The sequence below is a fragment of the Phascolarctos cinereus genome, unplaced genomic scaffold (genome assembly GCF_003287225.1).
Source record: "Phascolarctos cinereus isolate Bilbo 61053 unplaced genomic scaffold, phaCin_HiC Scaffold_726;HRSCAF=1367, whole genome shotgun sequence".
NCBI classification, from domain to species: Eukaryota; Metazoa; Chordata; class Mammalia; order Diprotodontia; family Phascolarctidae; genus Phascolarctos; species Phascolarctos cinereus.
The window spans coordinates 427866688-428005989 of NW_027556098.1; the positions used below are offsets into that span (position 1 = coordinate 427866688).

At 49.2% G+C, this 139302-nt stretch overlaps 7 protein-coding genes, 1 long non-coding RNA gene and 2 pseudogenes across 8 annotated transcripts; 8 read left to right on the plus strand and 2 right to left on the minus strand.

Moving 5' to 3' along the window:
- Positions 1-9038: 9038 nt before the first annotated feature.
- On the plus strand, positions 9039-11765 carry UBE2M (ubiquitin conjugating enzyme E2 M). The gene is made up of 6 exons (XM_020971922.2): positions 9039-9709; positions 10081-10175; positions 10356-10394; positions 10476-10579; positions 11079-11142; positions 11270-11765. Exons 1-6 carry the CDS (start codon positions 9601-9603, stop codon positions 11408-11410), a joined length of 552 nt encoding a protein of 183 aa, XP_020827581.1. The 5' UTR covers positions 9039-9600; the 3' UTR covers positions 11411-11765.
- Positions 11766-11992: 227 nt separating this feature from the next.
- CHMP2A (charged multivesicular body protein 2A) lies at positions 11993-15312 on the plus strand. The gene is made up of 6 exons (XM_020971920.2): positions 11993-12165; positions 13780-13960; positions 14195-14374; positions 14759-14889; positions 14976-15037; positions 15119-15312. Exons 2-6 carry the CDS (start codon positions 13793-13795, stop codon positions 15241-15243), a joined length of 666 nt encoding a protein of 221 aa, XP_020827579.1. The 5' UTR covers positions 11993-12165; positions 13780-13792; the 3' UTR covers positions 15244-15312.
- A 192-nt stretch (positions 15313-15504) lies between these two features.
- On the minus strand, positions 15505-21596 carry TRIM28 (tripartite motif containing 28). Its single transcript, XM_078146452.1, is given in 16 exon segments — positions 15505-16293; positions 16397-16618; positions 16694-16829; positions 17109-17440; positions 17526-17745; positions 17835-17877; positions 17957-17996; positions 18115-18191; positions 18317-18431; positions 18531-18792; positions 18886-19002; positions 19470-19605; positions 19820-19952; positions 20542-20654; positions 20845-20908; positions 20910-21596. Coding segments are annotated over 16 exon segments (2631 nt in total). The 5' UTR covers positions 21354-21596; the 3' UTR covers positions 15505-16116.
- Positions 21597-40185: 18589 nt separating this feature from the next.
- ZBTB45 (zinc finger and BTB domain containing 45) lies at positions 40186-44482 on the plus strand. The gene is made up of 3 exons (XM_020971897.2): positions 40186-40436; positions 41455-43064; positions 43747-44482. Exons 2-3 carry the CDS (start codon positions 41459-41461, stop codon positions 44001-44003), a joined length of 1863 nt encoding a protein of 620 aa, XP_020827556.1. The 5' UTR covers positions 40186-40436; positions 41455-41458; the 3' UTR covers positions 44004-44482.
- A 2438-nt stretch (positions 44483-46920) lies between these two features.
- Positions 46921-91273, plus strand: LOC110197878 (uncharacterized). The gene is given in 7 exon segments (XM_078146061.1): positions 46921-47587; positions 47989-48115; positions 48456-48551; positions 48846-49939; positions 55522-55693; positions 56111-57398; positions 83778-91273. Coding segments are annotated over 3 exon segments (2832 nt in total). The 5' UTR covers positions 46921-47587; positions 47989-48115; positions 48456-48551; positions 48846-49939; positions 55522-55574; the 3' UTR covers positions 85203-91273.
- Positions 76989-83487, plus strand: LOC110197879 (zinc finger protein 2-like). Its single transcript, XM_078146060.1, has 4 exons — positions 76989-77059; positions 77900-78026; positions 78367-78462; positions 83375-83487. Exons 1-4 carry the CDS (start codon positions 76997-76999, stop codon positions 83410-83412), a joined length of 324 nt encoding a protein of 107 aa, XP_078002186.1. The 5' UTR covers positions 76989-76996; the 3' UTR covers positions 83413-83487.
- A 1020-nt stretch (positions 91274-92293) lies between the features above and the next one.
- On the minus strand, positions 92294-97318 carry LOC110197880 (uncharacterized). The gene is made up of 4 exons (XR_002321577.2): positions 97105-97318; positions 95835-95906; positions 93557-93776; positions 92294-92716 (listed from the first exon to the last, which is right to left on the minus strand). It is a non-coding gene; the product is annotated as an uncharacterized LOC110197880 (long non-coding RNA).
- Positions 97319-97372: 54 nt separating this feature from the next.
- Positions 97373-115251, plus strand: LOC110197858 (uncharacterized). Its single transcript, XM_020971909.2, has 6 exons — positions 97373-97568; positions 97810-97918; positions 99287-99515; positions 106366-106492; positions 107562-107657; positions 112781-115251. The coding sequence occupies exons 3-6, from the start codon at positions 99483-99485 to the stop codon at positions 113995-113997; spliced, it is 1473 nt and encodes a 490-aa protein (XP_020827568.1). The 5' UTR covers positions 97373-97568; positions 97810-97918; positions 99287-99482; the 3' UTR covers positions 113998-115251.
- A 7918-nt stretch (positions 115252-123169) lies between these two features.
- Positions 123170-126263, plus strand: LOC110197853 (optineurin pseudogene; annotated as a pseudogene).
- A 7177-nt stretch (positions 126264-133440) lies between these two features.
- Positions 133441-137519, plus strand: LOC110197843 (uncharacterized; annotated as a pseudogene).
- The last annotated feature ends 1783 nt before the right edge of the window (positions 137520-139302 follow it).

The following is a 139302-nucleotide window of genomic DNA, read 5'->3' on the forward strand; positions in this document are numbered from 1 at the left end:
TTCAAAATTGTTCCTTATGCTTCCAGGGTCCCCTTATTTTTATTTAATACCCCCCAATTGCACCTGAGGCTACTACTACCCCCCCCATCATTCCAGGCCCCCCCCCACCCCAGAGGGTGGTATAGCTCACTTCGGGAACTTCAGAAGGTGGGGGAGGGAAGCCAGGAGAAAGAGATGAGGAGGGACAGTATTTCTGACATGAGGAATAGCCAGAGAAAATGCTCAGAATCAGAAGATGGAGGGTCAGGTGTGAAGATCTCAAAGTGGGATTGGAGTAGAAGGTATGAGGAGACTGGAAAAGTGGGAGGGGGCTGGATTATAAAGGGCTGTCAGTGACCGAGAGTGTTTTGCATTTTTTCTTGGGGGGGGCATGAAATGGTCAGGCCTGAGCTTTAGGACAATCCCTTTGACAGCTGAGTAGATGAGAGTTGGGGCAGGCACTCCACCCCTCCATACTTTCCTGGGCCATCAACTCAGCACTGGCTACGCTCTCCTCCTCTCCCCATCCTGACCCCTTGGCAAACCAGTTCTTTCAACACTCTCTTTTCTCGTGTCCTGCCAAGCTTCAGCTTTGGATCATGCCCACCCTGCTCCTACTCATGCGCTACTGAATCAGGAGAAAATCAGGAAACCATGCCACCTATGCCACTCCAAATCAATGTCCCATCCTCTCAGCTGGGCCCTCACTGCTGCCAGGCCAACCTTTCACACCGCCCTTCCTGGCTCACTGCTCCACTCTCCCCAGTGGCTCCTCCCCCTTAACCTCACACTCTACAGAACATGTGGAGGCCATTCCCAGAGAGCTTCCTCTCCTCCCACCATCTCCCATCACCCAGGTACCTCCTACCCCCGTCTCCCATCAAGATGTGGCTAGCCCCTCTATACGCACAAGTGACCCCATACTCTCCTGTCATATCCACTTTCTCATTAATCCCCAGGCTCTCCCAGGACATGCCCATGACTCCACCATCGATCCATCCATCCCTGTGAACGCTTGTCACCACTCTCCTCCCTTTTGTGACTCAACTCTCAGAACTGATGGCTCACTTCTACTCCACTTCTACTCCTCTCCTCCTCCTCAATTCTACAGTCTGGCTTCTGATCTCACCTTTACCCCATAACTGCTTTCCTAAGCTTGCCAATGGTCTTTTCTCTATCCTCATCCTCTTCTAGGCACTCTCCTCTCGAGGTTTGCAAGACACTGCCCTCTCCTGGTTCTCCTTCTAACTGGCTGACCACTCCGTATTTTCCTTTGCTGGATCTTAAAGCACAGGAATCCCTCAAGGCTCTGGACCTGGCTCTCTTCTCTTCCCGATCTAATGCTGTGAAAACATGATCTCACACCTCCCAAGGATTTAATGATCCTCCCTATGCAGATGACTCTCAGAGCTACCTGTCCAGCCCCACTCTCAGCTGGCCTCCCATCTCACATCTCTTAACTGCCTATTGGAAATCTCATATTGGATGCCTAGTAGACATCTTTATTTTTTTTTTAGGCAATTGGGGTTAAGTGACTTGCCCACAGTCACACAGCTAGTTAAGTGTCAAGTGTTTGGTCTGAGGCCGCACTTGAACTCAGGTCCTCCTGACTTCAGGGCTGGTGCTCTATCCACTACGCAACCTAGCTGCCCCAGTAGACATCTTAAAACCCAAAAGTGAACTCATCACTTCTCTCCCTAAACTCTTCCCTCTTTTACCTTCAAGGGCACCATCATCAGGCCTGACGTCAGAAAGAATAAGGGTTATAAGGAGAGCTTCCCCAGAGGGGAATGGGTTCCCTGGGAAGGGCCGAGTCGCTTCACTTGGAGATCTTCAAGAAAAGGCAAGATGAATATCCATTCACTTTAGGCTTTCTCCTGGTGAACTGATGCCATTCCTGAGAGACTCCCCTTACCACTTGCCCTGAAAGGTTCTGTGTCAGCTAAGCAGTGCCCCCCCCATCCCTTGCACTGTCCAGGGTTCTCTATACTTGCAGTAGGCGCATCCATCCTTGATGTAGAGCCAGGAGACTTGAATCTCTCTCCCAGGACACTGGCATTTAGAGAGGTACATGAGTGTCCCTAAGCCCTCTCCCCAAATCACTCCTCCCCATTCTGTCTTTCTTTCCAGGCCTAGCAGCCACCTACCACAGACCACTCCCTGGGCCAAGGTAGAATGCTAGCATACCACGCCCAGTTCTCTAGGTCGAGAGTCAGTGGAGGAAGACTCCAATTCCATTTTTCCATTGTTGGGAACAAACTTTGGAAGTGTCATACAAACCAAAAGGAAGCTTTCCTCTCAATCATTTGTCATGGCCAACCACTGGTAGCCCCCTACATACCCACAATGGCAGGTCTTCAGGATACACTGGGGTGGGTTTCAGAAATGGAAGACTGGGCTGCAGCGGCCTGTTCACAAAAGGGTCAACAGGCCAGTCAAGTGAGGACGCAGACTCCACCCGAGGAGGGCGAGAAGGCAGAGAAGACCCAGTCCGCCCTGGCACTGCCAGAGGAAGTATTAGGAAAGGAGCTTCCTGTGTTCCTCATTTATTTTGAAAGCTGAAAGAACGCTGAGCAGCACGATGCCAGCCCTGATCCCAGAGCTCCCCATCTCCTGACCCAGAGGCTCAGGGTGCAGACTGAGAAATATAGCCCATATGGCAACTCGTCAGTAGGGGGAGGGGGTAAGTGGGAAAGAAAAGAGTTTTGTTCATTTAGAAAAACACATTTTAAAAGAAATTTCCATCAAAGTTCCTCTTCCCATTGGCGAGTTCCTCCTGATGCCTTCAAGGCAGCCTCTTCTCCCTGGAGCCTGCCAGCACCAAGGCAGCCCCTTCTACCATGGGAAGATCCTCCCGTCACGGCCAGTCATGCTTCTGAGCAGCCAGACTGGGACACAATGCCAACTCATGGCACCTTCTGCCTTGCTTTCCTCATTCAGATGTAAGCTCCTTGAGGGCAGGCATCATCTTTCTCTTTGTGTCTGTATCACTTAGTACAATACCTGGCACACAGTAAGCACTTAATAAATGTTTGTTGCCCTACACAGTGCCCAATGATTTTAATTAATATTCTGTTGCCTATAATAAATTACATGTATGTGTGTACATATGTATATATACATATATATGTATGTGTATATATATATATACATATATATATACACACACATATATATATATATATATATATATACATATATATATATGTTATTTTTTTTAAAGCCATGTCCAGATATTCCCTAAAGATTGTACCTGGGTGGGGCGGGGGAAGAGGGTGTTGGAATAACCAATAAAAGAACAGCACTCACCTCCACTACCCCTCTCCAGGGGAAGCAGCTGCTCCAACCCAACCTGCCAGGCACCCTTATCTATGGCTCGAGGCCTGAAGCATGTGCCCATGAAGAGCTGACTGCATGATCTGGTGGCCCTGTGGGGTGTGTGTACCTGGGCAGGCAGGTGTGGCCACAGCCCACTGGCCCAAGTCTGGGGCATGCTCAGGGCCTGTGTTCCCTCTGAGACATCTTATGGCTCTGGTCTCATTTCTGAGCCTGGGTCTCCCTCTCCCACCCAGGCTGACGGCCACAGGAGATACAGCAGGGATATTCTATCAGCTTTGGCCCTTACTGCAGCTGAGACTCCAGGCCTCTGGAGTCCATCACACCAGGCTGTGCAGTCTTCCATTGTTTATCTGTGTGTGTCTGTGTGGGGGTGGGGGGCAGGGGAGTACAACTTGGTGTCACCATCAACTCACTTGCTATGACCCAGCTCTGGACTGCCTCAGCTGCCTTATCTGTAAAATGAGTAGGCTGTCCTTTGTGACAACAGCTAACATTCACATGGTGCTTTTAATGAAGGCTGCTAACATTTACATGTGGAGTATCTCATTTGATCCCCACAATCCTGAGAGGGAGATGACATTATTAACTCTATTTTATAGATGGATAAACTGAGGTGGAGAGAAGCGACTTGCTCTACACGTGTGTGGCAGGTCCTCCAGATTCTAAGCTCAGGATCCCATCTGATGGGCTAGTGCATCTTCCAGGTGACAGTCCATTGTTGAAGGCGGAAAGGGACTGTAGGCCAAAGGGCCAAGGCTGGCCCCCAGCTCTACTCACCACACCTGCCCCAGCAGGCCTCTGTGCAGGGCCTGGAGGAAGCCCAGACCTACTGGGAGTCAGGCCAGAGACCCAAGAACAATCTTGGGTAAGTCCCTTCCTTGCTCTGGCCTTCCTCAGTTTATTCCTGGGTCAACTGGAGAGCCTGAATAAGGTGACCTCCAAAGGTCCCTCAGTGCATTCTGCACTCCCCAAGGGCTAAGTGAGCTGCCAGACTCCTCATATTCTACCCCCTCTGCTGACCGCCAAATAGCAGACACACATTTCCCTCCTATCTCCCCTGGTGGTCCTGTGGCGGCCCTGAGGGCAGGAATTGAGATGGGGGCTCTCTCACCCCCACAATGGAGACAGGGAGGGCTTCATTTTCACCCCTATCTCACAGAGGCAAAGAAGATGCTTTGATGACAGATGTGGAGAGAGGGGGTGAGAGAGAAGAGGACACAGAGGGACACTGTGAGACCTCCTTTTCAAACCCTCCATGGCTTCCCCCACTCTCATGCTCACAGTGACCCCTTTGGCCCCTCCCCTCCTTCCCTCACTTGCTCTCCTCCAACAGATTGCCACCCCACCCGCCCCACCCCCACATATCCAATCTCTTCGGGGCTCTTTCCCTGGTGCCACAAACCTGCCCACACCTCCCCCTCCTCCTTTGGGGGGCTGCTGGAATCCATGCCCCCACTTCCACCCACAGCTTTCTCCAAAGTCACCCCGATCCAGTGGCCTTCTCTGATGGCCCATCCTTCTAGACCTCTCTGGGCAGCCTCAGTGACCAAAGAATATGTATCCATCGCTGAATGGGCGCTGCCTCAGTCAAACTGAGACCTGAGAAAGACCTCAGCTTGAAAAGGTCAAGGTCTCCCCCTGTATCCTGGACCACCTCCAGTGGCCCTGATCCCCTGATCCTTGTCGGGTCACTAGGCCCAGGCGGCTCGGGAGGAGAGCATGAGGCTGGTGACTTTGCACAACTCTACCTCACTTAAATGCAATTCATTTGCAAATCACCTCATGTGATTTGTGTTCCAGATGTCATGGTCCAAGCACAACCACACAATATGTTCAGTGCATAGCCTGGAGTTGGCCTCCAACAATGACCAGCCATGTGACCCTGGACAAGTCACTTCACCTCAGTTTCAACTATGAAACGGGAGTCCTAATAGCCCCTCCCTTCCAAAGGCAATCCTATTCGTGCAGCGCTCAGTGTGGTGGCAGCACAACATAAATGCTCCAGGTCTTCTGCCTTCCCTCCTCATCTAACCAAAGGCTCTCTCACAAGGTAAGCTCATCAGTTCCCCCCTGGCACAATTAGCAGCCCTCGGCAGATGCCTCCCAGGTCTCTCTGCCGATGTCCAGCTCCCCCATTGCCGCCCAGTGCCTTGGGCTCTTGGCTCCTCACTCCCACTCACCTCACTGCCAGATTGGGTGTGGCTCTGGCCAGGACCCTTCCTCCAGTCCACCCAGCCCTTGGCTACCAAGGTGACCCAACCTCACACAGAGGCTCCTAGTTCTCTCAAGCACCAAACCCAACCCTCTGCCCCTTCTTTCCCCTTCCTTTCCATGGCCGGAACACCCTGTGACCCCCAATCTCCATCCCCCCCTCAGTCCGTGAGTTCCTCGAGGGCAGCCCCCCTTGGCCTGGAGAGCTGGCTCCCATCCTGCCCGTTGCCTTCCTGCTGGAGGTCGTACAGGGAGCTTCCCTGCCACCTTGGCACCACCTAGAAGTGAGTCCTCGTTTTCTACACCCCCGACTTTACTGATGCTTTAGGGGAGCCAAAGCTCTGTCCTCTGGGTGGACTTGCCCTCAGGGAAGCTGCAGACGGTGGGGACAGGGGCAGGAGGGCACAGCTGGAGATGTTTCCAGATGGGCACAGCCCCTGCAGAGCTCATGTGGGAAGCATGACTGGAACATGGCCAGAAGAGACAGCCAAAGCCCGAGGCGGGCCCAGCTGGTAGCTGCCACGGGGCCAGGACCAAGCCGGGACGGCAGGGCTGGGCAGAGAAGAGCAAGGGGTTGCTGGGGTTCTCCTTCCACTCTCCCCTAGGGTCCTGGGGTGCCAAGGAGGTGGGGAGGTCCCCAGGGCCTCACCCCGAGAGATGCCGTCTTTCACACCGTGGCTGCAGGGCCCATCCTTGACCAGCATCCCCCCTTGAAAAGGCTTGGGGCCTTTTCAAGTTCCCTGCTCACCCCAGGGGACAGACTGGATCCTTCTGGGACACAAAGTGGGACTGTAGCCATCCTGCAACCCAGGGGAACCCAGGCCAGGACAAAGAGAGCAAGGGGTTGGGGTGGGACTGAAGCTACAAGTGGGGGAGCTGGGAAGGATCGCCTGGGAGGGGAATCTGGGCAGGTGATAGCCAGCTCTTTCTCTCTCTGAAGTCCTGGGCATGGGGGGAGAACAGGACCATGTCCATGGGGAAGCCCAGCCCCCCGTGTCTGGAGGGGCTGCTCCGTAGGGAATGGAGCTCTCAGTAGGACAGACTGGGCTCAGAGGACAAGAGGGCCCCCAGCAGCAGGGGAGACTGGACTTTGGAGGAACAAGGCAGCTCGGGGTGGGAGAAAACAGAGCATTCATTCAGAGGTGGGGATTTGGGCCGCAGGGAATGGGAGGGTTTGGGACTTGAAAGACCCATACTCCCTTGGGGGGGGTAGGATCTGGGCCTGAGGGAAGATGGTGGGCTGGAAGCAATAGGTTTCCCTTTCAGGGAATGGGATTTTAGCCACAGAGGACTGGACACCGTCCTACAGTGAGAGGTGCTGGCTCTGGTGGGAAGGGCTCCCTTCAGCAGAGGGTGTGATTTAATCAGGGGGGAACATGGCAGTGGCCTCCAGCAAGAAGGACTGGCCCTGGAGGGAAGGGGTCTCCCTTTCAGTGGGTGCTCTTGGGGCTGCAGGGAACTGAACACACTGTGGAGAGAGGTGGCGGGGCTCCGCAGGGCAGGCTCCCCATTCAGGACATGAGATCTGGTCTGGGGGGAATGGGTGGGACTCGAGCCACAGGGAAGAGGTGCCTCACTCAGGGAGCAGCTCTGGGGGCTGGGGTTGGCCAAGCACCCTGTAGCGAGAGGGAAGAGGGCTCTTCAGGAGGCAGGTTTGGGGCTGGACAGAGCAAAGAACAGTGGTGAGAGAAGTGGGGGGGCCCCTGCAGAGAGGAGCTGGGCTCTGCTGGAGGAAGGAGGGAGAAACAGCACCCTGCACTGGAGGGGGCTGGGAGCGAGCTCCTCCTCAAGGCGCAGGGAACAGGAGGTCCCTGGAACAAGAGAGGGAAGGGGACCCTCGCACAGAGAGAGGCTTGTTCTGGACGAAAGTGCCATCCTCTAGCGGGAGGAGCGGAGGACTGGGGGCACAGCCTGGCAGAGGAGCTGGAACGGCATGGGGTACCACAGCTCACCTCTGGGGTGGGGGTGAGCCATGCAGCTCGTCCTTCAAGGCTCCCTAGTGGGACCTAGGGCGAGAGGGGCAGGCAGGCTTCCTCACTCATCCAGTCCCTTCTCTGAGCTCTCCTCTCCACCCCTGCCGCCCCTGCCCCACAGCTGCCCCAGACCCTGGAGGCTCCTCTCCCAGCCCCACGCTGGCAGGAACATTTTTGTTACTGAGTGGTTTCAGTCTCCTCTGACTCTTTACGATCCCACTTGGGGTTTTCTTGGCAGAGACACTGCGGTGCTTTGCCATTTCCTTCTCCAGATCATTTGACAGTTATGGAAACTGAGGCAGACAGGGTGAAGTGACTTGCCCAGGGTCACACAGCTAGGAAGCATCTGGGGCTGCATTTGAACTCAGCTACATGTGAGACTTCCCCTCCCCTGTGGTGCGTCGGTCAATAAGCACCTACTGTGTGCCAGGCAGCGTACTCCAAGGGAACAAAGACAAAAAAAGGGTCAGGGTTTCCTCTGCGCCCACCTTCCTTGGCCCTCACCGTTAGCTACTCTCAGCTGGGGGGCCTCGTAGAGGACCCCCCCACCCCGCCCCGGGCCACGGGGCTGATGAGGTCCCCCTCCCCCACGAACTCCCCCTTATGCACAGGGGGGCGGGGACTAACAATGAGGTCTCAGCTCCCAGCCCCCCTAAACGTCAAGAAGGGACACTTGAGGGACGCCGCGGAGGTCGGACCGCCGCAGACACTTCCCAGCTGGGGGAACCCCTCCCCCGCCCAGCACCTGCACCCCATCGCTCCGCCCCCGCCCCAGACTACGCTACCCAGAAGTCCGCGCGCAGACTCTTTGCCCTTTCCCACATTGCTCGGCGGTTCGGCTCTTAGGTGCAGGAAAGGCGGGTTGCCATGGGGACGGTCCTCCTCCGCCTCAGTTCCCGAGCTCGCGTCCTTCACACCTTCGGTCACGGTCCCGGGGTTAACCGCTTCTGGGGCGGTGCGCGGCGCTCTCGCGGCCTAAAGGGCTGGCGCCATAATGAGGCTGGGAGTACCGAGCTCCTGTTGCGACTCACCTGCTCCTCCTCCCGGTCTGCGGTTGTCATGGAGACCAAAAGGCAGGAAGCTGCCGCTAGGATTCTCTCATCTCCGCCTACTCCGCATTTCCGGGTGATTAGTAGAAGGCTAGCGCTTCGGCCCCGCCCCCGAAGCCTAATGTCCAACGACTATTGGTTGGGCGTGCCGTTTCTCCGGGCCTTCTCCAATGGGCGGGGACCGCCTTTCTCGTGCCGCTCCTTACGTTGACGGGGCTGGCCTAAACTGACAGCTGTCAGCCCTGCCCCCCGCGCTGTGTGCACTCAGAGCTCCCTGGAGACTAGTAACTGTCTTTTCCCCCCTCCCGAGGCACGGTTGGCCCCTGAACCACTGCCCTCCCCCTCCCCAACTCCCGCCCCCGGCCTTCCGACAGCCTCCGTTCGCACCCCTCCCCTAGCCAGCTCGGTCGGCAGCCCAATCTCCTCCGGAAGCTTCCGATGTCCCCGCCCGGAAATGGCCGAGCGCGGCCCCGGGCTGCGCGCCACCTCTGCGCATGCGCGCCGCGGGGCCGACAGCGGCCAGAGCCGAAGCGGGGGAGGCAGCGGCGGAAATCACCGAAGCGGCAGGGCGCCCCGAGACCGTTGTCGAGGTCCTTCGCGACCGCCCAGGCTGAGGGCCTGGCCCAGGTCGCAGCCGGCAGGTAGCCTGTAAGCGAGAGAGAAAAAGGGACAGAGAGAGAAAAGAGAGGGCAGCCGGGAATCCGATCTGGGGCAGAGGAGAAGGAGGAGAGGAGGGGGGGCGGGACCGAGAGCGGCCGCCAGGCGGGGGGGCGGGGTGGAGCCGAACCCCACTTCCGAAGGTACCCGAGCGGAGCCGAACCGTTCCGGAGGGAGCCGAGTGCTTCCGAAGCGGACCGAACTAACTACGGGAGCCGAGACGGGCCGCGCGGCGCGGCGCTGAACGGAGCAGCCGGGGCCAGAACGCGAAGGAGCCGGGCCGGGGCCGGAGCCGGAGCCGGGGCTGGGGCGGGCAGGCGGCAGGCGGCGGCGGACAGTGGGCAGGGGCGGCCGGCCGGCCAGGGCCCCGAGGAGGCGGCGGCGGCGGCAGGATGATCAAGCTGTTCTCGCTGAAGCAGCAGAAGAAGGAGGAGGAGTCGGCGGGCGGCACCAAGGGCAGCAGCAAGAAGGCCTCCGCCGCGCAGCTCCGCATCCAGAAAGGTGCCAGGGGGAGAGGGCCGCCCCGCCCCTACTCCGAGTGCCCAGAGACCCCCACCCACCCAACGGGAGGCTTCCGCCGCCCCGCCCCCATCCCGGAGGCCCAGAGTCACCCCCCACACCTAGTGGCATCCGCCGCCCCACCCCCACCCAAGAGGGGGGACATCCGCCGCCCGCCCCCATCCCCAGGGGAGCCTAGGGAGCCCACCTCAGGAATCCAGACAGACATTCCCCTACTCGGGACCCCTGCTGCCCCTCCACCACTCTATGGGACACTCCCCCCCCACATCCCGGGGCCCGACCCTACCCTGCCCAGCTCCTGATCGGAGGGTACAGATGATTGTCCCCAAATAACTTCTCGTCCTCTCCTCCAGACATTAATGAGCTCAACTTGCCCAAGACCTGTGAGATTGACTTTTCTGATCAGGACGACCTCCTCAACTTCAAGCTGGTCATCTGCCCCGATGAGGTGAGCCCCACTTCCCCCCATATGTGTCATGTTGCTTCCCTGGGCCTCTCCCACCTGTCTCTCCTGATTTCTGTTCTTCGCCAAGCCATTCCTGGGGCCTGGGGACTGTGTTCTGGGAGGTACCTGGGGCAGGCAGCCCCCAATAAGCCTCCCTTCCTTCCCTTTCCCTTCTTTTCCCAGGGCTTCTACAAGGCTGGCAAGTTTGTGTTTAGTTTTAAGGTAAGTCTTCTGAAGGGGAGGGCAGAAACTGTGCCCTGGGGGAGGGGCCAAGGGCCTCTGACTCTGCCTCCCTGTCCCCAGGTTGGCCAGGGTTACCCCCACGACCCACCCAAGGTGAAGTGTGAGACCATGGTTTATCACCCCAACATCGACCTTGAGGGCAATGTCTGCCTTAACATCCTCAGGTAGGCGCCCCCACCCCAACCCTCCTGGGGCACAGGCAGGTGAGTGGGAAACAGAAAGACAAGGTCATTTCTGGCCTGCTGGCCCTTGAGGTGAACTTTGAAGGAAGCAGGCAGGGTGTGAGGGTACAGAGGCTCTGCCCAAGCATAGACTTGACTCAAGCCCCCGAGGGTTGTGGTCAGCCTGGGGCTGCTGGGGATCAGCATACCACCTCGGAGCCTTTGGCAGTAGCCTCGAGGAGATGGCAGGAAAGGGTCTAGGGCTCAGCAGAGAGTCATCATGGAAGAAGTGACCTGACACAGAGGTGGGGCTTGAACCCACTTTTCTGACTTGGGACTGGCAGCCAGCAAAGCCCATGGAGAAAGGCAACTGCCTGCCGGCCAGCGAATAACCAGGAGGTGGGGGAGGGTGGGGGGAGGAGGTGGAGGTAGTAGCGGCCTCCGGAACAGAAGCCCCTTTGCTGCTTCTCAACCCTGGCTGGGGGCCGGCCTTCTTCCGCAGAGAGGACTGGAAACCAGTGCTAACGATAAACTCCATCATCTACGGGCTGCAGTATCTGTTCTTGGTGAGTCCCGAGGGATGGGGGATGGAGGCGGGGTCCCTGCCTGCCCGCTTGCCTTACTCGGGTCTGGGCAGCCAAAGATGGGGGCGGGGCCGGCCTGGCCTGACCGGCCCCTGCCCCTCCCCCGCAGGAGCCCAACCCCGAGGACCCCCTGAACAAGGAGGCGGCTGAGGTCCTGCAGAATAACCGGCGCCTCTTCGAGCAGAACGTGCAGCGCTCCATGCGCGGCGGCTACATCGGCTCCACGTACTTCGAGCGCTGCCTCAAATAGGTGGGGGCGGACTGACGGACGGACAGCCCCGCCCCCCGGGCCGGCCCTCCTCCTCCGGGCCCCTCCCCCTGGTTGGGGTGGGGGACGGGGCGTCCGCGGCCCCCGGGCCACATATTTATTGGGGGCCGGGGCCTCGCGCGGGAGTGGGGATGGGGAGGGGTCTCCGGCTGCACCCCGCCCCCAGTTCTCTTTTTGGGTTTAGTTTTTTTTTAACCACGTGATTGATGGGCGCCGCCCTCCCCCGCCCCAGTCGTCAGGATCAGAGAAGGGAAATGAATTGGATTGTCCCCGGACCCCGCCCCCACTCTCACTCGAGTTTGTGTCAGGTTATTAAAAGGGGAATGTTGATGCAGTGCTTCTGCCTCCTGGCCTTCTGTCCGTGCGTCCATCCGTGCTGCGGGGCCCCGTGAGCACATTTCTCGGGGCTGGACCCGAACCTGCGGCCCTGGGAAAAAGGGGGGGGTCGGGTTGGAGCGCCAGCGTCTGCGCAGGCGGGTCCTTGGGCCCCGCGGATCCCGCGCGCCTGCGCACTACGTCTCTAGGCTCCCGGGAGGGGCGCGCGACAGTGACGTCACGGCGCCAGAATCCGGAAGCAGCGGCGGGTTCTCGGAGAAAGCAGGCGCCGAGGAGACCCCGGGCAGCGGCGGCAGCGCGGGGTGGGTGGGCCGGCGTCCGGCGCGGGGCAGCGCGACCCGGGGGGGGGCCTTCCCGGAGGCGACGGCGGCGGCGGCGGTTGTGCTTCCAGCTCGGGGCCGGTGAGTGAAGGCGGTGCCCAGCTCGCGGAGCCCCGACACCCCCGCCCCAAGAGGACGCCGGCGTCCCGATCCCATTCTCCTCCCCCTCGATCTCTGAACGCAGCGCCCCCGCCAGGCACCCCTGGGGACCCTGATGTTCTGGCCCCGCCCTGGGGAGCCCCCAATCCACCCCTCCTCGCAGCCATCCCCTATGGGGAGGGGGGCCGTGTCAGTTTCCTTCAGACCAGAGAACCTACTGTGCATTGCCCAAGGCGGGCATGCAGCCCGTGGGGGCCAAGCCGAATTCGAACCCAGACCTTGCTGATCTTAGGGGCCAGGTGTCTGCCCTCTGTTCTCCAGTTGTAAGGATAAGGAGTTTGGGGTTGAAGTTCACAGGGAATGTGAGCAATGAGGGCAATGAGCCTCTTGTAGAGTGAGTGGGCGGAGCCTGGGCACCTAGGGAGGTGGTCGTCGGCATCCTTCAGGCAGGGGAGGGGCGGACATAAAAACGGGTGACCCTATTGTCCTAGATGTCATCTGCCCTTTGTAGCTAGACTCATCCAGAGGTCCGCCAGTGGCTCCACTCTGTCCTCTCACCTCACCCCTTACAGTCTGACTTCTGAACTTATCATCCCACCCAAAGTGACAAATGCAGTGGCCTCTTCTGGATGTCCCTGCAGCCTTGGACACTGTTGGTCACTCTCTCCTCTAGCTTTTCAGGACACCCTCTTTCCTGGTTCTCTTTCTCCTCCTCCCTCTCTGACCCCTCCTTCTGCATCTCCTTGGCTGGCTCCTCTTCCAGGTTATGCTCTTCAACCTTGGGTCCCTCAGGGCTCTGTCCTGGGCCCCTTTCTCTTCTCTCTCCTTGGATTGAAAGATCATCTCTATGCTGAGGTTTCTCAGATCTACCTTTCCCTGCCCCAAGCTCTGCTGACTTCCAGTCTCCCATTTCCAATGGCCTTTCAGACCTAAACCTCTCCCCCATACACACATTTGCTGTCACTGGAAAGGGCACCACCATCCACCAGATTTCTCAGGCTCCCAACCCCAGTCACACCCCCTAGATCCAATATGGTGCCTAGGCCTGTCCCTTTCACCTGGGCAGCATCTCTGGGCAATTTCACCTCTGCTGCATCTCTCCAGTGTTTGTCTCTTCTCTGACAGTAACCCCACCCTGGTGCAGGCCCTCATCACCTTACACCTGGACCCTATCATCCAGGTATCAAATACAAAATGCTTTGTTTGGCCTTCAGAGCCTTTCATGATACTAGCCTCCTGAAACAACACCCTCTATCAGGAATTTTTTCTGACAGTTCCCCATGCTTGGAGCGCTCTCCTCTGCATCTGCTGAACCTGCTAGTCTCAAGTCAGCCAGTAAACATTTATCAAGTGCCTACTATATGCCTGGCACTGCACAGACATCCCTGCCGTCAAGGTGCTCTGTCTAGGAGGGGAGACGACACCAAGGGGTGTCTGCTGATGGGGAGAGCTGAGTGCCAGCCAACACCCTGCCTGCCTTCTGCAGAGAGCCTTTCTGGATCCCTCCCCTCCCTTGATGGAAAGTGAGGGACTGTCTTTTGCCTCCCTCTGTATCCCCAGAGCCTGGGCTCTGTGACTGACTCTTTGCTTCTGCAGCTCCAGCACCACCATGGACCTACTGTTTGGGCGACGGAAAACTCCTGAGGAGCTGCTGCGGCAGAACCAGCGGGCCCTGAACCGAGCCATGCGCGAACTGGACAGGGAACGTCAGAAGCTGGAGACCCAAGAGAAGAAAATTATTGCAGACATCAAGAAGATGGCCAAGCAGGGCCAGATGGTGACTGGGCCCCCCAGTCCCAAGCTTCACATCAGGGTGGGGGGAGAGGATGAAGGGCCCGCTCCCCCTGGCTGAGTTGTGGTTCTTGAGGGGCCTGGACAGGGACATGACCTTTCCCTCTGGCCTGGGCTCTTGGACCCCAGTCCTGGCTGGGGAAGAGCTAAGCGACCATTCCCATGGGAATCTTGGCCCACCTGCCTGTGGAGCCTCTATGACGCCATTCTCCCTGCTCAGGACGCCGTGAAAATCATGGCCCGCGATCTGGTGCGCACACGCCGCTATGTCAGCAAGTTTGTGATGATGCGGGCCAACATCCAGGCCGTGTCCCTGAAGATACAAACACTCAAATCCAACAACTCCATGGCTCAGGCCATGAAGGGTGTCACAAAGGCCATGGGGACCATGAACAGGCAGGTACAGTTGCCCCTGAGCAGTTTGCATAAGGTGGGTCCATAGGGGCCTGGGCCTGAACATCAGGCCAGTGAATGATGGAGACCTAGGGGGCTGCATGCCAGAAGATGGTGGCCCTGGAGGACTCAGGGAGTGGTCCGTGAGACTTTCTAGTGACCAGCAGGAGAAGAGTGGGGGGGCTGGGACAGGCATCTTTGAGCAGCAAGGGTGGCCCCCTCAGTGCTCATGGGCAGGCATTGGGTGGGCCTTGCCTTTGACCAGGTCAGCCATCAGGGTACAGGCTATGCCTGTCCACACGCGCAAAGGAAGGATGGTGTCAGCTTGGAGATCTAGGTTGGGGGCACTTGGGGACGGGGGTCCAGCCCAAGTCCCTCCTGCCCTCCCCAGCTGAAGCTGCCCCAGATCCAGAAGATTATGATGGAATTTGAGCGTCAGGCAGAGATCATGGACATGAAGGAAGAGATGATGAACGATGCCATCGATGACGCCATGGGTGATGAGGAAGACGAGGAAGAAAGGTGCTGGGGAGGCCAGGGTTAGGGGGCTGGTGTGGGCTTTGCCCTCTCTTCCTTCCTCCCTCATCTCCTGTTCTCTGCCCCTTCAGCGACGCCGTGGTGTCCCAAGTGCTGGATGAGCTGGGCCTGAGCCTGACAGATGAACTCTCCAGTGAGTGCCCCTGCCCCTCCCACCCCAGCCTATGGCAGCCCCTGCCTATCTCTGACTAGCCTGTGCCTTTCCCTCCTGCAGATCTCCCTTCCACCGGCGGTTCCCTCTCTGTGGCTGCTGGGGGCAAGAAGGCAGAGCCTTCTGCAGCCCTAGCTGATGCTGATGCTGACTTGGAAGAGCGCCTGAAGAACCTGAGAAGGGACTGAGCCAGCAGGGAGGGGAGGTGGGGAGTGCTGACCCCACCGGGAGAATAAAGTTTCTAAGATGTCATCAAATTTGGTTGTGATGTCAGTGTGCATACTCCTCTCCCCTGGCTGGCAGGCCATCTTCTGGTTCCCTCATTTTTTATTTTCCAGCCTCATTTATCTCCCTGATTCAGCAGATATGACCCCCCCCCCACCAAACCCACCACCCTCTGTAGCCAGGTGACAAGACGGCCCAAAAGAACAAAAGAGCAGCTTCCCAAGTGGAGGCAGGGAGAGGCATGGCTGGCAAGTTTATTGGATGGGTGTTTCAATGAACTCCAAGCTCAGTACAAGAAGCAGATGACAAAAGTTGACAGCTCCTAGGCCCCACCTAGGTGGGGCAGCCCCCCAAAAGCCCCTTCCAAGCCCCAGCTTCTCCAGGGAGAGATTGTCAGGAAAAACTAACCCTACTTCTGAACCATTCAGACCTTGGGGGGCCAGAAGTGGGTGTGAGGGCCCTAAGAGGAAAGACTGTCTAGTCTAAATGGAAGAGGGAAGGACCCTTAGGGCCGGAGTCCTCTCCCCCCCCGGGCAGCAAGCTGTGCCTCCCCGAGAAGCCTCCCGCTAAGGGGAGGGAGGACTCTGCTCCAGCCAGGGCAGCCCAGGAAGCCACCATGCCCACCAGCCAGCCCCACTGCCAGGGACTCCCAGGCCACCCCGCTTGCTCTGGGTCTGTGTGACCTTGTGGGACTGTGGGACCTTGTCTCCTGGGTTACGTTTTTATTAAATCAGAGAAGTAAAAACTGCATCTGGGGATAGGATACAGAAGGACCAACAGGTGAAGGAAGGAATGAGTGAGGGGATGATGGAGCCATTCTGGGGCAAGGTGGGGGTTCAGTTACTGTCGCTGGGGCCCCCCACCAGCTCTGGAGGGGCCAGGCCAGGGCCCGGGATAGGGGGAGGGAGGGGCTCCACCAGAATAGCTGAGAACTTGGTGTCCCCAAAAGCCTCGTTCATGCGAGTCTCAAAGAAGCGTTGAAGGCCAATGATGGACTGGACATCAGCTTTGTCCTGTTCGTTGGTCAGAGCAGGGTTGGAAGAGGTGTCAGGTGCCCACTGGCCTCCCCCCACCGCTGCCACCTCCACCCCCCACCCTCCATTCCCACTGCCTCACCTCAGTGAGTTTGTTGAACTGCTTGAACATGCGGCCCACATCCTGGGCAAACTCCTGTGGGGAGCTGTATGGGGGCGACAGCTTCTCCTGGAGGCGTGCGCGGATCAGAGTGAGGTCCAGAGTGCCCGGCTGCTCTGCTGAGGGTGTGGGGTCCGTGGCCAGTCGGTGCAGGGGACGGCATGGCTCGTGGCAGAGCAAGGCCAGCAGCACACGCTCACACTTCTGCAGGGGAAGCAGGAGCTCAGGCCCACTGCCGTAGCCCCGGCCTGCCCCACCCCTGGGTGCCCACCCCTGTACCTGCTGGTTAGTAGGTGACAGCTTGGCAGGGCAGGTATCCCCATCGGGGGTCAAGGCCACACTGTCGGGGCCAGGAAGAGGGACCTCATCTTTGCAGTCCACCACCTCCTGGCACAGGGAGCAGCTCCACTCCTCCCTGGCGGGGTGTAAGAGATGGAGACAGGTCAGAAAGAGCTATGGGTGTTCTGGAGAGGCTGCTAAGGCCTGCCTTGGACCGGCACTCATCTTCCAACAAGGGCAGAGGAGTGCTCCCTCTCCAGCTCCCTCCCTGAGCCCACCGCCCCTCACCAAAAAGAGAGAACAAGGGAGGCTGGTGGACCCCCAAGGGGAGCCCTCCCCACAGGAACGCTGTCACCATCTCTGTCCACAAGGCCCACCAAGGCCTGCTCCTGGGACCATCCTTTTGTCCCCTTACCCAGGCACCTCCTGCAGGGTCGGCAGGTGACACTCCAAATGGAAGCAGAATTCACACTGGCTACACATCACCAGGTCCCCCGGCTTCTGGCAGACGCGGCAGATGGTGGCGCTGTCATCCACGGCTCCGGGGCCACCAGTGGCTGCAGAGGCCGCGGCAGCGGCTGCATCGGAGCCTCCCAGCACTTCCAGGCCAGAGCTGGTGCTGCCGCTGGGGGAGGCCAGGTGGGGACCCTCGGGGCCCGAGGCCTCCAGAGGAGGCAGCAATAGTGGCTTTGTCTCCAGGCCCTCTACCCCTGGGGGGGCTCCGATGGCAGCCTCTGTCTCCTCCTCCTGGGAAGGGTGGGGTGTGAGACCGGGACCCTGCGCTCCCTTGCCCCCCCCCCCCCCCTTAGGTCTCCTCCACCCCTCTCCTCACCTTGACCATGGCCATGGGCGGCATAGGAGGACCCCCTGGTGCCCCTGGCTGGCCCCCCCTCTCGATGACGATGAGGTTGTAGTCTTCATTGGTGGTCCCTGGGAAGACCTTGAAGACTGGGGGCTGGCTGTCTGCTGTCAGGTCCAGATCGAGGCGCTCCAGGCTCACCCTGGGCACCTTCCGCATGAGGCCGCTCACTTCGCCCTCACCCGATCTGGACCTGAAGAGGGCAGGGGTGAGACATGCCAAGAGCAGGACTGGTCCACAGTACGCCCACCCCAAGAGAGGCCTCGGCCTTGCCCACTCTACCTTTTCATTCCAGACACGTTGGGCTCAGCACTGTAGGGATCATCTGGGAAACAGGAAGAGACACTAAGGCGTTAGCACCCCAGGGGACCCCCCTCAGCCCAGCCCTTCTCACTCCCGCTCACCTGGGCCATAGCTCCCATAACCTTCTTGCAGATCCATGGCCTAGGGAACAAAGGACAGAACAGGAGTCAGCAGCCAGTATCCTGAGCCCAGCCCCACCCCCAAGACCACCAAGGTACCCCCCATAGCCCAGTGCCCCCCTCCCAAGAGAGGGACTTACCTGATTGCCTCCAGGCTTGCCAGGGGCCCGGGGAGGGGCCATGGAACCGGGACCACTCCTCTCTGAAACAATCTTACCTGTGGAGGGAGAAAGCAACTGGCTCATCCCCCTCCAGCTCCCAGCCCCATGTCATCTTTGCCAAAGACCAGACTAAGGAGGTCTGGCTGGGTCCCACCCTGGGCCAGCAGGAGCAAACACCCACCGAAGGCCTCGGCGCTTTTGGTCCAAGCGTTGAGGTCCCACTGGAACTTCATGTCCCCCTGGGGTTCCACGGGGTCCACAATCATCTTGAGGGCACGGTGCAGCTGGAAGTAAATCTGGGGGCCCCAGGCCTGGGTGAGGGCGGGCCCCAGGCCCTCCCCCTGACCCCAAGCAGGCCCTACCCCAGGCCCCGCCCACCAGGCCAGCCCCCTCACCAGCTTCTTGGACAGCAGCAAGGCTGTGTTGTTGTCACTTTCCAGAGCCCAGGAAGCAAAGCGCAGGATGTGCTCCTGGTGCCTCTGGATCTTGGTCATGGTCCAGTGCTGGCGCTCTAGGCGCTCCTGCTGCCCCTCTGTCACCTTCTGGGCATCGTTAACCAGCACGCGCCCACGCTTGTTCAATTCTTTCATGATCTGCAGGATGGCCATTTTCACATCCACCTGCACCCGCTTCTGCACATCGGTCACTTGGCGGATCCTGAGGGACAGGAAAGTGTGTCAGAGACAGAGGTCATCATGAGTCGCCATGTAGCATCTGAGCATGGTGCACACCAACCCGCCTGGGACTCACGAGGTGCGCACTTCCTTGGTGTTCTTCTGCAGGGTGGCATGCTTGTCCCCCAAGCGCTTGACCAGGGAGGCCAGGAGCTTCCTCTGGTTTCTCACAGCATCCTCCAGAAACTGGTATCTGCCCAAACACAGAGTTAGGGGGAAGCCAACCCACCCTTGAGGAGCACACCAGAGCATGTGATCAGCCTTCCTCTGCATTCTCCACACTGGAGACCCCAGCCTTCCTGCACTGCTCACTTCCCACCTGCCCTCTCTGGGCCTTGGCCGCCTCTTCTCCAAGATGGGCTGGACCCCAAAGCCCTGGACTGCCCCGCCCCCAGCCACAGCAGTCTGAGAAGATACCACAGCACAGGTGAGGCTGACCTCCACAATGAACCCTAATTGGCAGAAATCTCCAAGGGTGGTGAATCAATGGGCACCAGCAGCTTTAAGCCTAACACAACCAACGAGATTAGAGCTGAGGTGGGCAGCCCACAGCAACAAGAACCCAGGCCTGGGACCCCCACAGGCCCCCAAATTAAGGGCCAGTGCTGACAGAGCCTGCCAGAGGAGGAGGGAGAAAAGAGACCCATGGGCCCCACTCACTGATGCTCCTTGTGGGCATTGAGCTGGCAATCTCGGCAGGTGAGGGTGTCGCAGCTCTCGCAGAAGAGGACCAGCGGCTCGTGCTTGTGGACTGAACAGTAGACAGTGCGCTCCCCATCTCGGGTCTTGGCAGGGCCTGCAGACATACCCAACAGGCAGGCGGCTGAGGGAGCCAGCTCTTCCAACCGGGCTTCATCCCTGTCCCCGCCCCTCTCCAATACATCCTGCTAAGGAACGCTGGGTCCTCCTCCCCCAAGCCCTTTTCTCCTTCAGCTTCTTCCTGGGCCCAGCTGCCCTCCTTCCCCTGGCCTGCCTTCCCTCCCTACAGCCAGCCAGCTGGGTCCACGCACCAGTGGAGCGGACGGTGTGGTCCTTGGTGTACTTGACCCGCTGGTGGGCCTCCACGCACGTCTCACACAGGGGCTCTGAGCACTCAACACAGTAGCTGGTGGCAGGGGCATTGTCCTCGCAGCTGGTGCAGCACTAGGAAACAGCAAATGGACATTGCTGGCCCCACACTTCTCGGGAGGAGGCAGGCACACACATGACCCCTCTAGGCCTCTAAAGGAGCCAAAAGCCCAGTCTGGCCCAGAGCTGGGCCAGGCCACATGACCGAGGTGGCCATCCCAGCTCTTCAGGGGCCACAAAGTGAGGAGGAAAAGAGAATTGATTTCCAGGACCTTTCTGCTGGGCTCTAATCAAGGTGAGCTCACCTGGCTGAGGAACTTTATATAAACAAAGCTAAACCAGCTAGGGGATGGGGGTGAGTACCACGCTGTGTCACAGCAAGCCAAGGTTCTCCTGGATGGTTGGGGTAGAGAACATGGCTCACCTGGTTGGGGGAGCATGAGAACCAAGCCTCACCTGGAGAGTGAAGCCTGGTTCCCCCCCCCCACCCCCCAAGCTCACCTGGATGGCTGAGGAGCAATGAGTGTGGATCACCTGGCTGCCACCCCCCCCCACCAGGATGAATGGGGGGAGGGGGCGTGGCTCACCTGGCTGGGGCTGGGCAAAGGAGGCTCTGCCGGGCCAGGGAGGGGGCGTGGCTCCCCTGGCTGGCGCCAAGACTCACCTGGTTGGCATCCTTGGTGTCGGTGGAGGTCTTGGTGCCACTGTCTCTCATGAAATAGTTTTCCACGATGTCCTTGGCAAAGCATTGCTGTTTGCAAACCGGACAGTCCACCACTGCAGAACGAGGGGAGCAGAGGGAGCCGGGGCTGGGGGAGGGAGGTCGATTGGGGCTCCCCCCATCCCGCGCTCAGCCCGGCCCTCCCTCCCCGCCCCCCTCCCGCCGCAGGCCCGAACAAAGGGCCGGGGCCGCACGAGGTGCCCCTCCCCCGCCGCCCCGCGCCCCTCCCCCGCCCGGCAGGCTCACCCGCGCCGTCGCCCCCGTTGTTGGCGGCGGCAGGCCCGGTGGCGGTGCCGGTGGCGCCGCCCCGGCGCGGAGGCCGGCCCGAGCAGCAGGCACTGACCGCACACCGAGTGCAGGCAGGGCAGCAGGCGCGGCTCCCGCTCGGGCCGCAGGCGCTCCCTGCACACGCCACAGTGCTCCAGCAGCTCGGCCGCCTCGCTCGGCCCTCCACCCGCCGCCGCCGCCGCCGCCGCGCCCGAGGCCGAAGAGGCGGCAGGGCCCGCGGCGCCCGAGGCCGAGGAGGCGGCAGCCGCAGGCCCTGAGGGGCCTCCGGCTGAGGCTGCCGCCGACGAGCCAGCCGCGGCCGAGGAGGACGAGGCGGCGGCAGCGGAGCCCGACCCCGAAGGGCCCCCGGACGCGGCCGAGGCCGAGGCAGCCGGCCCCCCGGGGCCCCCGGGCCCGCGCTTCTCGGCGCCCGCGGGCCCGTCCCCGGAGCCGGGGCTGCCCGCGCCCGCCGCCACCGACGCTGCCATCCCGCGCTGCTGGCGCGCTCTCCGCCGGGGATCGGCCCGGACCTCACGCGGCCTCGCTCCCGCTCCCGCCGCCGCCGCCGCCGCCGCCGCCGAAGGGGCTCACACGGGCGCGGGCACAGGCGCGGCCTCGGTCACAGGCCTCTGCGCGTGCGCGTCAGGACGCGCGCGCCGCCCAAGGGGAGGAGGGGAGGGGCCGACCGGCGCTCCCGCCTCGCGCAGGCGCACAGCGGTGCGCGCCGCCGCAGCCGCCGCCGCCGCTCGACTCCGCTTGGCTCCGCTCGGCTCGCCAACGGCCCAGGCCCGCGCCAGGCGCCGCCTCAGGGCCCCCGTACGGCCAGACGGAAGAACGTGGCTTGCAAGGCTGGCTACTGCGGCGCCCGACGCAGGCGAGGGGACCGCGGCCGGGCCGCGCCGAGGCGAACGGGAGCAGGAGCACGAGTGGGAGCGGGAGGAGCGAGAAGACCAGACGCTAGAGCAGGAGCAAGAGACGGAGGAGGGGCAAAAGAAAGCGCACGCCGAGGGGGCGGGGCTAAATAACCGACGTCACCGCTCCGCCCGCCAACCGCCTTGCTTCGGGCCCCCCGCGCACTGCGACGCCCTGACGCCACTACGTCCCGCACGAGGGCGGGACCCGGGGCCCGGGAGCCAGAAGAAAGGCGCTGGGGGCGGGGATGGAGGGGGCCCATGCGCACTGATCTTGGGCGGCTTAGGACGCGGCAGGGGGATGGGAAGAGGGGGAGGAGGGAGAGAACTCTAGAGGCGGGAAGGGAGACGAAGGAGCCCTTCGGACGCGAGGCGGACGCGGTCCAGAGGGGGCGCAGGCGCAGGCGCTCCGATTTCGGGCACGGTCCCCTCCCCGGCTTTCCGCGCATGCGTAGGAGGCAGGCCACGTGGGCGTGGCGGGGGGTGGGACCGAAGGCCGGGAGGAGGAGCTGGTGTGATGCCTGATGCGGAGGCTGGTTCTGGGGACTAAATAACGATGGTGGCAGCGCAGCGCCTTACGCTTTGTAAAACATTCCCGTCCTAAACGTGACCTCAAGGTCCTCACAACTAGCCTAAGCTGGGAGCAAACTGAGGCAGGCGGGGGTTACCCGGGGTGCCGCAGCTCTGCGGTGCCTGAGGCTGGATTTGAACTCGGGTCTCCCAGTGCACTGCGACACCGCCTGCCTATGTCTCCTTGTGTCCATTGCTCAGAGGAGAAAACTGAACCCCGTCTAACCTTCAGGACCAGGAGGGAGAAACTGCAGCGCTGCCCCCCTACACAGGAACTGCAGACTCCTCCCCGCGGGTGTGGGGGTCCGCCTCGGTCCTCCTGTCCCCCCTCTCAGTCTCCCTGTCTCTCCCTCCTTCCCGGCCTTTATCTCTGTCTCCATCACCACCCGAGGCCCCTTTGTCCCCTCCCTGTCCCCCACATCCCCACCTATTGGACATGGAGATGGGCACACCCAAAACATGCTTGTGACGGACCCTTTCCAAACAGCTCTCCTTGTCCAGGGTGCCAGCATCCTTCCGCCCACCCAAAAGGAGATGGTTGGAGTCTCTCACCCTCACCCCCCTCAATCCAATCCTTTGGGCAATCGGCCCATTCTTCAACCCTGTCTCCAGTCTCTGCCCTCACTGCATAGCCACCCTGGTTCACCTGGACTATCTCTTCAGCTCTCCTTCTTAGGAGAGGTCATCTGTTCCAAGGGCCTGAGGTCGCAAAGGCTAGCCGATCAGGGCAGCTGAGAGGGACCTTTGAGCTCCCCTGAACCATGCCTTAGGCTGTGCTGAGTATGGGCAGTGGCCTTCTCTTGTACCTTTAAGGCCCTGTGAATCCCAGGACTCCGGTTCGCTCTTGGACATGCTGGGATGGGCTCACTCAGAAGAAGAGGGGCTATTTTGACCTCTCTGCAGCACAGGGCTACATCCTAACAGGGGGACTTTGAACCAGGTTGAGTCTGGGGGCTCCCAGGGCCTGGCAGCTACACTAGAAAAGAGAGGACATTTACCCTGCCAAAGTAATATGGGGTTCTGGAGCAGAATTCCTGGAAGGATGGACAAGGCCATGTGGTTCTGGGTAAGGGCTATCCTTCCCCTAAATCCCAACACACAAAAAGACAGCACCCATAGGGTCTCCTGAAAAGACTCAGCCTTGAGGTACCAAGGCTTCCTCCTCCTCGTTCTCCTTCTTTACTCCCAGAACCTGGTCAGAGGCCACACTTGGACTTAGGAACCCCAGGACAGCAAAGGGCAAAAGGGATGAATGGAATTCTGCTGACTAGAAGTGAAGTATGAGAGTCACTCCTTTAGTCTCCCTGAAGTGGTCACATACAAAAGAAATACAGACATCTTCCTCCAGCATCATGTCAATCCCCCACGAAGCAGGGTTGGGGCAAAAAGTAGCAGGTCCTTTCCCTGCAGACAGAAAGAGGCGGCAAAATGGGGGGAGAGAGACAAGAGAAATGGAAGAGGGAGACAGAGGAATGGGGGAGAGAAACAGAAATGGAGGGGACAGAGAAATGGGGAAGAGACAGAGACAGGGAGGAAAGAAGAGAAATGGGGGAGGGAGAGGAATGGGGAGAGAGACAGGGACAGAGAGGAGAAAGAAATGGAAGAGGGAGACGGGGAGAGAAATGGAGAGGCAGAGGAAAAGGTGAGAGATGGAGAAAAAGGGGAGGAGAGAAAGAAAAAGGAGAGAAATGAGGGGGAAAGAGAAAGATTGAGAAATGGAGGGACAAAGAAATTGGGGGAGAGACAGGGAGGAAAGAGAAGAGAAATGAGAGAGACAGGGAGGAGAGAAAGAAATGAGGGAAGAGACAGGGAGGGAAGAGGAGAAATGGGGGAGGGAGAAAAATGGGGGAGGGAGACAGGGAGGAGAGAGAGAAATGGAGAGACAGAGGAAAAGGTGAGAGACAGAGAAAAAGAAAGGGGGAGGAGAGAAAGAAATGGAGAAGGAAAGGGAGAGGGACAGAGAAATGGGGAAAAGAAAGATAGAGAAATGGGGGAAAAGAAAGATTAAGAAATGGGGAGACAGAAATGGGAAAGAGAAAAAGAGGGAGGGAAACAGAAGAGAAGCTGCAGATGCCTGAGAAGGGGGATGCAATCTTGGATATTTTAGGGGGGCTGAGCAAAGACCCACATTCACTTTGGCAGAAAGTCACTGCCAGCCCCATACCCGGGCACACAGACAGGCACCCAGGTGGAAGGGCCCCGTCTGTCTTCTGCCTCCCCACCCCCAGTCCTGCAGCCGCTGCTGTAATTTTAGAAAGCTAGTGAAGACAGAGCCTGCACTTTGTGCAGGCCAGAGATTGGGGTGGGGGTCTGGGCCCAAGGCCTGACATCTCCTGTCAGAACTGCCAAAATAGGTCCTTTGAGGTTCATTATAGGCCAAGACCCCGAGGGCCACACACACTAGTCCAGCGTCTTTCGGGGAGGCTCCCCCCACTTTCCCCTCTCTGCATCTGTGAATTGGGTCACGGGCTTCCTTTTTCATCCACCACAGGAGACATGTCCAGCCAAGACTTGGCCTCTGCTAAGGAAGCCCAGGCACATGGGGCCCTGGAGGGAAGTGGATCTGCCCATGGACAGACTCGGCTTGCTTGCAGGTGAAGCCTGCTCTGCTTGTCTATGAAGCCTTTTGAGGGAGCTGGAGAGGCTGAAGTTTGGGTGGGAGCTAATGCTGAAAATCACAAGTGGGACAGACCAGGACGTAGGAGAAGAAAGCAGTCTTGGTATCTGCAAGTATTGGGAAAAGGACTGGACTCTTTCCCCGGGGGGGAGGGGTTCTCCAAAGCCCTTTGGAAGCCTGAGGTCCCTGCAGGGGGAGGGGGCAAGAGAGAGGAATAGCTAGGACCCAGCTGCCAGGTCATGGTAGGAGTGGGGCTGAAATGCTGACGGTGTGGGGGCCTCATCTTTGGGGTTTGTTTTTGCATCAGGTTAAATACCTCTGCTAGAGGTATATTGTTAGATGAGTGCTTGCATGGGATCTTTTGCCCTTTTTTTGTCAAAACGTGAAACCAATTTTTATGTTTCCAGGGTAGGGACAAAACACATCAAATGTGAACAACCCCAGAGAAGACTGTGGATGGGGCCATGGGACAAAGAGAGTTTGTTTGGAGGGCAAATCCCTTGAGACTGAGCCCAGGCCTCTACACCCGGAGCTGTGAGGGTCTGGACCAGAAGGCACGTACAGATGAAGAAACTGCAGTGACAAAAATCTTCCCTGGACAAGGGACTGACAGAACCCCGAGCCCGATCCATTTGTCAGCAAGGCTGGCAGTTGCCAGCAAATGGGGTCCAAGGACCCAGCTGGCAGTCAGAGTGGCTTCTTACCTAGTGGGTTGCAGACTATGGCAGAGCTGAAGGGGGAGGGAAGAGCACCCACAAGCACCCCTGGAAAGTCGGGTGGCATTGAGTCTTTGTGGTCAGGCACTCCCTGTGCCAGGGTGGTCCCACTAGGTCTGTTCTTCTCCCCTGCTCCCCCTCCTCTTGCAGCTGGGAGAGATCTGGGCCAGGCTGGAGCCCGGAGAAGTGGTGGAGTTAAACTAACAAACTCTGCTCGTCAGGCCTCTGCAGTTGAGTCTAAATCAAATCCGAAAGGGCTGGCTGATTCCAGGGACCAGATAGGATTCTCAACGAGTTTTGCAACACTAAGGTGCCCCGAGGCAGTGACCTGGCCTAGGCCCCCAGCTGGTGAGAGCAAGAATGCAGCTTGGAACCTCTATCTGGCATTCTCTCTCCCGCCCCCTTCCGGGGTCTCGTTCAAGCCTCCCCGTCCCCAGGTGCTCACCGCTGCTCTTTTGGTCTCTCTGCCCGTTGGTGCCCGCGCGGCACCTGATGATCTCCCTCAGAGCACCCAGCGCCTGGGAGAGACACCCATCTTCTTTGTAGCCTCATGGAGCCCCCACCCTGGTAGAGTGAAAAGACACCGACCCAGACAGCTGTAGCAATCAACCAAGAAACATCTGGAGGCCCCTGCTGCCTGCCGGGCCCTGTGCTAAGTCCTGGACAAGGGCACACGCACACGTGCACACACACGCACATGCATATACACACAACTGCATGTGTAGGAAGTTCTCCTGAGCCTCCTTTCTGCCAGCCTGCTTCCCACTTTTCCCAGCAGATTTTTCCAGTAAGTCTTCCCCTAGGTCACTTAGGGTTTTCACTTTAGCGAACACTGGATTATGGAGTTCCATTATTTCTGATTCTCCCTTGCCTGTTCTGCTCCACTGATCTCCTCTAACCAAGACCAGGCAGCTTTGAGGACCACTTCTCTGTACTGCCCTTGGAGGCCTGGAGCTTCTGTTTCCCCTCATCCTGCCTTCTTTCCATCATTTCCCTTCATGTTCTGGATCTTTTGGGGTTTTTTTCAAGTGATTTTTGTTGTTGTTGTTATTTTTTCAAGCCTGTAAGCATCCCTTGCTAATTTAGTTAGTGTTGCATTAAAGGTGTGAATTGATTTAGGTACTGCCATTTTTATTATATTGGTGTGACCTAGTCATAAGAACTGAATAGGCCTCAGCCTATTCAGGTGGTTTTTTTTGTTTCTTTACCTTGAAGAGTGTTTTGTGATTGCATCTAGATAAATCTTTGCTCTTTAGGATAGGAGGTGGATCCCCAGATACTTCATGCATTTTGCCATTATTCGGAATGGGATTTCTTCTTCCTTCCTTATTGCTTGTGTTTTATTATCATTTGTTAGAAACGCTGTTGATTTTGAGGGATTTGTTTTGCAGTCTACAACTTTGCAATGGCTTTTAGTTGTTTTCCTCGGTGTCTTTGCTGATTCCTTAGGATTTCCCAAGTAAACCATCATATCCTCCACATGGAAGGATATATTTATTCTAGTCATTCCTTCCTCTTGTCTCATTGCTGCTGTGAGCATTTCCAGAATCATAACAAATAATAGTGGGGACAAGAGGGCATTTTTACTTCATTCCTGTATTGATTTTAGGAAGTTCTAGAGTCTCCCCATTGTGTAGGATGCTTGCTTTTGGTTTTAGGTAGAAGACGCTTTTTGTGCTATTAAAGACAGTCCTTCCATACTAGTACCTTGTAGGGTTTTTGGCGTAAATAAGTGTTTGATTTCATCAGACCTTTTTTGCATCTAATCAGATACTCATGTGCTTTGGGATATTGATTGTTATTAATATAATTAATAGTGTTGATTGTTTTCCTAATTTTGAGCCATCCCTGCTCCCCTAGTATAAATCCTATGTGGTAATAATGAATGATTTCTTGGATAAATTGCCATAGTATGTTAGGATTTTGTTTAGAATTATTGAGTCAGATACTGAGTGAAGTGAGCAGAACCAGGAGAACATTGTTCACAGAAACAGCCATGTTGTGCAAGGATTAACTTTGATAGAATTAGCCCTTCTCAGCCATGCAAGGATCTAAGATATCTCCAAAGGTCTCATGATGAAAAATGCTATCCTCATCTACAGAAAGAATTATGACTTTTGAATGCAGATCAAAGCATACTATTTGCTATTTTTTTTTCTTCTGTTGAGCTGTGTTTCCTCTTTCTGGTGGTTCCTCCTATTGGTTCTAATTCTTATGACATCACTAATGTGAAAATATGTTTAATAGGAATGTATATGTAGAGCCTGTGTCAGATTGCATGCCGTATTGGGGAGGAAGGGGGAGAAAAATTTAAAACTCACAAGCTTATGGAAGTGATTGTTGATAAATCAAAATAAATTAATAGAATTATTGAGTCAATCTTCACTAATGATACGGGCTTACAGTTTTCCTTCTGTGTTTTATCCTTCCCTGTTTTAAGTATTAGGACCATATTTGTTGCAAAAAAAGGATTCTGGTAGGGTGCTTTCTTCCCCAATTTTGGAGAATTTGCTAAATGTCCCTTAAAAGTTTGATAAAATCTTCCTGGTCTCATGGGGATCAGGAGTCTCCCCTCCCTCACCGCCCTCTGGCATTTCCTTTACACCTGGAACAATTTCCTTTTCTGGAGTGGACTTATTCAGGGTCTCTCTCTGGTTTTTTGAGAACTTGAGTAGTTTACATTTCTGAAGTTATCCCCCTCTTTCTTGTGTGTTCTCAGTTTTGTCAGCATAGGACTGTGCATAATGTGCTGATTCTTATTTTTATTTCTTCTGATTTTGCTGTGATTTTACCTTGTTCATTTGCTGTTTTATTGATTTGATTTTCAGTTTTCTTCTTTTTAATAAGATTAGCTAAGGATTTATCCATTTTATGAGTTTTGATCATTTCTATGTTTTTTTTGTTTTCAATTTATTTATCTCCCCTCTAATTTTTAATATCTCCTCTTTGTGATTATTTCTCAATAAATTATTTGTTGGCTTTCTAATTTAAAAAAACACACATTCAGTTCACTTATCCTCTTTTTTCTTATTTGGCAATATATGTTTGAAGGGATATGATTTTTCCTCTAAGGACTGCTTTAGCGTCATTGTAGGAATTTTGGTGTGCTGTTTCATCATTATCATTTTTCGTTACATGTTTATTAATTATTTCAATTCTTTGTTTATTTAGTGGTCATGGAAATCCTGTTGCTCCAATCATTGATCATTCTTTGTCTCTTTTCAACCTGTTTTGAGGGTCCTTTTTTTAAAACATGAAATACTTTCTAATGTCTTGTAGTTTTCAATCTTTTGACTTCCCCCCCCAATATTTCTTGTTGGAGTAATTGAATTCTGCTTGTTTCATTCTATTTTGGGGGAGCCCACTATTTGAGCTAGGCTTCCCGTCTTCTGTGAGATCTTCTGCTGGCTCTGCTTCCAGCCTGGTCTTAAGGAGCAACCTTTGTGGAAGGCTTGCCACACCTGTCCTCCAAGAGCTGATGGAGCAGCAGCAGCCCAGCTTCTGGCCTGCATTTCAGGGAAGCATCTTGTGGAGATACCCCCTGGCAGTGGCTTCTTCGGGATCCACAGTCTGAACCTGCTTTTAGCCAGCAAAGGGTCTTCTCCCCATTGTCAAATGGTTCACTGTCAGCAACAGCTGTGTTTTTATGAATGGAAATGATGTTGGGGAAAAGCCATCATCATCTGCCTTGGCACCACCCCCTAAGGACCAAGGGACCTTTCCATCTGACCGGCATGAGCCTGGCAGCCCCTTGGGCAGAGTAGGCCTTTTAAGAAATATGTATTGACCGACTGTCTGACTTTCCCAAGCACCATCTGCCCCTAGAAAAGGTGAGCCCCTTGAGGGCGTCCTACCCAGAATTCACGGCTTTTGCCTCTTGGTATCCCCAGTGCTTAACAAAGTATTTGGCCCTTAACAAGTACTTAATTTCCATCTGTTTCTAATTTCATTCTCCCCCCTTACTCCATTTGTTTCACCAGCTGGAACAGTACTTGTAGCCAAGATGTTTCTCTGTCTCTAGAACCCTGCTTGCACAGGTGTCATTAGTCTCATCTTGTGGATTTCCCTTTGGGGCTGCTCTTAACCATAGGGTTTCTTAATTGTGCTAGGGTTTCTTCTGTTGTTTACTCACATTATGGCCCTGGGCCTCTTCCCATCAGCACTCTTGGATGGGTTAGGTAGGCCTTGTTGGGTGCTGTCTCCTCTGAAGTCTGGATGCTGCTGCCAATCGGCATGGGGTATGGGGCACCTAGGTGGCATGGTGGATAGAGCACCAGCTCTGGAGTCAGGAGGACTTGAGTTCAAGTGAGGCCTCAGACACTTACTGTGTGACCCTGGGCAAGTCATTTCACCCTGATTGCCCCCCCCAAAAAAGAAGTGGCCCAAAAATCTGCATAAGGTAGCTGGCATTAGGGCCCTACCGCAGGCTTAATACCTGCTGCTGTCCCATTTCAAAGAAAGGCCTCTGCTAGCCCCTTTGTAGGACTGAGGATCTTAACCCCTGTCACAGTGGGATCAGGCTTCTAGCCTTGTGACCAGGTGCTTCAGGTAGTTCTTCCAGGAACAGCCCCTTGGTCCTTTTGTCTTGGAGAGGGATTGTTTTCTGAGCCTAGTGATCAGAGGTGGAGCTGATGGGGTGGTGGGACCTGGACCCCTGGAAGGAAAAGATCGTGTCTGTGAAAGCAACCCAGTGCCTGAATTTTACCATACATTTCAGTAGTCCAGATCACTGGTGCCTCCGCCCAAGGCATCTGACCCACTTCAGTCACCTAGTTGGCTTATTAGATATCCTGTCACTGTCCCTCTTGGCCCACCCCAGACTACTTACCACTCCTTAATCCCATCCAGATCCTTTCACCATCCTTCTTGTATATAAGCATCAGTCTCACCCTCATTAAGTGGCAGGTTCACTAGGAACCCTGCCCACTCCTATTAGAGTTACAATAAACCTTGTCATTTGACTGGAAGAAGGTCTGAGTATGTGAATTCTTTCCAGGCAGATTCCACGCTGTACCTTAACATTTTGGGGGTTCCCAGCAACCCCAAACTGCATCAGAGCCATGCATGGGGGCTGGCCCCAGCTTCCCTGACTCACCTCTCTTTCCTTCCATCCTTCTGTCTATTGTCATCTATCTGTCTGTCTGTGCGGCTCTGGGAGGAGGAGGAAGTAGACTTTCTCTGTCACTGCTCTTCCTTGGCCTACTTTCAGATGTTTTCTAGTGCCTCTGCCTTTTCCTTCACCATCCTGCCCAGAATTCTCTGCAGCTACCTGAATTCATTTGGAGGGAGAGGAGGACCAGGCTTTTCTCTCCCTCCAGGAAAATTTTGCTGAGAAACTTAGCATGGCTCATTTCATGAAAGAGAAGGGATAATGTTTGAATATCTGCATTCTACCACACAAAAGTCAGGCACTTCTGAAGAATTTAAAATGAATGTGACATAGTGGGTGATGGAGGGGTGCATGGTGGGCACAGGAAAACCATGGTCCTGAAGGAATGTGGGACATGGTTAAGATCACAGATCCATTGGCTCATTGAAGGAGGGATTAAAGGGTCCTTTCTGGAGAGGTTTTCCAAGTACAAAATAGGACAACTCTTTTCTGCACGTTTACTAAGCGCCAGTCCTGGACTAAGAAAGGTAAAAGACAGTCCGTGCCCTCAGGAAGCTCCCAATCCAGTCCAAGACTCATCAACAGGCACAGTTTTGAAAAGGAGATCAGCACCTTGGAATGGAATTTCTAAAAGCTTTTAAAAAAAGCCATTGGTGCCTAGTTTGCCTCCGTATTTGAAGGGACAAAACTCCAGACTTCCTCCAGCACAGACTTTGGACGGGAATTCCAAGGACCTTTAATGGGCCTTGCCTTGGGCAAGCAAATTCAGGCCTAGGTTATGCCCTTGATTCAGAAAGGAAGTTTTTGACCTTCCCCTGTGGCCAATTTTATTTCTGAAGGAGTATTTTGTCTTTTGTTTGCATTTAAAAAACAAATTCTCTTCTTAGGAAGTAGATTTTTTTTCAGTCAATTTTTTTCTTCCTGATTGTTGGAATTTCAATGTAATTTTTACTTTGTTTTATCAGAATTTTTTGGAGGTATGACAAGCCTATCCTGGCTTGGCTGCATCCTGCTGTGGTCCAATGGATATAGTGAATTTCTCAAAAGTCTGAATGCTACTAAATGGCGAATTCCTTGCTAAATGGTGATACATGGGGGGGAAACCATTGATACTGTTTTCATGATTTTGTGATGATGATCTTTCACTCTGCTTTTATTTAATTTTTAATTCAGTTTTCATTATGCTGTTTCTCCTGAATATCTGGCGACTCCTGAAACCTGTTTCCTGTTAATATTAACCTCGCCTGGCCCCAAAACTGATTTATGGAATGTTGGTATTAAGGGCAAACTTGACCTTCCTGCGGTAAGCAGTCAAGGAGAAGGAGGAGGGCACACAGCATCTCTAAAACCCCACAAAAGATTTTATATGTGGACAAATTCCCCTGCCTTGACAGCTCAGGACAGGTAAATCTCTGCCTCTCAATTAGCCCAGTGAGCCTTCTTTAAAAGCTCTCTGGTTAATCTGTAACCTGACTCAGTTTACCTGCAAAGTCTGCTTAACTAGGTTGGTTTCCTTGGAGGATATATGGGATTCTGACTTCATTCTAACTTAATTGAAGGAAGGAAGTGGGAGCTAATGAATCTGTCTGACCAGGCCTGTGTGACCTTTATGGATATTGTTGTAAGCTTAAAAAAACCCCCAAAACTACTTATCTGTCACTGACATGATTTTCTCTATGTAGGCTTCTTAGAAACTCCCAGTCTTGGTTCAGAATGGTTTTTTTTAAAATCCTGAACCTGTGCTTATGCATCAACAAATCTGGCTTTTTATCTCCACAGTTTATCTTTGTGGTAGATTTATTTTTGGAGGCAGCAATAAGCTAGGGATGAGGATAGGATCTAGACCCCAAAAAAGAAAAACCCTGGACTTTCCCTATAGCCAAATCTCTGGCATTCTCCTGAGGCTATAATCCCATCCACTGGCCTTTCATTGTGGCTACATCCACTCTCCCAATGCTGTTAGCTTTAACCTAGCCTAACCTTCCATTGTCTTACCTCCCTATGTGGCCTTCTCCCCACTTTCACCCTTAATCCTAGCTAGGCTCCATTCTCCCTTGACCATGGAGATGCACCTGAGGAATGGCAGCAGGAAGTGATTCAGATTTGTCCATCCTCTGAGGATGAACATAGGAGGCCCTCTCATCAGAGGGGCCATGCTGCAGAGAGACTGAAAGTCACAATTCTACCTAACCCTAACCCTCTCTGTCTGGGAGGAGGTGAAGGCCTTACTGCTTGGTATGTGCTTATCAGAGACCCTCGTTAGCATTTTCTCTGGATGTGAAATCTGTCCTCCAGAGGAACAATTCTGGGAGTCTTGGGTAGGATAAGGGAGTGTGCCTGGGCCGCTGGAAGACCACCCCCAGTCCAACAAAGAGAGCAGACTGTCAGAGAGCCTGAGGTAGCCAGCGCAGATACCCTCCTAGCAGCAAAGCCAGCAGAACTGTATACAGACAGACTTTAGCTCAGATGTTTGGCAGGTCAGAAGACTCCTACGCTAATTTTGTCCTAATACTGTGCAGCCAGAAGTCCTGAGTTTCTCCTCAGGGTGGAGCAAGGTGTGCAGAGACTGATACAGAGAGGACTGTGGACCTTGAGAAGGCAGGAGACATTCCACAGCAGGGACTGGTCCTGGGCTTGGGACATGACCCTCGTGTAGCTGATGGCATCAGAGTGATGCAAATGCAGGAACCACAGCTGCTGCCTGTCTGAGGTGACAGGGTCTCCTGAGCTTTGAGGATCAATGTAACCCAGAGCCCTTGACCTCAGCAGGCTTAGCTCCAGGCTCCTCCAACCTCACCACCAGAGCCGAGGTGCCCTCACAGCAGGTGAGAGGCGGAGCTGTCCTACCCAATCCCACTCTCTTTGGAGAAGGTGAGGGCCAAGGGGATGGAGAGCACAGAAGCCTGGCACAAGACCCCCTCCATTAGAGCACCATCTACCTTGTGTTATAGTTGTGGATTAGATGGACATACTGGCAGAGCCAATGCAGGCTTGGTCATGAGAAGTTGAAGTCTTCCGATGCAGCTGTGGGCATTTGGAGCAGGGCCAGAGGAGGGGGCCTCCTCCTCAGTTCCCTGTGGGTGTGTTCTACCTGTACTCATAGGACCTCACAAAGAGGGCATGGTAAAAACTGGGACTGTGGAGCGCCGTGCCATCCTGGACAGGGCTTCTCCAGATACCATCATCTACCAACCTTTGTGATGATGGCTATTTGGGTAAAATACCTTTAAAGCCAATGGTGGGGCCTTTGTTGATAAAGACTCTGTATCCCTGGGACACCTCCAGGTGACCTTTTCTTTGCCCAGGGAAGTTCTTGGCATCAGCAGAAAAGTGGACAGTCTGGCTCTGTATGTCCAGAGCCTCCAACCCTGGCTGGAGTGGAAGCATTGATGGGAATGAGTTCTGGCCTTTCCCACATTCCAGCAGGAGACTGCAGGGAACAAGCTGGGAGCCAGGCCTGCACAGACCAGGTAGAAGCTCATGAGAGGGCAGAGGTGAGGGACTCCTCGACGGCTGGGCTGGGTCCTGAGCGATTGGACCCTGGGGATTCCCCAGCACCAGCGGGGTGAAAGGAGAGGCAGAGGCTGAACTCAGCAAGAGGACATTTGTGTTTTCCAGGCACGAGGCGAGGTGCTTGAGCTAGCCCACAGATTCTGCACCTTTCAGGGAAAGAGCTAGGAGCTGAAGGAGGAGCTCAGGAACCGCCTCAAAGAAATGCTGGCTAATGGCAGCAGCATCACAGAGCCCAGCAGCCCTCATGCCTCACTTTCAGTGGTTGTGCCTAAGAAAAATGGAAAGATGCAGATGTGAGCTGATTGCTAGACCTTGAACAGGACAACTGATGCCACGGGGGAGAGGGGCCCTGGCTGTTGTCAGTCTGGGACTTACATAGTGGATGCCACTAGAATCCTGTGTCTGAGTGACACCAAGATAAGACTGCTTTCACCATTCAAGGGACTTCCAAGGTAGCCGATTGCCGGGAGGCTAACCCACACTAGGGCTGCTAGGGGGCACAGTGGGGCCTGGAGTCAGAAAGACCTGAGTTCAAGTCTGGCCTCAGACACTTAGCCATGTGGCCTTGTGTCACTTAATCTGTTGGTCTCATTTTTTTTTCATCTGTAAAATGGAGGTAACAGTAGCTCCTCCTGCCTGGCCAGTTGCAGTGAGGATCAGAGGAGACTGCAGCTGTGAAGGATTAGCACAGGGTCTGGCACCTAGTAAGCACTACATACAAATGTTAGTGATTACCGTGTGCACTGTTGATGAGCATGTGTTTTATTTCAGCTTAAGTGAAGGCTGGTCACTGGGGATGCCTAGACAATCATCCTTGTTGTTTCAAAGAGACCTGCTCCATGATCTTCGCAAGGGACTGCAAGGAATTTCAGCCCTGGGGAGGAATGTCACCAGGGTGTTGGCATGAGACTCTCTCCTTATTGGTGGAGATGAAGGCCCTGCCCTGCATGAGGCAGAGCAGAGTTGGGGTTCACTGGCCAAGCTTCATGCCTGGAGAGCATCAGTTACCTCAGATACATTTGGCTTCCAGCCTCAAAGGATGATGGACAAGGCCATTGTCCAGGAAGAAGCAGCCATGAAAGGAGCCAAAAGTCTCTGTCATGGCCCTGTCTCAGCTTGCTACTCCAGAGCCTTGAGGGGTTATCCCCTTGGGAGAGCCCAGGCCCCTCTCTGGGTTGAGCTGAGCCATCTCACTCCCAGTGGGAGAGTTCCTTCCCTCTGTGTGGTCTGGGGGAGATCCTGCTAGGGACCTTCTCATATCTGCTGGGCTCTGATTTGGATCAGTGGGCTTCTTTGCTATTCTCTCTGCGTGTTCACTCTGGAGCTGGTCTTAGGTGGGGAAGGGCCAAGCCTTGGATAGAGAGCTTGGGCTCCCCTCTCCTCCTCCTCCTGTTTAATCTAGCCCAACTTATAAGCATCTGTAGTCTGTCCCAGACACACATACTGATGAGCAAGCTCCTTGGACAGCAGTGATGGGGTACCACCATGCCCTCGACCTGGAGTTGGCCTCAGACTTACTAGCTGGGTGACCCTAGGCAAGTCATCTCATCTCTCTGCCTCAGTTTCCCCATCTGTATAAATGATAGTACCTATACACATGCTGATGGACAAGCTGTGGTGCGCAGCTTCTCAACCTGGGGTGTGCGAACAGAGAGATAGAGACCCACTGTATTTCAATGGAATTGGTTTCTTTTGTAATCAGTCATTGTAGTTATGCATTTCAAAACCACAATGCTGAGAAGCTCCACCAGATGGCGCGCCAAAGTGGGGTGGGGAGGGGTGTTAATGGCACCCTCTGGGCTCTAGTGAGCGTTCCCCCAGATGCAGGTGGAAACTTGGTCTTTGGATACTCTTCATCTCTTGGGTCTTTCCTATACAGAGTATCAGGCCAAATTCCTCTGAGTGACCATAGGTGTCTTCCTGGAGGTTCACCAGTGACCTGGGCCCTAAGGGAAGGAAAAAAAAGTCATTTCCCATCAAATGGGAGTCTTTTGTGTCACAAGGGTTGACCACTAGAACCACCTATCACTAAGTGCATTCAGGCAGTCATGGGAGGGAGGGAAGAAGGGAGGTAGGGGTTATTATGATCCCCACAATAGGAAGAGGCCAAGTGACTTGTCCAGGATCACACAGTTGTCTTAGGCTGAATTTGTACTTGGGTCTTTCTGACTCTGGGCCCAGTATGCTCTATCCACTGGACCACCCAGCTGCCTCTAAGGAAGGAAGGCTGTATGAGACACTGTAGAGTAGCGTTTGCTTTGGAGGTAGAAAAGACCAGACGTGTGAAATGGAGGTCTGGGCCCTTCACAGAACAATTCTGCATCTCTCCAAATAGAGAACCTAATTCTGTTTCTATCACCGGCATTTTGTGCTCTCTGTTTCTGATACCTTAGCCACTTGAGAAGCCCTCCTTTGAATCCATCCCTCCATCCACCCACCCACCCATCTATCTGTCCATCCACCCATTCATCCATCTATCCATCCATCCATCAGTACATCCATTCATCTATCCACCTACTCGTCCATCTGTCCATCCATCCATCCACCCATTCATCCATCTGTCCGTCCTTCAGTACATCCACTCATCCATCCTCCCATCCATCCATCCATCCATCCATCCATCCATCCATCCATCCATCCATCCATCCAGATTGGGCACAACAACCTCATTAATCAAGTTGGGAAAGGGTAGTAAGCTTTGGGTCTTTGTGTGAAATGCTGTGATGTTTCCCAGGAAGGATGTCCCCAGGCATGCTCTGTGACTCTTCTATAAAAGAACAGGCTCCTTTAAACCCAGGGACTTGAAGGTCCTGCTAGTAGTTTTAGCCAAGGTCTAACTTAGGGATTGGAGAGAAGGGAGAAGAGCTTTATCTGGCCTCCAGATCAGGGCAGCTAGGTGGTGCAGTGGAAAGAGCACTAGGCTTACCTTCCTGAGTTTGCATCTGGTCTCAGACATTTCCTAGCTGTGTGACCCTGGACAAGTCACTTAACCTAGTTTGCCTCAGTTTCCTCATCTGTAAAATGAGTGGGAGAAGGAAAAAGCAAACCATTCCAGTATCTTTCCCAAGGAAACCCCAAATGGGGTCATGGAGAGTTGGATAAGTCTCCACAACAACCAGAAGAGGACCTTGTGAACTTTGGGGGATTCTGAGGATTCCCACTTTTCAGCCTTCAGGCAATGTCTCTTGAGCAATAATGATAGACAGAGAACAGTGTCTGCCCCCAGGGAGCTGAGGACAAACCAGACAATGTGCTCAGCTGCTTTCCTTTGGACTGTGTAGATACTTATGGAGGTGGCGTGTGTGTGTGTGTGTGTGTGTGTGTGTGTGTGTGTGTGTGTGTGTGTAGGGGGCGTAGTTCCCCTAGAGCACTGAGGGGGGAAATAGCCAGCTGCCCTCTAGAGTTCCGGCTGAGGGTGAGCCCTCCTTCCCACCCCACCCTCCATCCCCTCCAGTCTTCCCTTCTTCCAGCTAACTGGGGTGACCTTGGGGTGCTTGGGATACTCCACAGCTCACTCATGTTCTTTTCCTAGTGTGCCAAGGAGAGGATTACAAAGGAAACAGAGCACTTTGTCTAGATAAGGGGAAGGTGTAGCTCATTCTTTCCTTTCCTCCCCCATTCCCTTATCTTCTTTCTATCCTGACCGTTTCCCTTTTATCTTTTGTTTCCCCCTCTCCCCTTGAGAAGTGCAAGAGAGGAGTCCTATAAACTACAGGCTTTCAGATTTCTGGGAAAATCTTAGAGCCAATTTTTAAAGGGCTATTTGGTGGACATCTACCAAGCCAGGGAAACAATACCTCTCTTCAAGTCTGTGGAGGAGGAGCAGAAGAGCCAAAAGCTCCAACTTAGGAAGGGAAGCCTGGTGGCTGGGGCCATCTCAGACTATCCAAGGCCTTTGTGAGACTGTGGAGACGTGAGGAAGGAGAGCACTAAGAAATGGGTGGAGGGTCCTGGATAAGGAATTAGGGTGTGTGTGTGAAGTCAGGTCTGGTGTCACAGGCCAACCTCTCTAGACCTAAACTCTGCTGACCTCCAATCTCTAATCTCCATTGGCCTTTCAAACTGGATGTCCAGTAGACATCTTAAACTCAACATGTCCCAACCAGAACTTATTATCCTTCCCACTAAACCCTCTCTGGCCTCCTCTCGTCTCTATAGCTATACAGGGCAACCCCATCTTCCCAGTCCTTCAGGCTTACATCCTGCATTCCTACTTCTCTCTCAACCCCCAGATCCAATATGGTACCAAGGCCTGTCGATTTCACCTCTGCAGCATCTCTCAAACATGTCCCCTCCTCTCATCTAGGTGCAGACCCTCATTATGTCATACCTGGACCATTGCAATAGCCACTGGGGTGGATCTGCCTACCTCAAGTCTCTCCCCACTCTAGTCCAGCTTCTATTCATCCACCAAAGTGATTTTCCTAAAGTCTATATCCAACCATGTCACAACCTCACCCCCCCCCCAACTCCAGTGGCTCCCTATTGCCTCTAGGATCAAATACAAATGCTGGGCTTGGTTTTCAAAGCCCTTTGTAATATACCCAACCTTCCCCAACAGATACTCTTCAATGGTTGTGTGCTTTGGTCTTCCCTCATGCCTAGAATGCTCTCCCTCCTCCACTTCATCTACAGACCTCCACTGCTTCCTTAAAGTCCCTACTAAAATCTAACCTACAGGAAGCCTTCCCCTACCTTTGCTAAATTCTAGTGCCTGCCTACCAGTCTTGTTTGGGAGTGGTCTCTCCCATTACTTTGTAAGCTCCTTGAGGGCAGGGAGGGTCTTTTGCCTTTTTTTTTTTTGTAGCCCCAGCACAAGCACCTAGTGCCTGTAGGTGCTTAATCAATTCTAACTGATTAGATCCTCAAGCCGAGGCTGTTCTCTTTTCCTTTGGAGACAGGGCCCATCCTGATAGACCAGGGGGAGAGTTGTAGATGAAATATATTCTGCAAAAACCCTTGACAAAGTTTCCTTTGCTCTTCTTCCGGGAAAGACCAAGACAGCCAGGAAAAGATACTGGGATCTGTTAGTGGAACTTTGGGATTGGTCGGCTCCAGGGACAATCATTAACTAAGAGTGATTACTCCGTAAGGAGCCAAACTCCGAGCTGTGCTCCAGGAACTAAAGAGGGTCTGCCCCTGCCCTCAGGGAGCCTACGTTCCAATAGTGGGAAGCTAGGGCGACGTTTGGATGACTCTTCCCCAAAGGTGGGAGGGGGAGACAAATCCTAACCCTAGATGCGCAGGCGGGTCTGTCTGTCCCTGGGGTTGCCACCCTGGGCATCAGACTTAGGTGAAAGCGAAGGGGGTCCCCAAACATCTGGACCCGCTGGAGCACACTGCTCTCTAAACTGCAGGGGCTTCGGGGTTCGCTCATTCCACTGCCTCAGCCAATCAACACTTAGGAAGCTCTTGCTGTGTTCCTGGCCCCGTGCCCGGCGCTGGGGACACAAAGAGAGGCAAAAATGGGAGATGATTAACCGAGGAAGGGAGGGGGCCCCATCCTATGTGACCACCCCTGCACACGCCGGCAGAGGACCCCGACACCCCAAGCCGTCCCCTCTGCCCTCGTCCGCGGTCGGGGCGTCTCAGTCTGGGTGTCCTCAGGGCTTTGTGGTTTTGCCGGCTGCAAGCCTTTGCATTCACTCATTCAGTGCTGTCCCCCGTCATTCTGTTGTTCTTTCCCTAGCTTTCCCCCTCCCACCTTCCCATTCACTCGCAGGACCCCGGCGTCCCTAGGCCCGGGCTGCCACTGCCCAGGAAAGGTCGCCCCGACCCCTTCCTTCCTCGGTCCTCCAAGCGGAGAAAGAGGCCCCCTCTCGATGGTGCTTTCTGCTACAGGGCCCTCCTAGCCCCAGAGACCGTCCTCATCTCTATGGTGAGGCGGGGCTCCCCGGGGGAGTTCTGAGGCCTCCATGCTTCTGGTCATCCAAGAGGGAGGGAAAGTCCTCGTCTTTCTACCCTGCTCGTGACGCCACTTCCCACTGACCGCCTACTCAGACCCGCCCCTCGAAATTGAGGCCGGAAGTGGGTGCCGGACACGACGAGAGCTAAGCTACAGAGAGGAGGTAGCAGGACCGGGGCGGCGGCGGCCCGACCAGAGGGGGCGCTGCGGGGCCGGGGGAACCCAAAGGGTGAGACACAGGGGCAACTGTGAGGAGGGGCCGGACCGGAGGGGGCGCTGTGGGGCCGGGGGAACCTAAAGGGCGGGACACGGAGGCAGTTGCGAGGAGGGATCGGACCAGAGGGGGCGCTGTGGGGCTGGGGGGAACCTAAAGGGTGGGACACGGGGGCAACTGAGAGGAGGGATCGGACCAGAGGGGGCGCTGTGGGGCCGGGGAGACCTGGGACACAGGGGCAGCTATGAGGAGGGGCCAGACCGAAGCGGGTGCTGTGGGGTTGGGGGACCTGAAGGGTGGGACACAGGACACCTGCGAGGAGGGGCCCGACCCCAGGGAGTGGTGCTTTGGCAGGGAAAGAGACCAAGGCATGTGTGAAGTGGAGGGCACTGGCCAAGGGGAAGTTATGTGGGGTGTCTGTGACACAGGGTGCCCTGTAGGGGCAGCTGAGGGTGTGGCAGTGACATGGGGGGCTCACCATGGGGCAGGTGAGGGTGTGGGGGGACAGAGGGGGTCACCATGGGGCAGGTGAGGGTGTGGGGGTGACATGGGGGTTACCATGGGGCAGGTGAAGGTGTGGGGGTGACAGAGGGGGTCACCATGGGGGTGACATTGGGGTCACCATGGGGCAGGTGAGGGTGTGGGGGTGACATGGGGGTTACCGTGGGACAGGTGAGGGTGGGGGTGTGACATGGGGGATCACCATGGGGCAGGTGAGGGTGCGGGAGTGACAAAGGGGGCTTTGTAGGACCTATGGATATGTGTATTAGTGGGGTGATTGTGGAATCTCCCCAGAGAGTTGCCGTAAGAGTCATGGTGCATCCAGGTCTGGCCAGGGGCTGATTGCTGGGGGCTGTTCTGTGCCCTTTAGAAAAAGAGCCTGGGGTCTGTCCAGGCTTGGGGTGGAGGGGAATCCTGGAGGGCCCCTCTGGCACAGCCTCAGAAGGTCTGTTCCAGAGGAGGGACCTCAGGCACCGCTGACGTGGTCTGCGCACATCTGGCCCCCCTCACTCTCTGTCCCTCTGTGGCGCAGGGGGATGGCCATGGCAGCCTCGGCGGCAGCCACGGCCACGGCCACGGCCTCGGCCTCTGCAGCGGCTGCCGAGGCGGTACACTACATACACCTGCAGAACTTCTCACGCTCACTGCTGGAGACCCTCAACGGGCAGCGACTGGGAGGCCACTTCTGTGATGTGACAGTGCGCATCCGGGAGGCATCCTTGCGTGCACACCGCTGCGTGCTGGCTGCCGGCTCGCCTTTCTTCCAGGACAAGCTGCTGCTAGGCCACTCGGAGATCCTGGTGCCTCCCGTGGTGCCCGCACAGACTGTGCGCCAGCTCGTCGAGTTCCTGTACAGCGGCTCTCTCGTGGTGGCCCAGAGCGAGGCGCTGCAGGTGCTGACGGCCGCCTCCATCCTGCAGATCAAGACGGTCATCGACGAGTGCACCCAGATCATCTCCCAGGCTCGTGGAGCCGGTGCGCGGGGACCAGAGGACGGGGCCTCCGGGCCTGCCGCCGCTGCCTCTACCGCTGCCTCGGCTGAGCTCTGCGCGCCCGGGCCCGGGCTCGGGCCCGGGCCAGGGGCCGAGGTCCGTTACAAGCTTCGAGACCTGCTCTCTGCCCAGCAGCAGCAGCAGCAGCAGCAGCAGCAGCATCCGCCGCCACCACCACCACCGCCGCCGCCGCCGCGGACTGTGGCAGTGGCATCAGCAGCGGACGCGGGTCCCCACGGCTGTCACAGCCGCAAGCAGAGGCAGCCCGTACGCCTGCAGCTGCTGGAGCAGCTGCCCGTGGTGGTCAAGGACGAGGAGGGAGAGGCCTCACCCACCCGGGTGGCCACCGCAGGGCCAGGGGGGCCGGAGGGGGCTAGAGAAGGGTCGGGCCAGGGGGATGGGGTGGAGGACGAAGAGGATGAAGAAGATGACGATGAGGAGGATGGGGCTGAGGAAGAGGAGGGCGGCGGTGGGGGTTGCTTTAGTCAGTGTGGGGGAGGCTTCTTTACCGAGGGGCTTAAAGAGCCTCGGAAGGAACCCGCCACCGCAGTGCCAGATTTGGCCCCCTCAGAACCTCCCGGAGGGAGAGACTATTTTGGCGGATCCTCAGAAGAGGTGTTTCCTGAGAGCTTTATCCCTGTGTGGCCCAGCGAGGAGGTGGCTGAGGGGGGCCCCCGGGATGCAGCTCCCCCGGCTCTAGACGCCCCTCCCCCAGCCCCTGCTCGGCCCGACTGCAGCTTGGGGCCGCCTCAAAGTTCCGGCTTTGGACCTCGGCCCCCTGAGCCCCGCGCCCTGGGCTTTCCCGGCCCCACCACCGCTGGGGTGAAGGGCGCGGGGGCCACTGGCTTGTTCCCCTTCCATCTGCCTGCTCCTCCCCCGGGGCCTCCCCAGCCTCCGCCCTTCTTCAGCCCCCTCCAGCCAGAAGGCTCTGCAGGCGGAGGCGGAGGGGTCTCTACAGCCTCGGCCTCGGCAGCTGCTGGCCTGGGGGGGTTAGGCCCCATCCAGATCCAGCACAGTGAAGGTCCTGGTCCGCCTGCGCCCCCCGGGCCGGGGCCCAGGCCCCCAGAGCTGCCGTCCTATGAATGCAGCCACTGCCAGAAAACATTCAGCTCCCGCAAGAACTACACGAAGCACATGTTTATTCATTCGGGTAAGAAGAAGAAATCTGAGCCTGGGCTGGGGGGCGGGACTGCGCAGGGGAGGAGCTAAGTGAAGCAGCGGGTTTAGGAGTTACCTGTCCTAAGGCAAAGAGGGGAAGGCACTGGGGGAGTTTAAGCCTCAAGAGGGAAGACAAAAAAGCCAGGACCTGTTGAGGAGGCAGCTTCCCGGGACCCAGCTTCTGCTGGCTCTCCTGCATACCCAGAAGACAAGGGCTTCTGGCAAGAGGTCGAGCTGGTAACGTGGAAGTGCTCCCAGCCGCGGGTCTTAAGCCGGGGTGTTCCTTAACGGCTATACTAGATAGTCTTTGAAGTGACTTGGAATCCTGAGCTTCTGTGAGTTTGGGAGCGAGGGCTTAGAGCAGAGAGGGAGATGACCGGGAAAAGCCGATGACCCAGGAAATGCCCACCCGGCAACTGACATGTTTGAGATAGAAATCAGGGCTGTAAATACTGCCCTGGAAGTGACTGGCCAAGCGGTGCTAGTGGGAGCTGTAGGGGTGAGACAGCGTAGAGAGGAGCCCAGCCCCAACGCCTGCTGACCGCTCCCTTCGGGATGTGCCTGGAGAGGGGGCCAGAAGCCTGGACAGTGGAGCTTGTTGAGGAGGAGATGGGAGGTGGGGTAGCGGTGGTCCCCCCCGGCACCTCTGACCCCCGTTTCTCCTGTCTTCTCAGGGGAGAAGCCCCACCAATGCTCAGTGTGCTGGCGCTCCTTCTCACTCCGAGATTACCTCCTCAAGCACATGGTCACCCACACGGGGGTCCGGGCCTTCCAGTGTTCTGTCTGCTGCAAGCGCTTCACTCAGAAGAGTTCACTCAATGTGCACATGCGCACGCACCGGCCGGAGCGCGTCCCCTGCCCGCTCTGTGCCAAGGTTTTCTCCCACCGTACACTACTGGAAAGACACCTCAGTTCCCACCCTGCTCCCTGACCCCCCTGCTCAACCCCCAGCTCTCCCGCAGCCACCCTAACCTATGCCCAAGCCAGAGACTCCTAAGAGATTCTTGTGGCCCCCGAAATGCCCAAGGCCACTCTCCTTACTGGAACCTTAAACTCTGCTAGTGGAGGGGGGTCCCGTGGCTGGCTAGCATCGACCTGGTGACCTCTAATATTCTGGAGTTTGAATGAGATTCAAGCCTTCCCTCCCTCCCCAGTCAGGGCCCCCCTTCCCTCCATGGGCTGCTCCCCACTCTTCTTACTGCTGAGCCTTGGACTGCCTGCCAGAGGAAGTGTAGGTGTCCATGATCCTCTGACCCGTGGGAGGGTAGTCCCAGGCTGGCCTTGTATGGGCTGCCGTATGTGGCTCTTTTTTGGAGTTGGGAGCCTCTTCTGTGACTTCCCCTGGGTATTTTTTTGTTGTTGTTAAAAGGCAAAAAAGGCGGTGCATTCATAAAGTCATATTGAAATGTCCTGGCTGGATCGCAATGCATCTCTAGCCCCTTCCTCATCTCCCAATGAAGGGTGGTGACTACTGGGTGTTGCTATTGATGGCTGGGAATACTGCACTCTCCACTCCAAGACTTGGGGCCTGCAGGAGAGCAGAGGTGGAGAGAGTAGGGCAGGGCTGCAGAGCCTGTGGCCTCGAGGCCACATGTGGCCCTATGGGTCCTCAAGTGCAGCCCTTTGACTGAATCCCAACTTCACAGATCAAATCCCCTTCATAAAAGGCTTTGTTCGAACTCAGTCAAAAGACCACACCTGAGGATCCAGAAGGCCCCTTGTGGCCTTGAGGCCGAAGGTTCCCCAGCCCTGGTAGAGGATCGATGTGGGGAGAAGAGAAGAGAGGCAAGGGGGGAGGGGCCACATTACGGTGGGCTTTGAATGCCAGGTGTGGTAAGTGATGGGCAGCCATGGGAGATTTCTTTTTTTTTTGTTTTTTTCCAATCCATGGGCTAGAAGTACAGAGAACACCCTCATCACACTTGCAGGCGGGATCCAAAATGATCTTGAGAGGTGAGAGCAAAATTCAGGAGGGGTAAATGTTATGATATTCCAAGGCTTCAGAGGAAGAGGACCAGAATTCCCGAATCTGAGGGTTGGCAGGGGGCCCACCCAGGATGAAAGGCACCCCCTCGGAAGTCCTGCTTTGGGGAAGGAGCTGGGTCAACCATCCCTCCTTCACGTCACTGGTCTCCTCCCATTCTCTTTTATTGGTTGTCTTCCACTAGAGTGTGAGCTCCATGTGGGCAGAAACGTCTCTCTGCTTGTACACAGTACCATGCCTGGAGCCTCAGAGACAATTTAATAAATGGTTGTTGACTGACTGACTGACTGACTGACAAATGGTGGAAGTTGGCCATCCCACTCTGGGACAGCTCAGAAGGTGGAGGAGCTTGGGGCAGTTAGTGGACTGCCGACTCCACGGGAGTGTGTAACACCAAAGCCTGGCTCCTTCAAGAGCAGCAGAGAGGGAGGTGATATGTTCTCAGCACCGTGCTCATTGCGCTTCACCTGGGGTTCAGGCTTCAGTTCTAGGCACCATTTTAGGAAGGATATCAAGAAGCCAGAGTGTGGGGAGGGCAAGCAAGATTACCTCTGGAAAAGAGCAGACTTAGCCTAGGGCCCTCGAGGCAGAATTCAAAGGGACAGGGCTCAGAGAGGGCCCAGGGCATCAGGTTCCAGATCACACCCTCAGCTCTGAGCACTGAACATGCACCCCCATTGGAGGAAGTCCAGATGCCTCTGTAGTCCTCCTCTTCTTCCTCCTCCCCAGCCCTACCCTTTCTGCATTCTGCCAGAGAGGAGAGGGACAGGATAGAGTAGGAGTCAAGGGGAAAAGCTGCAAAGAGGTAGCCCGTAAAACTGCATTCATGAAAGCTTTCTCTTCTTGTCAGGGAGTCTCTGCTTTTTAGAGGGAGAGAGGGGCTGGAAAGAGGAGGGTTAGCTATGCCTTCCCCCAATTCTGTCATCTCCAGGGCAGGGAGTGACCGTCATGGGTAGCTCAAGAAGGCAGAGGATGGAAGAGAATAAGGGTGGGGTTTGCCCTGAGCCCTTGGGCACCAGGGGTGGCTGACTTTAATCCAAATTCAGTCTTGACTTGGGTGGACAACCCAGGAATAAGGCTTGAGCGAGTACAGATGGATGGGTGAGTTGCCAAGCAATGGCCTCTCACTGTTTGAATAAGGGCAGAGGGGAAGAAAAGGAGTCAGGTGAGCCTGGTGGTTGGAACCCACCAAGGCACCAGCAAGCGGAGGATGAGGGGAGAGTGGCAGTGATGTAGGGGAATGTGTGCTGGAGTCCAGGCTGGAAGGCCCGTCCCTGTGTTTCAATGTTCTCTGTGAAATGGGACCAACAGCAGCCCCCGACGACAGTCCTGCTGTGGTGATCCCCTCATTAAGGGGAGGGGAGGAGGCATTAAGCACCTACTGTGTGCCGGGCGCTAGACTAAGTGCTTTACAAATATTCTCACATTCAACCCTCACAGCAACCCTTGTGGCGTTATGATCTCCATTTTACAGATGAGAAAACTGAGAGGTTGGTGAGACTACCAGCTAGGAAGTGGGCAGGGCCTGGAACCAGGAATACTCCAGTTCAAATCTAGCCTCAGACTCTTCCTAATTGTGTGACCCTAGGCAAGTCACTTCCCCTCTATCTCCCTCAGTTTGCTCACATAAAATGGGGCTCATAACACCACCTCCCTTCTGGGGTTGTTGTGAGGCTCGAATGAAGTAATAACTGTAAAGCCTTTAGTCCAGTGCCTGGCACACAGTAGGCGCTTAATAAAGGCACATTCCTTTGCCCCTCTGACCCAAGACCTAGCATGGGCATTCCCCTCCCCCCCATCCCTTTTCCATGGCAACAAGCAGGCAGCTGGTGACGTAAACGTGAGGGGTGAGGCCTGGGCAGAGCGAGCCTGGGGGGCGGGCTTCGGGGAAAGGCAGACGTCACTTCCAGTACCTGGAGTACGCCGGCTCGGGAGGTGAGAGGGCCCCCCCACCCGAAGAGAAGCTGTGAGCTCTGACCTCTGGCCTCCTCCTCACTTTCCTCCGTGTCTGGGTGATCTTTCCATCTCCTGTGTATACAGTAGGATGTCCATATGTGCTGCCTTCATCCCAGTTCTTCCACCGAAGCCCAGGGATTTCTGGATCAAACCTTTCTCCGTACCCCATCACCTCCAGCCACGGCTCGTGCTCACCTGTTTTCCCTTTTCTCCTCCAGCTCTAGCTTCTCTGGCCTCCCTGCCACTCTTCTTCCTCCTCCTCCGTCCTGCTTACTCTCATTCCTCCTCCCTCCTCCCCTCTCATCCCTCCTTTTCCTTTTCATCCCTCCCCCCCTCCTTGTACCTCCTCCTTTCCCCCCCTTCCATCCTCCCCTCTCATCCTTCTTCCCTCCTCCTTTCTCATCCCTCCTCCCCTTCCTCTTGTCCGTCTTCCCCATTCCTCCCTCCTCCTCCTCTGTCACTCTTCTGCCCTCCTCCCTCATTCCTTCTCCCTCCAATCTTTCCTCCCCCTTCTCCCGCTGGGCCCCTCTGCAGCTGCAATGGCTCCTTGGCCTCTGACCCCTAGAGCCCTTCAGGTAAGTGGGATTTTCCTGGTACCTGAGTGACCCCTGACCTCCCCCTGTAGGCATTTTCCCTCCTTGGTCAGCTCTGGACCACAGGGGATGGACTCGGAGAGTCCAGGGAGCTAAGGTTCCCTCTCCCCACCGGTAATGGGGGCAGCACTGCCTTATTGGCTCAGGAGGGAGTTAGGGTGGAGGCCCAGATGAGGGGACCAAGGCCCTGGGTCCCTGGCTCCCCAACAGCAGGACCCCATGAAACTGCCTTGGTGTCTCTGGTCATCGTCTTATGTTTTAGACCAAACAGGGGCACTTAATTCTTCTCAAATAAGACTGAATGGGTCATCTGGAAGGACCCTCTCCCTCCTCTGGACCTCGGGCCAACAGGTCAGTCCAGACAAAAGCATTTGATGTTTCAGGGATTGGTGACCTTCAGGGATGTGGCTGTGACTTTCAGCCATGAGGAGTGGGGGCATCTAGACCCCTCCCAGAAGGCTCTCTACTGTGAGGTGATGCTGGAGAATTACAGGAACATGGTCTGCCTGGGTGAGGACCCCAGGCTGCCCTGGGACCCAAACATTGCCCCTTGGAAGGAGGGCAGGGGCCTTGGTTGAGGACACAGTCACCAGGGCCCTGCTGGGACTGCCTTGTTTCCAAGGGGAAGGGTTTTTCTGGCCCCCTTCCCGAATGTGGGTCCCCCCTCCCTCCTGTTCCCTTGGGTACCAGATTGTCCCTGAAAGTCCCTGGGCAGCTCCCTGGAGGTAGGACAGGAGCCAGTGGGGCTCTCCTGGGCCCCCCGAGCCTGCCACCTTGTCCCAGCGAGAGGGGCTAGGCTGGACCCGAGGTGAGTTGCCATCCCCAGGACTCTCCCATTTCCCATCACTAGGACTTGCTGCTTCCCAGCCCAGTGTGACGGACCAGTTGGAGGGAGGCGAAGCCCCTTGAACTCCCAAAGGAGAAGGTGCGTGGAGCAGCTCTGCAGGTGAGTGTGAGAGCTGGGTGGGCAGACGAGGGAGGCTGGTCTTCCCCATGGTGGACGAGGAGCTGTCCTGGCATTCTCTTCTCCCCACTCCTGTAGCTCAGCTAGGCTGGCGGCACCCTCGCCTATGAATGAAGGAATGAACGCAGAGTGAGTGAGTGTGCAGGTGTGCAGTTAAACCAAAGCTCACTCCAGGTGCACACAGGCTAAGGGCAGGGCAGCTGTCTGTCCTCAGGTGGGGGTCTTTTCTGCTGGCCCCCTATGCTCCATTCTTCCTTTTTCTTCTCTTACTGCCAGGCATCTGCCCGCTTTCCGTGGACCCGCTGGCCTGCAGTGGTCTTCCCCGGTGGACTCCTCTGCTTTCCTCCCACCTTCCCAGACTCATAGCTTCGGGCAGTTCTGAAAGCTTGGTGCCTTGGTCGTGGGCAGCCTTTGGCAAGTGGGTGGGCTTGGGCCGGCTCCAAGGGGAGGGTCAGTCTTGCTGTGGGGGCCCCCTCCCCCCCTGCGCATCCCCATAGAGCCGACATTCAGTGCCCATCCGGTCATTCCTTAGGCTGGAATTCCTCATAACTTGTGTCCGTTTTTGGACATTTGTCTTCTGGAGATGGACTCAAGGCACCTTCAATGCAGATGGCTCAGTTCTTGGCAGAAATATTGGCAGCATATTTTTCTTTCCTTTCCTTTTTATTTCTCCAAATGAGTTCCCATCTAGTCTGGGTGACCCTGGGCAAGTCACTTCCCCTCTTGTCTGTCTCTCCCCAGGTGGCAGTGAGGATCAGGAGACATATTTGCACAGCACTTTGCAAATATGAAAGTGCTCTGATGGCTGAATCTTTGGAGTGGTGGGGAGGTTCTACATCAGCGTGCCAGGAGGCCTCCAGGACAGGGCCCCTAGGATCTGAGTTTGGGCCCTAGGCTGTTGAGCAATTCCATGCATGACTTGGATAAAGCCATAGATAGGTGTGGGAAGTGAAGATGGACAGTGGTTGTTTGGAGAAAGAGCCAGAGGATTCAGTGGCCCAAAAAGTAATTTGGAGGCAGCTTTGGGGGAGGACTCAGGTGACCTTGGGCCCCGTGGAATGGGGCCCAGCTTCCAGGAGTGGCAAGGGGAGAGTCCTGTTGAGCTCTGCCCTCGTCAGGCCTGCTCCGGGGTGTGGTGGTCAGCTGTGGAGCCCACAGGCCAGCTGCAGAGCGCCCAGAGGAGGGCGGCCGACATGCTGGGGTGACCTGGGAGGCTGCGTCAGGGAGCAGAACTGAAGATTACCGATTTTGTTCCCTACTTTCTTTTCTTTTTAAGTGTATTTATTTTAGCTTAAACAAATATCTCTACTTGGCACCTGCTGCGTGCAAGGAACGGAGTCAGTGCTGAGGAGCCTGGGACAAAAGCACAGGTCAGTGGGGGAGGGGAAGGCCAGGGCAGGGCTCCTCCAGAGGGCTTCATTCATGGCTCAGTGGGTTCAGCCTCATTCTGCTTGGCCTACAGGGGTAGAAGCAGCTGGGGGCGCAGTGGATGGAGCCAGGAAGACTTGAGTTCAGATCTTGCTTCAAGTCACTTCACTTTTCTCTGCCTCAGTTTCCTCCCTTGTCAAATGGGGATAATCGTGGCACCTCCTTCCTGGGGTGGTTGCAAGGAGCGAATGACATCCTGTGTTGTAAAAGCCTCTGGGAGTGCATCTCCCAGGGGATGCTGATGTTGGGACAACAGGGGCTGCCTCTGGCAGTGGTGAAGGCAGGCTGAGACAGGATTAATGACAAGGGACTGCTGCTTCCTCCAGCGTTGTGTTGTGGGCAGGTGAGCATACCTCTAGTAAGGGCCTGGATGAGGTCTGAGGCCACAGGGCCAACCATGGATCCCTGGGGCATTTCACTGCATACCTCTTTCTAACTTGTCCTTGAAGGGTTCAGGCCAACTCTAGCCTGGTCCTCTGCCAAGAAGGGGGGCCTTCATCCTCACATGCTTCACTTGAGTGCTGGCTGCTCCCCATTCCTGAGGCACCTCTCCCCTTTTCCATGATCTCTTGGACACCCCTGGGGGTGGGGAAGCGAGCCCTGCTCCCTCCCTCTCTTCCTACTTGTCTTCATCTTCTGCAGAAAGATTGATCTCCTAGCAGAGAAAATAAATCAGAGGATCCCAGATCAGGCCTCTTCCCATTGTGGGTTATCATGGTTAGGGTCCTTAGCTAGAGAGGAGGGAATTGAGTGTGTGGAGAGCCAGGCTCTTCTTGCGGGCTTGTGTCCAGTTGGCTGGGTTATCAGACCTCTCCTTGGGATGTCAGCCAGGTGGGGGGGTGGGTGGTTCCACAGAAATTGGAGTTTGGCCAAATGGGAATACTTGTAGACTGTCAGGGGAGGCAAGGAAGACCGGAGCAGGGAGGATGGTTTCCCGGCATGCAACAGAGCCTTGGCAGACACACCCGATCTCCCTCCCTTCCCCCTTGGCTCTTTAGTGAAGACCCTTCTTGCCAAGTTCAGCCCTTCTACGTGTTTACTCAATCCCATCCACTTTCATCTTCTCCTCAATCATCCCACCCCCAATCTACAGTCTCTCCCTGTCAACTGGTTCCTTCCCAGAAAGGGGTAGGGGGTGCTTCAGTGTCTACAGCATGAGGCCTGGAGTCAGAAAGACTCGAGTTCAAATCTGGCCTCAGACACTTACTAGCTATGTGACCCTGGGCAAGTCACTTAACCTCTGTGTGCCTAAGTTTCTTCAGTTGTGAAATGGAGATCGTAATAGCACCTCCCTCCCTGGGTTGTTACAAGGACCAGATGAGATAATATTTGTAAAGTGCTTAGCCCATTGCCTGGTGCATAGTAGGTGCCTAACAAATGTTTATTCCATTCCATTCCTTCCCTGCTGCCTTCCAACATGGCCCCCACATCTCAGCCTTAAGGTACAAGACCCTACAACCTGACTAGATATGATCTTCCTTTCTTTCTCACCTATATTCCTTAACTGTTCCCTCCCCTCTGGTTCTCCTTCCACCACCTTCCCCCCGCCCCCAGCTTCCACTGTGACTAGACAGGGCATGTCAGCCCCTTCCTCTACTCCCCATCCCTGTCATTCTTCAATCCTGAGCCTCCTTCCCTGGACACCACTGCCCACGTATGTTGTCTCTCCCTGTTAGGATGGAAGCTCTGAGAGGCCGAGGCTGCCTAGCGTCACCTGTTAGCACAGCACCTGGCACATAGGAAGTACATAATCACTGCTTTTTCTGCCAGTCTGCTCTCTTCAAAGTTACCCATGATCTCCTAATTCTCCAATCTAGTCTCCTTTTCTCAGTCCTCCTTCTTGGCCTCACTGCAGCCTTGTGCACTGTCCATCACCCTTTTCTCAATACTTGCTTTCTAAGTATTTGTGATGTGATTTTTTTTTTTGCTGGTTCTCCTACCTCTCTGACTCATTAATTTTATGATATATATCATTTATGACTATCTTAGTCTATGAGTTCATTATATTGCCTCCTAAAGCTCCCCTCCCCCAGCACACCCCAGCCACACCTCTACCAAAATTTTGGGCACCACCTTCCTTCTAGTCGCTCAAGTTCATGGTCTAGGAGTCATCCTGGACTCTCCTGTCTTTCACCCCCAGATTCAATACAGTGCCAAGGCCTTTCACTTTCCCTTTTGTGTTATCTCATAGATTTCACTTCCCCAGCATCTCTTGTCACTTTCACCTTTACATCTTCTCTCATAGATTTTACCTCTACAATTTCTCTCCTCTAACCCTAACCCTAACCCTAACCCTAGATTTGTTTCTAACCCTAACCCTGACCATATATGTGTGTATTTCCATAATTACATGTTACAATGATTTTTAAACTTTTTTTTAAAGTTTTGAGTTCCAAATTCTATCTATCCACTCACCTCACTGAGAGGGTAAGCAATCAGATATACGTTATACATGTGCAATCACGTGAAATGTTTATGTTAGTCATTTTGTACTAGAAGATTTCAGTAAAAGGAAAAGGATGAAAGGCATGCTTTAGTCTCTATTCAAACAGTGTCAGTTCTTCCTCTGGAGTTGGATGGCACGTTTCATCATTAGTCCTTTGGGATTGTCTCAGATCAATGTAATGTTGAGAATAGCTCAGTCATTCACAGTTAATTATTATTGCAATATTGCTGTTACTGTGTACAATGTTCTGGTTCAGCTCACTTGACTTTGCATCAGTTCATGTAAGTCTTTCCAGATTTTTCTTAAGTCACTCTGCTTGTCATTTCTTATAGCACAATAATATCCCATCACAATCATATCCCATGGCTTGTTTATCCATTCCCCATTGGATGGGCATCCCCTTCATTTTCCAATTCTTAACCACTACAAAAAGAGCTGCTATAATTATTTTTGTACAGATAGGCCCTTTCCCTCTCTTTTGGATGTCTTTATCTCTCCTCACTTTCATCTTTGCATCGTCTCTCACAGATTTCCCCTCCACAACCTTTCTCCGATATGCTGCATTCTCTCCTCTGAAACTGCCACTGCAGGTTCCTGTCTTCTCTCCATCTAGTTATTACTGTTATTCTGTTATTCAGCAAACTCCAGTGGCCCCCTGTTACCTCTAGGATCAAGCAGCAGTGCTTCTACTTGGCATTTTAAACTCTTCACAGCTTGGCCCCGTCCTATGTTTCATGGCCTTTTAGGTATTCATGGACTTTAAGACCCAGTCAGATTGACATTTTGCCTATTACATGGCACTGCCTTTCCCAGCTCCATGCTTCTGTATGATCTGTCCCCCAAGCCTAGAATGTGTTCCCTTCTCAATTCTGCTGCACAGTTTGTTTCCTTCAGAATTTAGCTCAAGCACCATCTCCTCCTACATTAGCCATCCCTGATTGTCCCTCAGCCTCTGATAATCTTGTCTATGCTTATATAAGCGTGTTATATCTCCCTACCCCCCAAAATAGAAGGTTTTCTGCTTGAGGGCGGGGACTTCTCTTTTTCTTTCTAACCTTGGGGCTCAGTGTCTGATTTGAATGGTGGTCTTTATGAATCCACATCTAGCATTCTTCAGTTCGCCATGGCACTGAGCTGCCTATGTCCTGAGAGCATACAGAAGAGGGGTGTGGGGTGTGTGTGGAGAAGACAAAGGGCTCCCCAGCCCCATTACACTGTGCTTGTCCTCTGAGGAGCAGTGTAGCCCAAATGCCCACTCGGTGTAGACATAGTCTAGCATGGCCCCACAGGATGGTCATCAAAGAGGGAAAGGGTAGTTAAGAAGGCCAGTTCAGGTCCTGTTTCTGCCTCTTGGATGTGTTTCCTTGGGTAAGTCATTGTATCACCATGAGCCTTGATTTCCTCATTTGGAAAGTGGAATAACCAGTCTCCCTACTTTGTGAAATTGTTGTGGGGATTGATGTGAAAGCTTTTGATGAACTGTAAGTTGCTGTGCAGTGTCAGGTGGGGTAGGATTTTTATTTGCTCCCCCAACTCCCTTCTAGCTACCTCCATGTATTGCCCTCTCTCATTAAAATGTCAGCTCCTTGAGGTCAGCAACTCTTAATTTAAGTCAAGCATATATTAAGTACCTACTGTGTGCTAAATGCCGGGGATACAAAGAAAGACAGAAAACAGTCCCTTCCTTTCAGGACCTCACAGCCTAATGGGGGAAACAACAAGCAAACTGCCGTGTACAAACAAACTATAGATAAAATTAACTAGATAATCAACAGAGGAAAGGAACTAGAGTGAAGAGGGGTTGGGGAACACTTCCTGTAGAAGGTGGGATTTTAGCAGGGATTTGAAGGAAACCAAGGAGGTCAGTATTTGAAGTGAAGGCGTGAGTGCGTTCTAGGCATGGTGGACAGTCAGGAGATGGAGTAGTGTTTGTGGAGAAGCCAGGAGGCCAGTGTCACCTGGAGAAGGCTGGAAAGGTTGAGGGGTGTAGGTTAGGAAGGGATTTGAATGCTAGGTAGAGGACTTCATATTTGATTCTGGAGGTGATAAGGAGGCCCTGGAGTTTATTGAGTAGGCTATTACAATAATCGTGGTATGAGGGGATGAGGACCTGCTGCAGGGTGGCAGCGATGTCAGAGAAGGGACATATATCTGAATTGCTACCCAGGTAGAAACAATAGAACTTATCAACTAATTGAGTATTGGAGATGAGAGAAAGTGAGGAGTTGAGGATGACACCTAGGATTGGACCCTGGTTGACTGGGAGGCTGGTGATGTCCTTTACAGGAAGAAGGTAAGGTCTGGGGGGAAGATAATGTGTTCAGTTTTGGACATGATGAGTTCAAGATGTCTCCTGGGCTTCTAGTTTGAGATGTCTAATGGAGATAAGCAACTGGAGGTCAGAAAGTTTAGGGCTGGACAAATAGATCTGAGAATCATTTTCTTAGAGATGATAATTGAATCTGTGGGAGCTGATGAGATCACCAAGCAAAATCACGTAGAAGGGAAGAAGGGATCCTGGACAGAGCCATGGGGGTTACTCATGGTTACATAGCGTGAAGATCTTGCACTGGAGACAGAGGAATAGTTAGCAGAAGAGCGAAGAGAGAATAGCATCCCAAAAATACAGAGAGAAGAGTATGAAGGAGGAGAGGTTGATCAGGAATGTCAGCAGCTGCAGAGAGGTCAAGAATGGTGAGGACTGAGAACAGGCCATTGGATTTGGCAAGCCAGAGACCATTCATAACTTGGGAGAGAGCAGTTTCAGTGGAAGGACAAGTTTGTAGACAGCCTTCTCAAGGAGTTTAGTCATAAAAGGGAGGGAAGATACAGTATGCTAGCTAGTGGGCTGGATGCATCAAGCAAGGTGTTTTTGAGGATGGTGGAGATGTGGGTGTGTTTGTAGTCAGCAAGTGCTCACTTGAATTTGTATCATCAGTGTTTGTGTTTTCTCTCTCTCTCTCTCTCTCTCTCTCTCTCTCTCTCTCTCTCTCTCTCTTCCTCCCTTCTGCCCCCCCCCCTTAAAATTTATAGCAAGTGGCTACAGGAACTATTCATATTTTTTAAAATTTCTTTCAGGTTGGGTTACTAGCCTTGAAACCAAGGAGCCAGTTCCCAAGCAGGGCACTTCTATGGAACAGTCCCTGGAGAGACTCTCATGGAATGATTTCTTTGTCTCCAACCTAAGAGAAGCCTGGGAATGTGGTGTTGACTTAGAGAAGCTGTATGTCATTGAGGACAAATATTCTCAGTAAGTCAAGGTCACCCAAAGAAACACTTCTGATAAAGTGGGTGGGTATGAACATAGGGAATATGATAGAAGGGCTGGTCTAGGGCCTGTCCTTTTTCCACAGCAGAGAGTATGTAATGCACAGAGAAGGAGCTTCAGTCTGTATTCCGAACCCAGTCTCTGGAATAGAAGCTGTTCCAAGAAGATCATTTCTCAGTTTAATGAATGTGGGAAAGCCCTTAACAATAGCTCAACCATTATCCTCCCTCAGGCAGTTCACACTGGAGCCAAACCCCAGAAATATAATGAGTGTGAGACCTTTTCCCAGAGTATGCAACTTATTAAACATCTGGGAACCCATCTTGGAGAGAAATCATGTGAACATAAAAACCATGGGAAGGCCTACAACTGCAGCTCATCCCTTATGTCCTATTACAGGATTCACACTAGCACAAAACTATATGAATGCAGTGATTGTGGGAAGGCCTTCACACGCAGTTCATCTCTTACTTCCCATCATAGGATCCATACTGGAGAGAAACCATTTGGATGTGATTGTGGGAAAGCATTTTGCCTAAACAAACAGCTTATTCGACATCAGACAGTTCACACTGGAGAGAAAAAGCCTTATGAATGTAATGCATGTGGGAAGACCTTCCTTCAGAGAACAGAACTTACTTAACATCAGAGTGTTCACACTGGAGAAAAACCACATAAGTGTAATGAATGTGGAAAGGCCTTTACCCGCAGCTCATCCCTTATTTCCCATCAGACAATTCATACTGGAGAGAAACCTTATAAGTGTCATGAATGTGGAAAGGCTTTCCGCTTGAGAAAACAGCTTACTGGACGTCAGAGAATTCATACTGGAGAGAAACCTTATGGATGTGTTGAATGTGGGAAGGCTTTCCGCCTGAGCATTCAGCTTACCCGACATTGGAATATTCATACTGGAAAGAAACCCTACGAATGTCATGAATGTGGGAAGGCCTTCCGCTGGTGCAAACAGCTTACCCGACATCAAAGTATTCATGCCAGAGAAAAGCTGTATGAATATCATGAATTTGAGGAGACTGTCAGCCAGAGAACAGAGCTTGCTCCTCATTGGAGTAGTTTTGCCGGAGAGAAAGCTTATGAAAGTAATGCATGTGGGAAGACCTTTAACCGAAGCTCATCCCTCACTTCCCATCATAGGATTCATAGTGGAGAGAAGCCGTATGAATGTAACGAATGTGGCAAGGCCTTTCGCCTAAGCAAACAGCTGACTGCACATCAGAGAACTCACACTGGAGAGAAACCTTATATATGCAGTGAGTGTGGGAAGTCCTTCACATGCAACTCTTCCCTGATTTCCCATCATAGGATCCATACTGGAGAGAAACCTTATGAATGTCATGAATGTGGGAAGGCCTTCCGTTGGTGCAAACAGCTCACTTGGCATCGGAGTATCCACACTGGAGAGAAACCTTATGAATGTAATGAGTGTGAAAAAGCCTTCCACCAGAGGGCAGAGCTTATTGAACATCAGAATATTCCTACTGGAGAGAAGCCTTTTGCATGTAATGAGTGTGGGAAGGCCTTTAACCACAGCTCTTCCCTTATTTCCCATCACAGGATTCACACTGGAGAGAAGCCATTTGAATGTAGTGAGTGTGGAAAATCCTTTCGCCAGAGTACACAGCTCACTCGACATCAGACAACTCACACTGAAGGGAAACCCTATGAAGCTCCATCCTCCTGAATATCATGAATGTGAGAAGGATATTGGTCAGAGCATAGACTTGACTGAAAAGGAGAGAATTCCAACAGAAGGCAAACCCTAGGGATTAAGCAAGGAGCCTTTTCTTGCTTTGCCACACACTGACTGCTCCTGAGCTCCTTGCATCACCTCTTGGACTCCCACCCTCCCACCCATACACACTTAGTGATGACTGAGAACCCTGAGATTGGACAGAAGCGTGTTCTCGCCAGTTCCTTCAGTACTCAGCATTACCCAGCTTTTCTCAGTTGGGCTAATACCTCCCACCTCCTCCAGCCTGCTCCACCCCTCATCACCTGTTTTCCTTTGGAGTCTTCACAATTGCCTTCACATATGCTAAAGTCTCTCTCATACTTAAAAAAAAAGTACTTCACACTGCCTTGACCCTTTGCACAACCATTACCAGCCCATCTTCTCCTTTCACTGCCAAAGTTCTTGGAAAAACACTGGCCACACCCAATTCTTCCAGCACCTCATCATTCACCATGTCCTTAACACAGAGTCAGAGGGGTACAATGGAAAGGGCCGGGGCTGGAGTTAAAGGATGCTGGTTCGAATCCCATCTTTGGGGATGACTACCAGTCTGATGTTGGCCAAGCCATTCCAACTGGGCCTCAGCGTCTTCTTCTGTAACATGATGACTAGGACTGGAGAAGGTGGCATTGGAAGTCTCTTCCAGCCCTGCAGCCATGATTCTTTGCCCCAGTTCTGTCCCAGCCATCCCTCTGCACAGTCTGAGGCAGCTAGGTGAAGTTGTAGATTAAATGCTGGACCTTAAGTCAGGAAGACTCAAGTTCGAATCCTGTTCCAGACACTTCTTTTGTAACCATGAGCAAGCTCTTTAACCTCTTTCAGTCTCAGTTTCCTCACATGTGACATGGGAACAATAATAGTTTCTACACTAGAGAGTTGTTAGGAGGGTCCAGTGAGATAGCATAGGTTATCAATGTGACCTATTGTGCTGTTATTAGCGCTGAAACTGCCTTCTCAGAAGTCACTAGGGACCTTGTAATTGCCAAATAGACTGACTTGAAAAATTACTTACTCCCTTCTCTCATTTTTACATGAAGTATTTCATGCTCTCCACTCCTCCCTTCTTGGGTATTTTCTCCTGCCTTGTCTTCATAGCACCTTTCCCTCTTGGTTCTGTCCCCCTCTTTCCCTCCCTGACTGGTCTTTCTCTTGTCTTCAGTGTCTCCTTGTCCTGTCTCCACTGCATTAAGGACCCTTGGGGGCCTGCCTTCTGTCCCCAGAGGTTCAGTGTAAGCAGACGATGATTGTGTTAGAGACAGCTCTGGCTTCGCTGTGAGCTCCAGCAGGTCAGCATCACCATAGCGTGCCCGTGGATACCTGACCTTGTCATCCCCGGGATGGGGCAATGCTTGGTTCAAGATTGGCTTAGGTTCGCTTGTTCCTCCATCCTGTGGTTTTCTGTGCATGCGTGCTGTGCCCTCAGTGCCAGACCACCCCTCTAGTGCATGTCCTCTCCAGTCCCTTCTTCCAAACCACTTCTTCATAGAGCTACCTGGTACTTCAGAGCCAATCTGGAGTGCTTCCACACAGGGACCTTCAGGGTCTGCCTATGAGCTACCGAAGGGGCCAGCCTGGGCCAGGGGGAGGAGCAGCTTTCTCTACAATTCTCACTCCTCCCTTCTCTGTCCTTGGTGCCAGATTCCATATTGTTCTCCACGTGCTTTGCAGGTGCCACCTGTCCTCCCAGTTTGGACTGGGTGCAGTGTGCCCTCCTCACCCCTGCCAGCCTCTCAGCCCAGCCCTCTGTCAAACCATTTTTGTTGTTAGCACTTTGCTTGCCATGTCCCCGGTGCTTAACAAATGCTTGTTGCCCCACCAGCTTGGACTGAGGGGGCTGTGTCTACAGTGCCCCATCCCCTCCCCCTTTTCTGCTGTGTGTGCCCAGCCTAATTCCAGACTATTCTTGGGTACTAAATAAACTCTTGTTGACTGGCTGATGCCGTTGGGCCTTCGAAACCAGGATCTCAGGCTGTTGGCTTTTCCTAGGCCAACTCCAATTGTGCACTTGCCCCCTGCATGTCAGGTGTAGACATGTGTAAACAGCTGGCTTTTAATAAATGTGGCCTTAAATGATGATGAGAACATCTCCATATCTGGCACCCAGTAGGCGCTCCATAAATGCTTGTTACTTCCTAAGCGCTTGACTTTGGGAAGGGGTGGTGTAGGGAGGGCTAGTCAGGGCTACTCCTCACTTTGGGGAATCTGCACGCCCCCTCTGGGCCCCCACTTCTCTGCCATCCCTGGCTCTTCTCTGGGCATGCACACCCTTGTGGCCGGGGCCCTGAACTACATTTCCCAGATTGGCCTAAAGATGGGGAAGGAAGTGGGAATGGTGTGACGTCACTTCCGCTTCCGCCTAGCTTCTGTTGCTGCTGATGCTGGCTGTCACTTCCCTGGGCTCCCTCAAGCCTGGCCTAGGTCAGGGGTGGGCACGGGGGCCGGGGCCCTGGCTCTGGCCTTCCTCCCTTCCTCCCTTCCTTCCCTCCTCCCTCTTTTATCCTTTCTTGTCTTCCTCTCTTCTTTTTCTTCTTTCTCCCTTTTCCTCTCCCTTCTTACTTTATCCTCTCCTTCCTCCCTTCTTTTTCCTCTCTTTCCTTCCTCCCTCTTTCCCTTCTTTCTCTCCTCCCTCCCTCCCTTCCTGCCTTCCTCCCTTCCTCTCTTCCTCTTTATCCTTTCTTTCTTTTCTTCCTTTTCTTCCTTTTTCCTCATTTCCTTCTTTCCTCTTTCTTTGTCCTCTTTACTTCTTCCCTTGTTTTTCCTCTTATTTCTTCCTCTTTTTTCCTTCTTTTTCCTTTCTCCCTCTCTCCCTTCCTTTTATCCTTTCTTCCCTTCTTTTTTGTCTTCCTTTTTCTCCCTTTCCTTCCTTCCTCTTTATTTTCTTTCCTCCCTCCTTCCCTTCTTTTTCCTCTTTTTTTTCCTCCTCTCTGTTTTTTTTGCCATCTCTTCTTCCCTCCTCTCTCTCTCCCTCCCTCCATCCCTCCCTTCTTTCACTTCAGAGCCCAGCATGCTACCCTGTCCTCAGAGAAGGGGAGATTCAGTGGGTCCCTATTCTGTGGATATGCAGGAGTGGGTGAAGGTGTGAATGGGAGGTATAGGCAGCCCAAGGGGTCCTCCTAGAGACTGGAGACAGGAGACATTTGGTGGTTGGTTTTGCTTATGGCTGGCCTTCTGCCCCTCCTGGTTCAGACTGTCTGCTACCTGAGGGCAGGGCAAGTTTCACTTTTATCTCCGCCTTCCTTCCGTACTTTCCACAGTCTGGATTTGTGTTGAAGGTGCTGCATGAAATGAAAAAAATGGAGAACAAATGTGCTGTGAGGCTGTGAGAGTGAGCCTGTGCATGTGTAGTACACACACACACACACACACAGACACACACAAGTAGAGGAGAGTGGGAGCCAGTGTGAGGATTCGTGTGTGTCAGTGCATGTATGCCCACAGGTGTGCAAGTCAGTGCACACGTGTTGTGCAGATGCATGTGTGTATGTGTATATGAGGCTGTGTATGAGGATGCTTTCATGTGAGGATGTGCTTGAACCCTGTGCGTGTTTGAGTATACATGTATATGTGTGAGTAGATGGTGGTGTGGGAGCCTGTGTGAGGATGTGTGCATATCAGTACGCCCACATGGTTGCACATGTGAATGTGACCCTTTGTGTCTGAGGACTCATGTACTTGGTCAAACGTGCATGCAAGTATATGTCTTTGTGAGGTTGTGAACCTGTGTGAGGACATGTGCATGTGAGTGTGTGCTCATGTGTGAGCTTGCCAGGGTACCAGTGTGTGCTGAGCCCAGCACGCTGGGAAGTAGAGGATGAGAGGATGGCCCTTTGGTAGGCGGAGGGTGAGTGCAGGTGTGGGCCCCTCTCTTATGCTCTGCTCTCACTTCCTAGGTCTGAGCTTCCTCTACCTATCTGGCCATCCCCAGGAGCAGCGAGCCTGCTGGGAGTAAGCATGGCCCTGGGGTTCCCCACAGCTGGCTCTCTCCAGGTGAGTGGGAGCCTCTGGGGGCTTCTCTGTCCTCCATGGAGGCATGTGCTTTTCCTCTGTCCCCTCTAGCTAGCCCAGGGAACCACCTGAGCTATCGCCTCATCTGCTTCCCTCTGGTCAGCCCCCCTTCTTTTGTCCTCCAGCCTCTCCTGGGTGCTCACTCCTAAATGATCATTGCCACGTGGCATCAAGTGTGAATAGGGCAGTCAGTGAGTGTGGGAGGCTGGACCTAAGTGGGTGGTCCTTGAATGACTTCACAAATGACCACATCAATCAGTCTCTTGGTAGGCTTGAGAGTTGTGCTGGATGAATGTACTTAGATTGAAGAAAATAGACATAAATGGAAGGTATTGCCACTGGGGGCTCACGATTTCTGGGGGGCATTGGAGGGTCCTGTATGTGTGTGAGTGGACAGCTCCCTGGGAGCCCCAAGGTTCTGGACTCTGCAGCTGGCTGTCTTCTGCTGGAGGGATGGCCACATGGGGGAGCAGTTCAGCCGCCTTTAGGAGGGTCGGTTCAGTTCTGGGCACCTTTTGAAAAGGATTTAGACGAAAAAATGTTTGTATGTTCTGGGAATAAATATATAAACATTAAAAAAGAAAAAAAAAGAAGGATTTAGATGAGCTGGAGTTGGTGACTGACTAGGAAGTCTTCTCTGGAGAAGAGACCCTGCCCCAAGCAGGGGGCTCCCACGTTTGGGTTGATATTGTGCCAGAGTTGGTCGGTCAGTTGGTTGAGCAGCAAGCATTTATGAAGGATGGACTACATGGGGTCCTGGGACTCAAGAGCACCTGAAGGGAGGAGGAGCTCCTGTGGCTCATCCAGCTGGGGGGGCCGGTCCTTCGAGGCAGTGATCCAGCAGGAAGACCTGGGCCTTGCTGTAAGAGTGAAGGGATTTTGGTTGGTTGGCTGATGTCCTTTCTCCTGTGATTTCTTACATCACAAGTGGCATGTTTCCTTGAAGGGCTCACTTCCTTCAGTTGCCTGAGCTGCTCTGGAGAGGGTCAATCCAGAACTCACTCTTTATTTTCCCCTTAAATCCTCTCGTCTCCTTACCTTCCCTATTACTGTAGCGGGTACCCCCACGTTCCCAGTCCCTCATGTTCTCAACCTAGGAGTCATCCTGGATTCCTCACTCCCTGTTCCCTCCCCTGCCCAGCCCAATCCAGTATGGTGCCAAGGCACATCCATTTCACCTGGGCAGCACCTCTGGTCCATTTCACCTCCGCAGCATTTCTCAAATAAGCCTGTTCTCTCCTCTGATGCTGTCCCCACCCTGGTGCAGACATGCCCTCATCACCTGACACCTGGACTATTACAATAGCTGCCAGGGGTTTGCTTGCCTAAATACTCTCCTTTCTAGGCTATCCTCTGGCCAGTAAAGTGATGTTCCTAAAGCATAGGAATGACCAGGTCACCCCTTCTGCTCCCCTGATATATTCCAGTAATTCCTGTCACCTACAGGATTAAATATAAAACACTCTATTTTGTGTTCAGAGTGTAGGCATAGGCATAGGCATAGGTTGCATAGGCAGCCTCCTCCCACCTTCCCACCCTCAAGTTACTTATTTTTCCCTTTCGTGTACTGCATGGTCCTGTGACACTGGCCGCCTTCTTGTTCCTTACTATCTCATTTCACTTCCCATCTCCGTAGCTTTGCACTGGCTGTCCTCCTTTCCCCCCACCCCGCCCTCTGCATTCATGGTTTCTATTTCAGCTCTTTCACTGCTTCACCTCCTTCCCTGCTGGCACCTTGCTTACCTCTCCAAGGTTCTGGCCTATAGATGTCTTATGTTCTCTCCCCTGATGGAGCGGAAGACACTGAGGAGGGATTTTCACTTTTGTCTTTGTGTTTGGGAGCCTAGTGCTTAATGATTGCTTGTTGGTTGCTGAATGAGCTTCAGCCTGGAAGAACTAGCTTGAGGAAACACCCAAGCTAAGTTGGCATTTTCTAAAGTGCCTCCACCCCCATTAAACCTGCCTCTACTCCTCCCTCTTCTTTTTTTTCTTTATCCCCCCCCATCCCCTTTTAAGTTTATTTCTTTTTAAAAATAACTGAAAAATGAGTTTAAACTCAGGAAGCCCTTGAACGTGCTTTCTCCAGGCTAAACTTGGCCGGCCAGTTAGAGCTGGAGGCAGCTCACAGCCGGCTAGTCAGACCTCTCTCCCAGAGAGAGCCCGGGGCCCTCCAGCTCAGGCCACTCCAACATTGCGCTAACTGAAGGAAGCTTTCCTAACATCTAGCCTACATTTGTTCACTGCCAAATATATCTAATATTTCTTTGATAAGACGGTCCCTTTAATACTTGAAGGCACACTCATGTCCCCCTGAATCTTCTCATCTGCAGGCTGAACAACCATCGCATGTCTTCATAGGTCATGAACTTGGGGGCTTCACTGTTCATCGGCATCTTTCTCCAAACTGAACATAGGTGTCTCCTCTTTTGAATAAGGGAGTACCAAGGTGAGATAGAGATTCGTTGTTACTCACATCCCACTCTTTGTGGTGCCACTTGGGCTTTTCTTGGCAGAGATACTGGAAGGATTTGCCATTTCCTTCTCCAGCTGAGATAAAGATAGATAAAGCATTTATTAAGGATTAATTGTGCTGGGAATACAAATGCCAACAAGAAGAAAGACAGTTCCTGCCCTTGAGGAGCCTGTATGCTAATGGAGGGGAAGACAGCACAGAAAGCTGAAAGGAGAGAGAGACAGAGAGAGAAAGGGAGAGAGAGAGAGAAAAAGAGAGAGAGACAGAAAGAGAGCTGGAGAGAGCACACCTGTGAGTATGTGAATGAGAGAGAGAGAGAAAGAGAGAGACAGAGAGAGAGAGCTGGAGAGCTCTGAGCATCTGAACAAGAGAGAGAGAAAGAGAGACAGAGAGAGAGAGAGAGAGAGAGCGCGCGCCTGCGAGCATCTGAACAAGAGAAAGAGAGGGACAAAGAGAGAGAGCTGGAGAGAGTGCACCTGTGAGCATGTGAATGAGACACACACACACACGCACACACACACACACAGAGGGAGCTAGAGAGAGCACGCCTGTGAGTATGTGAATGAGAGAGAGAGAGAGAGAGAGAGAGAGAGAGAGAGAGAGCTGGAGAGAGAGCACGCCTGTGAGCATGTGAATGAGAGAGAGAGAGAAAGAGAGAGACACAGAGAGAGAGGGAGCTAGAGAGAGCACGCCTGTGAGCATGTGAATGAGAGAGAGAAAGAGAGAGAGACAGAGCTGCAGAGAGCACACCTGCGAGCATCTGAATGAGAGAAAGAGAGAGAGACAGAGAGAGAGAGAGAGCTGGAGAGAGCACACCTGTGAGCATGTGAATGAGAGAAAGAGAAAGAGAGACACAGAGAGAGAGAGAGAGCTGGAGAGAGCACACCTGTGAGCATGTGAATGAGAGAAAGAGAAAGAGAGACACAGAGAGAGAGAGAGAGCTGGAGAGAGCACGCCTGTGAGCATGTGAATGAGAGAGAGAGTGTGAGCAAAAGCCGCACTGAGTGTTTGTGGTGGGAGGTGCCCTTGGACGCAAATAGAGGCCGGGTTTGGGGCCAGTGGAAGTTCTGGAGAGGAATTTGCCAGTGGGAGGAAGAGGCATCTTCATTATGAGGCCTCTGGGACAAATTGGACAGTCAGGGGCGCTGAGCTGGGCGAGAGCTGTGGGGTCAGACAGAGGTATGATTGCTGTCTAACTTAATCCTAAATTCTGACTCTATGTAATAATCTTTCATCCTGAGCGATGTGATACATGGTGTGTGACCCAGAAAGCATAATAGAAGAGAACAGTTTCTCACAAAGCATGCTGGGATAAGGTCAGGTAGGGCACTAGAGGGGCCCTTCCCGGCCAAAGGTCATTATTAGGATACTTAAGTTATTACAAAGGAAAAATGTACCCTTTAGCACAGCCTTCTGGTGTCATACATCAGACCAAAGAGACCTTTTGGTGGCTTCTTTCTCTGTCCTTTAGTTAATTAGCATCTGTTCAGCGTCTGCAGTGGCTTCATTGGATGAGTAGAAAGTGCTTGGGGGAAAGGAGGTGCGGAAGGAGACACCTGTCAAAGAAGCCTCGGAAAGGGAAAGGCGTACAGTACTGGTAAATGTAGGACAAAATAGAGTCTGGTGTGTTTTCCCTAAAATCTGCTTTCAACAATTCTCCTTTTGGATTTAAAACACAACAGCAACAAACGAGTCGCCGGGCAATCTGAAGATTCACAGTATTGCCAGTCAGTTATTTGTACAGACCGTAAGACATTTAACAAGGAATAATAAAAAGCAAAATAGCCTGAACAAAGCCTCTTAATGAGATGGGAGGAGCGCAGTAATTCCCAGAACTCTATACCCTCTGTAGCTTTTGGAGCCACTGAGTGTTCGGCAAAATTATCCACACTCGGATACAGAAAACCCAGACCTCAAGAGCAGAACCTTAGTGAGACTTGGGGTGCTCCCAGTCACAGATGCAGGAGGAGGAGGTGGACCTGAGTTCAAATCCTGATGTGAATAAATAGGTAAATACAAACAAACAAGATGCTCAGTACCCTGGGCAAGTCACCTAGCCTGTGTGGGCCTCAGTTTCTTCATCGGCAAAATGGGGATCATAATACTGCCTCCTTCCCATGGTTGCTGAGGATGAAATGGGAGAGTGTCTGTAAAATTCTTGGAGTGCTCTTCTTCTCCTCCCCCTCCCCCCTCCTTCCCCTTCCTCCTTCTCCTTCTTCTCCCCCTCCTTTTCTCTCCCCCTGTTCTTCCCCTCCCCTCCTTCCCCCCTTCTCCTCCTCTCCCTCTCCTCCTCTTCCTCCTTCTCCTCCTCCCCCTCCTTTTCCTCCCCCTTGTCCTTCTCCTCCCCTCCCCTCCTTCCCCCTCTCCCTCCTTCTCCTCCCCCTCCTTCCCCTCCCCCTCCTTCTTCCTCCTCCTCCTCCTCATTGTCAGATGAGGAAGATTGGCAAGAGGGACTTTGGGGGATAGCCTAGATTATTTTTGGTAAAGTAGGAGACTGCAGCCTCAGCTGAGATGCCTTCTCGTAGAGAGAGCCCTGACAGGGTCAGGGAGTGAGGTGGCCAGGAGTCTGATCCACTCCCAGCCTTTTCTCACCCTTCTGTTTTCACCACCTTGTGTGGGTCAGACTGTGTTGATGGCGTTTGGAGAGCCCTCCACAGGCCTCGGTCACCTTCCTCTTTCTCTGAGTCAAGCCGTCTTTGTCCGACGTCCTGAGCTGGAGATGCCGCTGGTGCTCCGGCAGACCACTCTGTCTCCATCCGGGCTGGGATTGGGTTTAGTCCTGGGCGCCAGGCTCCCTCTTCTCACACTTGTTAGCTCCACGAGCCCCAGTCCCTGCACAAGGAGGGAAGTACGAAAGGTGTCCCCTTTATGGAGCAGGGAATTTATTCCTGTCCACAAAAGGAAATGCTGAGTGCAGAGGCGCCCATACGCTAGCGCGTCCTGGGTCAGACTGGACAGTCACATGCCCCTCAGTGGTGAGTGTTTTCCATTTCACCCTGACTGGCCCAGTGCCTCCTTGTCTGTCGGCTCACAGGCTGGGCCTGGGCTGGGCCTCGGGTTCTGCGCCCCTTGCTGTCCCTCCCCTCCCCCTGCTACCTTGGACGCTGCCCTTCGGTCCCCAGCTCTAAGAAGAGAGCTTACACCCTGTGCTAGTGAGAAGGGCTCCTGGGCATCCCTCGCTGCAAGTGGCTAGACTACACTCCCTGAGGGCAGAGACTGGCTGGTTTGCTTGTGTTTGCACACAGCAGGCACTTATTAAATGCTTTATCTCTCCAGACATCTTTTCAGCTCTGACCCCCATGTGCTGCGGGACCTCTCGATCTGAAGAGGTTGCCTCCAAGCCTGGACGTGTCCATTTCAGATCAAGAAAGAATAAACCGATGAGCAGCTTGCGTGCTTTAGCGACCACGTATGTGCACTTGCCCACTTACCCTGCTCTGTTCCCAGGAAACCCCTCCCAACATCCTTGCCACAGCTGACTGCTGGAAAAGAAGGGAGAGGTGGTGGGCGGCCAGGGCTGAGTCATCCGGCCCTCCAGCTCAGTAGCACCATCTTCCGGGGGAGCCTTGCGTCCCGAGTCTGCCTGCCCCTGAACATGCTGCACTGACTGGTGCCTCGGGACCAGCCCCTTCTTTACACCCGGCCTTTGGTCCCCTTCTGAGGCCAGGAGAGGGAGTGGGGAGTGAGGCCTTACAGGAGGAGGGAAGAAGAGCCAGGGAGGTTCTGTTGCCTTCCAGAACCTCAGAATGAGCCTCAGAGTGTGGCTGGTGAGTGTCTAGAATCACAGAATCTGAGGGTCAGGCCAATCTCCTGCTGAATTTAGGGTTCTCTTAGGGCCATCTCCAGCTGCTGGCTCTGCCCAAGGCCACACCATTGTCGGGGGCATTCGATGGACCGGGAGGATAGACTTCAGAAGGCCTGGCTCAAAGCATTAGATTGGCGAATCCTAACCCCCTCATTCCCTCTCTGCCATCACTTGGGCCTCCTACCCCTGTCTCCCATGATGACCAAGACTGACCCCTCTGCCTGCTGCTCTGTGTCTGAGAAGGCTGTCTATAACGGACGTTCTATTTCCTTTCTCCCACTCTCCGTAAGCCTTACAATGCGGCTTCCATCCTCATCATTCCACCGACCCGCACTCTCCAGAGCCTGCAGTGATTTCTCTGATGGTCTGTGTGCTCCTGAACACTCTCTTCTCTCTGGCTTTCCAGGCTCTTCCCCTGCTTCTGTCTTGTCTTCTCTGGATCCTTGTGCAGCTCAGGCCTGTTCCCATGGACGTGCCCCAAGGCTCTGTTCCCGGCCTTCTCCCTTCCCTCTTCCCCCTTTCACTCAGCACTCCCGTGCTGTCACCCCACATCTCTCTGCTGTGCATGCATTTCTTTGTCCAGCTCCCACTGCTCTCCAGTGACCGGGGGTGCATTTTGGAGTGGATGTCTCTCTGTCATCTTAAACTCAGTGTCCAAAACTAAATTCATTATTTTGTTGTTCAGTCATTTTCAGTCTTGTCTGACTCTTTGTGACCCCTTTTGGGGTTTTCTTGGCCAGCAGACTGGAGTGGTCTGCCATTTCCTTCTCCAGCTCATTTTACAGATGAGGAAACTGAGGCAAACAGGGTGAAGTGACTTGCCCAGGGTCACACAACTAGTTAGTGTTAAGTATCTGAGGCTGGATTTGAACTCAAGTCCTCCTGACTTCAAGGCCAGAGCTCTATCCACTGCACCATCTAGCTGCCCCCCAAACTCTCTTCCTTCTATGGAGGGCATTCCTGTCCTTGGAGTCATCCTTGAATCATGCCTTGTCCTCATCCCACGTGTGCAAAATGAGTTACCAGGTCTGGTTCATGCCCTCCTCACCCAGCCGCCGTCCATTTCATGCCCTTGTCCCCTCACTGACTCAAGCATCTCACGGCCTCTGTTGCCCAAGTGATTTTTGTACTGAATGGGCGTGACCGTGTCACTCCTGTGTCTGCTACATTCCTGTGGCTCCCTGCTACCACCAGGCTCTGACAGGGACTTCCAGCATGGTTTGTTAGGAGCCCCTTCACAAATTCTGTGGTCCAGCTGAAGCATCAGTCTTCATGTTCCTGTAGTCCATGGAGGCAGTCCTCCATGTCGTAGCTCAGTCCTCGAGTCAGGAAGACTGAAGTTCATCTCTGGCCTCAGACACTCTAGCTGTGTGACCCTTAGTTGTCACTCAGCCTGCCTGCCTCAGTTTCTTCACTGTAAAATGGGGATAACAATAGCATCTACCTCCCAGGGTCGCTGTGAAGATAAAATGAGATGTCTGTTAAATGCTTGGTAAACCTTAAAGTGTTATATAAATGCTCTCTGTTATTGTTGTTATTATTATGTTTGGATAGGAGCCAGAGCTGTAGGTCCTTACATTTGTCCCCATTGAATTTCATCTTCTTAGATTCCTTTGGGAGCCTGACTCTCATCCAGTATGCTAGCAATCCTTCCCAGCTTTTTCTTGTCTGAAAAAACAATGTTTGCTTTTTGTCTTCTAATCCACATCTTTGCTAAAAATGTCTAGTAGCCCAGGGCCGAGCTCAGGTGTCTAGGGCACTTGACTGGAAGCCTGCTACCAAGCTGACTGTAAATCTTTGACAACTCCACTTTAAGTTCAGCCAGTTCTGAATTTACCTGAATTTAACAAAATTCAACCAGTTCTGAATCTACCTAATTATATTACATGAATGAAAAAAGCTTTTATCAAGCACTTACTACATGCAAAGCACTGTGTTAAGCCCTGGGGATACAAACAGAAAAGCAAGATAGTCCCTGTTCTCCCTGAGAGGTGTCATCTGCAAGTCCAATGGCATTGGTCCCTTGGTCCTTTGCCATGCAGTAGCAGAGCAGATGGTCATGCCTCTTCTTTGGCGTTATTTCTCCTGATCAGTCTCTTTCTGTTGTCAGGCCGTTTGCCAGGATCTGGGTGACAAGAACGCTCTCTCCTGGGTCTTCAGTGCTGTGCTTGCTGAGGAGGTAGGTCAGGCCACATCTCTACGGCCTTCTACTCCACATCTTTCCATCTTCTCCATAAAAATCTCATTAAGAGACTATCAGAAGCTTGGCTAAAATGGAGGGAAGCTCTGTCTACAACCTTCCAGCCTCCACCTGCCTGATCCATAGGCATGGGGGCTGGATCTGTGTTCCATTAGGATGAAGAAACTCCCTGCTAATGACAGTTTGTCTTACAGAGCAGAAGTGTCAAACGCAGGCTGAGGTGCTCTCTCAGCTAGATTAAAATGTAATGGGGAAATATTTGGCAAAATAAACAAATACACTACAATATAAATCATGTAAATATGTGATTTTCCAAGGCAACATGCAGCCTGCAGGGATCCTTATGTCTAGGAAAATTGCCCCTATTTCCATGTGAATTTGACACTGCCACTCTGGAGCATGCACAGCCAGTAGGTATCAGAGGCTGAACCTGAATCCAGCTGATTTTGGCTTTGAGGCCAGCTTTATAGTTCTGCCAGGTTACTGCCTCTCATCATGATAGCTGCTGTAATAATAACTAATAATAGCCTTTATGTAGCAATTAAAGTTTGCAAAATACTTTACAAATCTCTCATTCGGTACTTACTGCAGTCTTGGGAGGGAGGTGCTACCATCATCCCCATTTTACAGATGAGGAAAGTGAGGTAAATGGAGGTCACAGAGCTAGTGAGTGTCTGCAGCCAGATTTGAACTCGGGACTTCTGGTGGCGAGGCCCAGTGCACTGTCCACCATGCTACCAGCTCCCTATAGTTGCATAAACCTATCAGAACAGGAAATGAAAAGCCTGAGTTGCCTGTCTGTCCTTTCTAACCTCCAGCCTCTCACACTGTCCTCCCACCTTGGGGCTAAGCTGTCCTGACTGCTCAGGGAGTGAGTGCAAGCTCCCATAGCCCATTCTAGCCAACTACCTCTCCCCCTGCCCTGGGCATGAGTGGTCCTGGCACCTAGCAGGTCGTGGACTGGACTTACTGGGCAAGCCCACTCTATCTAGCCGTACCCTGCTTTGTGGATTCTTCTCTGGATAACACTCCTGCCACCTTGTCATTTATGTCCCCATCGTTCATTCACTGTGCCTGAGATTTCCCAGACCCAGACACCTTTCTTCCATGGCCACCACTCTTGGAAGGCAGGGACAGCCTCAGTTGTATCCCCTGGGCTTAGTGCTGGGCCCGACACCCAGGGCTCTCCTCTTGATTCGTGAGAATGTCAGCAACCATCTCTTGTGTGAATGAGAAGAGTGATGACTCAGACCCCAGTTCTGTTCAGTTATCACGCCAGATCTTGGCCTGGGAGGGCTGACTTTGGGCACAGGAAGCTGCCTGTGCTGTTAGACCCGTTCCATGAGGGGGATGATTTTCAAAAGCTCCTCTGGGCAGGAGACATTGGTCCAGACATGACTGCAGTACAGAAGCAGCAGGTGTCAGTAAGACTTTAAGAACCAAGTCGAGGTAAACTAGTATTTTCCCTGCCTGCCACAGCTGAATGACTTTATCAGAAAAATAAAAGTGGTTGGTTATGGAAAACTGCTCCTTAACCTGGGGTTTCTGAATTTTTGTCTGTTGTTAACATATTGGCCAGCCTGTGTGTTTTGTTTGGAGAAGAGGCCCATGGGCGTCCCCAGGCTGCCACAGGGATCTGTGACCCTTGAGCCTTCAAGGCCTGGCCTGCTCCAGCATTCTGTGGTCATTGCTTCCTTTTCACTCCCCATCTCTTTCATAATAAATTCCCCCAGGAACCCAAGTCAAGTTTCTTGACCTCTCCATAGACGTTGTCTGTAGACTGTTGTCCCTTTTTGAAAAACAGGGCATTTGCCCTGTGTCAGCTTCCTAACAAATGAGAGCTGCCCATCGGTGGCCTAGGCTGCCTGGGGGGGAGTGGAAGCCCCAGCCCTCCCTGCAGGGTCCCTGCCTCTTCAGGCAGTGTCTGCACTGGCACTTACTGGGTACAGTGATCCATTGGGATGCGTTACTGTCAACCTGGATGGAGATGCATTTCTCCACCTTTTCTTTCAAGTCCATCAGATACTTTATCCACATGCTTATGAGCTGAGATCTAGGTCAGGTGGGGAACCTTCGGCCTTAAGGCCACATGTGGCCTCCTAAATCCTTAAGTACCTCCTTCTGACCAAATCCAAATTTTATAGAATGAATCCTTGGGTTCCCTACAGCTGATCTAAGTAAGCTACCAACAGCAGCCCTTGACCTTCTAATGGGTCTGTGAGCTCAAAGATTCAGTGACAGAGAGTAAACCATCCATGCCTGGTGGGGGGCGGAATGTGGGAGGGTGACTAGCCCTCATTCTGAGGGGTCTACCTCTGGGACCTCCATCCTGTGCCTCCAGCCCAGCTTTTGTACGTGTTCCCCTCAAAGGGGGCCACACCCAGCATGCTGGAAGCTTGTGGTGCAGTGGATAGAGCCCTGGGACTGGTGTTGGGAAGACCTGAGTTCAAATGTGGCCTCAGATGCTGAATGGTTTTGGGACCCTGGGCAAGTTTCTTCAGCTCTGTTTGCCTCAGTTTCCTCAGCTGTAAAATGAAAATAACAGCACCCACCTCCTCCGTGTGATATCTGTAAAGCACCTTGCACGTTATTTTCTGACAGAGTAACCCCTCGTCACTTTTCTTCCTGGTCTTTGAAGCTCCTCCATGCTTGTGAATGGATCGCAACCTGCTCATGTTGACTGGTGGCCACACATCTTCAAGGGAAAAAAATCAAGGCATCATCTTGAGGGCTTCCCATGAGCATTTGATGCGTTCTTGTCACTGGGAGCTTGAAACCACAGAATGTTAGAGCAGGAAGGAAGAGACCTGAAGGTTGCCCGGGTTCAACCCCAGATTTTACTGATGAAGAAACTGAGACTGCAAGATGGCAGGAGATGTCTCACCTGTGCTGGCTGAAAACTATGAGTCTGTCCATGGTAGAGTGGCATAAACTCTACATCCTTGGCAGCGAGTGACGAGGGCCTGAACCAAGGTGGTGGTTCTGTGATTGGAAGGAGGTGGAGGGTGCGTATGAATCTTATTGTGTAGGTAGAAAGCAAGAAACGTGGCCAACGATGTGATGTGGGTGGGGTGAATGAAGAGTTGAGGATGTTACAGCTAGTTTTGTAAGCCCAGGGGACCAGGAGGATCAACAGCGGCCTGAACCAATTAAAAAGGAAGTTGGAAAAGGTAATAATGAATTGGAGGTGCTGATGAGACAGGCGATTCAGAGTGACCAATACAGACCTGTATTGTAAAGTGATTTTTACATTATGTGAATTTGTCCCTGGAGGTGGGGAAGGGAGGAAGGAAGGGGACTGAGTAGGATAGAGGGAGTGGCACATGGTTCAAAGAAATGCTGAGGGTGGGGACTGAGAGGAAAGAGCAGCAATTAGGCCCGGACAGACGTGTGCTCTGGTGACAGATGGTGGGGAGTGGGCGTGGGGGGCTGATGTGCTGGTGGGGGCACAGAACAAGGCAAAAGTCTTCTCTCAGTGCCAAGCCCTGATCAGATGGTGGTGGTCTTCTGCTCATCCATTCTTCTTTCACAGGTTTATTGTTTTTAGGTGTCTTTTTTTTGGTTGTTGTTGGGGGTGTGTGAAGGTGGAGCAGTGAGCAGTGGAGAGACAGCACAGTAACATTAACGTAGGTTTGTTTTGGAATTCTTAAGGTAAAGTCCTATTTTCATAATGCAAGAACTGTCTGTAGATGATGGACTGGAACCTATCGGGAGCCGTGGTTAGGGGTTGGATTTATCAATCAGGGAATCATCAGTTTAAGGCAGGAGTCCTCGAGTGCAGCTCTTTGACTGAATCCAAACTTCACAGAACAAATCCCCTTCATAAAAGGATTTGTTCCATAAAACTTGGACAGTCCAAAAACCGCACCCAAGGACCCAGAAGGCCACATGTGGCCTGGAGGCCGAAGGTTCCCCACCCCTGAGGAACTTGAGGGCTACATGTTAGTGGGCATGACATAGATGGAAAGCCAGTGAAGACCAAAAGACCACCAAAACCCAGACAGTTTTCATAGGGTGTCTAGGAGGAGAGGGAGTCTTCTGTTTGAGTTCAAGGTCAGTCATCTTGCCAAGGCCAATATTGGGAGGCCATGGGTGATGGCATCCTAATAAAGCTGCTCCCAGCCCCAGTATTCTAGCTTCCTTATGGGCCACACCAAACAGCATGCCCACTGCCCCTAGAGGCCACTGCCCCCAGACACAGTTCACATATTTGAACAGGTGTGTTCCTGTACTCAACCACAATCCCATTGTCCATTTAGCCCAAGACAGGCCCACAATGCCTAACTATCCATCTTGACCAGACAGGACCACAATAGCTAGCCAATCAGAAGGCAGCATGACCAGATGTTTGAGGGACCCTCGCCTCTATTACTCAATCCCTTAACGAGCCCCTCCTGCCTTTTTAATATTAATCATATTCTTATATTCTGTGGACATTTTGATCGTGTGATCAGCATCACGTACTCCATAAAATTGTCTGTCTTGCCTTCCTGAAGTTGATAGCTCCCCTAAGGAACTCAGCCACTCACCAGAGTGTGAAGCCTCAAAACCACAATAAATCTCTCTGACCAGCCTGGAGTCAGCTTGGAGTTGGCTGACTTTTTTAAATCACAAGCTGACCCTCATCACTGGGGAAGCAGCATTTGTGCAAAAGAACCATGAGGTTTAGTGAGTGAGTGGATAGGCATGTCAGCGTTGCACTGAGCGCAAAGAGACAAGAGACCCAGCCCTTCTTGGAAGCTCCAAGGCACCAGCCATTTCAGACCCGGAAAGCCTGCTCCAACCACATGGGGTGACGACTGAAGGCATTTGCAGGGCTGGGAGCCTGCCACAGCTCAGGGGCCAAGCAGTAGGTTTTTTAATATTGATTACAGCCACGTGCAAAGTATTTCTGTCCAAAGCAGCCAATTTCCCCAGGCAAATACATTTTTCTGTATTTTTTTCAGGTTTGGCAAGCCTAGTCTACCCAGTCCTTTGCAGTAACAGCAGCCCAGAGCCCTGATTCCACAGGAGCATTGACCTTGGGAACATCCCCTCTGGTGCATCTCCTCACTTCTGGGTGAGAGAAGGACTTGGAGCTTTGGGAAATCCTGAGTGTTTCTCTTGGGAAAGGCAGAGAAGCCCCTGCCTAGGCATCAGCAGCCTCCTTTGGTGGGGTTCAGTCTGGCTGTCTTGGCTACTGAACAGCTCCTCCAGCCCAGGAGCCAAGCTCCTGAGTACCAAATGTAGGTCCACGCCATCTTGGAATTGCCTTCAGAATCCCATCTTTTCTTTGGCTTCCTCTTCCATGGGCTTCCAGTTCCCTCTATTAGAGACCTTATGTCCTGGCCAGTTTGCATCCCAAATTGAATCTAAAACATGCTAGGGTTTAGAGTTCCCACGTTTTCTCTCCTGCTGAGAGAGTACTGGGTGGAGTAAGCGAAGGGAGCTTTTGCCCCCTGGCCAGGATCAGTTCTAACTCATCCATTTCTAACCTTCCTCACCATAGCTTCCTCCGCCCTGCCCCCCCACTTGGTCCGGGCCCTCCGCGCTCCTCTGTATCCAGCCCGGGCCTGGCTGGATGGCCGACTGGTGGCTGGGGGGTTTTCACACCGAAGCTGGGGGTGGGGAGCTTCTGTCCTATTCGAGGGGCTTCCAGGTCGGACTGGAGGCACGTATCTAGGAGAGGAGGTAGTGAGCTCCCCGTCCGTAAGGGCGTTGGTAGAGAAGAAGCGACATTGGGGTTGGTCTGGAGGAATTTGGGGCGCTGCCCACAACAGCTGGCCGCCTGGTCTTTAGAAAGGACGTAGTGAACTCCGCATCCCCGTGGGGGCTAAGGGAGAGATGCTGGGGGTGGGGCACCCCGCTTATATCTCCCCCCAGGGGGCGGGGCCGGGGCATACTCTCCGCCACTTCCCCCGCAGCTTCCCTTGGAGGGATCTGCCCCGGAGGTGAGTGCTGGGGGAGGGTCCGAGAGCGCGCATGCGCACTTCCGTCAGCCTACCCTCGCCCACGGGTTTGGGCGGTACTAAGCTCTGAGCTGCCACTTCCGCACTACGTTTCCCAGAACGCCTTGCGTGCTCAGGGCGTGGCCTCCTAGGAATTTATTTCCTGTTCATTTCCGCCTGTCCTCTTCTGGGCTGTTTGGCCTCATTCACTCCCCACCCGAACAATCTGGGAGGAGGCTGCAGGTCAAAGGTCAGAGGTTGTGTGTGGAGGGTCTTGTCCCTGCTCCTGTGCCCATGCTCCTGGACAGAGGGGAAAGCTGAAGCAACGCCACTGGCTATGGCCGACAGGCAGGTGAGCGTGGAGTCCAGGTCAGACCAGGGTGACATGAGCCTGGTGGGGTCGGGAAAGGGAGCCAGGCTGCCTCCGGGCAAAGGCACAGAGGTGGGAGATGCAATGTCTTGTTTGTGGAACAGCCAGGAGTCCAGTGACACTGGATGGAAGAGTCAGCGGATTGCAAAAGCAGGAGCGGGGTAGGTTATGAAAGGCTTTGAATGCCAAACAGCACTTTGTGTTGAATCCCAGAGGTGATAGGGAGCCACTGGAGTTTATTGAGTGTGTGTGTGTGTGTGTGGGTGACATGGTTATACCTTCATTTTAGGAAAACTGCTGTAGTGGCTGAATGAAGGGTAGAGTGGAATGGGGAGAGATTTGAGGCAGGCAGACTCCCCCCCTGCAGCTGTTGCCATAGTCCGAGTGTAAGGTGATGAGGGCCTGTTGGGGCCATGTTGGAAGAGAGAAAGGGGCATATTGGGAAGATGCTGCAGAGGTGACATCGACCAGAAATGCTGCAGAGAGGTGCAAAGATGTACCAGATTGAAATGGACCAGAGGTGCTGGAGAGGTGAAATGGACCAGAGGTGCTGGAGAGGTGAAATGGACCAGAGGTGCTGGAGAGGTGAAATGGACCAGAGGTGCTGGAGAGGTGAAATGGACCAGAGTGTGAGAGGTAAATGGACCAGAGTGCTGCAGAGGTGAAATGGAGCAGAGGTGCAGAGTGAAATGAGCAGGCGCTGCAGAGTAAATGACCAATGACAGAGTGAAATGACCACTGACAGAGGTGAAATGGACCAGAGGTGCTGCAGAGATGAAGTCAACCAGAGATGCTGTTACAAACTGGATGTGGGGGTAAGAGATAGTGAGGAGTCCAGGATAACTCCTTCAAGTTGTGAGCTTCGGGGTCTGGGAGAATGGTGGTGCTTGTGGGTGGAAAGGAAGGAGATGGGGAGGGTTTGTTGTTCAGTTTCAGTTGTATCTCACTCTTTGTGACCCCATTTAGGGTTTTCTTGGCAAAGACACTGGAGTGGTTTGTGCCATTTCCTTCTTCAGCTTATTTTACAGATGAGGAAACTGAGGCAAACAGGGTGAAGTGACTTGTCCAGGGTCACATGGCTAGTAGATGTCTGAGGCCTGATTTGAACTTAGGACCTCCTGGTCCAGGCCTGGCTCTCTATCCACTCTACCACCTAGCTGCCAGAGAGGGTTTAGGTAGAGGGAAAAATAATGAACTCTCTTTTGGTTATGTTGAGTTTAAGGTGAATACTGGATGGCCAGTTGGAGATGTCTGAAAGGCTGTTAGAGATGTGAGATTGGAGGTCAGCCAAGAGGTTAGGGCAGGATAAGTAGATCTGAGAATTAATGAAGAATGGACTGGAATGCAGAGGCAGGAAGACCCACCCACAGGCTCTTGTCATGGTGTCCAAGGAGAGAAGGGGCCTGCACAGCCACTTAGGGCAGGGCAGGGGTCAGAGCAGGTCAGCCTTGGCCTTGTGCTGGGTCCCTGGCTCCCCAACAGCAGGACCCCATGAAGCTGCCCTGGTGTCTCTGGTCATTGTCTTATGTTTTAGACCAAACAGGGGCACTTAATTCTTTTCAAATAAGACTGAATGGGTCATCTGGAAGGACCCCTTCCCTCCTCTGGACCTCAGGCCAACAGGTCAGTCCAGACAAAAACATTTGATGTTTCAGGGATCGGTGACCTTCAGGGATGTGGCTGTGACCTTCAGCCATGAGGAGTGGGGGCATCTAGACCCCTCCCAGAAGGCTCTCTACTGTGAGGTGATGCTGGAGAATTACAGGAACATGGTCTGCCTGGGTGAGGACCCCAGGCTGCCCTGGGACCCAAACATTGCCCCTTGGAGGGAGGGCAGGGGCCTCAGCTGAGGACACAGTCACCGGGGCCCTGCTGGGACTGCCTTGTTTCCAAGGGGAAGGGTTTTTCTGGCCCCCTTCCCGAATGTGGGTCCCCCCTCCCTCCTGTTCCCTTGGGTACCAGACTGTCCCTGAAAGTCCCTGGGCAGCTCCCTGAAGGTAGGACAGGAGCCAGTGGGGCTCTCCTGGGCCCCCCGAGCCTGCCACCTTGTCCCAGTGAGAGGGGCTAGGCTGGACCCGAGGTGAGTTGCCATCCCCAGGACTCTCCCATTTCCCATCACTAGGACTTGCTGCTTCCCAGCCCAGTGTGATGGACCAGTTGAAGCGAGGAGAAGCCCCTTGGACTCCCGAAGGAGAAGGTGCGTGGAGCAGCTCTGCAGGTGAGTGTGAGACAGAGCTGGGTGGGCAGACGAGGGAGGCTGGTCATCCCCGTGGTGGATGAGGAGCTGTCCTGGAGCTCTCAGTAGTCAGAGTGCATTTATTGAGTGTTTGCTGTATATCAGACACTGTGCTAAATGCTGGGGATGCAGAGAAAGGCCCTGAAGGAGCCCACGAGCTAGAAACAGGTGGATGGAAGGCTGTCTCTGAGGGAAGGCCCCAGTGCGGGTGGGAGGGACCCTCTGGCCCCTTAGCCCCAGGAGCCATTTTCATTCTGTTTGGCGCAGGTCTGAGACACATGAGGATAGCTTGATCTCTGAGGTTGTCCGTCCCTCGTGCTATGGTCTCCTTTCCTCCCTAGCTGCAGCCACAAGCTGGGCAGAAGGTGGGCAGAGGGTGATTGGCAACATTCTTGGGGGAATGCTCCATGACTCCCCGTGATGTGCGATCACCTCATTCCTGAGGGTGGCATATCCTGCTGAGCTGAGCCCAATGCATGGCACAGAGTCAGACCTTAATTAGCAAGGAATTCACAACTAACAAGTTATATTAATAATAAATTAATCATCATTAGCCTGAGCTAACTCTAAATTATTATTAGTTAATTAATTGGGCAGCTAGGTGGCTCAGTGGATAGAATGCCTGGCCTGTAATCAGGAAGACCTGAGTTCAAATCTGGCCTTAGACACTTCCTAGCTGTGTGACCCTATTTGACTCAGTTTTCTCGTCTGTAAAATGAACTGGGGAAGGAAATTTCAAACCACTCTAGAATCTCTGCCAAGAAAACTCCAAATGGGGTCACGAAGAGGCAGATGCGACTGCAGTGCATAAACAGTAACAAGAACCTTGCTCTCTAAGCTGACTCCCCTGTAGAATTATAAGCCACGGGTCCCAGCCTAGTCTTTCCATTGTGGAAAACAAAACAAAAAGTCCCGTTTATTCCGGATGGTGTGACGTGGGCCATTTGCCACAGGATTTCAGTGGTTCTACCGGGTTCCCAGCTGCCTGGTCCCACTGGCCTGGGGCCATGTTGGATTGAAGGGCTCAGACTTGCTTGTCTCTTATTTGTTCTCAGGGGTTTGTTCTCTCTGGGCACCCTTGCACCTCTCTGGTTCTTACAAGCAGTTAACAAACATTTATTAAGCACCTAGTGTGTGCCAGGCACCGTGCTGGGTGCAGAGGATAAAATGAGACAAGGACCTGGGCATCCATCCGGATGGAGGGAGATGAGCAGGACATCTAAAAATGTAGACAGTATGAATGTAAAGTGAGTGAGCGCAGAGTATTCATTACTAGCATTGTTTACTAAGTACGTGAAGGAGATAAAAGGTAGTAGATACATGCAAAACATGGCACCTGAACCTCATGCTAAAGGGAGAGGGGGACTCTGTGTGTGCATGCATGTGTGTGCGCGTCTGTGTGTGTAAGATAGGGGGGCCGGTCCGGCTGGTCACAGAGGGCAGAAGGGCCAGTAACGACCAGTCTGGAAAGACCGGCTAGAGCCAGGTTGTAGAAGGCTTTTGGGTTGGAGTTGAGTCAGACCTGTCCTTGAGAGTCCCTTTGGCCACTGGGTGAAGGAGGGAGAGCCTTAGGGGACCCCTGGTGGTCGAGGTCAGAGTTGGGCCAGGGAGCTGTGGAGGAGGGTCGGAGGCACAGAGAAGAGTATGGGGGGAGCACCTGGTGGGGTCTCTAAATAGAGATGGCGGAAAGGAGTGAGCCCAAGGAAATGGACTGACCATGTCAAGAAGGGGTCTCTGATGGTCCCCTTTATCCGGGTGAGAACACTGAGGCAGACGGAAGTGACCTGGCTTGTCCATAGTCACCCAGCTAGGAGGTGTCTGGGGCTCCCTCAATGCACAGAGCGTGGCACTCAGGCCCATCGGACCAAACATTGGTGAAGCACCTACTATGTGCGTGCCAGCCGCTTTACCAAGATGATGTCACTGGATCCTCACAATAGTCCTTTGAGGGAAGTGCTGTTTTATGACCTCCATTTTACAGTTGGGGAAACTGAGGCAGTTAGCGGGGAAATGATGCAACTAGTCATCTGAGGCCAGGCCTAGCCACCTCTGGGCCTGAAGCAGGCCCAGACAGGCTGCCTTGGCTTTGTCCCTGTGGGACTCTGAGGGACTTGGCATCTTGGTGTGATGACCCCTTGGCCCTGGGATGTGTGGGGCCATGTCTGGGGCTCAGATGGTGGAGCTAAATTTGCTTAAATTCCTGTAGTCTCTGTAACAATTTCTGCTTTTTACAAGGAAGGCTCCAAGCCATCCTAAATATTAGCAAACTACTGCGAATACGTATTCCGAAAGAGATCTGACAGAAGGTCTAGTGTCCCCTCCCCACTTGCCTGCTTGTAGTCAGAGGAAGGCTGGGACGTCCCAGGCACAAAGCACGGTGCTTGTCCCACACGGCAGGGCTTACTCAGTGCTTTTCAGCTGCTCAAGTTTATTTTGGCTGTGATTATGCCATCCCTGGTGTCATCCAGCCCCTTGTCCTGCTGTGGCATGCCCTTCCCCCTTTTTGAGATTGTTGTATTTCTGCACCAAACTTTGTGTATATGTGCTCATGTGGGTTTCCAACTTACTTTGATTGTTTCAGTTAACAATGAGCTTAGTCTGCCACCCAGCCATTTCTCCATATTTTTATACTCTTCTTTTCATGCAAACCAATTAGGAGAAGTAGCCAGGACAACCTCCTTCCTCCTCTTAGGCTCCTTTGATTTTCTCCCTTTAAACCTTCAGAACAGATCCATCCCATCCCAGGATCCCTAGTTTATTTGCTTTTTAATTGACCTCCTTCATTAACCTTTGAAGACATTAAGGTCATCATGCAGGCCCTTCTGGTTGCTCAGATTCATGTACCTTTCTAGGTTTCTCTGGGCTCTTGTGTTTGTATTTCAAAGTTCCTACTCTGCCCTGGTCTTTTTGTCAGAAATGGGTGGATGCCCTCTATTTCATGAAAGGTCAGTTTGTGATTCTTGGTTCTAGCCCCATCGCTTTTGCCTGTTGATATTTTGCACCCTGTCATCTCCTCTCTGTCTTGGTGGTAGCTGCCAGGTCTTGGGTGATCCAGACTTTACTTATTTGTTTTTGGTGTGGACAGTCTTCCTTTTGAGGAGTTAAGGAGTTTAGAAGAATTTCTTTTAGCTTCACCTTGCCCTGTGCAGTTTTCACTTATAATTTCTTGAAACAGAGTGTCCACGTTCCCCAGATTGTCCCCAGGTCTCCTTGACCTGTTTTCCAGGTTGGCGCCCTGCTCTTGGTTCCTGACTGCCATGGGGTGTTCTCTGGGGAGCCCTCAGCCTGCACTGCCTCTGGAGACAGCACCATGTCCTGGGCTGTCTTTCCTGCCTGTTCTGGGACCAGTTTTCCTGGAGGCCTCTTTTCCTATTGCCCAGGGGCTCCAGGGATGGAAGAAGAAGTCCCCTGGACTAGTTTCTCACTGTGTCTCTTCATGATTATTTGTTTGGCTTTTGACAGGCAGCCTCTGGGGCTTTCCCTAGGAGTCTCCTGGCCAAGAATCCTTGCAGGATGTTTGAACTGATTGCTGTCTCCCTCTGTAGACTTTTCCTAGACCCTTCAGATGTGTGCTCAGCTCAGAATTAGGGTTATAATTAGGATGAAATTGTGAAGGAAAGATGTAGACACAAGAATCCACCTCTGTCTCAATGAGTGGGAAGGGTTAGGGAGAGTGGGGGCATCTCCATGGAAGAAGCGTAGCTGTGAGCACCACCATAGGGCAAGTGGTCTGAGCACTGGACCGTGGAGTATTGTGGTGGGCCAGCCAGTGGGTGGGGGAGGGGGATTTGGGGGCCTTGGAAGAAAGAGGCACCAAGGGTAACCCAATGGGAGCCTCTCTCCCCCCATCATGGTTCTGGTTTTTTCCCTTGGTGACCTTTCTAGGGTCAGCTAGAAGGTGCAATAGGGCACAGAGCACCAGGCCTGGAGTCGGGAGGACTTGAGTTCAAATCTAGCCTCAGACACTCACTAGCTGTGTGACCCTGGGCAAGTCCCTTCTCCTCTCTCTGCCTCAGTCTCTTGAATGGTAAAATGACCCTAACCTCCCTCCCAGGGTTGTGGTGAGGATACAGTGAGATCGTATTCATAAATCACTTAGCATGGTGCCTGCCTGGCACACAGGAGGTACCTTATAACTGTTCATTCCTTTCCCCTTCCTTTCTGTCTTCTTTCCTTCCCAGCCCCTCACCCAATCATGCAGTTAGGAAGCATTTAGCACCAGGAATACAGGGACCCAGGGGACGTGTAACCCCTGCTCTTGAAAAGCTTGGGACTGTGTGTGCGCAGATAAACCTGCATGAGAGAATCCTGAGAGCTAGCCAGAGGTTTGAAAGCGTTTTTTGCCTGTCAGTTTGTTGGCTTTGGGGCGGGGATGGGGTGTGGGGGGGTGGTAGGTGCTATCCTCTCCACTTTAGAGACGAGGAGACTGAGTCTGAGAGAGGCTGACCAATGACCCGTCCAGGATCACTTAGTGAGGAGGTTGCTGAGGAAGCGCTTCAAGTCCCGAGTGCTGACACTTTATAAGTGAAAACTGCACAGGGCTGCCCAAGTGCACGAGATTGATGGGGAATCCCTGAGCGACGGCAATCCAATTTTTGTTGAAATTCCACAGCCATGTGGGGCTTGTTCAGTGTAACAGCCTGGGTTACCCCATTACAAAAAGGTGCACTGGGCCAGCTGAGCCACTCAGTCTTCTCCTCTGGGAATGTGATAACTGACCTCCCTATTTAAGAAACCGTTATGAGGATGAGTTTATGCACCACAAATAAGTAGGCTGTTACTTGTTCTGCACATTGAAGTGTGACGCGCATTTTCTGGATGGAAGGAGAGAGAAGACAGGACTCTATGTGTCCCCGGTGAGGATGAGGGAGATTCACGCTTTTCTCTCTTTCAGATTGGGAGACTAGACCAGAAGCCGAGGAGTCTCTCTGAAGTTGGGTGCTCTGAGGGAACAGTCGTCCCAAGGAAGACTCACAAGGACAGATTCCTCTGTTCTCTGCTTGAGGGGAGCCTGGGACCCCACGGATGCTGACCCAGAGAGGGAGCAGAGAGAGGAAAAGGCGGAGGAGGCAGTCAGGGCTGACGGCAGAAGCTCCAGGCTGGGCCAAGGACCTCTTGGTGGGAGTGTCTGCAGTTCTGAGGCTCACGGAAGGAGCTTCAGGCAGTGTTCAGAGCTGAGTAAATGGAGCAGAATCTGCTCCAAGAAAATATTTTTCAGCTATAATGAATACAGGATAGGTTTCAGCTCATCCTTTGCTTCTCATCAGTCTATTCACACTGAAGAGAAACATCATCAGTGCAGTGAATGTGGGAAGACTTTCAACCACAGCTCATCCCTCACTTCCCATTATAGAATTCACACTGGAGAGAAGCCTTATGAATGCAAAGATTGTGGGAAGGCCTTCTCCCATAGGTCACAACTGACCTCCCACTGCAGGGCTCATCTTGGGGAGAAGCCTTATGAATGTAAGGAGTGTGGGAAGGCTTTCCTCCAGAGGACCCGGCTTACTCGACACCAGAGTATTCATACTGGTGAGAAGCCGTACCAGTGTGATGAGTGTGGCAAGGCCTTCACTCGAAGTTCCTCCCTCATTTCCCATCACAGAATTCACACTGGAGAGAAGCCTTATGAATGCAATGAGTGTGGGAAAGCCTTCAACCGAAGCTCCTCCCTCATTTCTCATCACAGGCTTCATACTGGAGAGAAACCTTATAAATGTAATGAGTGTGGGAAGGGCTTTCGCCTGAGGGCAGAACTTGCCCGCCACCGGACGGTTCACACTGGAGAGAAACCTTATGAGTGTAATGAGTGTAGGAAGACCTTCTGCCTGAGGGCCGAACTCACCCGACACCAGACAATTCATACTGGAGAGAAACGCTATGAATGCAGTGAATGTGGGAAGGCCTTCACCCGTAATCCTTCCCTCATTTCCCACTACAGGATTCATACTGGAGAGAAACCATTTGAATGTAAAGAATGTGGGAAGGCCTTTGGCAGGAGAACAGGACTCATTTATCACCAGAGGATTCACACTGGAGAAAAACCTTACACCTGCAGTGAATGTGAGAAGTCTTTCTCCCATAGGTCAGAACTTACTTCCCATTACTGGATTCATCTTGGGGGGAAACCTTATAAATGTAATGAATGTGAGAAGGCCTTTGGTCAGAGAACACAATTAATTTGTCATCAGAGAATTCATACCGGGGAGAAACCCTTTGGATGTAAAGACTGTGGGAAGGCCTTTACCCGCAGCTCCTCCCTTACTTCCCATTACAGAATTCATACTGGAGAGAAACCATATAAATGTGTTGAATGTGGGAAGGCTTTTGGCCGGAGAACTGAATTAATTTATCACCAGAGAATTCACACTGGGGAGAAACCCTATGAATGTAAGGAATGTTCAAAGGCCTTCTCCCATAAGTCAGAACTTACTTCCCACCAGAGGATTCACACTGGGTGGAGGCCTTACGAATGTAAGGAGTGTGGGAAGGCCTTCCGCCTGAGTTCACACTTTGCTCGCCATCAAAGAATTCATACTGGGGAGAAACCTCACAGATGTAGTAAATGTGGGAAGACCTTCAGCTGTCACTCATCCCTTGCTTCCCATCGCAGGATTCATACTGGGGAGAAAACTCATGAATGTCATGAATGGGGGGAGGCCTTCCGTCTGAGGGATGAACTTGCCAGACATCAGACAGTCTACACTGGAGAGAAATCTTAAGCAGTTCAAGTCTGATGAGTAGATTGTAGACAGGTCCCTCCCTGGACTGTGAATTAGGGAATTCATGTGGAAAGGAAGTCTCATGGGCAGGCAGGTCCCTGCTCACTCCTTTCCCAGCTTCGCCCACCCTCCGGTGCTTTCCTTCCTTGAACCTGGTTCAGTGTAGATGTTGGGATGTGGAAGGGTTTGCCTGCCTCCTCAGGCCCAGTCTTTTCTCTGTACCCACGAGGCCTTCCTGCTCCAGGGTCTGAGAACAGACCTCATCGCCTCTCGTGGTTTTTTCCTTTGAGAAGAACTCAAGTTGTGTTTTTCCCTTCCCTTCCCCCTCCCCTGGGAGAAGGCAAGTGTGCACCGGTCCATCCACCCTGCCTGATAGCACCTCTCTGGCCCATCCCTTTCCCTCCGTTGTGGTGGTGGAGCCCATCTCTCACATTTGTTGTGACTCGCCATGTTCATGAGCATCCAGAGCCTCCTGTCAGCGTCCACAGAGCCGGATGTTGTGAAGTGTCCTTCTTGTGGGGAGGAGGAGCCGTTGCTGAGTCAATTGTTGCCCTAATTCTGGCAGAGTTCTGATTTTTTCACCCAGATTTGCGCAGCCCGTCGGCTTCCTCCACGTCAGCTATACCTAACCCTCACCCTGGCTGTGGTTTCTCCAGGGCTGGCCCAGTAGCCCGCTCAGTTCCCTGCCACCTGCCATGTTCTCAACACTGCAGTCTGGTCTGTCCCAGCCACTCCATGAAACGTTTATAAGTCACCAGGGACCTGTTAATTAACAAGTGCTGTGACTTTTCTTTCACTGAGCAAAATGGAGGGCTGCCCCGTTAACTAGCCTGCAGACTTTGTTGGTAGTGGCCTTGGGCAGAGAGCCCCAAGAGGGCTCTGGCCCACTGGCCATCCCGGGTGTGTGACGTGCACAGGACATCAGAGGGAAGGCCCCACCTTGAGCAGAACCCAGAGCCACTAGTCCTAGGAGCTCTGTTCTCCTGTCCTTCTGCTACGCCTTTGGCACTGTCCACCGATTCCCTCCTCCTGCATTCTCTCTCCTGTCTCCTCTTCAGACTCACAACATTTGCTGTCCCCCAGTCTCTGCGTCTGCCTTTCCTAGCTTTGTTCTCTCCCTCACTGCTGAAGGTGGAGGCTGGAGAGGTGTGGGAGGAACAGAATAGGTTTGCTGAAGGAAATGCAGTCTCCACCGGGAGTCCCGGGAAGGGGCCCCTTTCCATCCTGGCCCTGCTTTTTTTCCTCGGTACTCAGTCCAGTTTCATTGATTGTCTGTCTGCAGGTTACTCCCCAGTGGATGTATCCAGGGGTCCCCTTCCACATCATCAGCTATCGGATATTTCTAGACAGGTTTGATCGTGCTGTATTGCCCCTCTCCATTGGAGTAAACCAGCCTGCTCGTCTGCCTTTTCCCATCTCCTGCCCTGGGCCTTCCCAGAGACTCTGCCCCATGCTGTCTGCTCTCCCTTTTCCCTTCTGTTTCTTGGAGTCCCTCGTTCCATCCTCAGCCATTGCCACTGCCTCTCCCTTCTGCTCTGTTTCTCTCTCTCTCTCCACATACATACATGTTGCATTAATTTTGTTATTTAGTTGATTTTCAGTTGTGTCCAACTCTTTGTGACCCCATTTGGGGTTTTCTTGCAGAGATACTGGAGTAATTTGCCATTTCCTTTTCTGCCTCATTTGACGGATGAGAAAACTGAGGCAAACAGGGCCAGGGTCGCACAGCCAGGAAATGTCTGAGGCCAGATTTGAACTCAGGGAGTTGAGTCTTCTTGACTGCAGGCCTGGTGCTCTGTGCACGATGGCACCACCCAGCTCCCCTATTTATTTGCCTGAGTGCATATTGTTTTTCCCAGGAGAATGTAAGCTTTTGGAGGGCAAGGACTGTCAATTTTTGTCTTTGTAACCCTAGTGTCCAGCACAGTGCCTGGCACATGACAGATGCTTCATGTATGTTTACTGAATTGATTCCTCTACTCCCAAGCTCCCCTGAAACGTTGGCTGCTCTCGTGAGAGGCCCCCATGTCCACACTCCTTGTTTCTCACCCCAGAGGCCCAGTTGCTGTCCCAGTGAGAGGCTCATTCCTGGTGGTGAGGAGTTCCAGTCCTCGGTCCTCCAGGCTGACCCCAAAGAGTTCTCTGAGCCTCAAGTGTAGAATTGTCTATTCCCTTTCCCTCCCTCTTCTGCTCTCCAATCTGCAAGTCAATGGGCATTTATTGTGTTCCAGGCACTGTGCTAAGCCCTGGCCCTCCAGGGGCTTACATTCTAGTGGAGGGAGACAGCCCTTTTACAAAAGGGGAGGTGAACGGGGAGGGTGGAAAGTCCTTGTGTGGAGGCAAGGTGGGGAAGTCGGGGGTGAGTCGTGGAGACCAAGGTTGTCTTCCCTTCTCGGATCCTGTGTCCCCATCGAAGCCACCTGAATTCTGTTTCCCTTAGGAATACTTCATCGGAAGAAATCTGCAGTGTGGAGAGGCATCCTTGAGTTCTTCCTCTTCTCCGGCAAGCAGGGCAGACTGAACTTGGAACATAGAAGAGCCTCTCAGTGGTGGCAGAAACATGTAGAGCATCCCCCTGGGGTTAGCCCTGCGTTACACTCGCAGGTGGCTTCCCATTTGCTGCAGGTTCAGCCAGCTCTTGGGGTTTGCAGGTTAGATCCCACGTTTTCATGGAACCCCATCCTTTTCTCTGAGCTCTACACTAATTTGGAGGTTTACTCTAACAAGATGGTGTTCTGTACACAAACAGTTGGTCTGGGATGTAAAGAGGACTTTGCTGTCAAAATCATGCTTTAGTTTTTGTTGGGTTTTTTTTGTTTTGTTTTTGATGTGTTAATGGTATTTAGTATCTAGCATCTGATTCTTTTCTCAAAGAAAGTCCAATAGTTTGGTGAACTGTTTCACTGTGGCTTCTTGCGCCCTCATTCCTGATTCGTACTTTGCAGTGGATTATTTGTCATTATCTTCATCTGCCATCTCAATTTTAATTGAAGTTGATAAGTATCAAAGATGTTGATTTAATTTGGGAGGGTCTTATTCTGTTCTGCAGAATGTCCTGATGTCTTTATGCTCAGAAGCAAGTGTGTTGGCACTGGGTTGTGATTATCTTCCTGGATTATTTTCTTCTTTGAATAAAAAAATACTAAGCACTTATGATGTGCAGAGCACTGTGCTAACCCTCAGGATGCAAACAGAACTGTAAGGAATTCACATTCAAATGGAGAAAGGTGTCAGTTGTATGTCTGAGGGAAAGGTCCCATGGTCCTTGGGGAATGGGGGCAAAGCAGATGGGCATGCCTTTTTCATGTAATCTGTGCTGAGATCCCGTCAGTTTCGTGGGGTGAGCCATTTTGACCGCTCTGCCAGGGACTTTCCTTTCCAGGTCTTTAGTCGCTGTGGCAGCAGCACCTGCAGGAGTCGTCCCCGGGCTGAGGGCCCTGGGCTGGAAACAGGACCATGGGTCTAGAGCAGGGGTGGGGGGTGAGGTGGGGCTGCCACCCTCAGAGCTCCTGTGCTCATCTGGCTCTCAGTGGCAGATGGGCAGTAGTTTTTGTCGGTGGTGAGGCAGTGTTAGAGATCCTTTCCACGATGATTTTTTCCCCTCAATGATGACAAGCTGGGGCTGGGGTGGAAGCCGATATGGTGGTTTGAAGCCCTTGGGTTCAGGATCCTGGGCAGTCTCCATCAGGGTCTGTGGGGAGATGGTGGTCAAGGGGTGGTGGCGGTCTGACTTGCCTGGCACATGCTGCTTCACCTAGGCTGACTCGCCTGCCCTTTGGGGGACAGCTGGTGGGCATGGCTGGTCCTTTCTCCTCAGGAGTTGCTTCCGTGAGTGCTGGTTGTGGGGGCTTGCAACATGTCTCGAACTACTTATCATTAGCGCTGCACTGTGGGATGACCACATGTCATGTCTTTGGACACCCTACCTGCCAGTTTCTCTATTTGCCTTTTCAAGGACAACCCATGACCTGTCCTGTTTAGCTGCACCTTCCTTCTGGTTTCATTCGTTTATTCATTCACTGCCACCAGGCAGTTCCTCCAGTAACACCACTGAACAATGATCTCTCATTTAGAGGAACAAGAGATGGACCCAGGTTGAGACCCAGTCCAACCACAGTCTGAACTCATTCTTTAGACCCCCTGCCCTGCTTGTTTGGCCACAGCACAAGTCCCTTCCGCCACAACATAATTGAGTTCATTTGTCTTCTTCTTTGCTTCATGGGTTGTGCTGGCTAAAGAATTCACCACCAATTGGCCTGCCTATTGGTGACTACCTGTCCTGTGCTTGGTTGGGCTGGTTCTTGGCAAGCAGATGGACCTTTGATCTGTTGTTCAGGGGCGGCTAGGTGGTGCAGTGGATAGAGCAGCGGCCCTAGAATCAGGAGGACCTGAGTTCAAATTTGGCCTCAGACACATAATACTCACTAGCTGTGTGACTCTGAGGAAGTCACTTAACCCCAATTGCCTTACCAAAAAAAAAAAAATCTGTTCAGACCGTACTTTGAGCCTTGCCAGCCTGGTAGCCTTTAGGAGCCCAAGGCCAACCATTTTCCCTTGACTTTCAAATTTCGTTGACAGAAGTTCATTTAGATTAGGGGATTTGAACCCATCTAGGGCAGTGAGGGCTTCTCTTTCTATGTGGTTCAGGAAGAGCCTCAAATCTGTTTGTACAATTGACTCTTTCCCTTCTGCTTGTGTTTTGTGGTGGGTGGAAAATGAAGTGACTGAGGAAACAAAGGTTCAATCTTCAGGGCATATCAGTTTATTAAGCAATGCATGCCAGTTGCCCAACACACCAGGATTAGGCCCCTTCCTCAGCTTAGGGCTGAACCCTGAGTACAGGGGGAGAGAGACTTTTATACATTAAAAACAAGGAAGACCAATGAATTAAAAGGAAACAATACAACATTAGGTAATCTGATTTCTAACTGGATGAAAGATTAGAGACTTTCCAACTTGGGAGAGGGAGAGCAAACAGGTGCAATTGTCCCCCTCCCCAGCCTCTAGTCGCAGGAACACGGTAACCGTAACTGAGCAGTACAGGGTCAGTTTTCAGGTAAAACATAAAGGTTGCTGTGAGAAAACTCTTTGCATCAATCCTTGGATCCGACTGGGTTTGTGGTCAGCATAACTTAGGTCATTAGTTAAGGGTCTGTAAGCAGCAGGTAGAGGCCAGTTTCCCAGCCACACAGAGCTAGGTTCAAGAAATGCAACAAGATTTTCTCCCAATTCCCACAACTGAACAACGTTTTCCCACATGCTAGAAGTTGGATTAAACTCCTAATTGAGTAGAAAGGTGCAGAATTGAGTCACAAGACAGTCAGTGTGGTTCACCTCATTCCTACTTCTTAACTACTTGCTGTCTGAATCCCCTTCATTTCCTCAGTGTGACACTTCCAACAAGAGCCATCTCCCCTTCACATCGTTCCTCTTTTTATCCCTTTGAAACCTTGCTTCTGTTTCCTTTAGAAACACTTCATTCTCCCTTACAACCTAAAGTGGGGAGAGGTGTGTTTTGAGGCCCTTTGCCTTCAGAAGGGAGAGCAGTCGCCATTTGCCCCACAGGTGGTAGTCATTAAGCAATGGCAGAATTACAGAAATTGCACACTCAAGCAAATCACTGCACAATTTCTCCTAAGTTCCACATGGTTGAGATGATCAGGCTTATTTGCACAGCTCGTTAGTGTTTTCATTTCAGCCCCAAGCATCTAGATAAAACACTACCTTTCAGTGCTCAGTAATGACAGTCTCACCCCAGTTTCTTACTTTTGTTTCAACAAGCCCACAACCATGATCACAGCCCCTTCAGTCTTGCATCAACAGCTTCTGGTCTATTTCTCTCCATTTTCCATCAGTGGCTCTCCTTCGTTTCAACTCCAGGGAAAATCATTTCCCTGTTCCTGGCACCCTCTGTTGACACCCCAGCCCTTTTCAGCTTCCTTTTATGGATTATCTTCCTCAGATTATATGCTCCTTGAGGGCAGGAACTTTGTTTTTTGTAGTTGTATCCCCAGTGCTTAGCACAGTGCCTGGCACATAGTAGATGATTAATAAATGTTTATTAAATTGAATTTTGCCAATTTGCTCTGTCCATCAATCCACTCACCAATTTCCTTTTAACCCTCTAATTGTTTGACTTGCCATTTCTTATTTATCTCCTTTTCTTGCTATCTTTGATTTGTCCTTGAGTCTACCTCTTCAAGGTCTACTCTGGAGGCAATAGTTGACACAGTAGATAGAGTGTTGGACTTGCCTTTGCTCCTGTTCACATGCTGCTGAACAAAAATGGAGAAAATCACAAACCCACGTTGACTGGACCTGCTGTCTGTTGGAGTCCATCAGTTTTCTCTCTGCAGGTGGATAACATCTTTCATTGTGGGTCTTTTTGAATTGTGGTGGGTCATTGTGTTAATCAGAGTTACTAAATCTTTCAAAGTTGTTTATCTTTATAATATTAGTTACTATGTAGATGGGAAGCTGGGTGGTGAAGTGGATAGAGCACTGTGCTTGGAATCAGAAAGACTACTCATCTTTCTGAGTTCAAATCTGACATCAGACACTTACCGTGTAACCCTGGGCACTTAACCCTGTTTTTCGCAGTTCTTCATCTGTAAAATGAGCTGGAGAAGGAAATGACAAACCACTCCAGTATCTTTGCCAAGAAAACCCCAAATGGGGTCGTGGAGAGTCAGACACAACTGAAATGACTGAACAACAACAAAAATGACATGTAGCTAGTTCTCCTGGTTCTGTTCATTTCACTTTGCATCGGTTCATATAAATCTTCCTGGGTTTTTCTGAAACCATCCCCTTCATCATTTCTTACGGCACAATAGTATTCCATCATCTTTATGTGCCATTACTTGTTCAGCCATTCCCCAATTGATGGGCATCTCTTTTAATTTCTGGTTCTTTGCCTCCACAAAAAAAAAGTCTGCTATAGATATTTTTGTCCTGTTTCTTTTCCTTTGATTTCCTTGGTGTATAGAGCTCATAGTAGTATTGCCAGGTCAAAGGGTATGCACAGAGTCTACCCTGTTAACAAAAGACCCTCAGACCCATAAAGGGACCTGAAATGAAACAGAGTCTGATTAACAGATTACAAAGTGTTTATTGTGTGAGAAAAGCTTGCAGGCGATAGAAGATCCTGCAGGGAAGCAGAGAGGGAGAGAGAGTTCTCAGCTGCTCAAAGGGGAGTGGAAAAAGGGTGAGACAATATAGTTTCTAGAGGCTTTTGGGTGGAGAGCAGGGGTTAAGGGAGAAGACATCTATAATCACAATAAGCTAGGGACCAGGATGTTTAGAAAGTCCCGAGCAAGGTCGTGAGTCTGCAGCTTCTGTTCAAGGTTACCCTTGAGCTGGTCAAGGCTGGTTCTGTGGTTTCTGGCAGATACAGGCATCTCCAAATTCAGCTAGAATTCACTTGCAAAAGATCATTGGTATGTCAAGCAGCTCTGAGCCTCAGAAACCCTTCTAATTGGCTGGTTGGTATGTAACTCTATTGTCCTGCTCCTCTGTGAAGAAGGGAAGGTCTGACATATAGTATAGTCATTACAGAACCCATGTTAACAACCCCAAGCGTGTGAAGATTTCCCCCCTGGCAGAATGGTCACATAAAATTAGTGGCCATGAAGAAGGCTGAAGCAGGTGCTATGGAGTGATTAGACCTTAGTTAGACATTGAAGATGCCAAGATCATCCCCACATCTCCAGCCAACACCAATCATCTTGACTTTTGCCTTGCCATTGGACTCCAATGACTCTGGAAGTGAGCAACTCTGCCTCTCTTAAATCCAGTTTATTCTACAATCAAAAGACATCACCTATACCATTTGACCATTTTTTATCTACACCAAAGTCCTGTGGCCACAGGCAGGTGACAAAGCAGCAGGTGTAAATACTTTGTTTTTGTTTTTCTTTTGGCTAGGCAATGGGGTTAAGTGACTTGCCCAGGGTCACACAGCTAGTATGTGTTATGTGTCTGAGGCTGGATTTGAACTCAGGTCCTCTTGAATCCAAGGCCAGTGCTCTATCCACTGTGCCATCTAGCTGCCCCAGGTGTAAATACTTTGGGAGCTGTAGTCACAAGCCTGCACAGAGGTGGCCCAGGCCATAGGATCGTCTCACTGGACTGAAGCAGCAGTGGGATTCAGCAGCCCCCTGGTTGTCTGAGTAGCCTGTTTTATAAGGACTATGCTGCTCACTTCTTGTTGTGAGGGAAGGGGCTAGAAAATGTTCCCTAAAAATTGTTTCACCCAACTCTGTACTGCTTACTATGGCAGACAGAGCTTCCACCCTATGGTTGAAACACACAAAAAAATGTACAAAAACTTTTCTGAAGATGATTTTACTCACCATTGGTGCATGGAATGTGTGTACATTTATAAAAATCCAGTAGACCCAAAAGATGAACAGCTCTTGTTTTGAGAAGACTCAGCATGTGTTGCATCCAAATGGCAGCCCTAAGTGAAGCAAAACTGGCAAGTGAAGGCCAGCTTACTGAAGCTGGAGCTGGATACACATTTTTTCTGGAGTGGCTGAAGTGATGGGGAGCTCTGTGAAACTGGCATAAGTTCTGCAATCAAAATTAATTTAGTCATTAAGCTTGTGTGCCTCCCAAAAGGAGTGAATGACAGGCTCATGACAATGTAATTGTCACTTGCAGGCACCATGCCCCCACCACGACAAACCCTGATGAGATCAGAGAAGGCCAGAAGGGTCACAGACTATCAGAGATGGCAGGGAGTCCTTGGGAGAAATGGAGCTGGAAACAGCAACAGCAATGGTCACTTCTTACTGAAGACTTGTGCATCTCATGACCTCATCATCAACACTGTCTTCCATTTACTTAAAAACAATAAAACTTCACGAATCCACCCTCACAGCAAACATTGGTATTTAATAAATTACGTCATTATAAAAAGAAGAGACAGAGAAAAAGAAGAGACTGTGAGAGTGCTGAAGTGTGAGAGTGTGGCACAGAGTGCTGGACTTGATCATAGACTTATCCTCTCCAAGCTAAGCATTTGCATTTAACAAAAGCAGTGGCCTCAAGGCAAGATGACTACCAGCAAACCTAATGTCAATAGATTATGGTTCTTCTCTGGTGGGGAACAGTTGGCAACAGTGGGGCAGAAAAGGAGTGGGCAGCTTTCAGAGATTTGGTGTATAGCACTGCATTTGCTCATCTGAGTCAGAACACTTGTAAACATTGAGACTGATTTGATGAAAATGATGGGGAATTTTGGAAACTGCTAAATGAGAACTCCACAGGATTTACCAGCAGGATAGTTCATCCATCTCTAAGAAGGCAACATGTAATTCCATCAAAATTAAAGTACAAGCAAAACTTGGAGAGAGATGTAGGATTCTTGGGTCAGTAAGAAGGCAGATGAAATTCTGTTTTATGCTGATAGTAACAATCCAAAGGACTTTTATGATGCCATGAAGGCTTGTTTATGGGCCAAAGATGTATGTGTGTCTCACCTACTCAGTGCTGATGGATCCACATTGACTAGTGATAAGGATATGATCCTGGAGAGGTGGCCTGAACACTTCCATAGTGTTGTCAACAGACCATCATCAATCAATGCTGAAGTCATTGACCACATACCTCAGGTTGAAGTCAATCCCTCTCTAGCTGAACTTCCAACTGAAGAAGAGGTTTTGAATGCCATTAAGCTCCTGTCATGTGGCAAAGGACCTGGTGCTGATTCTATTCCAGCTGAGATTTATAAGGCAGGGGGCCCGCTTCTCATACAAAAGCTGACTGAAATTTTCTGGATTATATGACAAAAGGAGGTTATCCTCCAGAAGTTCAGGGATGCCTCCATTGTCCATCTCTATAAAGGCAAAGGAAAGAGATTATCCTGTACAACCCTGGGGGAGGAGGGGGCCTTCTCTCTTAGTCATTGGCAGCAAGATTCTTGCCAGAGTCCTCCTCAATAGGCTGATCCTTCACTTGGAAGATGATCATCTACCTGAGAGCCAGTGTGGCTTTAGAAAGGGCCGAGAAATGGTCAATATGGTGTTTGCTGCCTGACAACATGGTCTGTATACAACATTTGTCTATTTGACCAAGGCCTTTGATACTGCCAGTCATGAGGGCTTATGGAAAATTGTGTCAAAATTTGATTGCCTGGAGAAGTTCATCAGTACTGTACTTCAATTACACGATGGCATGCTTACCTGGGTTCTGTATAATGGACTATGCTTTCGTGCTTTCTCAGTCACCAATGGAGTGAAACAAGGCTGTGTGCTTGCTCCCATGCTTTTTAGCAGGATGTTTTCAATAATATTCTCAGACACCTTAAACAAGGCCAAACACCACATCCGCATCCGCTACACAGATGGTAAATTATTTAACTTGAAAAGTGTACAAGGCAAGACTATATTGCAGGGAGAAATGGTGCATGTATATCTGTTCATAGATGATTGTGCACACAACACAGCCTCTGAAGCTGAGATGCAACAAAGCATGGATCAATTCTCTGCTGCTTGTGCTAATTTTGGCCTAACAATTACCACCAAGAAAAACCAGGTGCTCCACCACCCAGCACCACACCATCCATAGGTGGAACCATTGGTTACAACAAATGGAGAAGCTTTAAATGTAGAGGATAAGTTCACTTACCTTGGTAGGGATGTACACATTGATAATGAGATTGATGTGCGCATTGCCAGAGCTAGCTCAGCGTTTGGGAGGCTACAAAAGAAAGAATGGAATAAAGGAGGTATTAGGCTGACTATGAAACTGAAGGTCTACAGAGCTGTTGTGCTGACCTCCTTGTTGTATGCCTGTGACACCTGGACGGTCTACCAGAGCCATGCCAGGAAACTGAATGACTTCCATCTGAATTGTCTTAGGAAGATTCTGACAGTCACCTGGAAGAATAATGCACCAGATACTGAGGTCCTTTCTCGAGCTAAATTGCCAAGCATTCAGACTGCATTGCAGAGAGCGCCTCTACGATGGCTGGCCACATTGTTTGAATGCCAAACCTACATTTGCCTAAAAAGCTATTTGACAGAGAACTCAAGCAAGGCAGATGTTCCCACGGCACTCAGAAGTGACACTCTGAAGGTCTCTCTGAAGAACTTTGGAATCAGTTAGGTGATGTGGGAGACTCCTTCTTTGCCTATTATTCCAAATAACTTATTTAATATTGGAATTAGTTAATCTTTAAACAATGGAGTATCTTCAGAATAAGGAAAAGTGCTTGTGTCAATATTATGTCAGCTGTGAAGGGAAGAAATCAGAGGTGTTGGTCAAGCAGCAGCTAGATGGTTTGTCCTGATTCAGCACGTATCACTGGGGTATGAATTTCAGGTCATATATGATACAATTTGGAAATTCTGCTCCTTTGATCTTTGTGATGATTTGCATGTGACTTCCAGGTGCCCCTTTGCTATCTTATCTCCTGCTAAAACTTACTGACTGGGGTGGGGGGAGGGGGGAACCAGAAGAAGATTCAATATTAACACAATCCACCCTGGGTCCCCTGACCACCAGCAGCAGCATGCACCACCAGGTCTGCAGATCTATCCAAACCAAATCACAGCAAGAAGAATAATCCTAACTGCAAAGGAACCCTGCAAGAATCCTGCTCTTTTGCCTGGAAAAATCCAGGAGAAAAGATCAGCGAAAACACTCATGGTCCCTGATGAGATATTCTTGTTGTCTGTGCTGATGCCACCAGGCCTTGGCTTGGTCTCTCCCAGTCTGTGGTGAGGGCTTTTCTCCCAATGGGACAAATCACATAAAACAGGAAGAGTTTGCACACAGACACAGACACAAACACAGACACAGACACACACACACACACAGACACACACACAGACACACACACACACACACACACACACACACACACAGACACACACACATGCCTGGCCATGCCCACCTTATTTCTTTTTCCTCTGAGTGGGGGAGGGGAGGTGGAGGCGAGAGGAGAGAATTTTTCCATCCCCCAAACTGTTTTATGGCCAAAAAACTGCTTGGAGCCTGAAACACGAAACCCTTGGACACATCACCCCCTCTGACCAACATTTCCTTCCTTGTTCCCCTGAAGGGGAGAGTGGAAGGAGAAGGCCATGCAGGGGTGGGGCAGAGGGATAGGAAGGGGTTGGGGCGGGGCTGGGGCAGGGCTCAGGCAGAGGACCAGGAAGAGAGGTGGGAGGGTCAACCCCCAGTGGTGGCCTGCTGAGGCCAGCCCCCAATTACCAGGCAGTGCAGAGGCTTCTGGGAAATAGGAACACAACATCTGCACCTTCTACACCTTTCGATACAATTCCCAAGATTTGACCTGCTTGGCCCATTAGCCGCCAAAGCCCCTGGAGCCTCCTGCTCACAACGCTAAGTGAATGGGTATTTAATTTATGAAATGTGGAAAGGGGGCAACAATAACATTTTAATAAGGCCCAGAGTTAGTGTTAGAAAAGTGGGGAAGGGTAGAGAGGACGGGGCTCATAGAGGGATGAGATGGGGGGAAGGGTGGCGTGGAGGAGGAGCAAGGGCAGAGAGCTTTCTCCCCCTCTCCAAAGCACCGGGGAGCTTAGATTCCGGGGAGGTGGGGGGGGAGGTGGAATTTGATGTCTCATTTTTTTAGATTTTGGCGGGAAGAGACCAGCACCTTTCTGTGCCACCTTGGAGCTAGTTAATGGACATCCCAAAGTGATGAGCCCCTCTGCATGTCCTGCTGCTCCGGACCCGGCCAGGTCTGCATGGGGCTCTGAAAACCCAGACAAGCATCCCCTTTCCCTGCACGGCACATGTTGTTAGGATGTGAATTGTGATTAATTCATGATATACTGTATAAGTCACGCTCCTTTGATCTTTGAACGGTTTGGACATGACTGTCAGGTTCCCCTTCGCTGTCTTATTTCCTGATAAACCAACCTGACTGGGTGCGGAAAGGGTAACCGGGGATCGGGACAAGATACAATTTTAACACACTCTATAAAGATCCAGGAGTCCTGCCTGCCTGCCTGCCTGCCTGCCCCTAGCACCCACCTTGGACCCAGGCACCAAAGCCCCTACTCCCCTGCCTCCACTCCTTTCAAAGCCACCAGGCCCCTGCCAGGCAGCAGCATCCCAGACACGATTATGTCTCTGAGCCCCAGGCTTTGCCTGGTCAATCCCAGAGCCCTCTCCCTCCCCAGCCTTTCCTAGCTACACTCCTTCCAAGATCAAGCAGTCAGTCTGTGATCCAGATTCTGTGTGTATGAGCTGGGGAGAGGGGATGCAGGGAGGACAGAGGACCATTCAGAGGGAGAGCTCTGACTCAGGTCATTGAAGCTCTGAATGATCTCATCCCACCTGGGATTCTAAAGCCCTTTCTGCCTCCTGGGAGGATGGGAAAGTGAAGGGGGGCAGAAAAGAAGGAGTAAGAAAGTGAAACTATTGCAGTCTGAGAGGTTCAGAGACCCCTCAAAGAACAGAGTACAGGATACTGTCCATCTGGAATGAATTCACTGGCTCAAGCATTCTTTAAGTCAAGGTGGCAAAGATTAAGTTATGCTATACAGCAGGCAAGGATTGTCAAGGAACCTGCAGCCTAACAGGAATGATGCTAAAGCTTATATAGGAAAAGCAATGCATTATGTGCCAAGTATGCTGATTAGGTGATTGCATACAACCTTGGGCACAGGTGTCATTCTCTGCTGGAAATCTCAGGGAGGGGAGTTTCCTAAGGGGTGTGTTTTTGGTCTGTTATGTCTGAAGCAAGATAGCTTCGGGAGTTGACTTCTATAGCTTGACCTCTGGATTGTATATGGTAACTGTGGGCATCAGTACCTGATAGTTCTGCTGGTATGAGATAGTCCTGTTCATACAAGGGAAATTCTACAGTGGTCAGCTTGTTCTTGTAACAGGGAGAGATCATTTGCCTCACTGGGCCCACTCATGAGTCACTGCCAGAGAGAGTGTCCTTGGGCTGGAGGGAAACTGCCAGGGATAGTGTTTCTAAGGCCAGTGAGAAATATGGTCTTGAATTAAGGTCCTAGATAAAGGCACCCAAGTGTCCCTTCAGAACCATCTTTTTTTCCCAACCTGGACCCTAACTACATTCTCCTTCCCCTCTGTAGGTGAGAGTCTCTCCCTTGAGAGCAGGGCCTTGGCCTTTGTAACTCCTCTGGGGCTTCATTCCTTGCAAATCCCTGTAGGCCAGCCTCCTGCACCTGAAGAGAAGAGAAAGACCTCTCCCCCTCTGGGATCCTTCTCCCTCCCCTGCTCAGAGGGGACCAAGGCCTGGCCCAAGCACGGAGCCTGGTGCCTGAGGGAATGGCCCCTGGGAGCCACAGCCCCCCACCCCAGGTGAGTGCGATCTGTCCAGAGACTTAACCAACCTCAGCAATAGAGGTCATTTCCATAGACATAGGAGATGGTCTATGAAGCTGAAAATATCTTAGAGATTGCTTCTTTACAAAATTAGGCATGAAATTAGATATGGTATTAACCACACTGCCCTGCTCTCTGCTTCTGTGTTTTAAACTGATTCATTGACACTTTGGCATCTCACTCTGCCTCCACCTCCAACCTCTGACTGAGCCTCCGCCCCCCCTCCGACCCCAAATTGCTGCTCTCCCCTGTTTGACCTGACTCACAAGGACAACCACTTCACTGAAGTCCTGTCTTCACTGTCTTTTAGCCTGCCTAGCCCCATTACACACAGCTCCTCTCCCTTCTCTTTGTTTCTGGTGACCAAGCTCTCCCTTGTAGCAACTGAAGGTCCAGGGACCTGTTCACCCTGAGTCTTGTCTAGACAGACCTGGAGCAGATCCTGAAGGCTTTCCCAGCTCTTGTCCTTTGCAGTGTGGTCATCTGAGCAGAAACTGTGCTCCTGGTGTTGCTCATGTCCTCCCGCCTCTGCTCACACAAGCCTTCCCAGGTCTTTCTGAATCCCTCCCTTTTACCAGTTCTTAGGTAGAGCCAACAAGCATTTAGAAAAACCTATTCTGTGCCAGGCACTGTTCAAAACTTCCCTGGATACAAAGGAAGGAAAAACCAGTGCCTACCCTCGAGGAACTCCCAGTCTAATGGGGAAACAACATGTTGGCAGCTGTGTCCAAACAAGCTCTCTACAGGGTAGGTGGAAGCTAATCTCAGAGGGAAGGGGCTAACAGTTTCAGGGACATGGAAAAGCTTTTTGTTTCTTCAAAAGGTGAGACATCAGCTGAGACTTGGAGGAAGCAAGGGGGCCCAGGCAAAGGAGAACATTCCATGCATGAAGGATGGCCCCTGGAAAGGCAGCGAGTGAGGGGATGGAGGGTCTGGGTCACAGATCAGCCAGAAGGCCAGTGCCCCTGGGTCATCGAGGAAAAGGAGGAGGACGAGTGAGGTGGAAAAAGACTGGAAAGGGGATTGGAGCTGTTTATACGCACTTACTGTGTTCCAGGCACCTTATAGATTTTGTCTCACTCGATTTTGTTGCAAGAATTGTGCAGGTCCTGGCTAGTGACATTCTGGATGAGGCAGTGCAGGATTCAGCCAGACAGGTAGGCTGCCATTTTGTATCTACTCCAAGGGGAACATAGACCATGAGGAGGGAATCTATATCAGTGGACTGTTCAGCACATATCATATGTATATATATCTGTACATCTATCTATCTATCTAACTGTCTATCTATAGTTTTATTATTGTTCAGTCATGTCTGACCGTTCCTAACCCAATTTAGAGTTTTTTTTGCCAAAAATCCTGGACTGGTTTGCCATTTCCTCCTCCAGCTCATTTTACAAATGAGGAAACTTAGGCACATAGGATAAAAGTGACTGTTCCAGAGTCCCACAGCTAGTAATTATGTACAGCTGAATTTGAACTCAGCTCTTCCTTACTCCTTACTCCACCACTACACCACCATATCCTTTCCTCCTGAGCTACCAAACCCAGACAGAGTCCAAGCAGTTTTGGGTAAGACCAAGTAGGGCCCTTAGGCAAAAAAAGGTATAGAAATGATGCTTTTGTAAAAAAGAGGAGCTTCAAGTCTTCAAAGGCCTTTAGCTGGACTCTTTGTCCCTGACCAAAGAAGACAACATCTTCTTTATCCATTGGTTAGTTAACTAGCATCTGTTAAGGGTCTAGAATTTCCCTGGTTTGAGAGGATAGAGAAAGGAGTCCTGGAATTCCTGGGAGTTTTCTTTTCCTGTAAGGGGAAGGCAGATGCTGAAGGATCCACAGGACTCAAAGGCAAAGAATTTTAATTCGGACAAAGTGGAGTGACTTCTGTTCTCCCCAAAATCCACTTCTGCCCGTCTTTATAACCCTATGAGATAGGTGTACTTATTATCTTTATTTCACAGTTCAGGAAACTGACGCAAATCAAGGTGAAATAACTTCCAGGGTCACATGGCTAGTAAGTGTCTGAGGCTGCATTTGAACTCAGATCTTCGTGATCTTGTACCATTTCATAGCTCTGCATACATAGATTGTATTAGTGTGCCTATCTTCCCACAACCCCTCCAACATGGACTGTTGCTGGTTTTTATCATTTTTGCCCATTTACAGAGTGTGAGATGAAACCTCAGTGTTTTCTCAATTTGCACTTCTCTTATTGGAGCATTTTTTCCATGTGGTTGTGAATCCTGGGAAGCCCTTTTTTTGAGAATTCCTTGTTCATATGCTTTGACTTTTTATCTATTGGGAAATGGCTAGTAGGCTTATGTTTATTAATTGTTTACATATCTTGAATACCAAACTCTTATCAGAGAATTTTGATACCCAGGTTTTTTCCTGTTCAACCACTTCCTTTCTTATCCTGGATGCATGATGTTGTCTGTGCAGAACCTTTTCAGTTTCAACTGATCAAAGTTTTCTATTTTATTTTTCTAGTTGCCTCTATCTCTTCTTTGGCTACAGAGGCAGCTAGGGGACACAGTGGACAGAGCACTGGGTTTGGAATCAGGAGGACTAATCTTCATGAATTTAAACCTGGCCTCACTAGCTGTGTGACCCTAAGCAAGTCACTTCACTTTGCCTCAGTTCTTCATCTGTAGAATGCATTAGGGAAGGAAATACCAGACTATTCCAGTATCTTTGCCAAGAAAAGACCAAACTGGATCAAGGACCCCTTGGAGTCAGACAGGCTTGAAACAGCCACAACAGCTTATTTGGCTAAGAGGACATCTCCTGCCCCCAGCGATAAGAACCATTTGATCTTTTTCTCTTCTAATGTTTTTCGTAGTAAAAGGTCATGTATCCTTATAGAATGTATTGTAGAGTGTGGTGTAAAATGATCAGCTGAGCCTAATTTGCTTCCTGACACCTTTCCAGTTTTCTCAGCACTTTTTACCACATTGGTAGTTTTGGTTGGTTTTTTTTTTTTAGGCAGTTGGGGTTAAGTGACTTGCCCAGGGTCACACAGCTAGAAGGTGTCAAGTGTTTGGTCTGAGGCCAGATTTGAACTCAGGTCCTCCTGACTTCAGGGCTGGTACTCTATCCACTGCATTACCTAGCTGCCCCCACATTGGTAGTTTTACCCAACTTAGCTTGTTTTCCTCTTTATCAAACCCTGAGTTGTTGAGTTCTATTGTTTCTGAATCTCCTTTGTTTAATCTGTTCCATTAATACCCCACCCCTGTGACATCATTGGTCCTCTCTGAAAATGCAGGAAGAACCACAGAGGGCAGCCCTATTGTCCCAATCCCTCATGCCCCTCACCTAGGGATCATCACTGACTCCTCACTATCTCTTACCACCCCTTCCCCCAGATCCACTATGGTGCCAAGGCCTGTCAATCTCACCTTTGCAACATCTCTCAACTACGCCCCCTTCTCTCCTCTAACACTGCCACCCCGCTACCTTATCACCTCACACCTGAGCTATTAAGATAGTCTGCTGATGCATCTGCCTCCTTCGAAGCTCTCCCCATGCCAAGCCATTCTCCATTCAGCCACTAGAGTGATTTTCCTCCAGTGCAGTTCTGAACATGTCACTCCCCTACTCAGTAAACTCCAGGGGCTTCCTGTTGCCTCCAGGAGCCTATGCGAAAGGCTGTGTTTGGCATTCAAAGCCCTTCATAACTCAGCCCCCTCCTACCTTTTCAGGCTTCTTAAACCTTACTCCCCAACACCTATTCTTTGGTCCACTGACCCTGGCCTCCTGGCCTCTCTCAGCTCCAGGCATTTTCAGTGGCTGTCCCCCATGTCTGGAACACTCTTCCTCCCCAGTTCAGACTCCTGACTCCTAGCCCCCTTCAAGTGCCAGCTGAAAACTAAAACCCTTCCCTGACCCCTCTTGATTCTGGTGCCTTCCCTCCTTTAATTACTTCCTACTTATCCTGTCCATAGCTTGCTTTATCTTTTCCTGTTTGCATATTGTCTTCCCCATTAGACTGTAAGCTCCTCAAGGGCAGGGACCGTCTTTTGCCTCTTGTATCCCCAGTGCTTGGCACAGTATCTGGCACATAGTAGGTGGTTCCTGTATATACAATTGAATTGACAATTTCTACCCCTTGACATGACCTTGGCACATCACTCTCTCCTAGCCCCCGTGTTTTCTCCCCCTTTTAGGTGACCTTCCCACACTGGAAGGTAGTCCCACACAGCAAGCATTCACCGATAGGCAGCCCCTCTCCTCCTCTTCACTGTTACCTCCACCAGATTTCCTCCTTCATCCCTATCTCTTTGTGGACTTTTGCAAAGAAGTCTCTTCCTGGTCTTTCTGTTGCTATTCTGTTGCTGCTGTTGTCTGCATTTATTCACTGCTCCTGCATTTCTCTTGTCTGAGGTGTTCAAGAAGCAAATAATCTCTTCAGTTCTGGTTTTCTTTCTGAAAATATTTCATACTGCTCTTTATTATTGAACGTTTACATTTTGTCCCATATTGTTAAGTTCATATTTGCAGGTGTGGAGAGTGAAATTTAACAAAAGGGTAAACTGAGGCAAGTCTCCATGCAAAATACCATTTATTAGCAGGGTCAGGCTGCCTGTCAATAAATGGGCCAGTGGATTGCCACCATTTATGCCACAGATCCTGTGCAAAAGGATAGTGCCCTTTTTATAGGTTTTGTGGAGCAAGAAACAGACAGGTTAGGTGACATCATAGGGTTTGGGGCAGCATGATTGGTTACAGAGGTGAGGCATGGGAAACAAAATGATTAGTTTGGTAATGAGAGGCCACCAATGACTCCTCCTCTCCTGAGTCTAAGAAGTGATCATCATTTGAGTCCAGGTACGAGGTCGTGGCCCAGACTTTTAGACAGCAAACTAGACATGCTTGAAGGATGGCTTGGTGGTGTAAAGATACTAAATTCATCTTCATTGTGTTCACGTGCATCCCCCAAGAAGAGATAATTGCTTGGGGCAAGAGTAGAATAGTGATTAGCAAGAGGGCTGGATTTTCACACTTAACCCATTCCAGACCAACAGAATTCTGAACCAAGTTCAGAGACAGAGAACCATGACTTAGGCAGATAAAAGACAAAAGCAGTTAATTGTAAATAGGGTCAAGAAATAAATGATAGAGGGTTGATGCAGTCTTCCCACAGGATAGGTCACCCTGGGCTGCATCCTGAGCTCACTCCTCTCTGGAACATATTCTTCCATTCCCTCCTCATTTCTAATGGGTTTGTAACAGTCTTGCATTATTAGAATGTTCTTTCCATTCTATTTAAAAGTCTTTCTCCTGATGGCTTGTAGGAAGTTTTTTTTCTGAGTCAAATTTAAATTAAACCACTATCTGTCTTGGAGTTTGCAGCCTTGAGTTTTTTTCTGGAGGTGATTTGTGAATTCTTTCCATTGGAATTTCATTTTCTGTGTTCAGATGTTCAGGGAATCAATGAGAGAGCAGATATCCTTCAGTGAAAGGACTGCCTTTCTTTAGTGAGAACCCACACTATGAATAACTGTGTGGTGAAGAAGAGTGACTCCAGAGAGCCTAGAGGAAAGGAAGCTTTAGAAATTCTTGGGAATTTCAAGAAGTATAAATGAGCAATAAATCCCTCAATTATTCAGAAGTAGAATAATAGACTAGAGGAAGCAAAAAGTGCAATAGATTACAAATAGACCCTAAATCAGATGTCCCAAAGAAGATATCATAATAATGAAAAATGAAATGGCAATTTTATGCACAGGATGGAGAATGGTTCCCAAATATCTGAATCTCTGATAAAGTGAATCACATCCTTATGTTGAAAATGGAAGAAAATGAAATGGAAGTCCATCAGATTCCCAGCACGTTGGCCAAACATATGTTGTGCGTATAGCTGGCTGGAAATATAGAAGACTTCTTCCAAGTGTCACAGTATTCTCATATCTGGCCAATTTCTCCTGGACATGGACCATCAGTCATCCTATTAACTCATTCTCTTGATTCTTCTCCCAAGTTTCTACAGTTCTAGTGTATGTTTGGCAACTTTTTCCTCATGAATTAGAGCAAAAAAACCCAAGGTAATTAAACATGGCTTTTTTATTAATGAAAGAACCCGCCTTCCTTCATCATACTTACTCTTATTGCTATGTAATGAAATATTTTAATTACGGAATATATACCATAGACAAATGAAAGCAACCATAAAAAGGCTGAAGCTGTTTTGTCCATGACATGTCCTCCCCAAAGTGATCTCAAGCTGTCATTGTAACAACAGATAATTCTTCTTCACTTGGCTAGAGACCATTTCGTACCACTCAGTGTAGTCTAGATTCTTATGAATATCTCTTTAGAATCCGCTTCATGTTTTCATCCAGATTAGACCTTATTCCAGATTTTCAGGAACAAAATAGATCTTTAACTTTGTTCCATTTTAAGTGATCGCATATAACTTTTTCCCCTGGAGTGCATTGTCCTTGCCAGCTTCTCACAAACTCTTCACAGAATTTTCTTTAGAACTTAACACTTATATCAGTTCTGATAAGAAAGGAATTTCACATCACCCTCTCCTTTTCTCCTTCACAGATCTACCTAGCTCACAGATAGAATGTATACTTTCTCTTTAATTCTATGGGGAGATGCATTTTATAGTAAAGCATTTCTCAGCTTTTTTCAGACTCATCATTGGGCTTTTAATGACTGTGGGTTTCAGGTATTGACTCTGGAACTAATAAAGGGCATGACCTTTGGGCAAATCCTTTCTCTGGGCTTCCATTTCCTCCTGTAAAGTGATGAGAGTTGGATTATTTAATTATGAAATATCTTTCAGCTTTACATCTTATATCTTTTGATGGTTTAGGAGTTGGTGACATTCAAGGATGTGGCTGTGGACTTCACCCAGGAAGAGTGGGGCCTTATGGACCATCCTCAGAAGGAGTTGTACAAGGAGGTCATGCTGGAGAATGCCTGGAACCTTCTCTCTCTGGGTAAGGACACTTCCCCTGGCCACTCTGAGTCTGCAATCCAAGGGAATATCTTCATTCCTGAGTGTGCAATTAGAAAGAAAAAAGTGCTGCTTTTCTGTGTCTTCTGTCTGGTTTTCCTATAAAAAGTCTTTGCATTGTGTGATAGGAACCTGAGGGTTTTCTTTGTTGCTCCTAAAGCTGTCTCTTACCAATTCTAGGCAACTTCAGATCAAAGATCAAATCAGTGTGGAAGCATCTCTGATGAAGATGATAATCTCACAGGTTATTTAGTCTAACCCAGGCCTGCACTAGCTGTGGCCCTCACTTATGGCCCTCGCTGTGTGAGGCATGCCGAAGGAGTTCAGGCAGCCCTCAAAAAATGTAGAGGAAAACATCCTTTGTATGTAGAGGAAATTCTTTGGCAAGCTGCAAACAGCCCATGGGCTGTAAGCAGCCCCAAGGTTGTGCGGGCCTGGTCTAACCTCTGCCTGAGGTTCCATGATCTTCTCCCCGCCCCAAAGCTTCCAAAAATAAATCCTGTGGAAACTATCCTTGAAGAGTCCTGGCAACCACCCTGGCATCCTTGCTGGCATGCCCCTGTGGATGCCAGGAATAACAGACTGGCTGAGAAACAGAATTTGGAAGAACTAGGGTTTGTTGAGTTCGCAGCAGGAGACTCTCCCCCAGAGATGCGAACACTCCCTGAATGAACAGTACACAAGGTTTATCTAGGATTCAGGGAGAGAGGACCCAGTATAGGGGGAGAGGGCAAAGGATGATTCATCAAGTTCGCTGGAGCTGGGGCTTGAGGCTGATCTGGCACAATTACCCTTTCACCCAGTTTGAGGGTTAGGAGCATAACAGGATGGGGGAGAGAGGGTTTGGCTGTTTCTCAGAACAAGTTGTACAACACATCCTGTTTTAGGTTATTTGAATCACAGGTACTAATGGGTCAGTACAGATGCCTATGTGTGACCAGAATGGAGTGATTCTCCAAATGGAGCAGCTCTGTGTCCACACTCCTTTCCCTAAAAAGAACTAAATTACTAGTTTTTCTCCATGCTCATTCCTAACTGATTTCCATGCCCAGGACTTCCAGTTCCCAGAGAAGATGTGATCTCTAATTTTGAGCGAAGGGAAGCAGCATGGATGTTGGAGCAAGAAGGCCTGAGGAACTGCTGTCCAGGTGAGTGAGGTAAAAGCAGGTCTATGAGAGCTGTGATTACAAGAGGCTGCTATGTGTTGCAGTGAAGCAAGTGTTAGACGTGGGGCAAGGATACCTGCCTCAGAATTCATTTTCAGACACTATTTAGCAGTGGATTCCTGGGCAAGTCACTGAACCACTGAGCCTCAATTTCTCCATCTGTAAAATGAGGGGTTTGGATTCTACAGCCTTTCAGCTCCCTTCCAGGGTTAGGGTTAATTGATCAATCTGTGATCCTTTAAGAAGTCATTGTTTGGAATTTGGGGGCGTGGAATCTCCTGAAAGTGCAAAAAAAAAAAAAGATCAAGCTACGTAATGTGGGCCCTTTCTTAGACTTTCTTCAAGTTCATAACCATTTGGAGCTCACAGTCTAATGGGGCAGACGTACCAACAATGTAGAACCCTGTTATGGACAGGACAAATTGGAGCTCATTGAGAAGGTAGGAACTACAGTGAAGGAGGACTGGAAAGGCTTATTGTGGAAGGGGGGCTCCAGCTGGGGCTTCAGGGTAGCCAAGGTGAGCATTCTAGGCACAAGATTGTTGAGGACAGTCTATGGAGTCAGGACGTGGAGTGTCCTGTTCACAGAACAGAATGGGTGCCCTTAGCATATATCAGGGGAAATCAGGTGAAAGAAGACTGGAAGAGTAGGAGGGGGGAGGTGACGAAGTGCTCTAGCAGCCCCAGGGAGGATTTTATATTGGATCCTTTCACTGGGGAGTCAGAGAAGGTTGTTGAGTGGGTGGTGCCATGGTCAGGTGAGACCTTTAGGAAGATGAGCTTGATGACTGGCTGAAGGATAGACTGGACTGGAAGGAGATGAGGTAGCTGAACCAGCCAGCAGGCTCTTGAAATACCTCAGCTATGAGGCGACTGGGGCCTGAACCAAGACAGTGGTGGTGTTGGCAGAGATGTCACACAGGTGGAATCGTGGGACTTTGGAGCAGACTGAACATGGGGGTAGGGAGGGTGGATATGCAAGAGCCAATGAGGATGCATGACTGTAAGGTGCTAATCCCCTGACTGGGGAACCCTATACCACCCCCATAACTGTGGGGTGTCTTGATACCAAAAAAAGAGGCCACAGAGCTGCAGACTGATTCTAGATAGCAGTTTAATCAATCATTATGAATACTTACAAAGGAGGGACAATCTTCAATCTGGGGAGGCAGCCAGAGAGATCAGTGGAGCCCTGCAAAGACCCACAAAAATCCCTGTGTAATCATAGAAATCAGACAAGGGGAGAAGGAGCCATAGGGTGCTTCACTACTGATTGGTGGATGTTTTTTGTTTTCTGCTTAGTAATGAGTTTGGGCATTAAGCCAATGTTATGCCCAAACATAGGTTAGTGTATTGATCATGTAACGGTCACATATGGGTCATAGTATTCTTGGCTTTCATGGGTCATAATATCTAAGTTATGACTCATTGCCTAAGCTATGATTTGGCATCTAAATTATGATTTTTACCAGGTTACTATGTCCGGGCTTCCACCTTTCACAGATTTTAAGTTTTATGACTTTTCACTTATTACTATATTTTATGGCTTTTCTCCAATCAGGACCCCACAATGACACTTCCTTTGTGAGCCTGAACTATTGGGAGGATGCTTTAGATAGCATTAGGCAGGTAAGAAAAAATGAGGGTTGGGGAAAGGAGAATGAGTTTAATTTTGGATAAGGTAGAGGGAAAACCAGGGGACAGTAGTGTCACTAGAGAGGAGAATATCAAGAAAAGGGTGATTGATGGTGTCAAGAAGGATGAGGATTAAGAAATGGCTATCAAATTTAGCAGTTTTGAGATTATTGTAACTTCACAGATAGAAATTTCAGCTGAAAATGAAATTGGAGGAAAAAAGAAAGTGAAGTTGGGAGCTAGCTAGACTGCAGAGAATTTCAAAGAAAGCAAGTGAAAGGGGTTCGAGACACCAGTTGTAAATGGCCATCTCTAGCTGTTTAGCCATGAAATAGAGAAAAGATATTAGATAATATCTCATGGGGCTGCATGGATCAAATGAAGGGCTTTGTGATAATTGGAAAGGAGTCATTAGTATGGGAGAAATTGAAAATTAGTGAAAATATGGAGATACTAGAGGAAGAATATACCAAGATAGATGAGGGATGAAATGGGATTGTTTGTGCAGATAAAGGAGTTTGCTTTAGCGAGCAGAAGGATGACCGTTTCATCTGCTACTGGGGCCAAGAAGGAAATGAAGGCATCTGATTTATGTGAGATTAAGAGGATCAGATAAATACCCAGTTTTTTTCAGTGAAATAAGAGGCAAGATTCTCATGATAGAAGGTGAGGGAGGGGTGGAAGCAAGATATAAGAGAAGGTTGGAGATGAATGAAAAGATTTGGAAGAGCTGTGGTGGTGAGTGGCCTGGGAAATCAGTTAGGGAGATGTCAAAGGATGGCCTTGCCACAGTGGGGGCCCAGCTGAGGTTATGTACCTACATTTGTGGTGGACCCAGGCAGCTGGTTTCATGATTTTGTCTCTCTCCATTCACCAGCACATGAGAAGGAGTGAAGGTTGCTGCCTTACTTAGAAGTAATCCAAGGCTAAGCTTTGCATAAATCATCAGTTTGAGTCCCTTTCCTGATCTCTGTTGCTCAATCTCTGTCCCATTCTTAGAGAATAATTGACCAGATTCATGTAGGCGACTTACCACCTCAGTTTAGGGAGCTGGGAGATAGACTCCCAGGTGTCCCATAGCATGAGACCCTTCAGGAGCCAGAAAGAAGCCTCTGTGATCTTCGGTATTGGATCTAGGTGACTATTTGGAGGTGATTGGGTGCAAGAAAGAGACAGAAACAGGGCTGAGGCCCAAAGATGCATTTGGCAACTAGGAGAGAGATCAGAATGCAAGGATTGAGGCAGAGGCTGGGACCTGGTATCAGCCTTGGGCCCAGTCAGTCAAGAAGCATGGATTAAGCATTCTCTATGTTCTAACTGCTGTGCTAGGCCCCAAGCATATAAAGTAAGACAAAAGTCATTCCTTGCTGTCATGGAGCTCCCAATCATGTAGACAAAAATGGAGATAGTTTGAGAAAAAGCAATAGATTGTGAACATCACTCTTAGCTAATCTATGGAAAAGAGAGTGTTTTGGAATGGAAATACATTTAGTTCAACAAGGAAATATGGGAATATGCAGAGTGAGAATAAGAAGGAGAGCAGAATTGGGTAGGAAATAGTCAAAATCAAAATAATGATGATAAGAATAATAGTTAGCATTTACATAGCACCTAGTATGTGTCACATACTTTATAAATATGATCTCATTAGATACTGATACTCTAGGAGCTAGGTGCTATTATTATGCCTATTTTACAGATGATGAAACTGAAGCAAACAGAGGTCTTGGGACTTGCCCAGGGTCACAGCATGAAGCAAGATTCTGGAATGAGATTGGAACTCAGGTCTTCCTGACTCAAGGACCGGTGTTCTATCCACTGTACCACCAGCTATATTCTGATTTTTAGACGTAAGCAGAGGATAAGTTCAAATTAGAAAATAACCTCAGGGGCAATTTAAGGTCTTTTTTTTTTTTTTGTAGAACAGTTGTGGTGGTCCATGATGGTTTTATAATGACCTTTACTGTGCATGTCTAGTGACCACAGTTCTCAGAGAGACTGCCATCTCTGCTGCAAGAATGCAAACCCAAGGGACACCTTGATCTGGGGATTATAGCTTTAATGAGATGTCATAACAAGGTAACCCACAAATAAGAGGATTACTCTGGTGCAGTGACAGACAGCCAGTGAAGGTCTGTGCATGCCTGTGACCATTTGCACATGAATGTCCAACCTTCCTGGAAGTTTGGAAACAATTTGACTTCAAGTTGAGAAACATCAGAAGCAGTCAAGAGTTAAATGTTATTACTGCACGATCCCCAAAACATTGTATGACTGATCATGATACTTTGGAATCACTGCGGAAAGAAAACTTATGGTGGAATCATGCACGTGTTTGTTGTCCCAGAGGAAAAAGATTTCTGTAACTAAATCGGGCCGTTACTTCCTGCTTATGACGACACTGGATTTTTAGCTCAAATACTTTAGACCATTGTCTTAAACCTCTAAGAGGTCTGTGAACCACTAAATGGGAAGGGCTATGAGAGGACTAAAAGTGAAGCAGGCTGTTCACTTCTTGACAAAAGGAGGATGGATCCAGATTCCTATTTTCAGAAATGGGAAATGTTATACATTTTTTAAAAATTGTGCTTATTATGAGGAACAGAGGCATTTAAAGATAATTTTTTAAAGAGAAACAAGTAATGACTATGCCAAAAAAGTAGTGGGCCAGAGCAACCTCTCTTATGCCTCAGGTAAGTGCAAAAAACAGTGCTAGCATTCTTCATGTGATCTCAGATACTGCAACCGAAAAATAAGATGGAAAGCAATCACCAGAGAAATTATATCATGCTTACAGAGATGATAGATCATGCAATAATGTCTGATCTGTTGCACAAAATAGCATAATATCTATCAAGAAAGGACTGATAATGCAGACCATGAAAGTGACAGTGAAAACAAAAGATTGAAAGTGGAGACAATCTGTCTAGTAGCATGCCCAGTCACAAAGTTTGAGTTCCAGTCTCAGCTGACGAGATTTCGGTCCAGTCATTCAGCTATTCTGAGCTCGTGGTCTGAGTGAATGTAATGGGAATGCCAGGCCTGCCTGTATCACACATTTGTCATGAGGATCCAGTGTGATTGTGTAGGAAGTTCTTTGTAAATTAAATCATCCTTTGGATGTGAGCTAATTGCATTTTCAAATAACTGAACCTGCCCATTTAAGATTGAAGACTTGGGGAAGCTAGGTGGTACAGTGGATAGAGCACTGACCCTGAAGTCAGGAGGATCTGAGTTCAAATCTGGCCTCAGATGCAAAACACTCACTAGCTGTGTGACCCTGGGCAAGTCACTTAACCTCATTGCCTACCCACAAAAAAAAAAAATTATCTATAAGATTGAAGACTTTTCTCTTTGCCTGGGGAAATGGAAGGTAAATCAGTTTACCTTTGCCAATGGAGGGAAGGGGATATAATTATATAGGTGTGAATGTGTCTGTGTATATATGTTTTATTGTTTGTGTCTTTCAGAAAGAGAGATCAGACTTGAAATGAAAGAGACTACTGCAGAGCTAAGCCTTTCTGTAGAAGAAACTCAAAAGCAAAGATTCCTAAGTGAGGATCCCTCTGACTTCACTGGGAAACAAATTTGTGCTGTACTTCACAGAATCCACACAGGAGAGAAACCTTATGAATGTCATCATCATGGTAAAACTTTCAGTCAAGAGTTATCTCTTATTTACCATCAAAAAATTAAAACTGGAGGGAAACCACACAGGTGTCGTAAGTGTGACAAAGCTTTTAGGGAGTACTCATTGCTTATTAAACATCAGATGATTCACACTGGAGAGAAACCTTATGAATGTAATCAGTGTGGAAAAACTTTCAGTTCTAGGATGTATATTGCTCTACATCAAAGAATCCACACTGGAGAGAAACCTTATGAATGTAATCAATGTGGAAAGGCTTTTACACAGAAGACCTATCTTATTAGACATCAGAGAATCCACACTGGAGAGAAACCTTATGAATGTAATCAATGTAGAAAAGCTTTTCCATGGAGGTCCAATCTTATTGTACATCAGAGGGAAACTTATGAATGTAATCAATGTGGAAAGTCTTTCAAATGTAGAAAGAGTTTTGCTGAACATCAGAGCATCCACACTGGAGAGAAGCCTTATGAATGTAAACAATGTGGAAAGGCTTTTCCATGGAGGTCCAGTCTTATTGTACATCAGAGGAAAACATATGAATGTAATCAATGTGGAAAAACTTTCAAATGTAGAAAGAGCATTGCTGAACATCAAAGCATCCACACTGGAAAGAAACCTTATGAATGTAATCGGTGTGGAAAGGTTTTTACCCAAAAGACCAGTCTTACTGTACATCAGAGAATCCACACTGGAGAGAAACCTTATGAATGTAATCAATGTGGAAGAACATTCATTTCTAAGAAGTATATTGCTCAACATCAGAGAACCCACACTGGAGAGAAACCTTATGAATGCAATCAGTGTGGAAAAAGTTTCAGTTCAAGGACGTATATTGCTCTACATCAAAGAATCCATACTGGAGAAAAACCGTATGAATGTAAGCAATGTGGCAAGGCTTTTCCACAGAAGACCAGTCTGACTGTTCATCAGAGAATCCACAGTGGAGAGAAACCTCATGAATGTAATCAGTGTGGAAAGGCTTTTCCACAGAAGACCAGTCTTACCATACATCAGAGACACCAGCACTCCTTATGAATGTAATCAATGTAAAAAAAATGAAAAACTCTATGACAAGAAACTTGGTGTACATCAGAGAATCCAAACTGGAGAGATACCTTATGAATGTAATTAATGCAGAAAAACTTTCAGTTCTACGAAGTATATTGCTAAATGTCAGAAAATACACACTGGAGAGAAAACTTATGAATATAAGCAATATGGTAAAGCCTTCAGGTGAAAGTCAGTCCATATTTCCCATCAGAAAATTCACAGGAGATAGGAATCTTATCACTGACATGAATGAGGAGAGGCATTGAAATGGATTACAGAGCTTCTTAGACAGCAGAAAATTCACTCTGGGTATAAGCCATCTATGGACTCAATGTGCGAAGACTTTCAGCCAGAGATCATCTCTTACTTTTTATCAGAGGATTCATACTGGAAAGAAACCTTATGGATATGCTCCATGGTGACATATCTTTGTCTGGAAGATGGAGGTCACTGGTGAAGGGTTATGTGTTATATATGATTGTAACAGAATGGTGAAATGAGGAAAATAATTTGTTCTGACCCATCAGGTTGAAAAACAGCAAAAGAAGGCAATACAGTTGTTCATAAACTGCAAGATTGCAGGAAAGGAGACATCTGGATGACCTCAAAAACAGAATGTCTTCAGAATAAAGAACAAGGCTTTTATCAACATTATGTCAACTGGGAAATAATGTTTGGTGAAGGGAAGGAATCGGAGTTGTTTGATCAAAGATATAAAAATTGGGGCAATTTAGGGGAATTTTGTGGTTTCCTGTAGGCCACCTACATGTATATATTCAGCCTACATTCAGGCTACTGCACATGATGATCAAGAAATTTCTCATTGACTTGAGATAATTTCTGCCTCCTTATTTTTGTGACCCAACAATCATGGTGGCAAGGGATTCCACTAATGGACTTGAGGCAGAGCAGAACATCGTGCACCAAAGCAACCACTACTAAGCAGTAAGAGGCCCTGCAGTTTCAATCTAAAAAGCTTCCCATGGTTGCTCCTGCTCTGCCAGCCTGGAAGGGGAATCTAAAGGAGCTAAATTCCATGTAAGAGTCATCTGGGCTGCTTGTTACATGCACTCAGAGGTTCTGGACAGTCAAAGGGGCCTTTATGGAATCCTCTAGAGGAAATGGTTTTGTGTCTTGATAAATCCAAGCTTACCTTTTCCTTTGGCCTAATGAACCAAAGGGAAAGGGATGTAAAGAGAATGAAACTTTTCTGCGGAACTTTCAAAATGCTCAAAAAGATGTAGTCTCTCCCTTTGTTTTTTTTTCTTTTTTTTAATATAAATTTATTTATTTTTAGTTTTCAACATTCCCTTCCACAAGTTTTTGAGTTCCAAATTTTCACTCCATCTCCCCCTCCCCCCCCAAGATGTCATGCATTCTGAATATCCCTTCCCCTACTCTGTCCTCTCTTCTATCTCTCCCCTTCTCTTATCCCCTTCCCCTTCTATTTTCCTGCAGGGCAGGATTGACTTCTGTACCCCATTTCCTATATTTATTTCCCAGTAGCATGTGAAAACATTTTTTAAAAATATGTTTTTAAAACTGTAGGTTTCAAATTTTCTCTCTTCCTCCCTCCCCACCCACCCTCCTTGAAAAGGCAAGCAACTCAATATAAGTTGTACATGCGCAGTTATGCAAAACACGTCCATAGTAGACATGTTGTGAAAAACTAACTCTATTTCCCTTAATCCTATCCTGCCCTCCCATTTATTCTATTCTTTCTTTTGACCCTGTCTCTCCTCAGAAGTATTTACTTCTGATTAACCCCTTTCCCAATCTGCCCTCCTCTCTATCATCCCCCTGCTCTCTTGTCCCCTTTCCCCCCTATTTTCCTGTAGGGTAAGACAGATTTCCATACCCAATTGAATGTGTATGTTATTCCCTCCTTAAGCCAAATCCTATGAGAATAAGATTCACTCATTCCCTCTCACCTTCCCCTGTTTCCCCTTCCACTGTAAGAGACTTTTCTGTTTTTTTTTGTGAGATAATTTACCCCATTCTACCTCTCCCTTTCTTCTTCTCCGAGTATAATCCTCTCTCATCCCTTAATTTTATTCTCCAGATATGACCCCTTAATCTTCAGCTCACCCTGTGCCCTCTATCTATCTATCTACATATACATACATATAATTTTTTTCCTCCAACTACCCTGATACTGACAAAGGTCTCATGAGTTATAAATATCATCTTTCCATGCAGGAATGTAAACAGTTCAATCTTAATAAGTCTCTTATGATTTCTCTTTCCTGTTTACCTCTTCATGTTCCACTTGAGTCCTGTATTTGAAAGTCAAATTTTCTATTCAGCTCTGGTCTTTTCATCAAGAATGCTTGAAAGTCCTCTATTTCACTGAATGACCATTTTTTCCCCTGAAGGATTATACTCAGTTTTGCTGGGTAGGTGATTCTTGGTTGTAATCCTATCTCCTTTGCCCTCCGGAATATTATATTCCATGCCCTGCGGTCCTTTAATGTAGAAGCTGCTAAATCTTGTGTTATCCTGATTGTGTTTCCACAGTACTTGAACTGTTTCCTTCTGGCAGCTTGTAATATTTTCTCCTTGACCTGGGAACTCTGGAATTTGGCTACAATATTCCTAGGAGTTTTCCTTTGGGGATCTCTTTCAGGAGGAGATCTGTGGATTCTTTCAATTTCTATTTTGCCCTCTGGTTCTACTATATCAGGGCAGTTTTCCTTGATAATTTCTTGAAAGATGATGTCTAGGCTCTTTTTTTGATCATGGCTTTCAGATAGTCCAATAATTTTTAAATTCTCTCTCCTGGATCTATTTTCCAGGTCAGTTGTTTTTCCAATGAGATATTTCACATTGTTTTCTAATTTTTCATTCTTTTGGATTTGTTCTACTGTGTCGTGATTTCTCATAAAGTCACTATCTTCCAATTGCTCTATTCTAATTTTTAAGGAAGTATTTTCTTCAGTAAGCTTTTGGACTTCCTTTTCCATCTGGCCAATTTTGCTTTTTAGGGCATTTTTCTCCTCATTGGCTTTTTGGACCTCTTTTGCCATTTGGGTTAGGCTATTTTTTAAGGTGTTATTTTCTTCAGTATTTTTTTGGGTCTCCTTTAGCATCACTCTCAGTTTTTCCTCTACTTCTCTAACTTGCTTCTCAAAATCGTTTTTGAGCTCTTCCATGGCCTGGGACCAATTCATATTTTTCTTGGAGGCTTTGGATGTAGGGGCTTTGACTTTGTTGTCTTCTTCTGGTTGTATATTTTGGTCTTCTTTTTCACCAAAGTAAGATAATATAGTCTGACTCTTTTTGCCTGCTTGCTCATGATCCCGGCCAATTACTTGAGTTTTAAACTCTTTGTTAAGGTACGAATCTGCTTCCAATGTGGAGAATGTACTGTCCCAAGCTTCGGGGGTTTGTACAGCTGTTTTCAGAGATACTTGTAGGGACCTGTAAATTTTCAGTTCTTCCAAGGTGGTATGATAAGGGGCAAGGTGTTTACTCCTTTCCTGGCCTGCACTACAAGTACTCCTTTCTGTCCTGTAACTGTGAGAGGGGCTCTCTCACAACCACTACAAGCTCCACGAAGCCAGTGCTCCTCCTCACCCCAGCACCGCTGCCCAGAACTGTGGCCCAGATCCAAACATGGGCAAAGCAAGAGATTCCTGCCTGAGCACTGGCAAAGAGATCCCTGCAATCCCTCTCTGATCAGCCACTGGATTCCCCCTCAGTCTGTAGGCCAGAAGCTCGGGAAGCAGCTGCCCCCCCACAGGGCCACGCTCTTGGGGAATGGAGCTGAAACCCCACCTTCCTTTCTCAGGCACCGACAGAAACAGACTTTTCCCACTGACCTTCTATTTGTCTTTGGCATTGGTGGATTGAGGAGTCTGGAAACCTCCACAGCTGCCTGAGATTCAGTCCTCTGAGGCCTGCTCCAGGTTTGCTGCGGCCTGTGCACCCACGCTGCACTGCACTGCGCTCCCAGCCAGGCACATTTACACCTTTCTGATCAATCATCCAGGTTGTCTTGGGCTGGAAATTTGTTTCACTCTGTCTTTTTGTGGGTTCTGCTGCTTCATAATTTGTTTAGAGCCATTTTTTATGAGTATTTGGAGGGGTTTGGAGGAGAGCTCAAGCAAGTTACTGCTTTCACTGTGCCAACTCCGCCTCCTCCCTCTGTTTTTCTAAGTCTGGCCAAGTTGAGTAGGGAGACAAGAGACATATAAGAAGAAAGGAAATCTTTTTCCTAGTCTGCAGAAGTGTGTAGCATTGTAAAGTAACTAATGACTGAATTTGTCATTTCAGTAAGGAAGGTGGTGTCAAGATGTCAGAGACTTCATGTCCTGCTGTTTTCATAGCTCAGTCTGGGGACTTGCACACTATCACTGCTTCCAAAGTGGTGTGATGCAAGAGGAGGTGCAATGTGCAAGTCTCAGACCCAAATTTGGTTCTCTTGGATAATGTATGGTAGAGTTTCAGTAGATTGCAGTTGGACTATGTGACTTGCATATTGTTGGGAAATCCAGCATGCATCTGAAGGAATATGTGCATGTAATGACTTGTGTACAGTTATGATACTATATGGCTACATGACAATATTGTGTCATCAAAATTTCAATGCAAGAAAAAGCCCACAAATTTACAATGAATTATTAAATTTAAAATGCATCATTTTAAAAAATATATTTTATATTTTTTGAAATGACAGAAAGTTCTAAAAAAACTTTTTATTAAAGGGTTAGAGAAAATAGATTTCCAGGGAGGTGCTGAGTAATTTTTTTAAAAAGGGGATGATAGGCTAAATACATTTGGGAACCTCTGGGCTAAAGGAATATACTGAATAGAGATATTCCTTGTGCAGTGGACCACAGCACACCAGGACCTTCTATTCTCCACTATCTCCCAAAGTCTGTCCAAGCTCATGTTCTTTGCTTCCATGACACTATCTATCCACCTTATCCTCTACTGTCTCCTTTTCCTTTTGCTTTCAATTTTCCCCAATATCAGGGGCTTTTCAAATGAATCTTACCTTGTCATGTGGCCAAAGTGTTTCAGCTTCAGCTTCAGTAGTTCACCTTCCAGTGAATAGTATGGATTAATTTTAAGTATTGATTGATTTGATCTCCTTGCTATCCAAGGGACTCTCAAAAGGCTTTTCTAGCACCACAATTTGAAAGTGTCAATTCTATAGTACTCAGCTTTCCTTATAATCCAGATCACACAACCATGCATTGCTGCTGAAAAGACCATAGATTTGATTAAGAGATCAGGCTCAAAAGCAAAGTTTTATAATACAGTGAGGAAATTGATTTATTGAAGACCCCTGTTCTGTTCCAATCAGTATCAATTTGATACGATTATACATTCTGGCCCCAGAGCTGTGATCACTTGCGTAATCATGGGAAGCTGGGTGGAGGCCCTCCACCTTTGTTATTCCTTGAGGCAATCAAGCCTAGTATGGCAGAGGTGACTCAACTACATGGAAAATCCCCCAAAATTATTTTTGTACCACCAGACCATTCTCTCTCATCCAACATGATCAGGTGCCCATCTTGTGACCACCCAGTCAGTGGAGATATTTCCTGCTTTGCCCAACTTGTGACTCTTTTGATATATTGTTTTGCTTATTTTAGCCTATGCATCATGTCAACCAATGAAATTATTCTGTTTTTGAATGTTTACGTATCAAATCCTATAAAAATAGAGCCCTGGAAGGAGGAGACATCTCAGATTGTGAGGAAGATTTGAGGTCCACTTCATTAGAGGAGACCATAGACCCTTTAATAAAGTGCCATTGGCTCAGAGCGCTATCTCAGTTTCTCTTATTGTAGGTTGGATAATTTTTATCCCTACAACAGACGAAATGGAGTGACATAATATCCAAAAAATCCACTTTCAACCATCTTCACTACCCTAAGAGGTAGATATTCTTATTATCTTTATTTCACAGTTCAGGAAACTGAGATAAACAGAAGTTAAATGACTTTTCAGGGTCACATAAGTAGTAAGTGTCCGAGGCTGAGTTTGAACTCAGATCATCATAACCTTTTCCTATTCCACCAAGGTTGTGTTAATGTTCCCATCTGTCCACAACCCTTCCAACATTAACTGTTGCCAGTTTTTGTCAATTTTTGTCAGTTTACTGAGTATGATGTGTGTGTGTGTGTGTGTGTGTGTGTGTGTGTGTGTGTGTGTGTGTGTGTCCCTACAAGATGTTCCTCCATATATCAGTTCTTTTCCTGGAGGTGGGTAGGATCTTCCTTTGCAAGTCCTTTGTAGCTGATTTGAATATTCATATAATCAGAATAGCTTAGTCATTCACAATTATTCTTTGAACAATATTGCTTTTACTGTATACAACATTCTCTTGATTCTGCTCATTTCAATCGGCATTATTTCATGTAAGTCTCCATGTTTTTGTAAAATCAACTTGCTTATCAGTGGGTCATTGTACAATAGTGCTGCTACTGTGTACAATATTATCTTGATTTTGCTCACTTCACTTTGAATCAGTTCATGTAAGTCTTTCCAGGTTTTTCTGAAAGCATCCTGCTCATCATTTCTTATAGCACAATAGAATTCCATCACAATCATATACACATATTGTTCAGCCATTCCCAATTGATGGGCACCTCCTCAACTTCCAGTTCCTTGCCACCACAAAGAGAGCTGCTATAAATGTTTTAGAACATATAGGTTCTTTTGCTTGGGAAACAGACCCAGTAATTGTATTGCTGGGTCAAAGGGTATGCACAGTTTTATAACTCTTTGGGCATGATTCCAGATTGTTCTCCAAAATGGTTTGATCAATTTACAGTTCCACCAACAATGTATTAGTGTCTCCATTTTTTTCAGGTCTCCTCTAACATTTGTCATTTCCCCCTTCTATCATTTTAGTCAGTCTGATAGATGTGAGATGGTACTACAAAGTTGTTTTAGTTTGCATTTCTTTAATTAATAATAATTTAGAGCATTTTTATATGACTGTATATAGCTTTGATGTGTTCTTCCAAAAACTGCCTGTTCATATCCTTTGACCATTTGTCAATTGGGAAATGACTCATATTCTTATAAATTTGACTCAGTTCTATATATATATATTTCAGATATGAGGCCTTTATCCAAGAAACTGTCTATAAAATTTTCACCAATTTTTTACATTCCTTTTAAGCTTGGCTACATTGGTTTTATTTGCAGAAAATCTTCTTAAATTAACATAATTAAAATTATCCATTTTACGACCCACAATGCTCTCTATCTCTTATTTATAAATTCTTCTGTCTATAAATCTGATAGGTAATATATCTCATGTTCTTCTAAATAACTTATATTTCCCTTTATGTCTAGGTCATGTCTACATTTTGACCTTTGGTGTAAGATATCAGTCTACACCTGGTTTCTGTCAGACTACTTTCAAGTTTTCCCAACAATTTTTTACCAAATAATGAGTTCTTATACCAAAAGCTTACATCTTATGAGAAATGATTCATTTGGACCCCTACTCCATTTCAATTAGTATTAATCAGTTGAATGTGATTCTATCAGGAGTAATGATTATCAGCAATTATTAGTGATATACTCATCGAGTAATATGTATTTAATCAGTCATCCAATAATAGTACGGGAATAAATGTATACATTTTACATAAATCATATAGAGATAGTTAGATAAGGTAGGTTCTTATAGTAGGCCTGAAACTGTAATCCAATGTTCACTTGTTTGCCAGTTATGGAGCTCCCTTGTGCAACCACAAGCATGCTGACAAAGATCTCCATCCTGTTCTGCTCAAATTCCATATCCAAGCCAAGAGTGAATGACATGATGCAGAAAGTGCCCCAATTTGTTTTAGTACTTCCAGACCACCCTCTCTTGTCCAACATGAGTAGGTGACCATCTTATGACCACTTAAGTCAGTGGAAATGATCCTTCCCTTGCCTTGTGACCACTCATGCTGATGTGCCATTTCTGGCCATCCTGAAGTGTCAAAATTGAGGTCTATCAACCAATAAGATTCTGTATTTTACCATGCACCTTTTACATGTTTGGGCATCAAATCCTATAAAAGTAAGACCCTGGGGAAAGGAGGCATCTCAGATCATAAGGAAGATCTGAAGTCCACCTCATTAGAGGGGACCATGGACCCTTTAGTGAATTGCTATTAGCTCAGAGCTCTGCCTGAGTGGTTTTTCTTAGAGATTGGACGATTTGGGGTCCCACAATCTTTATCTTTATCAAACACAAGGCTCCTATAATCATTTACTATGGTGTATTGTATACCTACTCTATTCCACTGATCCTCCTTTCTATTTCTTAACCAGTACCAATTAGTTTTAATAATTACCACCTTATAATACAGTTTGAGATCTTGTACTTCTGAACTTCCTTTACTTTTATTTTCATTAATTCTTATAATCTTGACCTTTTCTTCTTCAAAATTAATTTTATCATTTTTTCTAACTCAGTAAAGTAATTTTTTGGTAGTTTAATGGGGATGGTACTGAATAAGTAGATTACTTGGGTAGGATTATTTTTATTATATTAGCTCTGTTCACCCATGAGCAATTAACACTTCTCCAATTATTTAAATCTGATTTTATTTGCACAAAGTCTCATAATTATAATATTTTATATTGTCTATAGTTATTTTTAATATAATATCTCTTGCTATCTTTTCTTGAAGGGCTTTGTTGGTGATACATAGAAATGCTGATTATTTATGTAGGTTTATTTTATTTGCTAAAAATATTCATTGTTTTAATTATTAGTTGAATATCTAGAATTTTCCAAGTATACTATCAAATCGAATGCAAAAAAAGAGATTATTTATTTCTCCTTTGCCCATTCTATTTCTTTTATGATATGCCCATCAATTTCTTTTTTCTTATTGCAATTACTAGTATTTCTAGTATAATATTGAATATTAGCAATAATGGACATGCATGTTTTACTCCTGTTTTTATTGGGAAAGCTTCTATTTTATTCTCATCACAGATAATGCTTGCTGATGGTTTTAGTTAAAAGCTTCGTATCATTTTAAAGAAAAATCCATTTATATCTATGCTTTTAAGTGTTTTTAATAGGAATGAGAAATGTACTCTGTTAAAAGCTTTTTCTATCTATTGATAAAATCATATGATTTTGTTTCTTTTTAATTGATCTAAACAATTATGTTATAAATCCCTCTTGGTCACAAGGTATAATCTTTATGACATATTGTTATAGTCTCCTAGCTAGTTATTTATTTAGGATTTTTGAATCAATATCCATGAAAGAGAGGTATCAGCACAATATTTCTTTTGTAAAAGGAGTTTGATAGAATTTCTTCTTTGCCTATTATTCCAGATAATTAATTTAATATTGGAATTAGTTAATCTTTAAATACTTGGTAGAATTCACTTGTAAATTCATCTTGTCTTGATGCTTTTTTCTTATGAAGCTCATTTATGGACTCTTCAATTTCTTTTTCAAAAATAGGTTCCCCTGAGTAGCTCAGGGTGAGGCCTGGTGGGCGGTGTTTCTGGTCGGCCCCCATCCCCTGGCCTCCTGGGATGTAGCCGAGGAAGCTGTGACTAAGCCAATCTGTACAACTGACTCGAGCTGCTACAATGTCCTGCCAACTAATGAGTGACACAGCTGAAAATGGGGATTGTTCCAAGGGAAGCATAGGAAATGGATCTCAGAATTTGGCAAATCCAGACCTGGATACATTCACTCAGAGGATATGCTGAAATAGATGAAGGAGCTATCGGTTAAAAGAGGCCATGAAGCTAAATAACCAAACTATGAAGGGATGTTTTGAAGAGCTTTCAGCCTGGACAGAAAAACAAAAGGAAGAGCATCAGTGTTTTGAACTGAAATTCAAAGAAGTCAAGGAGAGCTTGTTATCTTTGAGTAATGAAAAGGAAAATCTGAGAGCTGAAATTGAAAACCTTAAAGGGAAAAAGGAAAGGTCTTTTGAGGACATCACTGGTGTCTCCAGGATTCCCAGACCATGACAGACCAAGAAATGGAGCAACTAAAGACACAGCTTACTTGTCTTCAAGCTGAAAAGGCAGATTTACTTAACATTGTATCAGAATTACAGCTCAAGCCGAACACAGGCTCTTCTGAAGATTCATTTGTTGAAATTAGAATGGCTGAAGGAGATGAGACTATAGCTCTAAAAGAAATCAAGAATGGTCCTGGGTTGGTAACACCTGATCCTATTGACAAGAACAAATCTGTGGATGAGGCAAAAAATTATTTGGAATCTGGGGAGTTAACTGCTAGTCAGCTTCTACTGTGCCTCAGGGATGGAAATCAGAAGATGGAAAGACTTGAAACTGTGCTCCGGGCAGCTAAAGACAGACTTGCAGATTTAGAAAAGAATGTGGGAGACCATTCTGAGAATGGCACCCAGGCTGAGGAGGGCCCAGAAGAAGAAAAAGAACAGAAGTAAAACATAGACACTGTTGGAAGCGAAGTGCAAACACTGAACCTCCAGGTAACAGCTTTATTTAAAGAGCTTCAGGAAGCTCACAATAAACTCAGTGAAGCTGAGCTGATGAAGAAGAGGCTCCAAGAAAAGCATCAGGCCCTTGAAAGGAAAAATTCTGCGACCCCATTAGAGTTGGATGAAAAGCAAGAATTAGTATATATCAAGAAAAAGTTAGAGCTACAAGTGGAAAGCATTCAGTCAGAAATAGAAATGGAACAAGCCAAAACAGATATAGATGAAAAGTCCAAATTCTCCGTTTTACAGACTACACACAACAAGCTTCTTCATGAACATAGTATTGCACTGAAAACAATTGAAGAACTAAGAAGAAAGGAGGAAGAAAAAATTGACAGGCCAGTGATGAAGGAACTAAATGAAAAGCTTGATTTGGTGGAGAGAGCCCTGGCTTCCAAGCAATTGCAGATGGATGAGATGAAGCAAACTATTGCTAAGCAAGAGGAAGACCTGGAGATCATGACTGTCCTCTGGGCTCAGATGGAGGTTCGTTGTTCTGATTTCCATGCTGAGAGAGCAGCAAGAGAGGAGGTTCATGAAGAAAAGGAACAACTGGCATTGCAGCTGTCATTTTTGTTGAAAGAAAACAATGTTTTTGAGGTTGGGAGCAGAAAATCTTTGATGGAACTACAAAGCCATCAGAGGGCCAGATCAACAAAGGAACAACACCAGCAATCCTACCTTGTTCAGAGAGGAGCTGATAATAGAAGCTGGCAGCAGCAACAGCAGCAAAAGAGTATTCCAATCTATTTGTGCCCCACGTGTGGAGAAATTCTGCCAGACAGAGATACATTGTAGATTCAGGTTATGGACTGCATTGTGTAAATGTTTTAAAATTCTATTCACCTCCTTAACTTTCTCTTTTTTTGTGTGTGGTTAGATTTATCTAGTTCAAAGAGGGGGAGGTTGAGGTCCCCCACTAGTATAGTTTTGCAGTCTACTTCTTCATGTAACCCCCTTAACTTCTCCTTCAAGAATTTGGATGCTATACCACTTGGTGCAAATATATTTAGTAATAATATTATTTCATTGTCTATGGTGACTTTTAGCAGAATATAGTTTCCTTCCTTATCTCTTCTAATTAGATCTATTTTTGCTTTTGCTTTGTCTAAGATCAGTATTGCTACCCCTGCTTTTTTTTTTCAGCTGAAGCATAATATATTCTACTCCAGCCTTTTACTTTTGCCTTCTGTTTCAAATGTGTTTCTTCTAAATAATATTTTGTAAGATTATGGTTTTTAATTCATTCTGCTATCTGCTTTCATTTTATGGGAGAGTACATCCCATTCACATTCATAGTTATGGTTACTATCTGGGTCTTTCTCTCCATCCTATTCCTCCTCTCCCCCACCCCTTATGCTTTTATTTATCCTTTCTCCCTTTCCCTCTTCAAAAGTTTTCCTTTTGACCATAGCCTCCCTCAATCTTCCCTCCCTTCTATCAGCCCTCTCCCTTTTCCTTCCCTTTTCCCTTACTATTTCTTCCCTCCCTTCTAACTATCCCTTCCCTTTTTTCCCCCTTTTCCCTCCTACTGCCTATAGGGCAAGTTAGATTTCTGTACCTTACTGAGTATGTTATTCCCTCCTTGAGCCAAATCCAATGAGAGTAAGGTTCAAACAATGCTTATCTCCCTCCTTTTAACTCTAGTGTGATATTTTTTTGTGCCCTTCATGTGATGTAATTTACCCTTTCCTGCCTCCTGCTTTCATCTTCTCTCATTACAATCCCTGTTTACCCCTTAATTAGGTTTTTTTTTTATCATTACATTAAAGTCAATTTATACCCACACCCTCTGACTATGTATATCCCTTCCAAATGTCATAATAAAGATACAATTCTCAAGAGTTACAAGTATCGGGGGCAGCTAGGTGGCGCAGTGGATACAGCACCAGCCCTGAAGTCAGGAATACCTGAGTTCAAATCCAGCCTCAGACCAAACACTTGACACTTACTAGCTGTGTGACCCTGGGCAAGTCACTTAACCCCAAATTGCCTACAAAGAAACAAAAACAAAAACAAAAGTAATTGTGAAAAGAGTTACAAGTATCATCTTCCCATGTAGGGGTGTAAACAGTTTTCCCTCATTGAATAACATTTTTTTCTTTCCTGTTTACTTTTTTATGCCTCTCTTGAGTCTTGTATTTGAATATCAGATTTTCCATTGAGCCCTGGTCTTTTCATCAGGAAGGTCAAGAAGTCCCCTATTTCATTGGATGTCCATGTCCTTGCCTGAAAAATTATGCTCACCTTTGCTGGGTAGTTGATCCTGGGTTGTAATCCAAGCTGCTTTGCCTTATGGAATATCATATTCCAAGCCCTCTGATCTTTTAATGTAGAAGCTGCAAGGTCCTGTGTAATCCTGACTGTGGTTCCATGATATTTGAATTGTTTCTTTCTAGCTGCTTGAAATATTTTCTCCTTGACCTGGAATTTGGCTATACTATTCCTGGCAGTTTTCCTTTTGAGATCTCTTTCAGGAGGTGTTTAGTGGATTCTTTCAATGAATCTTTTACCTTCTAGTTCTAGGACATCAGGGCAGTTTTCCTTGATGATTTCTTGGAAGATGTTGTCCAGGTTCTTTTTTTCATTAGGCTTTTAGGTAGACCAATAATCCTTAAATTAACTTTCCTGGATCTATTTTCCAGGTCAGTTGTTTGTCCAATGAGGTATTTTATGGTTTCTTCAATTTTTTTCATTCTTTTGATTTTGTTTGCCTGATTCTTGATGTCTTATAGAGTCATTAGCTTCCACTTGCCCAATTCTAATTTTTAACAAATTGTTTTCTTCAGTTAGATTTTGTACCTCCTTTTCCATTTGGCCAATTCTAATTTTTAAGGAGTTGTTTTCTTCAGTGTACTTTTTTTCCATTTTGTCAATTGTATTTTTAAAGGAATTGTTCAATTTTTATTCTACCTCTCTAATTTGACTTTTAAAATCCTTCTTGAGCTCCTCCAAAAAGGCTTTTTGGGTTTGAGACCAGTTCATATTCCCCTTTGAGGTTTCAGATGTGGGTATATTGACAATGCTATCCTCCTCTGAATTTGTGTTTTGATCTTTCCTGTCCCCCTAGTAAAAATCTATGGTCTTTGTTTTTCTATGTTGGTTTTTGCTCATTGTGTTTGCCTTTTTCCTGGCTTTTGAAGTTGATCTCTGCTTCTGGGGCACAAAGGGCACTGTCCCACACTTCTTGTGCTAGGGGTTAGGGCCCTAGTTACTGGCTTTCTGTGCTGAGGCCTCAGGTTCTGGCAGCTGGAGGCTGTAGAGGCTGTAGCTTACCTGGTACTGAGCTGGAGCTGGTGGTGGTGGCTGGTGTGTACTGAGGTCAAGTAGGGTTTTTCTGTGTTTCCCTAGGGTTACACTGAAGCTTGCAGGGTGGGGTGTAGGGGTAGGGGTGGTCTAGCCACTGGAGGTCGCCTCCTCACCCAAGGGTGCACTAGAACATGGGTAGGCCCTGCTGTTGGTGGATGCCTGTCTGCTGCGCAAGTGGTGATTCTTTGTGCTGGTGTCTTCTGGTTCCCCTGGCTATGCCAAGACATGTGGGGGGTCCTGGTGTTGGCATTTTGCCTGTTCCACCTCTCTGGGGCTCAGGATTTCCCACTGGTTTGCTGAGGTGAGGCTTGTCACTTGGTTGCCAAGATGCCTCCCGTCCTTTACTTGTCCCCTTCACCCACAGCAAGAGGGATTTTTCCCATTAATCCCCCTAGCCTCATGAGCCAAAAAAAACCAGACTACTGCCCCCCATCTTTCTGCTGGCTACACTGTTCCAGGATTTTTCCTGGGGTGGTATTATCTGGGTTTTTCAAGGTCGATAATGGAGAGTGAGAGTGATCTATTGCTTACTCTGCCACCTTGGCTCCCTAAAGTCCTAGATCTTTTCTTTAATTTTGTTTCTTTTAAGTGAGTATATAAAACTTTTTCCCCCCTGAATGTATTGTACTTGCCAGCTTCTCACAATCTCTTCACAGAATTTGCTTTAGAACATATCACTTACATCAGTTTTGATAATGAAGGAATTTCACATCACCCTCACCCTTTATCTTTCACAAATCTACCTAGCTCACAGATAGAACACATGCTTTCTCCTTGATTCCATGGGAAGACACATTCCATAGTAAAACATTTTTCAGCTTTATTCCAACTAATTATTTAAAATGCTTTTCTCAAAATTCAATTGGTTTCTTAATGACGATGGTTTCAAGAGTGGCCTCTGGCACTCATAAAAAGTATGATCTTTGGGCAAATCCTTTCTCTGGGCTTTGGTTTCCTCCTCCAAATTGATGAGATTTGGACTATTTAACTCTGAAGTGTCTTTCAGCTCTTTATCCTGTGAGTTTTGGTGATTTAGGAGTTGGTGACCTTCAAGGACGTGGATTCACCCAGGAGGAGTGGGGCCTCTTGGACCATCCTCAGAATGAGTTGTACAAGGAGGTCATACTGGAGAATTCTCTGAACCTGTTCTCCCTGGGTAAAGACACTTCCCTTGGCAACAATGAGTCTGCAATCAAAGGGAACATCTTCATTCCCTAGTGTGCAGGGTTTGGAACATCTATCAAGTATTAGAGAAAGAAAAATACTGGTCTTCTGTGTCCAAGAGACAGAGTCCTCCTTCTATCTAGTTTTCCTATAAAAAGTCTTTCAATTGTGTGATAGGGACCTGAGGGTTTCCTTTGTTGCTCCTGGAGCTGTGTCTTAGCACTTCTAGGTAGCTTCAAGCCAGAGATCAAATCAATGCTGAATCATCTCAGACATGGAACTAATCTCAGAAGTTATTTAGTCCAAACTCTACCTGGACATGAAATTTTGCTGCCAAATCTCTGAAAATTGCTCAGGTAGCTTTTCCTTGTAACCCCTTCCTCTCAAGGATGGATCTAGTATTTGGAATATTCCTGTATTTAACAAGCATCAATTTGTAGCTCACAGCTCCTAGTTGTCATTCATATAACAGGTTTGTCCTTAATATTCCTTCATGTTGCCCTAAAATTCCAGCACAGATGATGGGAAAGGAAAGGAAAAGAACAAGCATTTATATTCTCCTGCTGTTTGCCAGGTTCTGAGCCAAGTGCTTTCTTTACAAGTTTTTCTCCATCCTCATCCCTGACTGATTCTCTGTGCCCAGGGCTGCCTGGTCTCAGAGAAGATTTGATCTCTTATTTTGAGCAAAGGAAGCACCACGGATGCTGGAGCAAGAGCTGCTGTCCAGGTGAGTGAGGTGAAAGCAGGCATATAAGAGCTGTGATTACAAGAGGCTGCTATGTGTTGTGGTGAAGCAAGTGCTAGATTTGGGACAGGAAGATCTGAATTGGAATTCTTTCTCAGATGTTTTTAGCAGTGTCTTTGTGGGACACTCACTGAATCATGGAGCTTTGCTTTCCCCATCCGTAAAATGAGGTGGTTGGACTCCATGGCCTTTCAGCTCCCTTCTAGGGATAAATCTATTATTTGGAATTTGGGGGCATAGAATCCCCTGAAAGTGCAAAAAGGGATCAAGTTATCCAATATGGCCTCTTTCTTAGGCTGTCTTCAAGCCAACTAACATTTATTAAGTGCCTGCTATGTTCCCAACCTTGTGCTAAGCACCAGGGACATAAAGAGATGCAAGGGGGGCAGCTAGGTGGTGCAGTGGACAGAGCACCAGCACTGGAGTCAGGAAGACCTGAGTTCAAATCCAACCTCAGATACTTGACACTTACCAGCTGTGTGACCCTGAGCAAGTCTCTTAACCCCATTGCCTAGCCAAAAAGCAAAAGAGAGAAAGAGAGAGAGAGATAAATACAATGAACATCCCCTGCCCTCATGTAGTTCACAGTCTGGTGGGGCACAGAACACACCAACTGTGTAGAAACACACTATAGACAGTATACATTGAAGCTGGTCAAGAGAGGGAAGGCCCTAAAATGAAGGAGGACTGGTAAGGAAGGACTTATTGTGGAAGGTAGGTTCTAGTTGGGGCTTCAGAGAAGTGAGGGTGAGCATTCTAGGCACAGGATGGTGAGGAAAGCCTGTGAAGTCAGGAAGTGGAGTATGCCATTGACAGAACAGAAAGGAAGACCATACCACTGGATTATAGCATATATGAGGGAAATATGGTGAAAAAAGACTGGAAGAGTAGGAGAGGGGGGAGGTGATAAAGTGCTCTAGCATCCCTAGAGGGGATTTTATATTTGATACTTTCGCTGGGGAGACAGAGGGAGTTGTTGAGTAGGTGGTGACATGGTCAGGTAAGAGCTTTAGGAAAATGAACTTGGCAGTTGGGGAGAGGATTGACTGGACTCAGCAGGGGGACTTGAGGCAGCCAGGCCAACCAGTAGGCTTTTAAATATCTCAGGTGTAAGGTGACTGAGGCCTAAACCAAGAAAATGACATTGTTGGGAGAGAAAGGGGTATATGGGAGAGATTCACACAGGTGGAATCATGGGACTTTGCAAGAGATTGAACATGGTGGTCAGGAGAGTGAATGTGTGAGAGTGCGTGACACTTCATCTCTGAGCCTGGATTACTTGAAGATTCTTTGGATAGCATTAGGAAAGTAGGATGATGGGAAGGTTGGGGCAGAGAATGAGTTCCACTTTGGATATGGTAGAAGGAGAACCAGGAGAGTATTGTGTCACTAAAGTTTAGAGAGGCAAGTATCAGGAAAATGGGATGATTGACAGTGTCAAAGCCTTCAGAGAAGCCATGAAGAAGGAGGATCAAGAAATGGCCATCGAATTTAGCAATTTCAAGATTATTGGTAACATTAGAGAAAGAAGTTTCAGAACAATAACATTGGGAACCAGACTGCAGAGAGTTCCAAAGAAAGCAAGGGAAAGCAGTTGGAGATAGCAGTTGTAAATCTCTAGGTATTCAGCCTTGAAACGGAGGGAAGATATTGGATGCCATCTCATGAGGATGTATGGATCATTGAGGGTGTTTTCAAGATTAGAGAGAAATGATTTTATTTGTGGCAATAGGAAAGGACTCGTTAATGTGTGAGAAACTGAAAATTAGTGACAAAAATGGAAATACCAGAAGACAGAATATAGTGAGGTAGATGAGGGGGTGGAATGGGATTATTTACAGATATAAAGGGATTTGCTTTAGCCTCAGAAGGACATTCTTTTCATCTGATGTCAGGGCCAAAAAGGAAAAGAAGACATCTGATTTATATAAGAAGAGGAAGATAAGATAGCTCTTGATAAAAGTCCATTTTTTAAAGTGAAATAAGAGACCAAGTTCTTAGTGAGAAGGTGTGGATGGGTAGGGAGAGGGAGGCAGAAAACAAGCCATAAGGGAGGGAGGGTTGGCAATCAATAAAAAGATTTGGAAAAGATTATATGGTGAGTGACATGGGGAGTCAGGGAGATGTCAAAGGATTGCCTTGCCACAGTGAGGGTCCAGCCGAGATTATGTAGCCAAAATTTGTAGTGGATTCAGTGGCCTGGTTTCATGATTTTGTCTCCCTTATCCAGCAGCACATGAGTAGGAGTGAAGGCTACTGCCTTACTTGGAAGTAATGTGAGGCTAAGCTTTGCATAAATCATCAGCCCAAGTCCCTTTCCTGATCGCTATGACTCAATCTCTGTCCCATTCTTGGAGAATCATTAACCGAGTTCATGTAGGTGACTGTGCCACCACAGTTTAGGGAGCTGGGAGGTAGAGACTTGAAGGTGTCCCATGGTATGAGACCCTTCAGGTGCCTAGAATGATGGTGAAGTCTGCTGTTCACTTCCTTATAAAAGGAGGATGGACTCAAGCTCCTTTATGGTAAACGTTTTTAAAATTGTGTTCCTTACAAAGATGTTTTTATTCTAGTAAAGCCAAAGCTTTTAAAAACACATTTTTAAAAAGAAGTAATTAATGACTATCCCAAAAAGGCAATGAGCCAGAACAAAATTTCTTATGCCTCAGGTAAATAGAAAAAAACAGTGTTGGTATTCATCGTGCGATCTCAGACACTGAAACAGAAAAATAAGATTGAAAGCAGTCACCAGGGGAATTACATTGTGCTTACAGATATAATAGAACATGAAATAATATGAATATTCATTGTATGTGCACCAAATGGCAGATTGAAGAAAAGATTTGAAGCGCAGACAGTGAAAGTGAAAAGGAAAGCTTGAAAGCGGAGACAATCTGTCTAGTACTGTGGGCAGAGCATGCCCAGTCGCACGGTTTGAGTTGTAGTGTCAGCTTCTGGGATTTCAGTCAAGTCACTCAGCCATTCTGAGCTCATAGCCTGAGTCATGAATGTGATGAGAATGCCAGCCCTGCCTGTGTCACAGGTTTGTTGTGAGGATCCAATGTGATTGTGTGTGAAGCTCTTTGTAAGCTAAATCATCCTTGGGGTATGAGCTAATGGTGTCTTCAAATGATTGAAACTCTCATAAGGTGTCTTTCCAGTATGAATCACGCTAGCTCAGTAGGAACATGCCACACTACAGAGAAAGCTTAATGGGGATATGCCATACTATAGAGAAAACTTGTGAATGTAATCAGTGTGGTAAGGTAGGTGGTACAATGGAGAAACAGCCAAGGCCTAGAGTCAGAAAGGAGAGTTCAAATCCAGCCTCAGACACTTACTAGCTATGTGACCCTGGGCAAGTCACTGCACCCTATCTGCTTCAGTTTCTTCAACTGTAAAATGAGTTGGAGAAGGACATGGCAAACTACTCTAGTATCTCTGCCAAGAAAACCCCAGTGGGGTCAGGAAGAGTTAGATATGACTAAAATGAATGAAAAACAACAAAACAATCCATCTGTGGACTCAATGTAGGCAGGCCTTTAGCCAGAGACCATCTTTTACTTTACAACAGAGGATTCACACTGGAAAGAAGCCTCATAAATGTGCTCCATGGAGACATTTCCTTTCTCTGGGCACTTAAGTTCAAAGACTTTTCTCTTTGCCTGAGGAAATAGAATATAATTCAGTTTATATTCTGCCGATGTTGGGAAAGGAATATAATTATAGTGTGTATGTATATTTTATTGTTTTTTTTCTTTCAGAAGGAAAGATCAGACTTAAAATGAAAGAGACTCCAGAAAAGCTAAGCCTTTCTGTAGAAGAAACTCACAAGCAAAGATTCACGAGTGATGGCTCCTCTAACTTCACTTGGAGAGAAATCTGTGCTGTACACCAGAGAATCCACACTGAAGAGAAACTTTATGGTTTTCATCATTGTGGGAAAGCCTTTAGTCAACACTCATCCTTTACTTACCATCAAAAAATTCATACTGGAGAGAAACTACATGAGTGTAATGAATGTGATGAAGCTTTTAGTGAACACTCATCCCTTATTATACACCAGAGAGTTCACACTGGGGAGAAATCTCATTAATGTCATTGGTGTGGAAAGACATTCACACAGAACTCTAGTCTTGCTGAACATCAGAGAATCCACACTGGACAGAAACCTTAGGAATGTAATCAATGTGGAAAGGCTTTCCAAATAAATTCCAATCTTGCTCTACATGAGGGAATCCACACTGGACAGAAACCTTAGGAATGTAATCAATGTGGAAAGACTTTTAGAAGAACCTCTTATCTTGGTGTACATCAGAGAATCCACACTGGAGAGAAACCTTATGAATGTAATTAATGTGGAAAAGCTTTTGCACAGACCTCTCATATTAGACATCAGAGAATTCACACCACAGAGAAACCTTATGAAAGTAATCAGTGTGGAAAGACATTCACAAGGAACTTTAGTCTTGCTGAACATGACAGAATCCACACTGGAGAGAAACCTTGTAATTGTCATCAATGTGGAAAGACTTTTAGACACTCCTCTAGTCTTGTTACTCTTCAGAGAATCCACACTGGAGAGAAACCTTACAAATGTAATCAATGTTGAAAAGCTTTTGCACAGAAGACCAGCTTTAATTCACATCAGAGAATCCACACTGGAGAGAAACTTTATGAATGCAATCATTGTGGGAAAGCTTTTACACAGAGGACCAAACTTACAGCACATTAGAGAAGTCACACTAGAGAGAAAACTTATGGGGTAAACCCTTCAGGTGAAATTCAGCCCTTATTTCCCATCAGAGAACTCACATGAGGTAGAGATCTTATCACTGACATCAATGAGAAAAGGCATTGAAATGGAGTACAGAGCTTTTTAGACACTCTGAGTACAAGCTGTATATGGACTCAGTGTGGGAAGTCTAATGAATGTGCTCAATGCAGACATGCCTATTTTTGGAAGGTGGAGGTCACGGGTGAAAGGCTAAATTTTATGTCTGACTGTAACAGAATGGTGAAATAAGGGGAAATAATTCATGCCTACTCACCGAGTTGCAAAACAACAAAAGGAGGTAATAGAGTTGTTTATAAACTGCGAGATTGTGTGGAAGGAGACATCTGGATGTTCTCAAAGTTAGAATGTCTTCAGAATAAGGAACAGGACTTGTGTCAACAGTGTGTCAACTGGGAAATGATGTTTGGTGAAAGGAAAATGTCAGTTGTTTAACGAAGGGTATAAAAATTGGGGCAATTTAGGGGAATTTTGTGGTCACCCACAAAAGCAGGCCACCTACATTCATGCTACTGCGTATGACAATCAAGAAACTTCTCATTAACTTGATAAAGTTTCTGCCTCCTACTTTTTGTGACCCAACAATCATGACGATGAGGAAGGGATTCTCCTGATGGACTTGAGGCAGAACTGAACCATCCTGTAAAAAGAGAAGCCTTCTAGGGTGGCTCCTATTCCACCAACCTGGAAGATGAAACTAAAGGAACCAAATTCCCTAGAAGAGGCATCTGGGCTGTTTGTTGCATGCAATCAGGGTATCTGGACAGTGAAAGGGGCCTTCAGGGCCTCCTCTAAAGGAGATGGTTTTGTGTCTTGGCAAGTCCTAACTGACCATTTCCTGTGATCTGATCAGCCAAAGCAAAAAAGGTGTAAAAAGAATGAAAACTTTTCAAGCCTTAAAAAGATAGTCTCTTCCTCTGTTTTTCTAACTTGAGTTGAGTAGGCAGACAAGAAACACACAAGAGGGAAAGAAAAAATTTTCCCAGTCTGTAGAAATTTATGGCATTGTAATTTCCATTTTAGTAAGAAGGTTCCAAGATGTCAGAGACTTAATACCCTTCTGTTTTCATAGCTCAATTTGGAGACCTGCACATTGTCAATGCTTCCAAAGTGGTGTAGTCCAAGGGAAGGTCTGTTCACTGCCCTTCTGGTCAGAGTTCTGAAAGTCACTGATGCAAATTTGAATCTCTTGGATACTGTCTGGTTTGGTTTCAAGAGATGATTTTTGCCTCTGTCACGGTTAGCCTACTGGGAGATTCTTTAGGTTCTGGGGGGCTGAATTGCTGTCTCCCTTTGCCTCCCCTTTGATCTTGGGGTGCTGGCCAGATCATTCCACAGCAGGTTTATGTGCAGGACTAAAGGTGAGAACTGAGTCTACACCTTGCTCTTGGCCTCATTGCCAAAGAGCCTCAGTTATTGGAAGTTTTTCCTCATTCAGGACACAGTTTGCACCCTCTGTTGCTCACAGATGCTCTTCTACACCCTGAAACTGTGACCAAGAACTAGGTAATAGGTGGCAGAGCTGTGAGCTGGCCCCCATTCCTCCTCCCAGCACTGGTTCAGGCATCACCTGGGATCTCTTCCTGCTCTGGTGCTTCATGTTTTGGTGTTGAGTCTCAGCCCCTTAATGTCCCTTGGCACAGGAATACCTCCAGCACTCCCACTTCTGCTGATTCCTCTGCCAATGTGCTTCACTCTTGGACAGCCACCATCCCAATGTCCACAGACCTCTCAGTTAATTATCCCAAGCCGTGATAGGTGGGGAAAATAACTCATGGTAACTTTTTTCTTTCCTGATTAGAATGTGGTCTGGCAGAGGCAGAGCCAAGATGGCAGAGGAAAGGCAGGGACTCTCCTGAGCTCTCCCCCAAACCCCTCCAAATACCTTTAAAAATGACTCTAAACAAATACTAGAGCAACAGAACCCACAAAAAGATGAAGTGAAACAAATTTCCAACCCAAGACAACTTAGAAGGTCAGCAGGAAAGGTCTGTCACACCAGGGGAGAGATGAGCACAGTCCAGCACAGCCCATGCTAGCATAGCCCCAGCCCCAGCAAACCAAGAGCAGGCCTTGGGAATGACTGAATCAGAAGTGGCAGTGGCAGCAGCTACTTCCTGGAACTCTCAGCCCACAGATGGTAAGGTGGTTGAACAACTGGTCAGAAGATGATTACAGGGGTCTTTTTGTTAGCACTGAGGCAGGACTCTGTTACTTTGCCCATATTTGGATCCAGTCCTGGATGGCAGTCCCAGGATGAGGAGCACTAAGACAGCAGAACTTGTAGTCACAATGAGGGGTGACCCTCCTCAGAGTTCCAGGGCAGGAAAGAGTGCTTGTGGTTGCTCACAGTCCAGGAGAATAGTAAACACCTCTCCTTAGATCATACCACCTTGGAAGAACTGAAAATTTACAGGTCCCTAGAAGTATCTCTGAAAACAGCTGCACAAACCCCCTGAAGCTTAGCACCCTCCACCCTGGAAACAGAGCCCTACTTTAACTAAGAGTTAAAAGTCAAGTAATAGGCTGGGAAAATGAGCAAACAATAGGAAAAATTCTGACTATAGAAAGTTACTGTAGTGACAAGGAAGATCAAAATACACACTCAGAAGAAGACAACAAAGTCAAGGCTCCTACATCCAAAGCCTCCAAGAAAAATATTAATTGGTCTCAGGCCATGGAAGAGTTTTAAGAGGATTTTGAAAATCAAGTGAGAGAAGTAGAGGGAAAACTGGGAAGAGAAATGAGAATGATGCAAGAAAATCATGGGGGAAAAAAACAGCTTGGCAAAGGAGACACACAAAAAAAATACTGAGGAAAATAATACCTTAAAAAAACAGACTAGGCCAAATGGTAAAAGAGGTCCAAAAAGCCAATGAGGAGAAGAATGCCTTAAAAAGCAGAATTGGCCAAATGGAAAAGGAAGTACAAAAGCTAACTGAAGAAAATAATTCCTTGAAAATTAGAATGGAGCAAATGGAAGCTAACGACCTTATGAGAAATCAAGAAACAATAAAAAAAAAAAACAAAATAATGACAAAATAGAAGACAGTGTGAAATATCCCACTGGAAAAAACAACTGACTTGGAAAACTAATCAAGAAGAGATAATTTTAAAATTATCAGACTACCCAAAAGCCATGATTAAAAAAGCCTAGACATCATCTTTCAAGAAATAATCAAGGAAAATTGCCTTGATATTCTAGAACTAGAGGGTAAAATAGAAATTGAAAGAATCCACCACTCATCTCCTGAAAGAGATCCCAAAATGAAAACTGCCAGGAATATCATAGCAAATTCCCAGGTCAAGGAGAAAATATTTCAAGTAGCCAGAAAGAAACAATTCAAGTATCATGGAGCTACAGTCAGGATAACACAAGATTTAGTAGTTTCTACAGTAAAAGGGCCAGAGGGCTTGGAATATGATATTCCAGAGGGCAAAGGAGCTAGCATTACAACCAAGAATCACCTACCCAGCAAAACTAAGTATAATCCTTCAGGGGAAAAAAAATGGACATTCAGTGAGATAGAGGACTTTCAAGCATTGTTGATGAAAAGACCAGAACTGAATAGAAAATTTGACTTTCACACAAGATTCAAGAGAAACATGAAAAGGTAAACAGGAAAAGGAAATCATAAGGGACTTAATAAGGTTAAACTGTGTGCATTCCTACATGGGAAGATGATATTTGTAACTCATAAGACTTTTCTCATTATTAGAGCAGATATAAAGAGTATATATAGACAGAGGGCACAGGTATGAGTTGAATATGAAGTGTTGATATCTAAAGATTTTAAATTAAGTGATGAGAGAGGAATGTACTAGGAGAAAGGGAAAGGGAGAAATAGAATAGGGTAAATTATCTCCTGTAAAAGAGTCAAGAAAAAGCTTTTACACTGGAGAGGAAGAGGTGGGAAGTAAGGGGGAGTGAACCTTACTCTCATCAGAATTGACTCAAGAGGGAATAACATACATACTCAATTGGGTATAGAAATCTATCTTACCCTACAAGAAAGTAGAAGGGGAAGGGCATAAGAGAAGGAGGAAGGGATGGTAGAAGGCAGGGATAGTCAGAAGCAAAAGACTTTTAAGGCGGGACAGGGTGAAAGGAGAGAGAGAATAGAATAAACAGGGGGTGGGGAATAGGATGGAAGGAAATACAGTTAGCAATAGTAACTGTGAAAAAAAATTTGAAGCAAGTTTCTTTGATAAAGGCCTCATTTCTCAAACATATAGAGAACTGAGTCAAATGTATAAAAATGAGAGCCATTCCCCAATTGATAAATGATCAAAAGATATGGCCAATTTTCAGATGTCATTGAAGCTATCTGTAGCCATATGAAAAAATACTCTAACTCACTTTTGATTGGAGAAATGCAAATTAAAACAATTTTGAGGCACTACCTCATATATGTTAGATTGGCTAATAGGACAGGAAAGGTAAATGACAAATATCAGAGGGATGTGGGGAAAATGAGAGCATTAGTGCACTGTTGAAATTGTGAACTGATTCAACCATTCTGTAGAGCAATTTGGAACTATGCCCAAAGGAACCCTATGCATACTCTTTGACCTAGCAATACTGCTACTAGATCTGTATCCCAAAGGAGATGAAAAAGAAAAAGGAAAAGGACCTTTATGTGCAAAAAAATACATAGCAGTCTTTTCTGGGGGGTAAAGAATTAGAAATTGAGGGGAAGCCCATCAATTGGGGAATGGCTGAACAAGTTGTGGTATGTGATTATAATGGAATACTATTGTACTATGAGAAATGATGAGCAGGATGCTCTAAAAAAAACCTGAAAAGACTTGCA

Excerpts from the sequence above, each read along its gene's own strand:
- UBE2M (XM_020971922.2), top strand. The coding sequence starts at position 9,601 with ATGATCAAGCTGTTCTCGCTGAAGCAGCAGAAGAAGGAGGAGGAGTCG. Across the intron at positions 10,176-10,355 it reads TGGTCATCTGCCCCGATGAG|GGCTTCTACAAGGCTGGCAA; the intron begins GTGAGCCCCACT and ends TTCTTTTCCCAG. Across the intron at positions 10,395-10,475 it reads AGTTTGTGTTTAGTTTTAAG|GTTGGCCAGGGTTACCCCCA; the intron begins GTAAGTCTTCTG and ends CCCTGTCCCCAG.
- CHMP2A (XM_020971920.2), top strand. The coding sequence starts at position 13,793 with ATGGACCTACTGTTTGGGCGACGGAAAACTCCTGAGGAGCTGCTGCGG. Across the intron at positions 14,890-14,975 it reads GAGGAAGACGAGGAAGAAAG|CGACGCCGTGGTGTCCCAAG; the intron begins GTGCTGGGGAGG and ends CTGCCCCTTCAG. Across the intron at positions 15,038-15,118 it reads CCTGACAGATGAACTCTCCA|ATCTCCCTTCCACCGGCGGT; the intron begins GTGAGTGCCCCT and ends TCCCTCCTGCAG.
- ZBTB45 (XM_020971897.2), top strand. The coding sequence starts at position 41,459 with ATGGCCATGGCAGCCTCGGCGGCAGCCACGGCCACGGCCACGGCCTCG. Across the intron at positions 43,065-43,746 it reads GCACATGTTTATTCATTCGG|GGGAGAAGCCCCACCAATGC; the intron begins GTAAGAAGAAGA and ends CTGTCTTCTCAG.
- LOC110197879 (XM_078146060.1), top strand. The coding sequence starts at position 76,997 with ATGGACCAGAGGTGCTGCAGAGATGAAGTCAACCAGAGATGCTGTTAC. Across the intron at positions 78,027-78,366 it reads CAGGAACATGGTCTGCCTGG|GACTTGCTGCTTCCCAGCCC; the intron begins GTGAGGACCCCA and ends TCCCATCACTAG. Across the intron at positions 78,463-83,374 it reads TGCGTGGAGCAGCTCTGCAG|ATTGGGAGACTAGACCAGAA; the intron begins GTGAGTGTGAGA and ends TCTCTCTTTCAG.
- LOC110197858 (XM_020971909.2), top strand. The coding sequence starts at position 99,483 with ATGGCCCCTGGGAGCCACAGCCCCCCACCCCAG. Across the intron at positions 99,516-106,365 it reads GCCACAGCCCCCCACCCCAG|GAGTTGGTGACATTCAAGGA; the intron begins GTGAGTGCGATC and ends TTGATGGTTTAG. Across the intron at positions 107,658-112,780 it reads CCTGAGGAACTGCTGTCCAG|AAAGAGAGATCAGACTTGAA; the intron begins GTGAGTGAGGTA and ends TGTGTCTTTCAG.